The sequence below is a fragment of the Cibotium barometz genome, chromosome 54, assembly GCF_041138505.1.
Source record: "Cibotium barometz isolate CiBa-2024 chromosome 54, ASM4113850v1, whole genome shotgun sequence".
NCBI classification, from domain to species: domain Eukaryota; kingdom Viridiplantae; phylum Streptophyta; class Polypodiopsida; order Cyatheales; family Cibotiaceae; genus Cibotium; species Cibotium barometz.
In genome coordinates this window covers 11,654,157-11,798,335 of record NC_141099.1, presented here as the reverse complement: position 1 = coordinate 11,798,335, position 144,179 = coordinate 11,654,157, and the positions used below count along the sequence as shown (strand labels likewise).

At 39.4% G+C, this 144,179-nt stretch overlaps 1 protein-coding gene across 1 annotated transcript; it reads right to left on the bottom strand.

Annotated features, from left to right (window-relative positions):
• Positions 1-64,038: 64,038 nt before the first annotated feature.
• LOC147607854 (uncharacterized) lies at positions 64,039-120,017 on the bottom strand. The gene is made up of 7 exons (XM_086790118.1): positions 119,899-120,017; positions 65,943-66,147; positions 65,572-65,850; positions 65,164-65,237; positions 64,862-65,067; positions 64,162-64,303; positions 64,039-64,057 (listed from the first exon to the last, which is right to left on the bottom strand). The coding sequence occupies exons 1-7, from the start codon at positions 120,015-120,017 to the stop codon at positions 64,039-64,041; spliced, it is 1,044 nt and encodes a 347-aa protein (XP_086646244.1).
• Positions 120,018-144,179: the final 24,162 nt, after the last annotated feature.

The window sequence follows — 144,179 nt, the reverse complement described above, 5'->3', positions numbered from 1 at the left end:
ATCCTCAAGAAATATCCCAATCACTCCTTGAGCACACTCTGCCCAATAACAAGAGAAGGAAGCTCAATATTGTAAGAAAGATTTTGTAAAGATGATGTATCACTTCTTATTATGAATACAATACAATTTTTGCAAACTTATTTTCATCAAGTATATCATTGTTTTTTCTAGTTTGTACCATCAATTTTTTTGTAAATGCATCAGAAATGACCTTGGGGGCCTGGTGGAGTAGTGCTAGAACAGTGCAAATTTTGAGCCTGCACCGCTGCTATAGAGCCCAAATTCGCATTGTTTTGCCATAGCTTCCCCAGCCCTTCAAGAGAAATTCTGATGCATTGGATGACAAATAATGTATTTTTACACATGATTAAAGGTGTTTTTATCTTGTAAATTACTATTTTTCATAATCAATGTACTTAACTTCATTATGCATCAGAAATAATCCTGAGTGGCTGGGGGAGCAGTGCCAGAATAGTGCGAATTTTGAGCCTGCACTGTCGCTGTGTAGAGCCTAAATTCGCATTGTTCTGGCATAGCTTCCCCAGTCCTCCAAGAGTAATTCTGATGCATTGGATGATAAACAATGTATTTTTACACACGATTAAAGGTGTTTTTATCTTGTAAATTACTATTTTTCATAATCAATGTACTTAACATCATATAAATGCATCAGAAATAATCCTGAGTGGCTGGGGAAGCAGTGCCTGAATAGTGCAAATTTTGAACCTGCACCGTCGCTGTGCAGTGCCTAAATTCTCATTATTCTGGCATAGCTTCCCCGGTCCTCCAAGAGTAATTCTGATGCATTGGATGATAAACAATGTATTTTTACACATGATTAAAGGTGTTTTTATCTTGTAAACTATTGTTTCTCACAATTAGTGTACTCAACTTCATTATTGTAAACTATTGTACTCAACTTCATTATAAATGCATCAGAGATGATCCTGAGTGGCTAGGGGAGAAGTGCCAGAACAATGAGATTTTTTTGACAACATCGCTCATTGCAGAGGCCAAATTCGCATTGTTCTGGTAGGAGCATTTCTGATGCCTTGGGTGACAAACTGGCACATGATAGACACTCCATGTTAAACAAACATGATGACACCGAGACGTTGTAAGAGAAACTTAAAATTTAAATTATCAGAAGCTTACAACAAATAAAAGCCAGAGAGTCTTGTTACAAAGGGGGGTTTGAAACAAAAGAGTTGCAAAAATCTGGTTAACATCTAAGATCTCTAGATCGTGTCTTGCTCACCTCGAATACACCGAGCTAGTTGCATGTTCTTGGCAGAAATGGTAATCCTCTTTTTAGGTATTCTAAGGAGGTTGGTGTCTTCAAAAAGACCAACAAGGTAAGCCTCGGTGGCTTCTTACAATGCTTCAAGGGCAATCCCCTACACACGGAACTTTGTTGTTCTATATCATTGGAGAATCTCCTTCACTGTGCGAGCAAAAGGGAATCTTCTTACCAGCAACTCAGTGTTCCTCTGATAAAACTTGATTTCTTGTAGAGACCTATACCCTTGGCGCATCCTTCTCCTTTGACCTCTCTGTGTTGTGTTGGTGTGTTGGTGAGGTTGGGACTTCCTTAGCTTGAAGAGCTTGACCTTTCTGCACTTGCACACACTTGCAGGGACCTCCCCTTGGTCTCTCTCATAGTCTGAATCCTCCTCCTCATGCTGCTGTGGTACCTATGCATCAAGTTCCTCCCAGGTAGGTAGGGGACCCTATCCTGGTAGTAGGGTCTTGCCACCTGTGGTGCTACGCAATGTAGGAATGTTTTCACCAACCCAGTCAAACTGCTCATCATCAGCATCTTTATCTTGATCTCTGGGGTGACTGCATTGTGGGGTCTTCTTCACACGCTTGCTCCCACTAGAAGGGCTTGCATGTGTGTGCATTGCTGTTGCTGTGGAAGGAGGGTTGCACTCTGGTGATCCCATTGGGCGTGTCCTAGAATCCAAGGGATCACTCTCTTCCATGGTGTCGCCAGTATGTGGTCGTTGGTGGGTACCTTGCACTGTGTTTAGTGGAGGCATGGTAACACGTGCGGTGTTCATGCCATATCCATGTATGACTATGCCTATTGTGCTAATGTGGTGATGTGCTGGTGTCCTTACGTGGGTGCCTACATAGATCTTGAGCTTAAGCTCTGTAAAAAAGTGAAATGAAAATGAAGTGAGAGAAGGAACTATTAATAGTTTTTTTTAAGGGCAAAAAAAAACCTAACTAAACTTATTTTCTTAGCCTTATTACATCTAGATTTGTGCTGGTGCATGCATAACCCAACACTTGCCTTGTCTCCTCATTAGTGCATGCCAAGCACCATGCCTATGGGGAGCATTGGTCTACAACCATTCAAGCCGAGCATGACTTTTTGCAGCCTTGCGTGCCTTTTTCGCAAGCTTTGATTGTTGGGCCCGCTCCCTAAAAAACCAATACCCTTCCAAAGGTTGTGCGATAAAACCAATTGAACATCTCTTGTAGATAGTTTGTACGTGTTCCTCCAGCAGCAAAAGTTCCAAAGGTTGTGCGATAAAACCAATTCAACATCTCTTGTAGATAGTTTGTACGTGTTCCTCCAACAAAAGCTCCAAAGGTTGTGCGATACAACCAATTGAACATCTCTTGTAGATAGTTTGTACGTGTTCCTCCTGTAAAAGCTCCATCTCCATGTCTTGTATTGTTGAAATAAACCCCTCTTGCTTTATAATGTGATTTATCCATCCCTTGGGTACTCCACATGTCGAGCGATAAAACCAATTGAACATCTCTTGTAGATAGTTTGTACGTCTCCAACAAAAGCTCCAAAGGTTGTGCGATAAAACCAATTGAACATTTGTAGATAGTTTGTACGTGTTCCTCCAACAAAAGTTCCAAAGGTTGTGCGATAAAACCAATTGAACATCTCTTGTAGATAGTTTGTACGTGTGCCTCCAACAAAAGCTCCAAAGGTTGTGCGATAAAACCAATTGAACATCTCTTGTAGATAGTTTGTACGTGTTCCTCCAACAAAAGCTCCAAAGGTTGTGTGATAAAACCAATTGAACATCTCTTGTAGATAGTTTGTACGTGTTCCTCCTGTAAAAGCTCCACCTCCATGTCTTGTATTGTTGAAATAAACCCCTCTTGCTGTATAATGTGATTTATCCATCCCTTGGGTACTCCACATGTCGAGCGATCCATACTTGTTCATGAAATACATACCATGAGCATAAACTATGTGTTGTACACATGACAATAGAATTTAATTAGAAAAAGTCTAGGTTAAAACACAAGTTTATTTTTTTATTGTACAACTTACATATAGTGTGTTACTTTACTCTCTGCACCTAGCACACTTCTGGTGAATTCTATGATATGTTGTTGGAATGATGCTCGTTCTTGGGCAATTGTGCTACTTTGATTCGGTGTTTAGGAGTAGTGCAAGTGGAGGTGCTTAAGAATGAGGATGAGATTTTGGATCAAGTTGCAGGTCATGAGTTGTATTCAGTGTGTGATGGATACTCTGGATACTTTCAAATCCGGATTTGTGAAGAAGATCAAAGATTTGCAGCTCAAAGATGCTTAAAGCATGTTGATTTTGTAGGTGGATGGAAAAAACCCTACCTGTAGATGCTCTGGAGAAGGTTTCATTCGTGGTGGTGGATAGTTTGTGGTATGAATATGTGGCTTCACGGTGTCCAAAGAGCAATAATTCATTGCAAAATTTCTTTGGACATATTGATATGAGCAAGCATGTGTTCTTGTTTCTACCTCTAGTACATAGGTAAAGTCAATAGTTTACTCATATTGATGCATGTGTTCTTGTTTTTGTCATTAGTAGACAAAGCACTTACAACTTCATGTTTTTCAGGCACCATTGGACTCTTTTTATGGTCTATAATTACCACATCATGAAGGTGAGAGGATTGTCATCGAGAAAAAATATTCTCCTACATCTAGACTCACTGCATGTAGGGAATTCGGGCGAGTATGTTTCCATTGTGCAACGATAAGACAAGAGGTTTACTTTGAAGCTCATGAATCCATAATGCTTGGGTAAATGATAACTAACATTTTACATCTATATATTATTAGAGTTCTTGAGTCAATTTCTTCAAGTTGCACACATGGACCATTACAAGAGTCTCTTGCATGCCCATCCACTGGGTTTGAGTTGAAGTGTATAGAGGTATGTGAAAATTGATTTTGGCTTTCAATATTGTGTCCTTTATATAGCATGATATATGGCATTTTTTGGATTGGATCAATTGAGACATATGTCGATAAACATTGTAGGTGCCAAAACAACCAAACGCAATTGATTGCGGATTTTATGTAATGGCATTTATCAAGAAACTAATTGATGGGAGCCTTATAGATACACCTCCAAAGCATTGGGTATGCACATGCTTATTAAAAAGCTTCCATACGAAATCTCTGGCTATGTGTTATTAAAGGATTGTTTTAAACTGGTTGAATCTGTGAAAAGGCAATTTCATATTGGGTGTGTGAGTGGTGTGACTAGTTTATTTTTGCATGAACAAAAGTATCTTATAGATTTAATTGGATCAGCTCGATCAGAAATGATCTTGACTACGTTAGAGTAAAAAGTTATCCTGGTGGAATCGCCCGTGCTTTCCGGTAAAGGAAGTTTTTTCGGGTTCGGTTTTGGAACAACCGACGGATTAGTCTCTTATCCGGATATCCGTGGGTGAGGCCCCGAATGTGGGACCCCTGTCCCACGCGAGAAGTGCTACTTCCGCTGCTAGTATCCCGAATCTATTTGCTCGATGGGAATAGGGATCTCACACATACTTCTTAAGCAAACTGACATGGAATACATCATGTACCTTGAGATGGGGAGGCAAAAGAAGTTTGTAGGCTAGATCGCCCACTTTCTTTATGATAGCATATGGCCCACAGTATCTAAAGAGAGAGCTTCTTGTACTTCCCTAAGGATAAGAAACTTCTTTTTGGTCATACTTGAATGAAGACCATATCTAATTCTTCAAACTCTCTCTCAGATCTCTTTTTATCTGCATAGTGCTTTTGCTTGTCTTGGGCTGCCTTTATATCTTTACGAATTGATTGCATCTGCTGGTCCATGTCATCAAGCATTTGTCTGGACATTTCGACTCTAATCAATGGGTCAGACCAAGTCAACGGTGTAAGGAAATCTTGTCCATACAAAGCTTATCCCAATGCTCTGATGATAAGAAGCATTGTAAGCAAATTCGACCAGATGCAAATGACTTAACCACTTCTTGGGTTCCCTACTGCTGCAGCATGACCGAAGGATATCTTCAATTACTTGATTCACCCTTTCCGTCTGGCCATCTGTTTTGGGGTGGTAGGCTGTGCTGAGATCCAAGAAAGTTACTACTGCTTCAAAGAATGCAGTCCAAAATTTCAATGTGAATTTGGGATCTCGATCACTTACTATCCTCCTGGGTAAACCATGCAATCTGAAGATGTCCTTAAGGAAAACTCTGGCAACATCCATTGCAGAGTATGTTTCTTTCTCACTGGAATCAGATGGGAAACTTTGGTTAGCAGCCTGTCAACTACCACAAAAATGGAGTTGCAACCTGATTGCACTGAAGGTAATCCAATGGACAAAGTCCATACTGATGCATTCCCACTTCATCTATGGAATGTCTAGAGGCTGTAGTTTCCTTGGCATCTTGACTCTCTTGCCTTGACTCTTTGGCACATTAAGCATTTCCTTACATGATCAAGTACATCCTTTTTGAGTCCTGGCCAGAAGAAGCTATTCTTCACAGACATATAGGTTTTTATAAACCCTGGATGTCCAGCTATCAGGCTATCATGGGCTTCTCTCATAATTCTTCCCTTTATTTTCGCATCATTGGGGATACATAGCCGATTATTATAATACATGCATCCTTTATCCAGTTTGTATCCAAGAACTCGACCAATGGAGATTCCATTTTGATTTTTATAAGTAAATATATTGTCGAGTACTATGGGCTAGGAACTATCGAAAAGGCGCCTGAGGGGACAGGTGGTGAGCGTTCTGGTTGCCAATGATGCCATAGGTACACTGATGAAGGAATGATTGGAATTAGGATTCAACTGGATATTTTGGAGAGTTATGATCAGTGACACTATGGTTTCATTAAATGATTGTTTTAAAGACACTTGAATCTGTGAAAAGGGCAATTTCATATTGGGTGTGTAAGTGGTATGACTAGTTTTAAGTTTGCATGAATATCTGGCTAGGGGGCCTGGGAACTCTTTTCCCTAGTACCTGGGAAAAAACCTAACCAAATTCCTAATTAGATCCCATCACTACAGTGGTTGGGCAGTTGGCTAATCCATGGGACTAGATAGGGTTAGGCTGGACTGATGGATCCGTAAAATGAGACTCAATTTTGTTATGGTACGATAGATGAAGTAGATCCCGGATAAAAATTGTTCTATGGAAAAGAATCAACAGCTGTGCCTCTCAATGAGGAGAAAAGCATTGGTTTCTACACGGCTACATTCTCACCCTCCTCTCTTAGCTGAAGCAAGTCATGGTAATCCTCTAGCTCAACATTTAAATATGCTACAGACTTCTCTCTGATCCTCTGCCTTCTTGTCCTCTCTCATGGCCTTTCCTAGATGGCCCACCACGACTACGAGTACCCATCTCCCTTGCACCCCCTCCTTTCTCAGCGCAATTTGAGCAGCATAAGGGAATCAAGATTTGCAAACGAGAGAGATTCAAAGCCTATGATGAGAAGGACAGTAGAGCTGCCACCGACACAAGCTAACAAGGTGAGGTTTATCAAACATGGGCTCTTCCTCTTTCAATTTCCTCTCCTTTCAATCAAAGTAGTGGCAGCACTTAGTGTATATGGCCACCCCCCCACACGAGGACCCCCGACCTTCTTTTATAGGCTACCAAGCTGGCTTCTACGTAGCACTCCTTTTGGCTTGTTCGTACTTGCCTTTCTAGCCTCGCTTCTCCCTTCTTCCAACTCGAAAGATTATGGGTTGACGCCCGTTACCACCATGATGCGAAAAGGTCTTTATGTTCTTCTTTTTCGATTTTCTTTATATCCAAAATAACCTTTGTCCCTTATAGGTTAAATGCCTATACATTGACCCACGAATTGCTTACACAACCATTGGTTCCCACTTAGCATGAATCAGCATTGGGCCTTGAAGCTTATGATAATCACACCAAATGATGAATATCTACATCAAATACTTCTAAAGTTGGTGTCTCAAGGATTCCCATCGTGTTTTTGCTTCTTCGACCCACTAAAAGCCATATGCTCCACCCATCATATGCATCCATTAAAAAGATTCCAAGTCTTCCCTGCATGAGGTTGCCACTACCCACCATCAATGGGTGCATCAAATGCCATCCTCAACCCCTACATCTCTTCATCTTTTGTCTTTCAAGTGTAAATTGCATCCCAAGTTGAGTAAGAAGAGAAAGCATATGCTAATGTCATCATTTCCCAAGCTTACACAAAAGACTCAAACCATCACTAGCACACTGACGACCATGCTATACTTGGTACAATAAAAAAATGATATGCAGCAATATATAACAAATACTAATCTCTATCTCAAGCTAATAAAGCTACATTACACAAAACAATAAACAAGCACAACCCAACCTATACTAGATCACTTCTAAACTCTCATAGATGCATTCCTATCTTTCTGGAGTTATAGAGGTATCATTTGTATGGAGCATAAAAAACTTGTCACAATGTAGGTAGCTAGCTATTCACTACATGCATGAAAAATAGCTTCCCTCTCTCTCTCTCTCTCTCTCTCTCTCTCTCTCTCTCTCTCGCACATGTTCACTATATCTCTCTTCACCTCTGTGTGTGTGTGTGTGTGTGTGTGTGTGTGTGTGCTTGGGTAGGGCAAGCAAGTGGAAGAAAGGGGCCTTTGGGTTTTCTTTATCTTTCTCACTCTCTTTGTCCTTTAGTCCACAGAACTCCTTTCTCTCGTTTAGGCTTGGCTAGGTGGAGGTGAGTTGTGTGCTAGGTATTCTCAGCATGGTCTGATCCATTGGTAAAAATTGATGGGCTCCCTTGGCTTGGAGCGAGTCGGAAGGGTTGGGGTTGGGGTTGGGTGATTGCAACAATGATAGGGGTGAGCTGATTCTAAAATGCCATTGAAAAGTGTGGTAGTTGTAAATACATACCTTTGTCTAAAAAAGAATAGGGATGGAAATATATGTTTAAATTTATTGGATTAAATCATTAATTTCATAATAAACCCTCACTCATACAAGTGCAATAGATCCTCTTTTTTTATAGATCAATCATGATATATGGATCCCCTAGACCTGTGTTTAGGCATGCCAAGGTGTTAGGACTTGGGATGGATATACTTTTAACGAATGTATCGCACCATATAGTAGGGTTGCTAGAAATCCATCCCCAAAAGTATGCATACAGACACATGAGAAATCCTAGCTCTAAAAAATTCTATCTAGCAAACAAAACATCTTGCAATAGACTAAAAAAATTTAGGAAAATTTGTGGAGAGAGAGAGAGAGAGAGAGAGAGAGAGAGAGAGAGATGGCCTCAAAGTTAGAGAGAGAAAGAGGATCGAGAGACACTCTTAGTTTGTAGGCACAAGATGGAGTACAAAGAGTGAGATGTTGAAGAAAATACAAGGGCATGTGGGTCGGTGTAGACGGATCTAGATGCTCAATAGATGTGAAGCTCAAGCTTATTGCTACACTGTACTCATGGTTTCCTTGAGGTTTGTTGGGAATTAGCAGTCATCTCCTGTTTGTACCATAGTTCTCACAAAGGGCCTTTGTTGTGGGTGTGCTCACCCTGTACCTTTTCTCATTTTTTCTCATCTCCCTATATTTTCCCTATTTTACTGGTCATGGGGGGGCTATCAATTCTGGCCGCCTGGATGTGTCCTGGCCAATTGGAAGACTTTTCCTAGTCGTGGACTCCTAGTTTCTGTCGAGGTTGGTTTATAGCTGGTTGACCAGCGTAGGGGGTGGTATAATTACTACCCCTGCCCCCACTCCATTGTGTCATTGGGTATTGTACCAGATCTAGTAGCAGAGTTCATATAACTTATCACACTCTCTCTTCTGCCTTTGTTCTTCTACATAGTCTTGCATTTTCATGCTGGTGGTTCTCTTGCGTTTGCTTATCTTCATCGTGGTGTCGCTACGTTTTGCTCTCAATTTTTTGTATCGTATCTACTGCATATTTGGACATGGTATTAGAGCCCCAGCTGGCTTGATGGTTGGAGACATTGGAGAGTGTCACAAACGGGGGCATGGTTATACAGAATTTAATACTAAAACCACAAGATTTATCATCCTTTGATCACTGCCATATCCCACATACATAGCCATAACAATTGATTATACATTATGGAAGTACTGAAAAGAAATGATACTGCAATAGGGACCAAAAGATGGGTTGGTTCCCCCCCTTGAAGGATATGTATTGCCTTAATAAGGGAGTAAGAATTTACAAGTACATAAAATGGGTGGATTGGCCCAGCCATACACCCCCGTTTCTTCCAAAATGATTGAATATGAAAACAACTTAGAAACACTATACTTGCCTATAAGTAGCCCAGCTACAAGTTAGTAATATGGTGCCCACACCAGCACCCTTCACTTAGATTTTCTAGCAATCTCGATTTCTATAAATATAGCTTAACTTCAATGAGATCAATCATCTAGAGGTTGAAAATTAGCCTTTGGAAAATGCCCAGCACTTCCCAAGGGTTCTCTTGCATAGAACTTAGCAACTGGAGACAAGATGATTCTTCCACAACTTCAATCTTTAAAATTTGTCTTCTTTTTCTTCTTCTAACTTGAATAGAGCCAACAAGTGATGACACGGAAGCGGTATAGCTGTATATGCCTTTATAGAGTGTCACACTTCCACACACTGATATAAACACACCCAGAACACCAGACCCAATAGTATGAACAAAACTTTATTTCAATACAAGTCTTCGTCTTTACAAAACTTTATTTCAATACAAGTCTTCGTCTTTACAAAGTTGGACATCCATTACATCCTCAAAACCATCTTCATCTAGCACCCATTCACAATCAGCCCACTCCCCTTCATCGATATGAACTATGACTGACCAATACCGTGCATCACTCTCAGAATAAACAACTTTAAACATGGAACCATCTTCAAAGTACACCTCCTTAATATCTAGACCAAACTCCAGGACAAGATACATGTCTGAGGTGGACTATCCTCAAAACTTTTCTTCAGGTTTACAAGACTATATCTTCAGGACAACAACTATTACAAGCATGCATACAAGAGCTCAGTTCCAACTTAGATCCTTTATACAAATCTTCCCAGAACACCCATCCAGTTTGCTTTCACACACAGGAGATTATATTCATGTATACGATTCAGCTCCAAAGCAGCCCAACAGTGAGCTACAAATCAGCCCTCAATCCTCTTCAAACCCCAGTCTTCAAATTTTCAAAACGGGCCACAACCGATGCCCCTAAATCCCCCACTAATGCCAGTTTTCAAGAGAGGCCTGCGTATAGGGTCGGCCTCCTTCAAGCTTTAAAAAAACAATACCCTGTTCACCTGAAAGTTGCTTGCACACTACCACACAACTGCCACCAGCTCTCGTCTTTGCAAGGCAATGAATCTCAACAGCCCCAATTACCACCCAAGCAACACCACAATACACCAACAACAAACTAAAACTCAACAACAGAGTACTGTCACCTTTCATCAACGATCAAGAGGCCTTTGCTTTCTCTCTCAGTGGTTTGCAGCTTGATTTTCTGAAGCACCCAGGCTGCAGCTCCCTTCCGTAGCCTTTCTGTTCACTGAGCACGTGCATCTACCATGGCCTCTTCTTGTTCACGTATATTCCCCGCTTCCCTCCAGAACGATGCAGTAGCGATCCTTACAGTCATCAACTGCTCTCAGAGACTCCTGCACCTGTCACTTTCAGTCCCAATTTCCACCCCAGCTCCTGGTCACTTCTCCTATGGTTCTCCCAGCTTGCAGTAGCGAACGAGAGCTCTCCAAAAGCAATAGTCAACCTTCTCTCTCTCTCCTTGCCTACAGTCGACGTCACCTTTTATCCTCCTCTGCTTCTCTGCAGTTGGACGCCACCTATCTCTCCTTCCCTGGTTCTCTGTAGTTTACGCTCTCTATCTCTCCTTCCTTGCATAGATGACGCTACCTTTCTTTCCTTCTCTGGTTTTCTGTAGTTGATGCCACCGCCTTCTTTTTCGGCTTTGCTGCAGTTGATGCCACCCTTGCTCCTTCACTGTTTTTTCTGCAGTGGACGCCACCCTTGCTCCTCTACTGTTGACGCACTCTCCCTTGGCGACTCTCTTTTTTTGTTCTTCTCAGGGATTCCCTCCTCCCCATACAGCAAGCTCACCTCCTTATTGCCATGTGGCCCCTTCCATCCTTTGGTGCACGCGGTGAGGGCAAACCTACCGGGATCTCGTTGGGCAGCCGCCACCTTGACTATTTCTGGAAACTTGAAGCCTTTATTCTCATATTAAATTTTTATTATCTAAGGTTGTTCACTCTATGTAGCCCCTTAAACCACATCCCCATGCCACTTATGCCTTCCATCCTTTGCCCACATGCTATTAGCACCACCCTTTTTGCCTCCTCATTGGCCTTAGGTCACACGCCACCTATATCCATGCCATATATTTACAAAAGGCATGCCCAAATGCAAACGGTCAGCACTCATGCAGGCACTGACACACACACACACATACACACCCGAAGGCTCGCTAACAAAAGCAACAATATCTTCACATCATGTGGATGATGCAAGGCCTGATGGTTATGCCTCTGCTCCTCCTGTTCAGTAGATTTAATCTCAACCAAAACTTAAAATTGATCCAAACTGATTACATATTTCCTGAAACTCTTAGTACTCTGCACAGTATGTACACATCATCAGTCTCTTTTTTTGTCCACACAACGTGCTCTCCAGTCATGCTTTTTTTGTTGGCATGCAGGCTTTTGGAAGCGTGGACGTGCTCTATGTTGCACAACTCCCGATTGTGTAAGCTGTTGGAAAACATGCATTAATGCTATGTGTAACCATGCATGTTGAACCATGCATGGTTCAACAGTCGCATGCATCAGCGCATCAGATCTGCAGTCGGCGTTGGGCACGTATTCGCATGCATCAGTGCATTAGTCGCATGCAGCGGCCCACTGGTAAAGGAGAGAGAGAGAGAGAGAGAGAGAGAGAGAGGGTTACCTTTCTTTCACACAATTTCTTTTTTCTTTTTTAAATCTCTCCCGTCTCATGTTGTTGCTGGTTCTCTGTCTCACGGTTACCCGCCTTGGTGTGTTGTAGCGTGCGTCCCCTCCTTGGTGCAAAAATGTTTTAATAATCTTAAATGAGCTATTATTTTTCATGCATTAACTATGTGCGTGCGTGTGTGTGTGTGTGTGTACTCACACAAACACACAAACACAAACCCAAACATGACGTGCAGATGTGTACATACACACACATGTGTATATATAGATATATTTATATCTTTTATATATATAAATAATCATATATATATTTATGTATTTGTGTGTGTGTCTGTGTGTGTGTTTGTGGGCTGTTGTTGTTGTTGTTGTTGTTGTTGTGAGTAAAACACACATGTACACACACAAATGTTAAGCACCCAAATGTATATGTCCAAACATCCATTTACACACACAATGTATTCACATTAGTGTATTTGACACACCTTGACGTATATAGTGTTCATGCTTCTACTTACTTATATAATTGTATGTATGATTGACATATGAAAGAGGTGATTTAGCATTCTTTTTTAGCACATGAGAAGCACTCTTTGCTTTGAGGAAAGGATGAATTTGGTTGCCGCATTTGAGCGTCGTTATTTCCATGTTCCAAGTTGGTCGGGGCCATGGCCGATTTATGCTGTTAATTGGAACGATGTTTTCCAAATTACTATACGATTAGATTCAGATAAATTAGATGAAAATATTATGCTCATGATTAGTCAAGAAAACCTGGGCTTGATTGACCGCTATGAAATAGACTATAATGTCCATGGTGATAAAGAGAGATCAAGCAAAACAAGTATTTGATGAGGTCATCAAATGTGTCTCAAAGCATAAGCTTCTTCGAAAATAAACATGGTTGTGTTATTATTTAGTAACCATTGGTGGTAGATTGTATAAGTATTTTTTATTGTTTCTTATTATCTCTATGATTGTTATTATTAATATATAGCTTGATTATGTTTCATGCAGAGAAATATCATTAAATATCTTGAAGTTGACCTATGACAATAACAAATTGTTGGATACGATCTTCTTTCAGGAGATGCCACAATTGGACTTTTTTGGATATCATTATAGCCCAAAATGGAAAATTCTTGGCTTTGATGGGTGGGATGATATTAATCCTCGATACATTTATATAGTCTTAGATCCTTGCAGGCTAGATGATAATCTTAAGCTTATTTTAATCAAAGAGGCATTGGGATTATTAGATGGCTTTTACATTATGGGTAGTACATGTAAGAGCTCTGAGGAAAAGTGCTTCATTTTTAGGGAAATATTGAAATACATTCCATTGAAAAAGTTGGTAAAGATAATGTAATAAGATTTAAGATTATTGATGGATGAGTCTTCTCTCTCTCTCTCTCTCTCTCTCTCTCTCTCTCTCTCTCTCTCTCTCTCTCTCTCTCTCTCGCTCTCTCTCTCTCTCTCTCTCTCTCTTCTGTATGCTTGATTGTTTGTCTATCTTTGTCTCCTCTCTAAACCAATGCTTATTATTCGCTTTACTTTTATTTGGTGTGAAATATAGTTAGGAGAGGGTGAAAAAAATAGAGAGATCATAAATTTGTTATTTTATGTATCTTTGTATGTCTATGTGTAGGAGCAAGCACAAGGGCGATTGAATCAAAGTTGGTGCTTTCGAGTATAATTCTGTCTTCAACTTGAGGTTAGTTCTTTTGATGCTATCACTGTCTCTCTCAATTTTTGTGTTGAAAAGAGATGCATAGAGAGGGAGAGAGAGAGAGAGTGGTGGAGAGAGAATTGTGTACATTAACATACTTAAAAAAGCCTTTCATAGAGAAATATATGTATCGCTGTGTACTTCTTTTTGTTGTTTTGCGATATACATATACGATACTAGGGTTGGGTTTATGTTGGCAAAGATATATGGAGATAATTGTACATCTTTAAGATTTTAATTTTGGATTTCAGCAAATGGAGCTTCAAAATGATAATAACCTCTCCAAAGATGTAGTAGCTGTGGATGATTTTCTTGCAATGAAGAAGTAGCTTTGTCTATGCCATATGAGTTGATGAATGTTCGAGCTGCAAAGCACCTTGCTTGGTCAAGGTCTCCATCTGGACAAACAAGTTCTAAACATCTTTAAACTATTGCGGATACATGCGGCCACACTGAGAAAACTTTGGTTTCTTGTAAGGAGTACTTAGATGCCCGATGAGATTCGTGGAAGTGGCAGCCAAAGGGGAGATATGTTGAGAGATGAGTTGACTCATCATCTCCATCGCGTCCATGATAGTAGTGGTCATCGCATGGAGGCAAACCAACTAGGCAGGATTTCTTTCATGGAGAACATGCAAGCTGAAACTGGGGAATGTCTACGTGGATGTAATGGGCAATGTAAAGAACACATAGACTCTCTAAAAGATCAAGTGTGTGCATTAGGCATGGAGGTATTGAGTCTAAAGATATCTGTTAATCGACTCAATGCAATTATGAAAAAGATGTGCCGTGTTTTAGAAGCCAGGGTAGTTGTTAAGAGATTTTGTGAGAGGGATGATGTTTTTTTATCAAGGGTCAAATTGTGTTCCGACTTTTAGAAATGTTGGCTCTTCATTTTGGCGATATATATGAAATTTCTATTTTTCAAATTTAATACTTCTCTCTTCTATCTCTCAACATGTTTCAACTCTATCTTCCTCTCTCTCTCTCTCTCTCTCTCTCTCTCTCTCTCTCTATATATATATATATATATATATATATATATATGTATGTATGTATGTATGTATGTATGTATGTATGTATGTATGTATATCTTTGTCATTGTCTCTCTCTTTGTCTATCTCAAGTATTATGTTGTTTGAAGTTAAGAAAAATAGTATTCGTAATTTTGTGTTTCGAAGGAGATTAAATATGGCTAGGAGCTGTACATACTTGAGCTCGAACCAAGTTTGTCGGCTTTGAATTTTGGATGCAACAAGCATGACTTGCCGTAAACGGCCACAGACAAGGACTTGCATTCGAAAACAAAATGGTGCTAATTTTACGGATTACTTTGCCATAGCTGGAATTAAAACATTTGGAAAGGTTGAAAATGAGGAGCATGGTGAACCCCATGGCGGAATCCACATGGATTCAAGAAACATAACTATTCTCAATGCTACGGTTCTTTAGGAACCTATCAATAAACCTCACAATGCAGAGATATAGAGATTTGGCACAGGGCCCTTTCTCATTTGATTTAAATCAGCTACCTATGGATGATAATTTACATTTTATAACATTTATTGTTGGTGATGTGAAAGATATTAAATCTGAATGTCACTCTATAAGGCGTGTGTTTTCTTTGCCTCAAAATGTCAAGCACCCAGCTACTATGGTGTTATATTCTGGAGATTGTACTCTTCACACTCATTAGGAGCCCTTTCTTGCAAGTGTCATTTTTGTGGTGCAATGATTTGGAAGTGTGAGAGGTGACAAGAAAGCTTGGAGAATATGTGGGCAAACACTATTGTGGAAGTGGGAAGGTCTCTTTATTGCCATTGGAAAATCCACCTCTTGCATTGGTCGAGTTGTTACTTGGTAATGATAATGCAAGTAAGGAATAAAGAAAGAATATACGCTCTTATAATAATGCCTTGGCATTTGTTTCATTGGGTGCTCACTTGGATAGTCAGTTCACAAGGGGAGGAGGAGTATTCAATTTTCGAATCCATGGTACCACCTATCATCGTGTTGGTTTTGTCATACCTGATGGAGCCCGAGATGCGGCTCCTCGATTTGCTCAGCTATATGTGTATGATACAGAGCATGAATTAGAGAATAGACTTCATGGGATGCCCTCTTTAAATCACAACATTGTTGAAAGGTTGCAAATAATGATGTATGTACATAATTCATACGTCCGTGCACTTTGTTCAATGAGAGAAATGTTGCTGTCAAGTCCACATGCAGATTTAAGAATGGTCTCACTGAAGTAGCTCGATCAACCTCATGGCAATACTTGGTTCCTACAGGAAGTGAGGTTGCAGCTATCATGCCGGGTCAAGGAGATGATTTTCATGTGGGGCATAGAGACATTCAAATAATGTCATGCACAGGTACTATAAAAAAAATATCTAACTTGCATTGCTTATATATGACTCTATTATACGTTCTTCTATAAAAAAATATCTAACTTGCATCGCTTATATATGCCTCTATTATATGTTCTTCTATTTCCTCAAGGAGAGGATGGTTGGAATTCCACTCAATAATAGAGAATGCTCAAATGAGGATACAAAGACCGTAACTCAACGACAATATTATGCTTATAGACTATAGATTAGGGAAGATACAAATGCATGCCTTCTACGTGGTGGTCGTCTTTTGCAACAGTACATTGTTGATGCATTTAGTAGAATGGAAGAATCTAGATAAGTATGGATACACAATAACCAAAAAACATTGCGTGCAAAAGTATATCACAGTCTTGCAGATATGGTTAATTTAAGTGATGGAGATAATAGAGTCTCTGCAGGCATTGTTGGATGCAGGATGGTACTGCTATCTACATATAGTGGGGGGCCTAGATATATGCATCAATTGTACCAAGATTCAATGGCTATTGTTAGAAAGATGGATAAACCTAACCTATTTATCACCTTTACTTGCAATCCTAAGTGGGATGAAATAACCAATGCTTTATTACCGGGTCAGGTTGCCCAAGATCGACCCGACTTGACTGCATGGGTCTTTAATGAGAAAGCATAAGGACATGATGAACTTATTGGTTTAAAAATCAATATTTGGAACGGTATTGGGATTTGTTTCTATTATTGAATTTAAAAAAAGAGGCTTACCACATGCTCATATATTTATTGATTTTGGAAAGTGGATGTAAACCGATCGAGATCCCTCACTATGATATGTTGGTGTGTGCTGAACTTCCTGACAAGGTGATGTTTCCAGAGTTGCACAGCATAATTATTCATTGCAATGTCCATGGACCATGTGGTGAACTGAATATGCACTCTCCTTGCATGGTTAATGGGAGTTGCAAACATCGGTATCCACGGAATTTTTACGATAGTACTAGCGTTGATGACAATGGGTATCCAACTTACATGCGACGAGATGATGGCAGTTTCATCCAGGTAAAGGATTATAGGGTGGATAGTCGATGGGTTGTTCCATATAACCCTTTTCTCTCTTTGAGGTACAAAGCCCGTATTAACATAGAAGTATGCTCTACCATTACAGCTCTAAAATATTTGTATAAGTATGTATACAAAGGACATGATAGAGCTACTATAGAGTTGCAAGATAGAAATGGGGTTATCGATGCGGTTAGTCAATATCTGGATGCACGGTACATTTTTGCTTCAGAGGCATGTTGGCGCATATATCAATATGATTTTTACAATGAAAAGCACAATATACAAAGGTTACATGTTCATCTACCAATGCACAAATATGTGCTTTTCAATGACCAAGATGACTTGTGTGATGTGATTAGTTGTGAGAGAAACCAAAGAACATCTCTCACTGAATGGTTCAAAAGCCAATCAATTGTATGCAGATGCAAATAGCATACTATATGTTGATTTCCCTTGCAAGTGGGTGTAGAATTTGGCTCTTCGCTCATGGAATAAAAGAAAAAGAGAAAATATGATTGGACGTATGTATAATGTTAGTCCGAGTGCAAGTGAGAAATATTACTGTACGAATGCTACTCACAGTGTGCAAAGGGTGCAAATCTTTTGAGGATTTGCGAATAGTGAATGGACATTTGTATCCATGTTTTAAAGCTAAAGCTGCATGTGAAGCTAGAGGGATGCTAGAGAGTGATGAGGAGTGGTGCATGTGTCTCTATGAAGGTGCAATTCAGAATATAGGATTTCAGTTGCATCAATTATTTGTCATTATAATGGTTTTTTGTGAGCCTATATACCTTGGGCAGCTTTGGGACAAATTCTCGCTGAACTTTCGAAAGATTTTTTGCATTCATTGCTACAAAGAGGGTGTGTCGATGTTGGTGTTTGTCATTCTATAGAATAATTGATTTTGAAGGGTTGCCTACTCCGGATAGATCAAGTTTTGCCACTGTCAACAATGGTTTGCTGATGGAAGAGATGATGTTTGATTTTGTTCAACACAGACTGATTTGTCTGTTTCCATGGAAAGGAGTCTTAATAGTTGTCAATCAAGAGCATTTGATACTATCCTTAGAGCCATTTCTTTAAACCAGGGTGGTGTTTTTTTTCTTGATGGACCAAGTGGATCAGGCAAAACTTATCTTTACAATGCCTTGCTATCTCGATTGCGTGGAGAGAAACACGTTGCCTTGGTATGTGCATCATCTTGAATAGCCACATTATTACTCTTGAATGGTCATACAGCTCACTCACGTTTCAAAATTCCATTGGTACTTAATGCATCTAGCACATGTGGAATCAAAGCTAATAGCCCATTGGCCGAGGTGTTGAAGCTTGCAAGGTTAATCATTTGGGACGAGGTGTATGAGTTGCACTTAAGTCTTCCATCAATACCTCCCAAACATTTGACTTTTGAGTTCAATGGGGTTCGTCTAATGGCCCACATTGTGCATCCCCAATGGCCTCTTCCTTTACATGCATTTGTCCTCCGCTCATTGTGCCATAATGTTGTTTAGGCTCTTCATGTCCGACATCTTTGTTTCCTCTAGTCATTGGACTTTTTGGTCCTCCCCTTGAAGCGTGACTTGCTGCACTGTTTGTTCTAGATCTATCTCCAAAACTTACTCTTCTTGTTACCTTTCCCCGGTTTTAACGATGTCTGCTCTGCATGACATAACTTGGACGATGTGAGCATTGGTCTACTTCCGTTGTCCTCACCCTCTTCCGTTGAATAGTCTCCTTATCTCCATGTAGAGGCCTTGATTCCTCATACATAGGAGTATTAGCTACTGTCTCATGGACCATGCGAGCCACTTGTGGTGGTGTCGGTCGTGACCTTGCTGCCACCCTGTCTAGCAACTTGCTCAAGCTTGGTCCCTCACCTTTGTGCTTCCCCATTTGATATGCATTAGGAACTCAATGGAGTCTTTTTGGGCCCTTTAATTTGCCATGAGGTTATGGAAACGTTTAACTTTTTGACAAATAGGAACCCGCCATGTAAGCAAAAACCAATGGTTTGTAAGAGAGGTGTAAGAGTGGTCAAAGGGTGCACTTTTTCCCCCAAAAAGGGGAGGGGGCAATTTCACAATTTTCGGACCTCCATAACTTCTACATACAAGCTCCGATTTGAGCGGAGATTACAGATCCGTGATCTACGCATCAAGAGCTTTCCATAGATATGTTACATGATATGGTTTTATCCGCTAGATTTTAAATTCCATTTTCCTCCCAAAATTCAAATTCGAATAAAGTAGCCGTTTTGAAGCTTCAAATTAGAAAACATTTCTTCTTAAGAGAAAAGGTTTGACTCCCTTAAACTGCCAAATAAAAGGGCCCAAGAAGACTCCATTGAGTTCCTAATGCATATTACTTTGCACTTTGTAGTAAAGTGTTTGCCATATCTGAAATGCATGCATCATACAAGCTAACCTTTTCCTTGTATCCTTCACCAGCAAGCCAACTCCCATGTACACTTTCAGATAAGTTTGTTCGAGGGGTTTGTGCTAAATCCCGAGCTTAAGACCACCTGCACACAAGAGGTTTCATACATGAATTTGCAAAATTGACTCCAATGCAAATACATCCATACAACATATCATTTCTCCATAAAATTTCTTACCCTTGACACATGAGGTTGCCCCAGTGTGCTATTCGTACTTCCCACCAACTCATCCACATATCCATCACACTGATAGTTTTCCCTCATGAACATGTCCATTTCTCCACCACTCACGAATCTCTTTACTTTTTAAGAAAGCTGACTCCTTATTGGTTGCCAATCTCCATTCTTCACACAAGTCAATATGGTGTTGTCGACTTTCTGCCTTCACGCATTGTTTAACATGCTTCATCAAACTTTGTTTCCAATGGAATAAGCACGTTCGCTCCCTGTCCTCCATATTGTTGTGCGGACCCCCATTGAAAACGATCCTAACTGCACACACCAATTGGACCCTACTTCATCAGCCCCATAAACCCATAGAAGTGTGCGGGTGCATAACCACATTGCTCCATTGTGCTATTCAGCATTTCCCAAAATAGTACTTGGATTTTTGTATCCTCCTCCTTCATTTTGCATGTGGCAATTGTCAACAGCTTTTGAACACTATAAGATTTTGGAGATAATTTTTTTCAATCAGCTATCATTCAAGGTAAATGAAAGAAAGGAAAAAATTGAAGTACGTAGTCTCACCTTGGGTCGTAAACATGACAAGCCATTGTAAACCAACCAAAAACTCGATGAGTGTGATCAAACAAAACCCAAGACTTTGACAAGTCACCTCCACTATCACACTGCATGCGATTCACCAACACCTGATGTTGGTCCTCGCAAAGACATAACATTTGTCATCAGGGCCACCTTGTCCTGGGAAACGGCTACCTTGTATAAATGAATAGTGAGATCTTCTCTGTATAAGAAGGATGCTATCAAAGCCCTCTCCTACTGGCATCAATTTTCTTTTCTCCTGGGATACAATGCGTCTAAACCTAAAAAACATAATTTCACAATAAAGAGAGGACCGAATGTAGAAAAATACATCCAAATATAATTAAGTTACAGAATGAATACTCACCTCTGGTTTTCCACAAGAGAACTCAACTCCTCCAAAAAATTGCAGAGCTCATGATCCCCAATACTTGTAGGTAGCTCATCATTTTGATTCATCATGGAGGAAAACATCATATCCTTTACAATATCCATCTGTATTTTTTGAGGACCTACACTTCTCTGGGCTTTCAACACTTGAGAAACAAACATTTTCACGCGCTCCAACATTGACCTTGAAGTTCCTGGCTGAACTGGATGTTCATGCAGTCCAATGTGGAGCATCATTCTTGTAATAGTTGTGTCACGAGGCATTATGTAATACACAATACATCTACACACTTGCACACAGTGTGCAGTTTTGCGACAAAAGTGACAAACTATTTTAGTTTTCTCATGCTCTGTCAGAAGTTCAACTGTAATCTTTTTTGCCAGATGTCCATGAAAGAAGGTGTTGGTATACCTTTTATTGTTCAAGTAAAAAGGACAGCTGAGCCTATGGCACTCCAAAGTACCAACACAATAGCTAATACGCATGGTACAACGTACAGACATGTTTGATGTTACTGGATGTGTCCATAGGTGACCATCATATTTTTGCTCCATTCCATCCATATTTCCTATTTTGCCATATGTTGGTGGAAACTCTAGGATGGAATCACCATCATAATGTCTTGGCACCTCCTGGACTTGGATGACTCGAGTAACTTTTTCCAACAATGAACGTAGAAGAGAAGGTTACTCCTTCTTACGAAGAACTAAAAGTATACTCTCTGAAGAAGCAATACGTTCATCTTCAGAGATCTTGTGCTTTGAACCTTTTGGATTGCTTATGCCTTCACCTGGTTGCAAAACAGTTGCTGAGCCATTCAAGTCACTCTCAGAGGAGGAGCTTGAGATATGAACATGGGTGTTTTGTGTCCCTAATTCTTTATCCACTGAAGTCTCCAAATGTTGGACATCTTGGGCAATTAGCACTAGAATCAAGACTATCAACAGCACAAAGAGGACTACATTGTAGCATATATGTTTTACTTCGAGTAATATCTACCAGGTAGTTTTTATTGCCCTCCATATCATAATGAGAGATGATTTCCTGTTGGCTTCCATCGGTCCTAGTAGCTTTCACTCCAAAAAGGGCGTGTGAAGAAGGCAGAAACCCTTGTAGATATCCATGACTGACAATCGTGGTTTGGTGGAGAAGTATTAAAGTTTGAGATTTTTTGCTACAGCCATCAAGCTCCCACTCAAAGGTGACAGTGTGCTCCATAAGGAAGGCAATACAAAGATGCACAAAGGACAGGAGAGACGAAAATGTGAAATGAAAATATAAAAATGAAGGAACAGGTGGAGCAATCACAATTGAGAATGAAGGCGGTTGAAATGATAAAACAAGGTGGAGCAATCACGATTGAGAATGTAGGCGGTTGAAATGATAAAACAAGGTGGAGCAATCACGATTGAGAATGGTCACGATAAATTTTTTTAAATAAAAAATATACAAATATATAAAAAAATACACAAATATATACATTTATTGGTTCTAAGTATTATTTTTATAAAAGGCTTGTCTCTTTGTAAATACACACACACACGTCTATATTTATATATTATATTGTATATATTTTAGGCTAAGAATCTTCTAGGATATATGTATTTTAGTGTGTGTGTGTGTGTATGTATTTACAAAGAGACTATCCTTTTATCTATTTTAGGATATATAGATATATTAGACTATATATCTATTAGGCTACACACACACACACACACCACACACATTTATTAACATCAATATATATATATATATATTAGGCTACACACACATTTATTAACATCAATATATATATATATGTACATATATACATAGCCTAAACTATATTCTCTCTCTCTTTTGAGCCTAAATGTTTAAAAAAGTTTTAAAAGAGCATGAGTTTTCTCTTTTTTGTAGATCACATATTCTCTCTCTCTCTCTCTCTCTCTCTCTCTCTCACACACACACACACACACACACACACAACCACACATTTTTTGATGGTTCAATATGTATGGCATATTTTTTAAAAACGTTTCTATTATTTAAGTTATTGAAATTGATTTTCAATGGTTCAATATGTGTTGCATACTTTTTTAAGACCTTTCTATTATTTATGTTATTGAAATTATGTGTGTTTGTGTGTATGTGTGTGTGTGTGCAATAAAATACATATAGCTTAATACATTTTTAGACATATATACGTGTGTGTATATATGTATCTATCTTTAGGCTATGTATATTTTAGGCCACACACACATATATGGTACATATTTAAGGGTTAATGAAGGAAAAGAGGTATTTAGGGTGTGGATACTCTCAACTCAGCAACAAGCAGGCAAATGCATGCACGAAAAGAGGTATGTTCTTTTTCATTTCTTTTCTCTCTGCTCTTCTTTTTTGTTAGAGCTGGCGGCGGCTACGTTGGAGGTGTCCCACGGGTGGCGGCGGCTATGTTGGCCCGGGTGTCGACAGACACAAAGCTTGTGGAGAAGAAGCATGCATTGCGCTACGTGGAGGAGGTGGGTGGAGGAGGTGGACGAGGTGGACGAGCTAGAGGCAGAGCCAGTGGAGAAGATGGCCGTGCTAGAGAGGAGGTGGAGGAGGTGGACGAGCTAGAGGCAGAGCCAGTGGAGGAGGTGGAGGAGGTGGACGAGCTAGAGGCAGAGCCAGTGGAGAAGATGGCCCTGCTAGAGAGGACGCCTCCATTGCCGTAGCTCCAGCCTCTCCAGGCATCGTTTTGGCCATTTGAAAGGCGGTGGCGGCGCTGGAGGCTTCGGTGGTGGAGAAGATGGCAGGCGCTCAGATGATTTCTCTTTTTGACACTTTGACAGGCGGAGGCGGTGGTGGAGGCGGTGGAGGCGGAGCCGGTGGAGCCGGTGGAGAAGAAGATGGTCAATGTGGAGAAGAAGCATGCCTTGCGCCCTAGCTCCAGCCTCTCAAGTCCCCCGGCAGAGCCGGGGACAGAGCCGGGGGACTGGAGAGGCTGGAGCTACGACAATGAAGGCGTGGTTTTGGCCATTTGAAAGGCGGTGGCGGCGCTGGAGGCTTCAGCGGTGGAGAAGATGGCGGGCGCTCAGATCCCCGTCCACCACTCGGAAGGTGAGGTTGAGGGACACACCATCAGAGACATTCCACCTCACATTGGCTTCGTGTATGTTTTCGTCTATCCAGTAAGGCCCTTGCGTCTTGGGGGTGCAATTCTTCATAAGCTCTCTAGTCAATGGAGCAGCTGGGGATGGCAAAAGCAGGCTCATCACCACCATCACCACGGCCACCCACCACCCCAATCGGAAAGACGACATGCTGCACCCCTGATCCCTGGCATACACAATTTTATATCCACAGCGCAGCAGGAGGTGGAGGAGGTGGCTTCTGCGGTGGAGAAGATGGCCTTGCAATCAGTGGTTTGCACTAAAGTTGGAGGCAGAGCCGGTGGAGAAGAAGATGGCCAATGTGGAGAAGAAGCTTTCAACCTTATTTGGGCATAGTCTTGCACTGCAAACAAAATATTGAAAGGGGTATATTGCACAATGCTTGTTTGGGACATCATAGCATAGTGGAGGCTACACTCCAACCCACACACTTTGTCAATCCGTGAATGCAATCCGGTTAGCGCATAGAGGCTATCCCGAATGGGAGAAGATTAGTTAACCACACACTAATGACTTCTAGTCCTACTCAATCCTTCTTCAACACTCAAGCAATTAATCTAACATAATCAAAGCATCAAGATTAGGCTACACTTAAGCACAAAAATGCAACTTATGCAAAGAACCTAACATGCAAAGAGCTATCACACAAGCCTCAACTACGCATCATTTCATGCACAAGCTTCATCACATGCACTCTACAAATCAGATTTTAGCATCAAAACATCATTAAGAAATCTAGATTAGCAAGTGTGTAGACCATAACCTCATATCATTGAAAATGTAGAGAATAGAGAGTACAAGATTGAAGCATGAATGGAGATGGAGAGCCTTGGGAGAGCACATGAGAAGGAGCTATGGAGCAAGCTCTCTCTATGAGCCTCTCAACCAAATGACCAAAGAGTCCTCTAGCTCTCAAATGGGCCACCTTTTATACAAAAACTCTAGAACTCCCAAAAGTTCCCATGTGGGATTATTGTCAAGCCCTCTCCCACATTCATCTACAACTTGAAACTCTTTTCAAGAGCCCTAAGTGTCTTTTTTGTTGCATCCTTGTATTGATCTTCATTCGTCATGCAACACTCCCCCCTTCCTATTTTGCGCACGTCCTCGAGCGCGGTAGTAGCAAGAGCTGCAACAAAAAAAACAATGGATACAAGTAAAGTCTTTTATTGAAAAAAAGAAAAGAAAAGAAAAACCAGCAATGATAATTACACACGTGAGCATACAAGTGCAGGGCTGATTAAAGTTTTAATGAGTACTAAAATAGGTGAGTAAAGACTAGTCAAAGTGAGACTTAAGTGGTAGATAGTGCTATGCAAAGGCAAGTGTGCTTTGTACACCGCCGGTTATGATCTCAGTCTCATTGTCCTACCAGTATTTAAGTTATTCCTAAGTGGCAAACCTACTCCTAAATATGAGCAAAGGTGATTGGAACTCTCTCTTTTTTTTTTGATGTGTGTGTAGAAGGTGATAAAGATTAAGGTTCCATCCCAAAGAGACCCAAGCAATGGCCAAGAGACCTCCGCCAAGAGAATCTAAAGACCGCTAAGTATCTCAAGGGCGACAGACCCTTTTTCTTTCTTTTATGACCTAAGGAGTACCCCATGAAGATGAGGGCATCGGTCTCGAGGGCCCATAGTGTACCCCAGAGTCCTACCAACATCTATCAAGGCGATAGATTCCTTGAAGGTCTTTTTCTGAAGCTTTTAGACGTCAGTGTTTACCCCATGGAAACCAAGGCATCGGCCCCAAGGTGCTGAGACAACCCCAGGTCCTACCAAGCATTTCACATGGCTGTAGACACGTCATGTCTTAATTCACTTTGTATATATTTTTTTTGGGTATATATATATATATATATTTTTTAACTCCTAGCACCTAGCTCATACCTAAGAGGTAGCTACCACTAGGGATAACTAATATACCTTGAAAGAATAAGAACTTGGCATATTCCATTGGTATATATCCTACACTGTCTTTAAATAGAAATATCTTTTACTAAGTCTTCTAAGAATCTAGAATTCACTCACCATATTTTAACAACTAATCAAAAACTTAAACCAGCCAACATTGTGTGAACATGCAAACCATATATTCAAAAGATAAGAGCACCTAAAGAAATAAAGATTAAGATTTGAATACACCTGTTGTAGTGCCCTGTTGATGTTGTTCGTTTGCATTGATGCATTGCTGATTTTGTGCAGATTGCTCCTCCTTGATCTTTGTAGGCATAGCATGTCTCCCCCCTTCCTAATTTGTGTGCACGGTAGGTGGACTATTGGGACGTGTTTGATGCTCTTTTTTTTTTCTTTTTTTCTTTTTTTAGCGGAGATCTCTGCAAAATTTTTATTAACAAACAAGAAAAGAAAAGAAAAGAATAAAATTTGCCATTGGTGCCAATCACCGAATATAGCCGAGGGGAAAAAAACCTAGTGGGAGAAAAGTACCCTGGCTTGTCGATCTTATTGTGGAGTCGTTGAGCTTACCCTTGCGCTGGTGGTGGATCCGTGTCCTCGTCTGCTGGAAAGATGGTATCAATTTCCTCAGGATGCAGGGACAACCCCTCACAAAAACCGACCTCTGGAGAAGGTGGTAGAGGAAGGAGTGCTTCCTCACTAAAATATGGCATTGGTTCTATGGGAAGGTTAATCAGACAATTCCGATTTTGGAACTGCGCAATATAGGTACTCATATTGATCGAATATTGACATGTTGAGGCTTGGGGAAGGAGGGCTTGCAAGATCGGTGGTTGCAAGTCATTTAAGCTTGTATCCCTCCATTGTTGTGCTTGAACCTCCTCAGGTAATCTACGTTGATTTGGTCCTCTCTCTGGTATTCTCACATTAAGAAGATTATGGCGTTGGGGTGTAATTCCCACAATTTGCTTCATTAAGCCCGTGCCATATCGTCTAAAGTAAGAGCGGCATATCCAACAAATATGTGAAGCTTCTCCTAATACGAGCCGTGCACACTCTTGACAATGTGGAAATGGGTGATGCTGTTGATAGAATAACGTGACAAAGTGATGCCCACAGTAATTTTCACCTAAGGGAGCATAGAAGTTCCTAGAATGTGTTTGAAACGGAGGAGCACTATAACCCCCACGATGATCAGGTCGAGTACTATCAGGGTCAATGCATGGTGGACATGTATCTCGCCAAATATCCATCAGGAGTTATCTGGACGTAGAACAATGAAATTTAGATCACTCATATCCATCATTACAATTCCAATCAAAAACAAGATTATCTCAAAAAGAACACATCTTCTAAAGGCATAAGGAACTACATTATTCAAACATTGATCTACCAAAAAGCTTCAATTGTAGTGTTAATGCCTTATCTTTAGTTTTTGGTATATCCTTTTTAAGAGGTGGGAACTTTAGCAATTGTCTTGGAATTTGAGCAAGATAAGAGGATTTAGGCATTGAAATGCTAGAATCTATGCTCAAATGAGACTCATTTGGACTTGCCGTAGGTACACAAGTTGATGGTTGAATTGTGTAACAAGGAGAAATCGGGACAACCGGTGTTTCAATACATGTTTTAGGAAGATCAACACAAGTAGATTTGTAGGTGCTATCACAGCCACCTTTCCTTTCTTGAAGAGTTTGTGTTGATTTCTTTTGCACCCACTGATATGGAAAATCAAGGGTGGCTTTTGGAATCTTTCTGAAACACTCTTTTACCCCTAGCAAAGCATGGCATTTTGGAAGCCAAATTGTTGTTGCACCCTCATAATAGCCTTGTGCTTTAAGAACATGTTTTGGGACCCATCGAGTAACAATCCGAGGTTTAGGCTTGGAAATGATGTGCTTCTTAAGAGGCTTAGCAACTGGACTAGATGGTACAAGTTTGTACGCATCTTTGGGTAGCCACACTGATAATTCCTTCTTGTTTGGCCTTCTTTGAGCAGCAACTAGAGTAGTTGGAACATGCCAGCCATGGCCTTCACTTGAGTACTCATCAATTATCCACATCAATTGTTTTGGAGCTTCAAGAACAGATTTTGAAAGTGGGTTGTGTAGGGTAGAAACATTACCCTTTTGACACGATAAAGCTCATGGAGTAGTAGAGACTTCCTCTACATGCAGAGCTGTTGTTGATGCATCCCTATAGTACAGAAGATCACGTGGTTGTACCATTCATATAGGAATAATGTCATATCCATCTGAGTCACAGAATTGAATTGGCTTCGGTAAAGCACATGTCGATAATGTTGCAAGGACATGACTCCATTCTAGTGGATTAATTAAATGCTCAGGGAAGGGTTGTGGAATGTATGCCTCGTCTGATACACTTCGATTACCCTTAAGTCTCTCAGTGTTGAAATCCCTACATGAGGCTCCACACATCCACAGATCTTCTCGCCCGTCTGACAATGTAACTCTTGAGCCCTCAGATGAAGCATAATCAAACTCATCTATTGGAGACCTTGTTACATCACGATATGAGTGATTCCTTAGGTTGACCCTTGTGATGACAGAATCATGTCGGAGGTACAAATAATTGTATCCCCAATCTTGAATCATTTGAAATTGTCGCATGAATGGTCTACCCAATATCACTTCATAGTTTGGATATTTTCCAAAATCCACTACTGCAAAGGTGTGCTCATATTCAATCCCACATGTGGTGACCAATATGTTCTCAAGCAGCCCAAGGGGATGTTCTAAGCTTCCATTTGCTAGCTGCAAGCGCATCCTGGTACTCCTAATAGCTGGTTTGCCCCACTTTTCCCAAATGGACCTTGTCACAATGCCCACTCCTGCACCACTATCAAGTATTGCAGTTGAAGATACTTTTCGCACTTCTAATGGGAGGGTAGCATTTCCCTGATCGTCCTCACAAAATTTTCCTACTTTGTTGATAGGAACTGGCATAACATGCTTTGTCTCAGGGTGTATAGTACACTCATGGTGACCCTTTTGTAGCAATACCTGCTCTGACAAACATGTGGCAATATCATTCCACAACTCAGGTCGAGTTTTTATCAAATCAAGCAAAGGTAAGGAACAAGCCACTGGTGCTGACAAAATAGCTTGCACGATACTCATATCCTTCTCCTTTGTCAACCTTTTATGCATGGAGGGTATCCTCAAGGTTTGAGAACAGTTCTCATATTCTCCCAGATATGATGGTAAGGTTTTCATTGTCTGCTTACTTCTAGGAGAAACAATTGTTTGAACATGCTCCTGGATGCTTGGGCGTCCAAAGTTGTTTTCCGTGCCCCTGGTAAAATCCACCTCAGAGAATGGAGGCGAACTAATAGAGGACATGTTCTCATTAACTTTCTCATGAACTGCAGCCCACATCTCATTTGCCATGTCCTCATTAGCATCAATAACTTCATCATTGCATGGGAAGACAAGGCTAGGTGGTGGCAGATTACCCCCTTTCAATTGGGTGTCAATTGGTGCAAACCTTTCGCTATGAGCTTGTGAAATGAGCTCACTTTTCATTTCCCGACTCGATGACACTTCTGGTCTGGTTTCTAATGTTGGCTTAAGAGAGGTTGGGCCCCGAGGAATAGGTGGTGGTGGTCCCTCAAGTATTGATTGAGCTTCCCTAATGAGTTGCTGATGTACAGCTAGATTGATCTTCTCCTCACAAGGGTTTGGGTATTCTTGAAGCTTCTTGGGTAGCTCAGATAAAGCTGCAATGCGACTTCTATGAGCATCAATGATGGCCTCTAGAGTCTCATTCACTCTATCCACAAAAACAGAACCCCCAGAACTATCCTCAGTCGTACTAGCCTCATTTTGTTTAGTACTAGGCCCAGGTTGAGGTTGATGCTCCTCATGCACTTCTTGGGATGTAAAAGTTTTATCCCTCATGTTTTGTTTAGAGGCTTCTTGAGAACTAGTGGATGCACTTTTAGTTTGCTTGTTTCGGTTCTTCTTCCTCCGAGTAGTTTTTTTTCTATTGGACTGTAGGGTCTTGTCCACTAGATTTGTCTTTGCATCCCTAGTTCGAGGTGTCTCATCAGTTTGTATTTCGGCATTTCGTGTCTGTGATCTAGTCATGACTCTAAGTGGCACGACATCCTCATTCTCAGATGAAGGTGGTGATGGAACTGCCCCTACAAGGTTGAGTGAGACCTTTGGTTGAGAGGTGCCTTCCTCATGTGGTTTCAGCAGACAATCTTTTGGGAAGTGTTCTACACAACACCCTAGACAATATCTTTCAATTGGTGGAAACTGTTGCACTGTTGTATTGGATCGAGATGCTTGCCTTGAGCGATGTGGACAATCACGAGCCCAATGGGGTTCTCCGCACTCATAACAGGGGCCCATTGGTTTGGCCTCTACTTTCCTTGGCTGCCATTGACCTGAGGGGCCTGGAGTCCTAGGTTGGTAGCCGCCTAGCAGCATTAAAGAGTTTTGTTCCCCTGGTTGAGTGTCCAGTGCTGGGCTTGGGTATGCTGGACTTTCAAAGAGATTTTCTTTGGATAAATATGATGCGTATTCCTCTTCCACATAGCCTGGGTTTACCAAGTCTCTACACATATTTGAATTGTCGTAGTTAACAACCCTCACAGGAGCAGTCCCTGGAGCAAGAGGTTGAGCACCAAGAACAGGTCGTGCTTGCTCTTGTGCCATCGGTGGCTTACATTCAAAATTAGTATACTGCTGATACATTTGTGGAGCCACTCCACCCCTTGGCTGCTCACGTTCCTGTCTCATTCTCGCAATGCGAGTACATTCCTGTGTGGTATGGGTAAAGTTCCAAGCACAGGCTTGGCACCATTTTTTTGTGGGTTGGTTTGTGACTAGAGGAGAAAAGGTGTTACAATCCTATGTTTTATGGCTACCGCCACATGCTCCACAAAGATGAGGACCTATAGGAAGTACACTCCTCATTCTCTGCTTTGCTGTTGTTGTGGCTACAAGGGTGGACGATAGGTCTGTCCCAATCTCCTTAGTACTAGGTTAGCTATCTGGTCTAGATTTACTAGCGCGCTAGACCCTGAACTTTGGTCATCACCCCACTGATCTCTAGGTTTCACCTCTGGGCCAGAACCATCTTGGAATTTGAAGTTATCGGTGAAATCCATAGCATCATGGCAACACTCATTGAAATTTGTATGCTTCTTCGCATAGAGATGTGTATGCAGTGTCGAATTTTTGAGTCCTTTTAAGAAGAGAGAAATTAATCGACTTTGGGCGGGCTTCTTATCTTCTGGGCAACGATTAATGTACTGCTTCATTCTATTTACACAGTCTCTAACACTCTCATTCTCGCCTTACTTGAAAGAGTAGATGTGTGCTACCGTGTCATGTTGAATTCCCATCAAGGAAAAAGCAGCAATGAATCTCTCTTCCAAAACTCGTAAAGAAGATTTGTCTGAAGCCTCTAGTGCTTGAAACCAAGCCAGGGCTTTTCCCTCAAGAGTGAGTCCAAATCCTTCAATTTGAGTATGCTTATCAGCCACTTGCTCAGCTCGAACTACTTGCCTAAATGCTGCTACATGGTCGTATGGATCTCCCGACCCTTCATACTTATTTACCAGTTTCTGAAGAGTTGATGGCCTTACTTGTCTTGAATACTCATCATAGGGCCTACGGCCTCTCACTCTCAGTGGGAATTGTTCCTCTCTTTGGAAAGATGGTCCACATGTTTCCAAAATTGGTGTGGGTACCCTATTACCAACCTCACCAAACCCCTCCAAAGATCTTGTCACCCGCATTTCAGGAGGTGCATTAATGGGAGGCCGAGTTGGCTCCCCTCTCCTCCAATTGTCATAGTGAGAAAGATGTTGGTGTGGTGTGACCTGTGGTCGCACATTTGGTGTAGGATGATATCTTGGTGCTAGAGTTGGGCTACTAGCAATGGTCCACTTAGATGTTGAAGGTCCCTCTCTAGTGAACTCTCGTAGGGGAGGAGCAATAGTTTCTCCAAGAAAGGCTGTCTCTCCTGGTTTGGCTGTATTTGTTGAGAACACTTCCATGAATAATGGTTGTCCTTTCCACGTGAGTTCCCAAATCTCTTTCCAATCTAAGGTTCGGTATTCATTGGCCCATTTATCAATTATTCTGTTCATGTGTCCTGCAAGCTTCTCAACTACCACCACATGAGCTAGAGGAAGATCTAGCTGTGGCAATCTAGTTGTGGCATAATATCCCTCTAAAGACCTCTTGAAGTGGGTCATCCTGTAAGACCTTTGTCACTGGAATTTGTCGTACAAACTCCCATTGGTTCTCAGCCCCCTGATCCATTTTGCTCTTGCCTTTCCTATCCCTTTCCAAATTTAGATCTACAAGAAGTAAATCATCTATGGATGGCTTTGAGGACTGGGCATTGGAGGGTCCAGGCATGTCCGGCTCAATGAGCCAGTCATCTCTAGACTCCCTTGCTCTGGAAAGTTTTGATAAGTCTAAGAACTCGGTTTTAGAGAGCTCCCCTAATTTGTCTACATTTTCTGGATGGTAGGTGACTTCGTAGCGAACACCATCTCCACCCATGTACATGTTACCCTGGTCATTGACTAGAGGTGCTCTATCAAGTTCTGAGAAAATGTCTGCGATCTTAACAAGATACCGTTGTTGTGGGTCCCTAAAGATCTCAGCTCCTTGAGCATTTGTGTAGACATATTGGAGTCTCACATTAAGTGTTAACCCCATGGTGTCGGCTTCAAATGGATTAAAGGATCTTGTGGGTGTTCTATTTGAGGCTACGGGATGACTATTTGTCGGCCCTAGATTGTCCATGGACAATGAACTAGTTGTTCTGGAGGAAAGGGTATCGGATTGGGATTCAGAAAGGGTTTCAGCAATATCTGCCAAATTTCCTACCGATTGGGTCCCACTTTCCTGCATAGGTACTCTAGAAGGTGCCCTAGGCCCTATGGCAGAATCTATAAGACGTCCCGACTGCAAGTGCATAAGGTCAAATTTTTTTGGTTTTTTATGTGTTTTTGTTTTGTTTTGTTTTGTTTTGTTTTTGTTTTTTTTAATAAATATATATATATATGTATATATATATATATATTTTAACCTACCTAATCACTAAATGCAACTAAAATTAGTATGTGTGGCGTAACTATCTATCCTATTTTTTTATTATTTTTTTTAAATGATTTTTTTAAATGATTTTATGTTTTTACTTTTTTTTTAATTTACACAAAAATTATGAATCACACTAAAAAAATACTAATTATGCACAAAGTTACAAAAACTAAAAAAATGCAAGTTACACTAATTATGCAAAAAATTAAAAAATGAAGAATTACAAAATATGCAAAAAAGTAGACTCCTAAAAAACACTTAATTTATAGATTTTTTTTATTTTTTTATTTTCTTTTGTTTTCTTTTGTTTTTTTCTCCTTTTGTTTTTTTTTTGGGTTTGTTTGTTTGTTTTTTTTAACTAATAAATTTCGTGCCAATTACAAAAAATATAAATCTACTAATTATGCACGCAATTACAAAATTCTAAAAAAAATACAAATAAAAAATGCAAGCTACTTTAATTATGCAAGACTTTACATAAATTTAAAAAATGAACAATGGATTCAAAATACAAAAATAAAAATTATTTTTTCTTTCTTTCTCTTTTTTTTTTAAAAAAAATAAATTTATTGTTTTATGGTTTTTTTTTTCTTTCTTCTTCTTTTTTCTTTTTTTTCTATCTCTTTTTTTTTAAATAAATTTAATTGTTTTTCTTTTTTCTTTTTCTTTTTTCTTTTTCTTTTTTCTTTCTTTTTTTTCTATCTCTTTTTCTCCTTTTTTTTAAAAAAAATATTTTTTTTGTTGTTTGTTTGTTTTTTTATTTATTATTATTTTTTATTTAAAAATATAAAAAAAAACATGAAAAATTAAATTAAAAAAATAAAAAATAAAAAAAATTAAAAATGCACTTACCTTATCCGCCACCGCTCCACCGCTCGCCCGGATTTTTCGCCGGCGCGCACAGTCGCCCGTTTTCAATGCTGCCAGCTCGACTCCACCTCTACGTGCGCTCCCTCTTCTGCGCCTCCACTCCAACAGCACTCCTCTGCGTTTTTTTCACTTCGACGCCTTCCCTCGGCCGCCGGCTAACTGCCGACAGCGACGCTCCTTCCACTCCAGCGCTTCTTCCACTTCTTCTACGGCCGCTTCCTTCTTCTCGCTTTCAGCCTTCCACCTCTTCGCTCTCAGGCACCCCAGCTTTCAGTCGGCCGCCCACACGCCTTTGCTTCTCAAACCAGCCACGCCGTCCACTGTGCCTTCTACAGCTACTGCCCGCAGGTCTCTCGTCGACTTCTGCTTCTCCTGCAGCGCTCAGCCCCCTTCGATGCAGCGCTCCGTGCAGACAACGCTTGCTGCGCTTCAATCGTATATATATATATTTATATATATATAAATGTTTATATATATATCTGGTGTTTGGCCGCCTTTCACACTGTCGATGCAGCGCTCCGTGCAGACAACGCTTGCTGCGCTTCAATCGTATATATATATATATATATATATATATATATATATATATATCTATCTGGTGTTTGGCCGCCTTCACACTGCCATCTACACGCCGTCTTACAGATGCATGTAATAGATATAAATATATATATATATATATCTATTTTTTTCTTTGCTACGCTTGATGGAAACGCCTCCCCACACAATAACAAAACAACAAAACAAAAAAAAGGCCGCCTCCAACACTTCCTACCTATCTCTCATCAACCTCGTCAAAGATGCAAAAACAGAAAGTACTTAAATCTGATTAATGGCGGGATTTCTCTACCGCAATGGGGTTTTTTTTTTTGCTTCTAATCAAAAAACCAAAAACACACAAGGCGCCCTTGAGATCACACACTCAATGCCCTTGCAAACCTACTCTAATCTACCCTAATCCACGATTTTGCAATCAATGGAGCACTTAGTAAGAAGTAATGGTTAACACCCTTCACTAACTTAGGTGTGCGTTCCCCGACAGCGGCGCCATTGTTTGGGACATCATAGCATAGCGGAGGCTACACTCCAACCCACACACTTTGTCAATCCGTGAATGCAACCCGGTTAGCGCATAGAGGCTATCCCGAATGGGAGAAGATTAGTTAACCACACACTAATGACTTCTAGTCCTACTCAATCCTTCTTCAACACTCAAGCAATCAATCTAACATAATCAAAGCATCAAGATTAGGCTACACTTAAGCACAAAAATGCAACTTATGCAAAGAACCTAACATGCAAAGAGCTATCACACAAGCCTCAACTACGCATCATTTCATGCACAAGCTTCATCACATGCACTCTACAAATCAGATTTTAGCATCAAAACATCATTAAGAAATCTAGATTAGCAAGTGTGTAGACCATAACCTCATATCATTGAAAATGTAGAGAATAGAGAGTACAAGATTGAAGCATGAATGGAGATGGAGAGCCTTGGGAGAGCACATGAGAAGGAGCTATGGAGCAAGCTCTCTCTATGAGCCTCTCAACCAAATGACCAAAGAGTCCTCTAGCTCTCAAATGGGCCACCTTTTATACAAAAACTCTAGAACTCCCAAAAGTTCCCATGTGGGATTATTGTCAAGCCCTCTCCCACATTCATCTACAACTTGAAACTCTTTTCAAGAGCCCTAAGTGTCTTTTTTGTTGCATCCTTGTATTGATCTTCATTCGTCATTCTTCATTCGTCATGCAACAATGCTCAGTTCTGTTATGATTTTAAGTTTGTTGCTTTGGCACATGTACAGAGATAGGTATTGTTTTTTATTCAACATTAGTGTCTGATATATCCAATAGTCATAGCCATGCATTATAAGTGTCGTGCCTTTTTCAACTTGCATTGAGCACCCTCTTAAATCTAAGCTCCATTGGGGCTGGTTTGGGCATGGTGGATCCAGCACAGTGGGGCCCATTAGTACGATGGGTGAATATTTCTTTCCTAGAGGTTTCTTTGAATGGGGCCTATAGTTACGGCCCGATCTTGGTTTTGGTATCCGGCCTTGTGAGCTTACTGATCTACTCTTTGAAGTTGTGTGCTAGCCTCTAGAGCTTTCACCATCCTGAATGTTTTCTTAAACATGTAGTAAGGTCAGTGTGTGTGAGGTTGATGTTTTCCTATAGACATGAAGTAGGGTTTATGTGTGAGGTTGATCATCTCTATCTGTCATTCAACTCAAACTTTTTGCTACTCATATGCAGGGCAAAAGAAAGGGAGATGGCTCCAAGAAAAGCAAGAAAACAACAGGCAAAGTCTAAGAAAGGTATATGATGTGAATAGCCAAGATTCTACTGAGATTGTGTTTTAATGTTTTAGATATGCTTACTTGGGCTTGGTGTGTGTGTCTTATAGACAACAGGGGATACTCACTTAGATCTGGGCGTGTTTGTTTGACTCTTAGTGAGGAAGCTCAATCACGGACACCTGTGTCCTCACATGTATCTCCTGTTAGAGAGGAAACAGAAGCGCATAATTCTCTTGGTCATGAGGAAGAAGCGCTTGTGTTGGAGAACGAAATGAGCTCACCTCCTCCAACTCACACAGAGATTCCTGAATCTAGTACTGGTCAAGGGGAGACCCATAGAAGGCTTCTTGGAAAATCTATTGAATTGGGATTGTTTGGTGATGTATTCACTAAGTTTTTTGTGCAACGCAATTCCTCTACCCCATTGGTCCCTTTATGCAGGCTGATTCCAAATGAAGCCATCCGTACAGTTTCTAGCCAGCTTGAGGTGTTTTGTGATTCTTTTGACTGCCATGGTTATGTCAAAGCCTCTCCTCCTTTAGTTTCACTTACATGTCCTGGAAGCTCTATGTATTTCGCGGTCACACAAATAGACTTGCAAGAATGGGGACCAAACTGGGTGGTACAACATGACAAATTTGAGGATGAAATCAGAGGAATTGAGTGGGAGGATCTCAGTGTGGTAAGAAGTTTCTTGTTTGGGATGGCCATCATCGTGTGAAGGCATGGATGTCTCGAGTGCACGAAGGTATGTTCTTTGAATGCCATAGAGTGATTTTATGCAACATTAAAAGTAATATATTATAATATCTTTATTTTTTTTTCTCTAGCTTGGTCTCATAGCCCCTCACGCCATGTCCAGGTCAAATGTCAATGTTTGGTTGTGGACAAGAAGCAAGAAGGAGAATTGCTATTGGCTTTGCGATCTCAAAATGAGTAAGTGATCTTTCTCTACTTAATTACGGACATTGTGAAGTCATTGTTAAGTTCTTGGCTCATTGTGACTCTTTACAACACAGATTGGTGCGCACTAGTGTTACACCCACATTGTCACATGAGATCTTCATGTTTCCAACGATTTGGAATGGCGGACAAATCATCCATATTGGACTACCTTGGTGAAGACATAAGGAGGTGGCCTTTAATGGAGTTTAGTTTGGAGCGACGAAGTGGAGAGCAATGGTACAATGCTCTAGCTACAATCTTGGCACAGCTTGTGTGGAAGGTAGTGTTTGCATTTCCCATCTTTTATTAATAAACGGATTATCAATGTTTTTTAATCCTGTGATGAGTGATAATGAGTCCTTTTTGTTATACGTAGACATCGTTTGAAAATGCAGTGAAGCAAGCTATATCATGCATTGATAGACATGCCATGGGGTTGCAAGAATATGAGACAAAATGTGAGAAAGCCAGACGTGGTGTAGAGCAAACATTTCGAGATAGAGCGTACAAGATGCTCATAATTGCAATCCTAAGAGTATTTTGACGTCACAGGCTACAATGAGCGGAGCAAAATGGCTCTTGCCCGGCTGAAAATAGTGGAAACAACCAGGGTAGCATGGAGGAACCATTGTTACACCAACCGTCTGGATAGAAATACTTAGTCCTTGAATGACCTAAAAACCTATCTAAGAAAGAGATTTTGTCCCCCCTGGATTTTTGGAAACCAAAATGAACGAATTTTTAGAGCTAAAGCAGGAGAGCAAAACCATCGTGGAATATCACCAGGCCTTTGCTCTTTTACTCAAATATTCACCACCTCTAGATGAAGAGCAACTCATGGTGAGGTTCATTCAAGGAATGAACGAACCCTTGGACACACTGGTCAAAAATGCTAAGTCAGTGTCCATGGCTGAAGCAGTAAGAATGGCAAAAGATTTTGCCAAAGCTTTTGTAGTAAAGGTCCCGCCAAAGCCTGCACCCTCTAACTTTAAAAGATTCCAAGCCTAGGGAAGTACTTCAAACTTTCCACCCCCGAAGAAGCAACAAGGCTCGTATCAAAATCAAGATGCAGGAAAATTCCGAAGAGAAGGAAGACCCTTTCCCCAGAATACTTTCTCTGGAGCCCCACCTCTTTCAAGAAATCAAAGGGACGAACTCAGAACGGAAAACCGATGTTTTGGATGCCAGGGTTTTGGTCACCAGTTAAAAGACTGCCCGACTCTTGCCATGTCAATGGGACAGGGAAGTCAAGGACCCCCAGTTCAGAGACCAACCCCTTCATACCAGTCTAATCAAGGTCCATCTCCCCCAAGCCAGGGAAACCCCATAAGAGCTCTAGCTCAGCCAAGAAAGATCTCCTATGTTCTTTAGGTGAGACAATTTTCATTCTGTTCATTTTCATAGCTACTTTTTCAAAATACTTAGATGCACGTTTATGATTGTATTTCATTGTAGGTGGCTAGTGGAGACCTTCTCAAGTGAAGGAGATGGTGTCTTGGACGTTTTTGCAGGATGTGGAGGCTTGGGATGTGCATGCCAAGAGTTAAAAAGGCACTATATGGGGATAGAGAATGACATAGAGGTAGCCAAAGCATGTCTGGGAGATTTCTCATTAGGTCAGGATGACACGTAGAAGAATGCTATAATTTGTGGATCAAAAGACTTTGTAATCAAGATTGTCATGGTTTGGAAGTTTAAAGATCGATATATACATTTTTGACCTTTAAAAGATTGTGTTATATATTTAAGTCAGTAATGTATGTAATGTATGTATACATGTTAGTGCTGCGTAGGTAGCTCTTGTATGTATGTATGTATATGTATATGTACGAGGTGCATGATTTTAGATAGGTATATGAATATATGTAATTATATAAATAAGTATGATGTGGATCAAAAGACTTTGTAATCGAGATTTTTATGGTTTGGAACTTTAAAGATCGATATATACATTTTTTATCTTTAAAGGATTGTTTTTTATATTAAGTAAGAAAGTATATATGTATATATGTTAGTATGTAGGTAGCTCTTGCATGTATGTATGCATATGTATATTTTGTATGTGTATATGTATGAGAGGTGCATGAATTTAGATAGGTATATGAATATATGTAATTATATCAATAAGTATGATGTGGATCTAAAGACTTTGTAATCGAGATTTTCATGGTTTGGAACTTTAAAGATCGATATATACATTTTTTTTCTTTAAAGGACTATTTTTTATATTTAAGTAAGTAAGAAAGTATGTATGTATGTATGTATGTATGTATATATGTTAGTGTGTAGGTAGCTTTTGCATGTATGTATGTATATGTATATTTTGTATGTGTATATGTATGAGGTGCATGAATTTAGATAGGTATATGAATATATGTAATTATATCAATAAGTATGATGTGGATCAAAAGACTTTGTAATTAATATTTTTATGGACTAGATCTTTAAAAGACTGAAATTTATCTTGTTGATCTTTCAAAGCTTGTTATTTATATGTAAGTAAGTTCTTGGTCCTTTACAAAGCTCATAGTAAGTTCATGGTCCTTTGCAAAGCTCGGACTAATTGTTCATTGCTCCAAAAAGCTTGGCAAAAAAAGCTCGCAAAAGAAATTCCCCCCTATGACAGTTGTGTTCTATTACTCTTCCCAAATGTGAATGCATTGAGTTCCCTCTTGGAGGTGTGGTAGCCCATAACACATGTGAATGCCAAGGATTAATATTTTGTTTATTGTATGCCTTATGATGCTTAAGGTTGTGTTTTTTTAAAGATCTCTTTAAGCTCTTGCAACACCATTGCTCCAATCATTTGAATTCTACATGCAATGATGTTATGCCCATGATATTTGGAGGCTTTTGCATGGTCAATATATCTACCAGTGAGGTGATTTGGGATGCATGAGTATGGTATAGCTAGGGCTATAATTTTTGAACATTTTTTACCTTTTTCATGTTCTTTTTCTTGGCATTAAGCAAGCATCACACCTTATGTGGCCATTGATCCATTGAAGCTTCTATCTTGCTCATTAATGATGGCTATGGAGTGATGGAAAAGGGATGAAGTGTTATCCATGAGAGACAAAGCTTGGCTTAAAGCAAGCACATGCATGTGCCTACATGACTCAATGATTGCATTGATCTTGGGAGCCCTTACTTGAAGCTAATCCTTGCAAATCATATGCCTTGTGATTCACATGGTGTTGGATGTTGTTTTGATGTGATTTGGTGTATCGGAGCTACTTTGGATGATTGAAGGAAAGCATGAGTACATGCTCATTACTGTAATGGATAATATGAAAATAGCATGAGTCATACTAAACACATGGTAAGTGCTCCTACCTTCTCTTCTTGAATTTACATCCACATACACCTGACTTGTACTCTCACTTTAATTCCTAGCATCTAGTATGCCTGTGAGGGTATCTTAGGCAAGAGAGACCCAAGGGGAGCATGGCATGAACTCTCATTGTCATGAATGCTTTTGGAAAAGCAAAAAGGAGGGGGATTAGGTACATTGGATGTGAAGAATTGGCCCCAACTTGTGCCTAGATTCGGACTAGGTATGAGGGTGGGAAGGCTTTTCGGGAGATCGGCAAGCATAAAGTGCTGCTTCAACACACAACTCGACTACATTGCAAGCATGCCGAGGCTATGGAAGCCAAATATTACTTGATTGAGCATGCCATGGACACTTGGTAATGATCAAATCATAAGAATTGCATGGGAAAGTGTATGATTTTGGTGGTGATTACTTGGGACATTATGTCATGATTGGACATTGGGCAAATGCTACTGGATTATGATTGAGATTTGGTCTGCATTGCAAGGAGATTATGGCCAAATTTTTGTGATTTTCCTATGTCACTATGCAGTGAATACAAAGTGTAATTCAGTCCCAACTGACAAGATCTCTCAAGGTATTTGGGAAGCCTTAAAAGGGCATCTTAAGGCAAATCTAACAAGCTGTCAAGTGGTTGATTTGGACACCATTTCAAGGTGCAAAGGGACTAGTTTGGTCAGATTGAAAAATCCTAATTCAATAAAAAATAGTGCGGACTGAATTCAAGGTGTTTACATAGCTTAAGAGAAATACCTAAGAGCTTCCAAATGAGCCAACAAGTTCTCAATTTCGGTATCGTTTGGGTAGTCAACCTCACATAGTTGACTTTCAGATAAAGTTAAAACAAAGAGGTATAGGGGTGCTCAAAGTGGTGATTCAGGGTGATAGGAGTGTTTCTCTCATCGAGACAAATGCAACAAGCCTTTGATCATTCAATTTGGACATCGGTAGCACCAAAAAACCCTAATTTGGTACCATGGGTGTCCGCCGTGAACAAGAGGGAATGCCTTTACTTGACATGAGTGATCACATAGTGAATGAGGGCATGTCAGGGCACTAAGTGGAAGTGCATAGTTTCTTTGGAGCACATTACTTTGGATATGCTAAAGGTTACTATCACTGAAGCTATGAAGGATGTACAAAGAGATATTCACTTCAGTGAGCTTTTGAGCCAAAATAGTGAGCATATGCGGCAAAGCAATGTTTTCATGGAGCAAATGTTCAATGCTATGAATGAGAGCTTCAAGAAGCTTCGTTATGGGATAAATGAAGTGCAAAGGTGTGTGAAAAAGATTGACACTTCTCTTAATAAGATAAGAGGCTGATCCATTCCCAAATCCATTATCATATGGAAATGTTTTCATGGAGCAAATGTTCAATGCTATGAATGAGAGCTTCAAGAAGCTTCGTTATGGGATAAATGAAGTGCAAAGGTGTGTGAAAAAGATTGACACTTCTCTTAATAAGATAAGAGGCTGATCACAACCACAAATATCATTCCCAAATCCATTATCATATGGGCTTAGTAGTTGACATGGAAATGTTGTATTTGAGGTGGGAACTTCCAATAAAAACACTCAAAATATGAAAATAGCACTTCAAATGAGCCTAAAAGATGCTTCTCATGTTGGATTATCATTGTCAAATCCCTATGGAAAGGAAGAAAAGGATAGGCAAGATTTGATGGAGTCAAAATAGTCCGAACAACATTGCATGTTAATGCAAAAAAAAGGGAAATAGCCATAATTTCCAATGATCATGAAAAATAAAGGTACGCACGGTTGTATGATGAGGTCATACACTCCAAGTTGCCAAATACCTTGACAAAGGATGAATTTGTGGATCGTATGGTTTCTACCCCTATTGGAAGCTTATGGTTAAAGCATGGTGAACCACTTTTAGAAGCTTTGCTCTCTTTTGATGGTGAAGGAGTCACTTATATACAGCTAAAGGAATGGATTTGCAATTGGGATGCCTACTTTTGTGCATTTCCATGCAATGAGGTGGAAAAAGTGAAGCAAGTGACATGAAAATTTGGAGGCAAAGCTAGACAATGGTGGCTACAAGTAATGCGTGGGATTGGGAGAATCTAGCCTATGAAAAGGTGCAAAACTTTGTGGCTACTTGAGAGCAATGGAGTTTTAGGGAAAAATGCATGGCACTATTACATGTGGATTCACTGTCTAAGTATGCCGAGGAACATTGGTACCTTTCCTTCTTTGTACATAACATTGAGGAGAAGGAGAGCATAGGTGGATTTGTGAAAAAATTAGGCAAGGAGTTCGGGCAAGTGGTCCAATGCATCATGGATATTGACAATGACATTTCTTTCAATAAGATCATGTTGTTGGTGGAATTCTTCTACACGTCTACCTCATCAATACATGGGCTTTATACTAGGAGTTCACTTCAGTCCACATCTCTTATTGGAATCCATGGGGACACTTCAAGTGATGAAGGCGATGCTAAGGATTCATGTCAAGTGGCTTCAATGCATGTATGGATGGCTGAAAATGAACCAGTGTGGACAGCCATGAGGATGCAAGTGTTGATGGGGACAATGAAGAGAAAATGCATAGATCTCTTCTTGAGGAGAATTGTATGGATAAAGATGAATGCAATGAGACTCTTCTTGATGAAGGGGACAACTCTTATGAAGAACTTCATGGTGTTACATTGCATGAGGAAAATGTGATTGCCAACCATGAAGATGTGGCACATGATGTGGATTCACAAAATGATGGTGTGAATGAAAGTAATAATGTGATTGATTGTGATCCATATGATGGCATCTATGAGGAAAATGCTTTGGGTAATGAGGATGATGATGCTTTGGTTTATGGAAGTGATTCACGGGTGGACTTTGATGGTGGATCATTGGTTGGTGATGACACTTCCAACCATGCTGCTTTATACCCATTTGATCCCGATAACAATTCTTGATGTGGATTCATTTCCATATGACCCAGGTGGATACTATGCATTTCCAATTGAAGCGGATGGGTTTCCATATGACCCGGGTGGATACTATACATTGCCATTTGAAGCGGATGGGTTTCCTTTCGAACTAGAAATTTTTGGAAGTCAGCCTTATTGTTGATGGGACTTGGTGTGGGTCACCTATGACTTGGGAGGGGATTACATTACGCTTGAGTCTTCATGAAATGGGTACAGCTATATGGTGTCTTTGGATAGCTATATGCATGGAATGGGATGATGGCATGAAGGGTGTCATTACTGTAAATTTACTGTATTGGACAGCCATGGCCATTGGTATACTTCACCACTCATCAATCAAAGATCAACAAGACTCCATGGCTTATGGATATCATAGAGATTAGTCCATATGTACATCAAATAAGTGGACAGCTCTATGTGGAGTTCTCTTGTGTGAGACACTTTTGGAATTGCAACAAATGTACTTCCGCATTCATGAGGGAAATCAAGAAGATTCCCAACAACCATACATTTCTCCATACATGGTTTTGAGGATGAAACCTTTGGGTGGGGATGGTTTGTAATGAAGGGGGCTTGGTTTTGAACATAAGGGAAGCCCATGTGCAGTGATATGGCCAGGCAAGTATGGGACCCAACATTAATAAGTGTGAAAAGGTGGGCAAGTATACAAGTGAACAAATTGTAATTAGGGAAATCTAATCATTTTGACTAATCAAACCATACTTCTTGGAGCTCCAAGCTTCCATGGCTATGGTGGTACTCCCTTGAGTGCATGTGGTACTCCATTACGAGTGCATTCTCTTTCTCTTTCTCTTTCTCCCTGTCATTACATCCCCTCTCCATTGATGATGCAAACCCCTATCATAGGCAAGAAATGAAGCAAAAAGTCAGGGAAATCAAAGGACTCTAAGTTTCTTCCTGAATCAAAGATTGTTCCATCCGGTCCTGGTTTCCCCTTTTCTGACACAAGAGGTTCAAGCTTTTTCAATGTTTTAAAAGAGAGGGTCAAGAAAAATAATATGGTGGATCCTTTACCTATATTTTTGCCCATAAGTGTGATTGAGCATCCACCAATGGATCCCCAAACATGAAGAAGATCCTTAGAGGTTTGCGTTGTTGTTGAACATCATGTTCATAATCTAAAGTCTAAAATGAAAAATAAGTCGAATGCCATTGTGTTACCCTTGCTTATTTTAGTGGGTAGACAACAGTGTCCTAATAAGGAATCTTGGGTTAAGGCCAATGTTGAGTCTTACAGATATTGGGTTCTTGGGGGCACTTATTCTTTGCTTGCTAAGCAAGAGCTTACTACCAAATATGAGCATGTTGACACTTACTCCTGCTTAGCAAGCACTTATTCTTTGCTTGCTAAGCAGGAGCTTACTACCAAATATGAGCATGTTGACACTTACAAAATGGCAATGTACGCTGGTTTAACAAATGAGGAGGCAAAGGTACTTGCCCTTGACCATAATATTGACTCTAACTTTTGAATGGAAATGACTTTCATTCAAAAGTTCAACAAGTCGCCTATAGCTTCCAAAGGCAAAGGTGCCTCAAGTGATGAAGCACCAAAGCCCATTCCCGAAGAAATGAAGATAACAATGTGGAGATATTTGCAAGGAATTCATGAGAAATCATTGATCGTTTTGCAGTTCTCTCACGCGTGAAGGGTGGAATCATCTCTCTAGAGAAAATGGGAGAAGAATTTGAAATGTTTTTTTGTTAAATTGACTCTTTTTTTTTGAAGTTTTACTTGTTTCATCACCTCTAATTTCTTTGGTTGTCTATTAGGCAAAAAACCATGCTTCACATGCACAGAATAGTGATTGAAAAGTTGAATTGCTCTAATTGGGATGAGGTAGTGCTCTACCATCTAGACTCAAGCAAACCCCAAGTGTTGGAGAAGTACATGTGGTTATTTGGTAACACAATCAGTAGTTCATCTTGCTTTCAACTTTGTTTAACAAACCTTTTTTTAACCTCTCACATCTTGCTTGTTGGTTTTTTCAAAACAAAGATCCACAGGTTTCCAAAAAGCAAATCCCTCTTGACTTTGAGCAATTTCTTTACCATTGTCATCTAGAGAGGAGGAGGAGACAACAACCCCAAAGCATTGAAATCACTCTTGGTCACACACTTTTCATTCCTAATGATGTACAGGAGTCTCAAAATCATTGGTGTTTTCATGAAGGCAGAGTTGAAGACATGGACACTTTTGTCACAACACGTACTTACACACTTTGGCCATTGCAAATGCTCCTTATGGTTTTTGTGCTCCAAACTCAATCAATAACGATGTGAAGTACAAAGTATCTACCTACAAATAAGTCATATAGGACTTTAGCAAGGTCACTACTTGTGTGACTCTTGGGCACTAGTATTTTTTCATGCCCGTAAATTATTGCAGTGCAAAAAGCCTTCACCGACTCAAATATGACATGTCAAATCATGAAATGGTAAGTAAAACCTTTAAGTATTTCGATACTAGCATTAAGGCATTATTATGTGTTGCTCTTTTCTTAGATGTTAACTTTTGTTTGTAGCACAACGCCAAACATCCATGGTTATAAACTTGATCGTCTACCGAGGCTAGTCAAGACCTCGGCCGACCTTGCTACGTGAGACATCCTCCATTGACTCTCCATCGTAGTAGCTGGTTGCAACTTTATCACTTAGGTCTCCACGACCTCATTCACAAGACGGTCAAAATGTTTCCCCAACATTCTTGACATAAAACAGTCATTTAAAAACACGTCATAAATACAGTTTCTATAATAAACTCTGGTCTTTCCACATTGTTTCACATCAATCTACATTTCTTAATCCACGTCCAATCATATGTATTCCCATAGTCCTTCATCCATTCTCATCCAATCACATCATATTCCATCTCATCACATCTATCCACATTTATCCTTATCACATCTCATCCATTCGCATCTACCCATGTCCACATCTCATCACATCCATTTCACATCACATCTCATCCATTCATATCTACCCCGATCCACATCACATCACATCCATTTCACATCACATCTCAATTAACATCACATCACATCTCATCCATTCACATCTATCCCGATTCACATCACATCACATCACATCCATTTCACATCGCATCTCGATTCACATCACATCCATTTCACATCACATCTATCTCGATTCACATCACATCACATCACATCCATTTCACATCCATCACATCACATCCATTCACATTCATCACATTCATTTATATCACATCCATTCTCATCCATCACATCACATCCATTTATATCCATTATATTTATTCTCATCACCATCCCATCACATACATTCTATCCACATTACATCACATCCATATCTATCCACATCATATCTCATTCATACACATCCCATCTCATTCATCCACATCCATCCAATCATTCACATGCACAACTATTCACATCCATCCATTCATTCACATTCACATCTATCACTTCATATCTCATCACATTCACATCCACATCCACATCCCTTTTTTACATCACATCACACCCACATCCCTTTACATCACATCACGTCATTCACAGCCCCTTTACATCACATCACATCTCATTCCACATCCGCATCCACATCGATTTACATTACATCACATCTTATCGCATCCACATCAACTTCCATTTACATCACATCACATCTTATCACATCCACATCCACATCCATTTACATCACATCACATCCACATCTATTATCATTATTTTAATGTAATACTAGCATGGTATAGTTCACAGATGAAAATACAAAATAATGAGGATCTATTTATAGGTGAGGGAGGCCACTAAATGAGTCCAACTAAGTTCTAGAATTTTCCAGCTTCAGTTTGGCTGAGTTTGGACAAGATTTGGATCAGTTTGGCTCCCTTTTTTATTTGGTTTGATCTAGGAGAGAGGAGAGATAAAAATATCATAAATTTTATCAATTTGAAACTCATCCACATGTGTAAAATAGGAGCCTCTTAAAGTCTCCCCCCTCCTTACCAAGGTGTCAAAAATGTATCATTATACCAAAAAAACTCATTTTTTTAGTAATATCTCATAGTTTTTAACTAATAAACCTTATACTTAGTCAACTCTTCATCTTATGTGAGCATTTACTCATTTTTGGGTATTTTCTTTTATTCTTTGGATTTATCTCATCCCCACACTTGGATTAATCCAATTGGTCCATAGGAACACTACAAGACAATGCTTCCATACACGTGTTCGATACATGCGATAAGTTACGGGCGCGTGTATGGTAATGTATGTATATGAGTAATATTGGGCATGTGTATATGGGTATCTAAATTCGTGTGTATACTAATGAGTTCATAAACGCATTTAAGAGAGCGTGTATATACACGTAAACACTATGTTTTAGACACAGATATACATGATTTATTACACGCGATAGCAGAGAGCATGTATATGTGCATGTGCCAGATGAGCTAAGAACTAAGCTGGATCCAAAAGCAGAAAAATGTGTGTTTATTGGATATTCCCTTGAGCAAAAGGGATACAGGTGTTATAACCCTGCTACACGTGAGTTGAGGGTAAGTTGGGATGTTGTTTTTGATGAGATGAGCAGCTGGTATGCTGCTGAAAAAGAAGCTGTTGGGGCTGATGTGAGTGGAAGTGTGGTTGCACAGAATGCAAGTCAGCAATCACAGTCTTTGAGTGAACCAGGAGAGTCCTCATCTAGTGGGTCTGTTGATAGACCATGGAGTGGCAGGCTGCGTCATAATACCAGTCCTGCAAATGTGATTACTACATCACGTAAAGGAAAAGAGAAAGTGGTTGAGGCCCTTGGTATGCCTGACATTTAGTTCAAAGACCGATCCCCATCAAGAGCTGAGTCTCAAGAAAAGAAGGATGGGAGTGGGGACAAACCCCCACTCTTTCGAAGAAGGTTGTCCCTCAAGCAACTTGAGGAATATGCCAAAGAAGCGAAGTGTTTCCAATGTGGAAAGAAGGGACACTTGGTTGCAAATTGTTCCAGCCTACTAGAGCAAGAAGCTAACGAGACCAGAAGATCATCAGATTGACATCCTGCCAAGAAGTTTGTCAAAAGAAGATTGCATTGGAGCAGTGTTGTACCATGAGGGCCATGTTGTGGCCTATGAAAGTCTTAGATGAGGATTTCTAGTATTGTATTGGAACAGATTTTAGAATGGAAATTTTGTGACTTTCTTTTGTCTCATCAAGAAAGATTCTTTTATGAAGTAAACTTGTTTATGTGTAGCAAAGGACTTGAAGACCAAAAGTGTCTACAACTCAAGCTTGGGAGAAACTCTCAGCGATGCCATGATCAGTGGCATGCATGTCATCAAGCATTTGTCTGGACATTTCGACTTTGATCAATGGATCAGGCCAAGTCAATGGTGTAAGGCAATCTTATCCATACAAAGCTTTGAAAGGACTCATCCTAATGCTCTCATGATAAGAAGCATTGTAAGCAAATTCGATTAAATGCAGATGACTTAACCACTTCTTGGGTTCCCTGCTACAGCATGACCGAAGGGGATATCTTCAATTACTTGGTTCACCCTTTCCGTCTGGCCCTCTGTTTTGGGGTGATAGGCTATGCTGAGATCCAAGAAAGTTCCTACTGCTTCAAAGAACGCAGTCTAAAATTTCAATGTGAATTTGGGATCTCAGTCACTTACTATCCTCCTAGGTAAACCATGCTATCTGAAGATCTCCTTAAGGAAAACTCTGGCAACATCCACTGCAAAGAGTATGTTTCTTTCACTGGAATTAGATGAAAAACTTTGGTCAGCCTGTCAACTACCACAAAAATGGAGTTGTAACCTGATTGCACTATTGAACGTAATCTAGTGACAAAGTCCATACTGATGCATTCCCACTTCATCTGTGGAATGTCTAGAGGTTGCAGTTTCCCTGGCATCTTGACTCTCTTTGCCTTGACTCTTTAGCACATCAAGCATTTTTGCACATGATCAAGTACATCCTTTTTGAGTCCTGGCCACCAGAAGAAGCTTTTCTTCACAAACATATAGGTTTTTATAAACCTTGGATGTCCAGCTACTATCAAGCTATCATGGGCTTCACTCAGAGTTCTTCCCTTCCCTCATCATTGGGGATACATAGCCGATTATTATAATACATGCATCCTTCATCCAATTTGTACCCAAGAACTTGACTCATTTCTTGAGGAGTCTTGCTTTCCTGCATCAGAGGGGTAGCAATAGGGCAAAGAATTTGTCCTGCATGATTTTCTCCTTTGCTTCATTGAGCAATGGATTTGACACGGGGGATTTTTTTTTGCGAGCTTTTTTTGCCGAGCTTTTTGGAGCAATGAACAAGGAGTCCGAGTGTGAGATCCCTGTCCCCACCATGCGACGGATTCGGGGTACTAGCAGTGGAAGTAGCACTTCATGCGCGGGGCAGGGACCCACACTCGGGGCCTCGTCCACGGATATCCGGACAAGAGACTAATCCGTCAGTTTTTCCAAAACCGAACCCGGAAAAACTTCCCTTACCCGGAAAGCACGGGCGATTCCACCAAGATAACTTTTTACTCTAACGTAGTCAAGATCATTACTGATCACGCTGATCCGACTGCACCTATAAAGATACTCGGTCGGATCAAGGAAGAACTTGCACTTGGATCATCGGGATCAACGCTTTTTTCCCCATCAAGAGGCACAGCCGTTGATTCCTATCCATAGAACAATTACTATCCGGGATTTACTTTATCTATCGTAATAACAGAATTTGAGTCTCGATTTACGGATCCATCAGTCCAGCCTAACCCCATCCGATCCCATGGGTTAGCCAACCGCCCAACCACTGTAGTGATGGGATCCAATTTGGAATTTGGTTAGGTTTTGTCCCGGGTACCAAGGAAAAGAGTTCCAAGGCCCCCTAGCTGGAAGTTCATGCAAATATAAAACTAGCCACACCACTTACACACCCAATATGAAATTGCCTTTTTCTTAGCTTCAGCTAAGAAAAAACAATCCTTTAATGAAACCATAGTACCACTGATCACAATCTTCCAATTTATCCGGTTGATTCATAATTTCCCATCATTCCTTCATCAGAGTATCTATGGCATTATTGGCAACTAGAACGCTCACCACCTGTCCACTCAGGGGCCTTTTCAATAGTTCCTAGCCCATAATACTCGGCAATATAATCACTTATAAAAATCAAGATGGACTCTCGTTGAAGATCAGCAAGATCAACCAACAGATCCATAAAAAGAGCCATGGACTCATCCATTGAAGACCAGCAAGGTCAATCAACCAGATCCATGCCCGGTTTCAGAAAACAACTCTTACTCCTTGTTCCAATATCTTCCTCGACGCACGCGTGGGTATCCTAGGTGACCCAGAGCCCGAGCACCGTATGGTCAGCACCCTCTAGGATCCTTCGCAGGTGACCTAGCGCTTCACTCATAGGCCGCTTCCTTGGTCCCTCATCCACCGTACCGGAAGCTCACCATTTTAATCGAACCGAGGCTGGTCAAGACCTCGGCCGACTTTGCTACGCGAGACGTCCTCCATTGACTCTCCGTCAGCAGTTGCAACTTTATCAGTTAGGTCTCCAGGACCTTAATCACAAGACGGTCAAAATGCTTCCCCAGCATTCTTGACATAAAACAGCCATTTACAAACAGCATTTACAACAGTTTACAAATACAGTTTCTATATTAACTCTCATTTTTCCACATTATCCCTCATTAATCCACATTACTTATTCCACATTCCATTTATATATGTACTCATCCAATCACATCATTTTCCATCTCTTCACTTCAGATTCCTTCACATCACATATCATATATTCACATCCATACATCCACATCCACATCCACATTCACATCCATACATCCACATCTACATGCTTACCCTCCATTTTCACATCCTCATTTATACATCTACATCCCGTATCCACATTCATACATACACATCCATATCCACATCCATACATCCACACCCACATGCATACATCCACTATCACGTCCTCTTCATACATCCACATCCACATACATACATACATCTACATCCACATTCCCATTCACATTCCACATTCCCATTCCCATCCACATACATACATACATCCTCATCCACATTTCCATTCACATCTATACATCCACATTCACATTCCACATTCACATCTATACATCCATATCCACATCCACATTCACATCTATACCTCCACATCCACATTCCCGTTCACATCTATACATCCACATCTACATCCACATACATACATACATACATCCACATCCACATTCCACATTCACATCTACATCCACATTCACATACATCCACATCCACATTCCCATTCACATCTATACATCCACATCTACATCCACATTCACATCTATGCATATACATCCTCATGCATACATCCACATTCACATTCACATCTATACATCCACATTCACATCTATGCATATACATCCTCATGCATACATCTACATCCACATTCACATCTATGCATATACATCCTCATGCATACATCCACATTCACATTCACATCTATACATCCACATCTACATCCACATTCACATCTATGCATATACATCCTCATGCATACATCTACATCCACATTCACATCTATGCATATACATCTTCATGCATACATCCATTTTCACATTCATACATCCACGTCCACATTCCCATTCACATCTATACATCCACATCTACATCCCCATTCACATCTATGCATATACATCCTCATGCATACATCCATTTTCACATTCCCATTCATATAACCCCATATGCCTTCACATCTAATCTTTTTCATCACATCCATTCTCGCCCTATCACAACCCAAATACATCTTATCCTATCACATACACTTCTTACCTCATCCCATACACATCTTAATTCATCTTATCACCTCCTAACTTATTTCATAAGCATCTTATCACCTCTTATCACATCTTATACACCTCTTATCACATCCTATCACATCTCATTTCTATTTATAGAATATAAGAGAATTCTTATATTTGATATAAGATTTCTTTACACATTTATTTATGCATAAATTCCATTTAAGGATACTAACACTTTCGAAATAAAAATCAATCTTTTATGCATCTTCCTATGCATAAATTCATTTTAAATGAGAATGACACTTTGAATTAAAATTCAATCTTTTATGCATCTTCCTATGCATAAATTCATTTTAGATGAGAATGACACTTTTGAATTAAAATCAATCTTTTATGCATCTTCTTATGCATAAATTCAATTTAGATGAGAAAGACACTTTTGAATTAAAATCAATCTTTTATGCATCTTCTTATGCATAAATTCAATTTAGTAGGAATTACACTTTTAGAATAAAAGAATTTCTCTTATGCATCTAATTTATGCATAAAATCTATTTATGATGAAAATCACACTTTTAGTATAAAAATTTCTTTTATGCATAACCCTATGCATCAAAACCAATTATGACAAAAGTAACATTTTTACAATATAATAATCATCTTTTATGCATACCTCTATGCAATAATTTCAATTGTGATAAAAGCAACACTTTTACTATAAAAAAAATATCCTTTATGCATACTTCTTTACATGAAAATTAAAAATGATAAAAGTAACACTTTTGATATAAAAAAATTATCCTTTATGCATACTTCTATGCATGAAAATGGAAAATGATAAAAGTAACACTTTTAATAAAAAAATTATCCTTTATGTATACTTCTATGCATGAAAATTAAAAATGATAAAAGTAACACTTTTAATATAAAAAAAATTATCCTTTATGCATACTTCTATGCATGAAAATTAAAAATGATAAAAGTAACACTTTTGATATAAAAATTTTCTTTTATGTATACTTCTATGCATGAAAATTAAAAATGATAAAAGTAACACTTTTAATATTAAAAAAATATCCTTTATGCATACTTCTATGCATGAAAATGAAAATTGATAAAAGTAACACTTTTATGTTAAAATAATAAATTTTTATGCATACCTCCATGCATGAAAATCAATTATGCATAATATCAATTTCTCTATGATTACAATGAATATCTTTCAATTAATCTAGGATGATAATTCCTAGAATATGGTAGGAAGTCCTCTTTTCATGCTTTGAATAAAATTATATTATGCATAATTTTTATAAAAATTTTACCATAGCTCGGCTGCTATGACTGATAAATCTCAATTTTTCTAAGAGATAAAGCTTATTATTAAGGAAATAATTAGAATGGTCTCTAATTGGATCATCAATCCCTAATGGATTGAATCATCAATATACATAAACTAAAAGCATAGAAAAAAAACCATTAATTTGGCCTCAAACATAGCTTAATCTTGGATTAAGGAAAAGCTTTATGAAAAGCTTCATTTGGATTGAGAATGGGTCATGAGTATGACCATTTCTTGAGTGAGAGAGAGAAATTACATAAAAACCATTAGAATTTAAACATAAATGAAAATTAACTTCAATAGCGTTTATTAAATTATGTAACTCTTCACTACTATTCACCAATTAACTTCAATAGCATTTAAAAAACCATACCAATTAAGCTTCTCAAGCTTGAGAGGGGTTGAGAAGAGAGAAACCTTGAGAAATTATAGAAAAGATCAATATTCACTAATTACCTTACAAATTGCTTGATTCTTTGTTCACGGTAGAGGCTCCCAACCAATCAATTGGTTAAGTATGTTGATGGAGCCACTAATGGGGATTGAAGAAAGAGGGAAGCTCCAAAAACTAGTGAATTATTATTGAATTCATAGTTCTTGGCTTAGGTGGAGTAGAGTAACGATGCATAATCACTATATATTTTTCAACAAGGGGGAGGCTTCTATTTATAGGAAAAATTGAGCTCCTAACCAAACAAACTGATTCTAGAATTTTCTAAATCAGTTTGGTCAATATTTGACCATAAGCTAACTTTTTGGAACTAGACTTGAATGAGGAGAGAGGAGAGATGAAATATCTCAATTTTTATGAGTTTAAAACTCATTCAAGCATGTGAAATATGCACCTCCTTTAAAGAACTCTCCTTCCTTACATATGTGTCATAATGGAATCATTTTAATATTGCTCATAGTTTTTTTACTAATAAACCTTGTACATTTTCAACTCTTCATCTTATGTGAAATATGCACCTCCTTTAAAGAACTCCCCTTCCTTACATATGTGTTATAATGGAATCATTTTAATATTGCTCATAGTTTTTTACTAATAAACCTTGTACATTTTCAACTCTTCATCTTATGTGAAATATGCACCTCCTTTAAAGAACTCCCCTTCCTTACATATGTGTCATAATGGAATCATTTTAATATTGCTCATAGTTTTTTACTAATAAACCTTGTACATTTTCAACTCTTCATCTTATGTGAAATATGCACCTTCTTTAAAGAACTCCCCTTCCTTACATATGTGTCATAATGGAATCATTTTAATATTGCTCATAGTTTTTTACTAATAAACCTTGTACATTTTCAACTCTTCATCTTATGTGAGCATTTACTCATTTTTGGGTATCTTCTTTTACAAATTGGATTTATCTCCTCCCTACACACGGATTGATGCTATTGGCCCATAGGAACCTTAATTGGACCATAATCCAAAATTTTTGAAAATCTAGACCCTTAGGCTAAGGTCCTTTATACACATTTCCAATTAATTCCAATTGCACATTGGAAAATTCTTTTTGAATTTCTGTTTCAGGGAAATTCATCTTAATTATAAGAGATATTTTTCTATCCAAAAATATTCAAAATCTAAATATTCTCTCTCTAGAATATTTTCTCTCTCTGGTTAAAATAGTTAGAAACAAGGTCTTTATATTTCTGAAGAGGGATTGATTACAGGAGAAGATACTAGACATCAAAAAGGGGGTGGGGGAGGAATCTTACATTCTACCCCACTTAAAAAACGCGAGATGTCCTCATCTCGCAAACTGGGGTAATTTCGCAAGATGCACGAATATGAGACTGAGAGAAATTTTTTAATTAAGATTAATCACCAATTAAAAAAATCTCAAAGAGAGTAAGGGTCAAGACAAGAACAAGATTTAAACTTTATTCATTCTTGGAACATATACAGTAAAGATAGAAGAACTCTTTACACTTCCATAAGCCCGTCCATCATATGATCACAAAAGCAGCACTCACAAGCTGCGCACGTATAAGGTAACTCATCTATGGGAATGATTCTGTTGGTTATTGCCGCGCCTATCTCAGTGGTATGAGGTGTTCTAACAAAAGGACCTCTGAGAGGCAAACCAAAAACGGGGTAAAGGCATATCTTCTGATGAGGAAGAAAACATGCCCGTAAGAAGACCCGCTCAGAAAATCCAAGATGTCTTGATCTCATGACGCAGTAGTATCGGGGACCCAAACCCAAGGCTTCGATAACCATGGCCAAGCGGACATTGTTACGAAAGTGCTGCTGACCCCAGGGTGTTACCCTAGTTATGTCTTGATAGGTCCGCCATTTGGTCTGAGCTACAGACGTTCCCAAGTGAGGAAAAAGTGAGCGCTCATACTGTTCTATAAAATCCTTCTTCACAGACTCACTTGCGTCTTGAAGGTGAGGAATCATTATGGATAAAACTAATTCTTGTTGCCAAGCCATGAAGGAGATTAAGAAAGAAAGGAGATCGATGAGAGTATGATTACTGTGAACGACAAGTAAAAGTTACGACTTATATAAAGGAAGGAGCTAGCGTAACTTAGAAGCCAACGGTAACTTGCTACTGAAGTTTTACCATCTTTCCATGATTTGGGTTTGGCACATTTTTCTATAGAAGGCATTCAGAACTTTGAGATGAGGAGATAAAAGAAGTTCGTAAGCTAAATCACCTACTTTCTTTGGTCCACAATATCTGGGAGATAACTTCTTATACTTCCCAAGAGATAAAGAACTTCTTTTGGGCCGTACTCGAATGAAGACCAAAACCTTGATATCCAAAACATCGATTCTCACTTCTGAACTCATTGTTCTGAATCCTTAAAACAGGTGGGACTCTTGAGAAGTATTCAGGGAAAAGGTTCTTCCTTTTTTAAACAGAATCTTTCTTTTATTTTGGAGAGAGAATAATTATAAGATCAGAAAGGGAGATTCTTACTCCTGTATACCTCGAAGGCTCGGGGAGAATCGTGAGATCCCTGTCCCCACCATGCGACGGATTCGGGGTACTAGCAGCGGAAGTAGCACTTCATGCGCGGGGCAGGGACCCACACTCGGGGCCTCGTCCACGGATATCCGGACAAGAGACTAATCCGTCGGTTTTTCCAAAACTGAACCCGGAAAAACTTCCCTTACCCGGAAAGCACGGGCGATTCCACCAAGATAACTTTTTACTCTAACGTAGTCAAGATCATTACTGATCACGCTGATCCGACTGCACCTATAAAGATACTCGGTCGGATCAAGGAAGAACTTGCACTTGGATCATCGGGATCAACGCTTTTTTCCCCATCAAGAGGCACAGCCGTTGATTCCTATCCATAGAACAATTACTATCCGGGATTTACTTTATCTATCGTAATAACAGAATTTGAGTCTCGATTTACGGATCCATCAGTCCAGCCTAACCCCATCCGATCCCATGGGTTAGCCAACCGCCCAACCACTGTAGTGATGGGATCCAATTTGGAATTTGGTTAGGTTTTGTCCCGGGTACCAAGGAAAAGAGTTCCAAGGTCCCCTAGCCGGAAGTTCATGCAAATATAAAACTAGCCACACCACTTACACACCCAATATGAAATTGCCTTTTTCTTAGCTTCAGCTAACTTTAAAACAATCCTTTAATGAAACCATAGTACCACTGATCACAATCTTCCAATTTATCCGGTTGATTCATAATTTCCCATCATTCCTTCATCAGAGTATCTATGGCATTATTGGCAACTAGAACGCTCACCACCTGTCCACTCAGGGGCCTTTTCAATAGTTCCTAGCCCATAATACTCGGCAATATAATCACTTATAAAAATCAAGATGGACTCTCGTTGAAGATCAGCAAGATCAACCAACAGATCCATAAAAAGAGCCATGGACTCATCCATTGAAGACCAGCAAGGTCAATCAACCAGATCCATGCCCGGTTTCAGAAAACAACTCTTACTCCTTGTTCCAATATCTTCCTCGACGCACGCGTGGGTATCCTAGGCGACCCAGAGCCCGAGCACCGTATGGTCAGCACCCTCTAGGATCCTTCGCAGGTGACCTAGCGCTTCACTCATAGGCCGCTTCCTTGGTCCCTCATCCACCGTACCGGAAGCTCACCATTTTAATCGAACCGAGGCTGGTCAAGACCTCGGCCGACTTTGCTACGCGAGACGTCCTCCATTGACTCTCCGTCAGCAGTTGCAACTTTATCAGTTAGGTCTCCACGACCTTAATCACAAGACGGTCAAAATGCTTCCCCAGCATTCTTGACATAAAACAGCCATTTACAAACAGCATTTACAACAGTTTACAAATACAGTTTCTATATTAACTCTTATTTTTCCACATTATCCCTCATTAATCCACATTACTTATTCCACATTCCATTTATATATGTACTCATCCAATCACATCATTTTCCATCTCTTCACTTCAGATTCCTTCACATCACATATCATATATTCACATCCATACATCCACATCCACATCCACATTCACATCCATACATCCACATCTACATGCTTACCCTCCATTTTCACATCCTCATTTATACATCTACATCCCGTATCCACATTCATACATACACATCCATATCCACATCCATACATCCACACCCACATGCATACATCCACTATCACGTCCTCTTCATACATCCACATCCACATACATACATACATCTACATCCACATTCCCATTCACATTCCACATTCCCATTCCCATCCACATACATACATACATCCTCATCCACATTTCCATTCACATCTATACATCCACATTCACATTCCACATTCACATCTATACATCCATATCCACATCCACATTCACATCTATACCTCCACATCCACATTCCCGTTCACATCTATACATCCACATCTACATCCACATACATACATACATACATCCACATCCACATTCCACATTCACATCTACATCCACATTCACATACATCCACATCCACATTCCCATTCACATCTATACATCCACATCTACATCCACATTCACATCTATGCATATACATCCTCATGCATACATCCACATTCACATTCACATCTATACATCCACATTCACATCTATGCATATACATCCTCATGCATACATCTACATCCACATTCACATCTATGCATATACATCCTCATGCATACATCCACATTCACATTCACATCTATACATCCACATCTACATCCACATTCACATCTATGCATATACATCCTCATGCATACATCTACATCCACATTCACATCTATGCATATACATCTTCATGCATACATCCATTTTCACATTCATACATCCACGTCCACATTCCCATTCACATCTATACATCCACATCTACATCCCCATTCACATCTATGCATATACATCCTCATGCATACATCCATTTTCACATTCCCATTCATATAACCCCATATGCCTTCACATCTAATCTTTTTCATCACATCCATTCTCGCCCTATCACAACCCATATACATCTTATCCTATCACATACACTTCTTACCTCATCCCATACACATCTTAATTCATCTTATCACCTCCTAACTTATTTCATAAGCATCTTATCACCTCTTATCACATCTTATACACCTCTTATCACATCCTATCACATCTCATTTCTATTTATAGAATATAAGAGAATTCTTATATTTGATATAAGATTTCTTTACACATTTATTTATGCATAAATTCCATTTAAGGATACTAACACTTTCGAAATAAAAATCAATCTTTTATGCATCTTCCTATGCATAAATTCATTTTAAATGAGAATGACACTTTGAATTAAAATTCAATCTTTTATGCATCTTCCTATGCATAAATTCATTTTAGATGAGAATGACACTTTTGAATTAAAATCAATCTTTTATGCATCTTCTTATGCATAAATTCAATTTAGATGAGAAAGACACTTTTGAATTAAAATCAATCTTTTATGCATCTTCTTATGCATAAATTCAATTTAGTAGGAATTACACTTTTAGAATAAAAGAATTTCTCTTATGCATCTAATTTATGCATAAAATCTATTTATGATGAAAATCACACTTTTAGTATAAAAATTTCTTTTATGCATAACCCTATGCATCAAAACCAATTATGACAAAAGTAACATTTTTACAATATAATAATCATCTTTTATGCATACCTCTATGCAATAATTTCAATTGTGATAAAAGCAACACTTTTACTATAAAACAAATATCCTTTATGCATACTTCTTTACATGAAAATTAAAAATGATAAAAGTAACACTTTTGATATAAAAAAATTATCCTTTATGCATACTTCTATGCATGAAAATGGAAAATGATAAAAGTAACACTTTTAATAAAAAAATTATCCTTTATGTATACTTCTATGCATGAAAATTAAAAATGATAAAAGTAACACTTTTAATATAAAAAAAATTATCCTTTATGCATACTTCTATGCATGAAAATTAAAAATGATAAAAGTAACACTTTTGATATAAAAATTTTCTTTTATGTATACTTCTATGCATGAAAATTAAAAATGATAAAAGTAACACTTTTAATATTAAAAAAATATCCTTTATGCATACTTCTATGCATGAAAATGAAAATTGATAAAAGTAACACTTTTATGTTAAAATAATAAATTTTTATGCATACCTCCATGCATGAAAATCAATTATGCATAATATCAATTTCTCTATGATTACAATGAATATCTTTCAATTAATCTAGGATGATAATTCCTAGAATATGGTAGGAAGTCCTCTTTTCATGCTTTGAATAAAATTATATTATGCATAATTTTTATAAAAATTTTACCATAGCTCGGCTGCTATGACTGATAAATCTCAATTTTTCTAAGAGATAAAGCTTATTATTAAGGAAATAATTAGAATGGTCTCTAATTGGATCATCAATCCCTAATGGATTGAATCATCAATATACATAAACTAAAAGCATAGAAAAAAAAACCATTAATTTGGCCTCAAATATAGCTTAATCTTGGATTAAGGAAAAGCTTTATGAAAAGCTTCATTTGGATTGAGAATGGGTCATGAGTATGACCATTTCTTGAGTGAGAGAGAGAAATTACATAAAAACCATTAGAATTTAAACATAAATGAAAATTAACTTCAATAGCGTTTATTAAATTATGTAACTCTTCACTACTATTCACCAATTAACTTCAATAGCATTTAAAAAACCATACCAATTAAGCTTCTCAAGCTTGAGAGGGGTTGAGAAGAGAGAAACCTTGAGAAATTATAGAAAAGATCAATATTCACTAATTACCTTACAAATTGCTTGATTCTTTGTTCACGGTAGAGGCCCCCAACCAATCAATTGGTTAAGTATGTTGATGGAGCCACTAATGGGGATTGAAGAAAGAGGGAAGCTCCAAAAACTAGTGAATTATTATTGAATTCATAGTTCTTGGCTTAGGTGGAGTAGAGTAACGATGCATAATCACTATATATTTTTCAACAAGGGGGAGGCTTCTATTTATAGGAAAAATTGAGCTCCTAACCAAACAAACTGATTCTAGAATTTTCTAAATCAGTTTGGTCAATATTTGACCATAAGCTAACTTTTTGGAACTAGACTTGAATGAGGAGAGAGGAGAGATGAAATATCTCAATTTTTATGAGTTTAAAACTCATTCAAGCATGTGAAATATGCACCTCCTTTAAAGAACTCTCCTTCCTTACATATGTGTCATAATGGAATCATTTTAATATTGCTCATAGTTTTTTTACTAATAAACCTTGTACATTTTCAACTCTTCATCTTATGTGAAATATGCACCTCCTTTAAAGAACTCCCCTTCCTTACATATGTGTCATAATGGAATCATTTTAATATTGCTCATAGTTTTTTACTAATAAACCTTGTACATTTTCAACTCTTCATCTTATGTGAAATATGCACCTCCTTTAAAGAACTCCCCTTCCTTACATATGTGTCATAATGGAATCATTTTAATATTGCTCATAGTTTTTTACTAATAAACCTTGTACATTTTCAACTCTTCATCTTATGTGAAATATGCACCTTCTTTAAAGAACTCCCCTTCCTTACATATGTGTCATAATGGAATCATTTTAATATTGCTCATAGTTTTTTACTAATAAACCTTGTACATTTTCAACTCTTCATCTTATGTGAGCATTTACTCATTTTTGGGTATCTTCTTTTACAAATTGGATTTATCTCCTCCCTACACACGGATTGATGCTATTGGCCCATAGGAACCTTAATTGGACCATAATCCAAAATTTTTGAAAATCTAGACCCTTAGGCTAAGGTCCTTTATACACATTTCCAATTAATTCCAATTGCACATTGGAAAATTCTTTTTGAATTTCTGTTTCAGGGGAATTCATCTTAATTATAAGAGATATTTTTCTATCCAAAAATATTCAAAATCTAAATATTCTCTCTCTAGAATATTTTCTCTCTCTGGTTAAAATAGTTAGAAACAAGGTCTTTATATTTCTGAAGAGGGATTGATTACAGGAGAAGATACTAGACATCAAAAAGGGGGTGGGGGAGGAATCTTACACCGAGCTTTGCAAAGGACCATGAACTTACTATGAGCTTTGTAAAGGACCAAGAACTTACTTACATATAAATAACAAGCTTTGAAAGATCAACAATATAAATTTCAATCTTTTGATCCACATCATACTTATTGATATAGTTACATATATTCATATATGTAACTAAATTCATGCACCTCATACATATACACATACAAAATATACATATACATACATACATGCAAGAGCTACCTACATACATACTAATATACATACATACATACATACATACATACTTTCTTACTTAAAGGAAAAAAAACAATCCTTTAAAGATAAAAAATATATATATCGATCTGTAAAGTTCCAAACCATGAAAATCTCGATTACAAAGTCTTTGATCCACATCATACTTATTGATATAATTATATATATACATATATCTACCTAAATTCATACACCTCATACATATACATATATACAAGGGCCACCTACGCAGCACTAACATATATACATACATTCCATACATACATACTTTCTTACTTACTTAAATATAAAACATAATCTTTTAAAGATAAAAAATGTATATATCGATCTTTAAACTTCCAAACCATGACAATCTCGAATACAAAGTCTTTTGATCCACAGATTATAGCATTCTTCTACATGTCATCCCGACCTAATGAGAAATCTCCCAGACATGCTTTGGCTACCTCCATGTCATTCTCTATCCCCATATAGTGCCTTTTTAACTCTTGGCATGCACGTCCCAAGCCTCCACATCCCGCAAAAACGTCCAAGACACTATCTCCTTCACTTGAGAAGGTCTCCACTAGCCACCTACAATGAAATACAATCATAAACGTGCATCTAAGTATTTTGAAAAAGTAGCTATGAAAATGACCAGAATGAAAATTGTCTCACCTAAAGAACATAGGAGATCTTTCTGCACCACCTCGAATGTAGCGCTCCAAGACCATTGTGCGTTGGAATGGATGCTTCTTATTCTTCTCAAAAATGAAATTTCGTTGAGCGTTGAATAACTTCTTTGAAACATTTTGCCCAGCCTCACGATCAATAATAGGGACATGGCAATTTACTCGATAGAACATACTAAGCGCCAATGTATCCACCTACCATAACGAGAAAACATTATGTTTGGATATCCATACCACATAACATGTATACACAAAGGGAAATATTTTAGAGATTATGACTTACCCGTTCTCCTTTGTCATACAAATAACTTGATTCCACATGAACAGACATTGTTCGATGCATGACCAATCCAACTTTCTTTCCCATGGAATATATTTTAGGAAGTTGATCCATTAGACTCAAACACACAAACCAACCCTCATCAGCCACAAACAAACCAACAAAACTGAGTGTGGCACGTATCAATGATGAAGAAACTTGATTCCATGAGGGACACCCATCTGTATCTACATCAACAACTTGTAAACCTGTAGGAAAGTCAGCCCATACGAGGCGAGCCACTGTATCTGAGGGAGCACCTCTATGAGATAGAGCCTTGGGAATCTTCATCAAGAATTCTTCCACACTACATAAAAGATTTATGATGTTTGGTTTTGGTAAGTACAACTTGGAAAACTAATTATATGGTGAAATTATTCTTTTTACCTATCTGAGCCCTCCGAAAGAGTGTGGATGTCTACCAGCAATATGTGTGAAAAACATCTCTCACCTGCAAGTAAACAAAATGAGATGCATTTCGAAAGCACACACTTCTCAAAATAAATTTGCAATGGAAAGTACTCTTACTAGTCATGTCCATGATGTCACGTTGTCCTGACACCTCCCCCTCTTGAAGATGCTCTGGAGGGTCTCTCTCTTGATTTTCATTTGTGGGGTCTCCCGCTTGAACATCACGCATAATGTCAAGACGTCTCTTTGTTCGCCTCTCACGTTGCACTTGAGATGATGTAGATGTATGCTCTTGGTGTGATTGTGGCACTCGTGACAGTGGTGTGGATGGTTTTGGGGCCACGCGCGAGGATCCAACTACTGGAGACTGAGTCAAGATTGTTGGCTGTGGGGAAGGTATTCTAGAGTCTTCTTGAGTTGGGGGCTCTCTTTCAAGCTCAGATTGGCAATTCTTAAATTCTTCAAGAAATAGATCAAGATAATTAGTAAAAAGTTAAAAATTCCCATACCTTTTTGTATATGTATATGTATGTAGATGTATATGTATCTATGTATATGTATATGTACATGTATGTGTATGTGTATATGCATATGTATATGTATATGTATGTAGGTATGTATCTATGTATATGTATGTAGGCATGTGTCTATGTATATGTATGTGTATGTATATGTATGTAGGTATATGTATCTATTTATATGTATATGTATGTAGGTATGTATATATCAAAACTTAACAATGTTTCTTTAAAATCTAACATGCCAATTCTTAAATGTAACATGAACTTTGTATGTATGTAGGAATTTAGTGTATGTATGTAGGTATGTATTTATGTATGCATATGTATATATACATATGTATATACATATGTATTTGTATATGTATATATCTGTATGTATATGTATCTAATATGTATATGCATATGGATAGTTTACATATGTATAGGTAGGAAGGTTTACATAAACATATACATTTACATTTACATGCATATAATTTAGTAGAAAGCAAAAAAGTACCTTTTTCTAGGAGCTCCTCACTTGGAGGCACATGATTTAGAGGATAGTCCAACCACCAAGGACATCTCTTAAATTCCCAATCAGAAACCCCTCTCTCAACCCATTCCTTCGGATACATTGTTTCCGAGGAATTTGGATCTACCCATTCTTTGATTGCTTCCGTCTCTTCGTCCATTAGACCTTGGCCAATGAGTAGCTGCACCCACCTACATGTCCAAAATAAAACAAACAGTACTAAAATATTTTTTTAAAAGCGTATATGTATTTTCTACAAAAATGTAATGGCATTGGAAGATATATACCTATAGACAACCCTCTTTGCGGCATTCTCCACCTCAGGTTGCTTTTGGCCTTCCTTTACTTTTCCAATCTTTGCCTACACCTCATGGAAGGCCCATGGTATGTGTTTCAATCGCTCCTCTTGCACCCATTGCATAAATGGTGGGATGTAGATAACATCATCATATACCAATAAACCCTCCAAAATAGAGTCTGCCTCCCCTATTAGCTCTTCCCAATACAACTCTTTCTTCATATGCAGCAACGTCTTTTTGTTATCCCCAAACATCTCTGAAATTACCTTGTCCTTTGCCCTCCCGGTCATAAGCATTTGAAGCAATTCTGTCTTCCTATTTCAGCATCATACCAAACCCATAAGAGATTAGATATTAAGGTTAGTTTATGTTAAGGGAGGTTTATTGACATGTGACATACCTTTGAGTTGAAATCCGAGATATGGCGACTGTGTAGAGCTTTTCTTTGGTCAGAGCAACCAATCCCTTCTTGGACCAATCATAGTTATATACGAGTTGAAAGAATGCATCACCATTGGATGGGTTTGCAATTATGAGCATCTTGTACGCTCTATCTCGAAATGTTTGCTCTACACCACGTCTGGCTTTCTCACATTTTGTCTCATATTCTTGCAACCCCATGGCATGTCTATCAATGCATGATATAGCTTGCTTCACCGCATTTTCAAACGGTGTCTACGTATAACGAAAAGGACTCATTATCACTCACACGATTAAAAAACATTGATAATCCGTTTATTAATGATATTGGGAAATGCAAACACTACCTTCCACACAAGCTGTGCCAAGATTGTAGCTGGAGCATTGTACCATTGCTCTCCACTTCGTCGCTCCAAACTAAGCTCCATTAAAGCCCACCTCCTTACGTCTTCACCTAGGTAGTCCAATATGGATGATTTGTCCGCCATTCCAAATCGTTGAAACATGAAGATCTCATGTGACAATGTGGGTGTCACACTAGTGCGCACCAATCTGTGTTGTAAAGAGTCACAATGAGCTAAGAACTTAACTATGACTTCACAATGTCCATAATTAAGTAGAGAGAGATCACTTACTCATTTTGAGATTGCAAAGCCAATAGCAATTCTCCTTCTTGCTTCTTGTCCACAACCAAAAATTGACATTTGACCCGGACATGGCGTGAGGGGCTATGAGACCAAGCTAGAGAAAGCAAAATAAAGATATTACAATATATTACTTTTAATGTTGCATAAAATCACTCTATGACATTCAAAAGAACATACCTTCGCGCACTCGAGACATCCATGCCTTCACACGATGATTACCATCCCATACAAGAAACTTCTTACCACTGAGATCCTCCCACTCAGTTCCTCTGATTTCATCCTCAAATCTGTCATGTTGTACCACCCAGTTTGGTCCCCATTCTTGCAAGTCTATTTGTGTGACCGCGAAATACATAGAGCTTCCTGGACGTGTAAGTGAAACTAAAAAAGGAGGAGATGCTTCGACATAACCATGGCAGTCAAAAGAATCACGAAACACCTCAAGCTGGGTAGAAACTGTACGGATGGATTCATTTGGAATCAGCCTGCATAAAGGGACCAATGGGGTAGAGGAATTGCGTTGCACAAAAAACTTAGTGAATACATCACCAAGCAATCCCAATTCAATAGATTTTCCAAGAAGCCTTCTATGGGTCTCCCCTTGACCAGTACTAGATTCAGGAATCTCCGTGTGAGTTGGAGGAGGTGAGCTCATTTCGTTCTCCAACACAAGCACTTCTTCCTCATGACCAAGAGAATTATGCGCTTCTGTTTCCTCTCTAACAGGAGATACATGTGAGGACAAACGTGTCCGTGATTGAGCTTCCTCGCTAAGAGTCAAACAAACACGCCCAGATCTTAGTGAGTATCCCCTGTTGTCTGCAAGAAACACACCAAGCCCAAGTAAGCATATCTAAAACAATAAAACATAATCTCAAAAGAATCTTCGCTATTCACATCATATACCTTTCTTAGTCTTTGCCTGTTGTTTTCCTGCTTTTCTTGGAGCCATCTTCCTTTCTTTTGCCCTGAATATGAGTAGCAAAAAGTTTGAGCTGAATCACACATAAACCCTACTTCATGTATATAGGAAAACATCAACCTCACACACAAACATCTCCTACTAGTGTGTGTGTGTGTGGGGAGAGAGAGAATAGCATAGACATGAAGTGAAGCCACGGATTATATTGAAGAGCTAGAGTTGCAATGGGCTCTTCTGGTTAGAGTGCACATTTGAGGAGAAACCAATAAACCTGAGCTTCCTAGCTTAATACAAGAGCACTCACATATGCAAGAAAGTAACTCAACAAGATTCCATAGACAAAGATAAACATAAACATAGAATCATGCAAGAATTAAGAAGAGAACTAGACAATCAAGAAGGAAGGATCTCCAAAGCTTGAGCTCAATAGCAGATTGTATTATGAGAAGTGACCTTAGACACCCTCATAAGTCAGTTATATACAACTGGGCTTTGTTTATCCACCCACACGTGTCCTCTTTACATATACAAGACTTACATGGCCGACTTTCATTACAACAATGGGCCTTTGGCCATATACAACATGAAATATCTAAGCTAGGGTGGGTGGAGATTACAATTGTCTAGATTTCTCACTCGGAAGCGTTACTATACACGACGAGCAGTGTGAGTGCAAGAAGTTTTGGATGGCCTCATGTTGAAGTGGAGGATTTACTAAAAAAAATTGACATGCTGCACTGGAAAAATTCGACCATGAAACACTCCTTGAATGTCCTTTGATGATGGGGTGGAAGGTATGGAGAGATGCTTATAGTAGTCATAGATTTTCCTGAGTCAGGTCGATGGCAAAATCAATTGCTAATCTCCGAAATTCATTTTGAAGATAGATGTGCCACCCCCATGAGCTCTTTACTTCATTGAAACCTTCAAGGAAAGTAGCCATGAACATGTAGATTTTGTAAATGTAGATCTTCAAATTCCTTATGCTCACCCATGAACATGCTTATAACTTCAAGCATGCATTGTTCAATGATGGCTTCACTTGGCAATGAGACGGCAGCGATAGCAAATTTGGAAAGTTGAACGCCACCGGCTCCACCTCTTCAAACGCCACCGGCTCCACCTCCATGGCCTCTCTTCCAGCAAGTCCACTCCCCCGGCAGAGCCTGGGGATGGTCTGCGCTAGCACAGACCATCCCCAGGCTCTGCCGGGGGAGTGGAATAGCTAGAGAGGAGGCCTCTACTCCAGCAAGTCCACTCCCCCGGCAGAGCCTGGGGATGGTCTGCGCTAGCGCAGACCATCCCCAGGCTCTGCCGGGGGAGTGGAATTGCTGGAGTAGAGGCCTGCCATACCCTCATCTCTGAACATGAAGCTAAAATAGTTGTTGAGAAGGTACTATATTGTTGGGAAGGTACTATATTTGGTCAATATCTAGTCCTCTTGAGAGCCAATTATTTTTGATCCACCCATGGAGGATGTCTGCTAGTAGCCTAGGATTGTGACACAAGCCAATAAGGACCTTGGCTTGGTAAGAATCCATGATTTCCTTTACCAAGTGAAAAGGTAGGGAAACATAGATCTTACCTATTGAATCTCGACACTTCTCTTGCTTAAAAATCCTACGGCCTCCTCCTTCTTCATACCAAGTCACTACCACTTCCAAGCAGCAGCCATGCAAGAGGAGACCATCACATGAGCAAGCATCATGCTTCCTCCCCCGACAAGAAGGCGGCTTTGCTGTGAACAAGCGAGCCTGAGATATGAAGCAGATGCATGCACTCAAATGAGAGAGATGCAGGCCTCTACTCTAGCAAGTCCACTCCCCCGGCAGAGCCTGGGGATGGTCTGCGCTAGCGCAGACCATCCCCAGGCTCTGCCGGGGGAGTGGAATTGCTGGAGTAGAGGCCTGCCATACCCTCATCTTTGAACATGAAGCTAAAATAGTTGTTGAGAAGGTACTATATTGTTGGGAAGGTACTATATTTGGTCAATATCTAGTCCTCTTGAGAGCCAATTATTTTTGATCCACCCATGGAGGATGTCTGCTAGTAGCCTAGGATTGTGACACAAGCCAATAAGGACCTTGGCTTGGTAAGAATCCATGATTTCCTTTACCAAGTGAAAAGGTAGGGAAACATAGATCTTACCTATTGAATCTCGACACTTCTCTTGCTTAAAAATCCTACGGCCTCCTCCTTCTTCATACCAAGTCACTACCACTTCCAAGCAGCAGCCATGCAAGAGGAGACCATCACATGAGCAAGCATCATGCTTCCTCCCCCGACAAGAAGGCGGCTTTGCTGTGAACAAGCGAGCCTGAGATATGAAGCAGATGCATGCACTCAAATGAGAGAGATGCAGGACTCTACTCTAGCAAGTCCACTCCCCCGGCAGAGCCTGGGGATGGTCTGCGCTAGCGCAGACCATCCCCAGGCTCTGCCGGGGGAGTGGACTAGCTAGAGAGGAGGCCTCTACTCCAGTAAGTCCACTCCCCCGGCAGAGCCTGGGGATGGTCTGCGCTAGCGCAGACCATCCCCAGGCTCTGCCGGGGGAGTGGAATTGCTGGAGTAGAGGCCTGCCATACCCTCATCTCTGAACATGAAGCTAAAATAGTTGTTGAGAAGGTACTATATTGTTGGGAAGGTACTATATTTGGTCAATATCTAGTCCTCTTGAGAGCCAATTATTTTTGATCCACCCATGGAGGATGTCTGCTAGTAGCCTAGGATTGTGACACAAGCCAATAAGGACCTTGGCTTGGTAAGAATCCATGATTTCCTTTACCAAGTGAAAAGGTAGGGAAACATAGATCTTACCTATTGAATCTCGACACTTCTCTTGCTTAAAAATCCTACGGCCTCCTCCTTCTTCATACCAAGTCACTACCACTTCCAAGCAGCAGCCATGCAAGAGGAGACCATCACATGAGCAAGCATCATGCTTCCTCCCCCGACAAGAAGGCGGCTTTGCTGTGAACAAGCGAGCCTGAGATATGAAGCAGATGCATGCACTCAAATGAGAGAGATGCAGGACTCTACTCTAGCAAGTCCACTCCCCCGGCAGAGCCTGGGGATGGTCTGCGCTAGCGCAGACCATCCCCAGGCTCTGCCGGGGGAGTGGACTAGCTAGAGAGGAGGCCTCTACTCCAGTAAGTCCACTCCCCCGGCAGAGCCTGGGGATGGTCTGCGCTAGCGCAGACCATCCCCAGGCTCTGCCGGGGGAGTGGAATTGCTGGAGTAGAGGCCTGCCATACCCTCATCTCTGAACATGAAGCTAAAATAGTTGTTGAGAAGGTACTATATTGTTGGGAAGGTACTATATTTGGTCAATATCTAGTCCTCTTGAGAGCCAATTATTTTTGATCCACCCATGGAGGATGTCTGCTAGTAGCCTAGGATTGTGACACAAGCCAATAAGGACCTTGGCTTGGTAAGAATCCATGATTTCCTTTACCAAGTGAAAAGGTAGGGAAACATAGATCTTACCTATTGAATCTCGACACTTCTCTTGCTTAAAAATCCTACGGCCTCCTCCTTCTTCATACCAAGTCACTACCACTTCCAAGCAGCAGCCATGCAAGAGGAGACCATCACATGAGCAAGCATCATGCTTCCTCCCCCGACAAGAAGGCGGCTTTGCTGTGAACAAGCGAGCCTGAGATATGAAGCAGATGCATGCACTCAAATGAGAGAGATGCAGGACTCTACTCTAGCAAGTCCACTCCCCCGGCAGAGCCTGGGGATGGTCTGCGCTAGCGCAGACCATCCCCAGGCTCTGCTGTGGGAGTGGACTAGCTAGAGAGGAGGCCATGGCCGGTGGTTACGAAAGCTACACCCTAAACCTCCAACGAAGCCGCTGCCGGCGCAGAGAAAAGAAAAACAGAGAAAAATCGAGAACAAAGAAAAAAAAACTTACCTCTTCTGTCTGCTTCTGCCGGCGCATTCGTCTGCGTGGTTGCTGAGTTTTGAAAAAATCCTTCATGTACCCTAAATTTCTTCGTGTACCCTTTAAACTAAGCACCACATATGTGTGTGTGGCCTAAAACATACTTAGCCTAAAAATAGATACATATACACACACATATATGTATGTCAAAATGTATTAAGCTCTATGTGTTTTATTGTACACACGTACATTTTATAGTTTAGGCTATTTAAATATGTATATATATATATTGATGTTAATAAATGTCTAAAAATGTATTAGGCTCTATGTGTTTTATTGTACACACGTACATTTTATAGTTTAGGCTATTTAAATATGTATATATATATTGATGTTAATAAATGTGTGTGGTGTGTGTGTAGCCTACTAGATATATAATCTAATATATTTGTATATCCTAAAATAAGTAAAAGACTAGTCTCTTTGTAAATACACACACACACTAAAATACATATATCCTCGTCGGGGGATTCTTAGCCTAGAATATATACAATATATTAATATAAATGTAAACGTGTGTGTATGTGTATTTACATATATCCCCATCCGGGGTTCTTAGCCTAGAATATATACAATATAATAATATAAATATAAACATGTGTGTGTGTGTTTACAAAGAGATAAGCCTGTTATTAAAATAACACTTAGAATCAATAAATGTTTATATTTGTGTATTTTTTTATATATTTGTAGATACATATACATTTGTATATTTTTTATTAAAAAATTTTATCGTGGTCATTCTCAATCGTGATTGCTCCACCTTGTTTTATCATTTCAACCACCTACATTCTCAACCGTGATTGCTCCACCTTGTTTTATCATTTCAACCTCCTCCATTCTCAACCGTGATTGCTCCACCTGCTCCTTCGTTTTTATATTTTCATTCCACATTTTCGTCTCTCCTGTCCTTTCTGTTTCACATTTTCGTCTCTCCTGTCCTTTCTGCATCTTCATATTGCCTTCCCCATGGAGCACACTGTTACCTTTGAGTGGGAGCTTGATGGCTGTAGCAAAAAATCTCAAACTTTAATACTTCTCCACCAGACCACGCTTGTCAGTCACGGATATCTACAAGGGTTTTTGCCTTCTTCACACACCCTTTCTGGAGTGAAAGCTACTAGGACCGATGGAAGCCTACAGGAAAACATCGCTCATTATGATATGGAGGGCAATAAAAACTATCTCATAGATATTTCTCAAAGTAAAACATATATGCTACAATGTAGTCCTCTTTGTGCTGCTGATAGTCTTGATTCTAGTGCTGACGACATTGCCCAAGATGTCCGACATTTGGAGAGTTCAGTGGATAAAGAATTAGGGATACAAAACACCCATGTTCATATCTCGAGCGCCTCCTCTGAGAGTGACTTGAATGGCTCAGCAACTATTTTGCAACCAGGTGAAGGCACAAGCAATCCAAAAGGTTCAAAGCACAAGATCTCTGAAGATGAATGTATTGCTTCAGAGAGTATACTTTCGGTTCTTCGTAAGAAGGAGCAACCTTCTCTTCTGCGTTCATTGTTGGAAAAAGTTACTCGAGTCATCCAAGTCCAGGAGGTGCCAAGACATTATGATGGTGATTCCATCCTAGAGTTTCCACCAACATATGGCAAAATAGGAAATATGGATGGAATGGAGCAAAAATATGATGGTCACCTATGGACACGTCCAGTAACATCAAACATGTCTGTAAGTTGTACCGTGCGTATTAGCTATTGTGTTGGTACTTTGGAGTGCCATAGACTCAGCTGTCCTTTTTACTTGAACAATAAAAGGTATAACAACACCTTCTTTCATGGACATCTGACAAAAAAGATTGCAATTGGACTTTTGACAGAGGATGAGAAATCTAAAATAGTTTGTCACTTTTGTCGCAAAACTGCACATTGTGTGCAAGTGTGTAGATGTATTGTGTATTACGTAATGCCTCGTGACACAACTATTATAAGAATGATGCTCCACACTGGGCTGCATGAACATCCAGTTCAGCCAGGAACTTCAAGGTCAATGTTGGAGCGCGTGAAAATGTTTGTTTCTCAAGTGCTAAAAACCCAGAGAAGTGCTGGTCCTCGAAAAATACAGATGGATATTGTGAAGGATATGCTATTTTCCTCCATGATGAATCAAAATGATGAGCTACCTGCAAGTATTGGGGATCATGAGCTCTGCAATTTTTTGGAGGAGTTGAGTCCTCTTGTGGAAAACCAGAGGTGAGTATTCACTCTATACCTTAATTATATTTGGAAGTATTTTTCTACATTCGGTCCTCTCTTTATTGTGAAATTATGTTTTTTAGGTTTAGACGCATTGTATCCCAGGAGAAAAGAAAATTGATGCCAGCAGGAGAGGGCTTTGATAGCATCCTTCTTATACAGAGAAGATCTCGCTATTCATTTATACAAGGTAGCCGTTTCCCAGGACAAGGTGGCCCTGATGACAAATGTTATGTCTTTAAGATGTCTTTGCGAGGACCAGCATCAGGCGTGGACTTGGTGAATCGCATGCGGTGTGACAGTGGAGGTGACTTGTCAAAATCCTGGGTTTTGTTTGATCACACTCATCGAGTTTTTGGTTGGTCAACAATGGCTTGTCATGTTTACGACCCAAGGTGAGACTACGTACTCCAATTTTTTCATTTCTTTCATTAACCTTGAATGATAGCTGACTGAAAAAATTATCTCCAAAATCTTATAGTGTTCAAGAGCTGTTGACAATTGCCACATGCGAAATGAAGGAGGAGGATACAAAAAGCCAAGTACTATTTTGGGAAATGCTGAATAGCACAATGGAGCAATGTGGTTATGCACCCGCACACTTCTATGGGTTTATGGCTGATGAAGCAGGGTCTAATTGGTGTGCAGTTAGGACCGTTTTCAATGGGGGTCCGCACAACATTATGGAGGACAGGGAGCGAACGTGCTTATTCCATTGGAAACAAAGTTTGATGAAGCATGCTAAACAATGCGTGAAGGCAGAAAGTCGACAACACCATATTGACTTGTAGATTGGCAACCAATAAGGAGTCAGCTTTCTTAAAAAGTAAAGAGATTCGTGAGTGGTGGAGAAATGGACATGTTCATGAGGGAAAACTATCAGTGATGGATACGTGGATGAGTTGGTGGGAAGTACGAATAGCACATTGGGGCAACCTCATGTCAAGGGTGATAAATTTTATGGAGAACTGATATGTTGTATGGATGCATTTGCATTGGAGTCAATTTTATGAATTCTTGTATGAAACCTCTTGTGTGCAGGTGGTCTTAAGCTCGGTGGATTTAGCACAAACCCCTCGAACAAACTTATCTGACAGTGTACATGGGAGTTGGCTTGCTGGTGAAGGATACAAGGAAAAGGTTAGCTTGTATGATGCGTGCATTTCAGATATGGCAAACTGTAAGATTCCTCCCCAGCCTTCGAGGTATACAGGAGTAAGAATCTCCCTTTTTGATCTTATAATTATTCCCTCTCAAAAATAAAAGAAAGATTCTGTTTAAAAAAAGGAAGACCCTTTCCCTAGAATACTTCTCAGGAGTCACGCTGTTTTAAGGATTCAGAACAATGAGTTCAGAAGTGAAAATCGGTGTTTTGAATACCAAGGTTTTGGTTTTCATTCAAGTACGGCCCAAAAGAAGTTCTTTATCTCTTGGGGAGTATAAGAACTTATCCCCCAGATATTGTGAGCCTTATATCTGAATTCAATGAAAGTAGATGACTTAGCCTACAAGCTTCTTTTACCTCCTCATCTCAAAGTTCTTAATGTATTTCATAGAAATATGTGCCAAACCCAAATCATGGAAAGACGGTAAAACTTCAGTGGCAAGTTACCGTTGGCTTCTAAGTTACGCTAGCTCCTTCCTTTATATAAGTCGTAACTTTTACTTGTCATTCACAGTAATCTTACTCCCATCGATCTCCTTTCTTTCTTAATCTCCTTCATGGCTTGGCAACAAGAATTAGTTTTATCCATAATGATTCCTCACCTTCAAGACGCAAGTGAGTCTGTGAAGAAGGATTTTATAGAACAGTATGAGCGCTCACTTTTTCCTCACCTAGGAACTTCTGTAGCGCAGACCAAATGGCGGACCTATCAAGACATAACTAGGGTAACACCCTGGGGTCAGCAGCACTTTCGTAAACAATGTCTGCTTGGCCATGGTTATCGAAGCCTTGGGTTTGGGTCCTCGATACTACTGCGTCATGAGATCAAGACATCTTGGGTTTTCTGAGCGGGTCTTCTTACTGGCGTGTTTTCTTCCTCATGAGAAGATATGCCTTTACCCCGTTTTTGGTTTGCCTCTCAGAGGTCCTTTTGTTAGAACACCTCATACCACTGAGATAGGAGCAGCAATAACCAACAGAATCATTCCCATAGATGAGTTACCTTATACGTGCGCAGCTTGTGAGTGCTGCTTTTGTGATCATATGATGAACGGGCTTATGGAAGTGTAATGAGTTCTTCTATCTTTACTGTATATGTTCCAAGAATGAATAAAGTTTAAATCTTGTTCTTGTCTTGACCCTTACTCTCTTTGAGACTTTTTTAATTGGTGATTAATCTTAATTAAAAAATTTCTCTCAGTCTCATACTTGTGCATCTTGCGAAATTACTCCCAGTTTGCGAGATGAGAGCATCTCGCGTTTTTCAAGTGGGAGAGAATGTAAGATTCCTCCCCAGCCTCTCAAAATGTCCAGCATCTTCCCCTATAATCAATCCCTCTTCAGAAATATAAAAGACCTTATTTCTAACTGTTTTAATCTAGAGAGAGAAAATATTCTAGAGAGAGAATATTCAGATTTTTAATATTTTTGGATAGAAAATTATCTCATCTTATTAAAATAAGTTCCCCTGAAACAGAAATTCAAAAAGAACTTTCCAATGTGCAATTGGAATTAATTGGAAATGGGTATAAAGGACCTTAGCCTAAGGGTCTAGATTTTCAGAAATTTTTGGATTATGGTCCAATTAAGGTTCCTATGGGCCAATAGCATCAATCCATGTGTAGGGAGGAGATAAATCCAAATTGTAAAAGAAGATACCCAAAAATGAGTAAATGCTCACATAAGATGAAGAGTTGAAAATGTACAAGGTTTATTAGTAAAAAACTATGAGCAATATTAAAAATATGAGATATTTTGGGTATCCAAAAATGAGTAAATGCTCACATAAGATGAAGAGTTTAAAATGTACAAGGTTTATTAGTAAAAAACTATGAGCAATATTAAAATGATTCCATTATGACACATATGTAAGGAAGGGGAGTTCTTTAAAGGAGGTGCATATTTCACATGCTTGAATGAGTTTTAAACTCATAAGAATTGAGATATTTCATATCTCCTCTCTCCTCATTCAAGTCTAGTTCCAGAAAGTTAGCTTAACTGACCTAAAAATGGTCAAATATTGACCAAACTGATTTAGAAAATTCTAGAATCAGTTTGTTTGGTTAGGAGCTCAATTTTTCCTATAAATAGAAGCCTCCCCCTTGTTGAAAAATATATAGTGTTTATGCATCGTTACTCTACTCCACCTAAGCCAAGAACTGTGAATTCATTTAATAATTCACTAGTTTTTGGAGCTTCCCTCTTTCTTCAATCCCCATTGATGGCTCCATCAACATACTTAACCAATTGATTGGTTGGGGGCCTCTACCGTGAACAAAGAATCAAGCAATTTGTAAGGTAATTAGTGAATATTGATCTTTTCTATAATTTCTCAAGGTTTCCCTCTTCTCAACCCCTCTCAAGCTTGAGAAGCTTAATTGGTATGGTTTTTTAAATGCTATTGAAGTTAATTGGTGAATAGTAGTGAAGAGTTACATAATTTAATAAATGCTATTGAAGTTAATTTCCATTTATGTTTAAATTCTAATGGTTTTTATGTAATTTCTCTCTCTCACTCAAGAAATGGTCATACTCATGACCCATTCTCAATCCAAATCAAGCTTTTCATAAAGCTTTTCCTTAACCCAAGATTAAGCTATGCTTGAGGCCAAATTAATGGCTTTTTTCTATGCTTTTAGTTTATGTATATTACTGTGAGATCCCTATTCCCACCGTGCAACAGATTCGGGGTACTAGCAGCGGAAGTAGCACATCATGCGCGGGTAGGGGTCTCACACTCGGGGCCTCGCCCACGGATATCCGGACAAGAGACTAATCCGTCGGTTTGTCCAAAATCGAAACCGAAAAAACTTCCTTTACCCGGAAAGCATGGGCGATTCCACCAGGATAATTCTTTACTCTAACGTAGTCAAGATCATTACTGATCACGCTGATCCGACTGCACCTATAAAGATACTCGGTCAGATCAAGGAAGAAACTTGCACTTGGATCATTGGGATCAACGCTTTTTTCCCCATCAAGAGGCACAGCCGTTGATTCCTATCCATAGAACAATTACTATCCAGGATTTACTTTATCTATCGTAATAACAGAAGTTGAGTCTCGATTTACGGATCCATCAGTCCAGCCTAACCCCATCCGATCCCATGGGTTAGTCAACCGCCCAACCACTGTAGTGATGGGATCCAATTTGGAATTCGGTTAGGTTTTGTCCCGGGTACCAAGGAAAAGAGTTCCAAGGCCCCCTAGCCAGAAGTTCATGCAAACATAAAACTAGCCACACCACTTACACACCCAATATGAAATTGCCTTTTTCTTAGCATCAGCTAACTTTAAAACAATCCTTTAATGAAACCATAGTACCACTGATCACAATCTTCCAATTTATCCGGTTGATTCATAATTTCCCATCATTCCTTCATCAGAGTATCTATGGCATCATTGGCAACTAGAACGCTCACCACCTATCCACACAGGGGCCTTTTCAATAGTTCCTAGCCCATAATACTCGGCAATATAATCACTTATAAAAATCAAGATGGACTCTCGTTGAAGATCAGCAAGATCAACCAACAGATCCATATAAAGAGCCATGGACTCATCCATTGAAGACCAGCAAGGTCAATCAACCAGATCCATGCCCGGTTTCACAAAACAACTCTTACTCCTTGTTCTAATATCTTCCTCGACGCACGCGTGGGTATCCTAGGCGACCCAGAGCCCGAGCACCGTATGGTCAGCACCCTCTAGGTTCCTTCGCAGGTGACCTAGCGCTTCACTCATAGGCCGCTTCCTTGATCCCTCATCCACCGTATCGGAAGCTCACCATTTTTAATCGAACCGAGGCTGGTCAAGACCTCGGCCGACCTTGCTACGCGAGACGTCCTCCATTGACTCTCCGTCAGCAGTTGCAACTTTAACAGTTAGGTCTCCACAACCTTAATAACAAGACGGTCAAAATGCTTCCCCAGCATTCTTGACATAAAACAACCATTTACAAACAGCATTTACAACAGTTTACAAATACAGTTTCTATATTAACTCTCATTTTTCCACATTATCCCTCATTAATCCACATTACTTATTCCCCATTCCATTTATATATGTACTCATCCAATCACATCATTTTCCATCTCTTCACTTCAGATTCTTCACATCACATATCATATATTCACATCCATATCCACATCCATACATCCACATCCACATCCACATTCACATCCATACATCCACATCTACATGCTTACCTCCATTTTCACATCCTCATTTATACATCCACATCCCGTATCCACATTCATATATACACATCCATATCCACATCCATACATCCACACCCACATGCATACATCCACTATCACGTCCTCATTCATACATCCACATCCACATACATACATACATCCACATCCACATTCCCATTCACATCTATACATCCACATCCACATTCCACATTCACATCTATACATCCACATCTACATCCACATTTACATACATCCACATCCACATTCTCATTCACATCTATACATCCACATCTACATCCACATACATACATACATCCACATCCACATTCCACATTCACATCTATACATCCACATCTACATCCTTATTCACATACATCCACATCCACATTCCCATTCACATCTATACATCCACATCTGCATCCACATACATACATCCACATTCCCATCCACATCCACATCCACATCCACATCCACATCTACATCCACATACATCCACATCCACATTCCCATTCACATCTATACATCCACATCCACATCCACATTCCCATTCACATCTATGCATATACATCCTCATGCATACATCCACATTCACATTCACATCTATACATCCACATCTACATCCACATTCACATCTATACATCCACATTCACATCTATGCATATACATCCTCATGCATACATTCACATTCACATTCACATCTATACATCCACATCTACATCCACATATATACATCCACATCCCCATCCACATCCACATCCACATACATACATCCATTTCCACCTTCCCATTCATATAACCCCATATGCCTTCACATCTAATCTTTTACATCACATCCATTCTCGCCCTATCACAACCCATATACATCTTATCCTATCACATACACTTCTTACCTCATCCCATACACATCTTAATTCATCTTATCACCTCCTAACTTATTTCATAAGCATCTTATCACCTCTTATCACATCTTATACACCTCTTATCACATCCTATCACATCTCATTTCTATTTATAGAATATAAGAGAATTCTTATATTTGATATAAGATTTCTTTACACATTTATTTATGCATAAATTCCATTTAAGGAGATTAATACTTTCGAAGTAAAAATCAATCTTTTATGCATCTTCCTATGCATAAATTTATTTTAAATGAAAATGATACTTTTGAATTAAAATTCAATCTTTCATGCATCTTCCTATGCATGAATTCAATTTAGATGAGAATGACACTTTTGAATCAATCTTTTATGCATCTTCCTATGCATAAATTCAATTTGGTAGGAATTACACTTTTAGAAAAAAAGAATTTCTCTTATGCATCTAAGTTATGCATAAAATCCCTTTATGATGAAAATCACACTTTTAGTATAAAAAGAATATCTTTTATGCATACTTCTATGCATGAAATCCAAATATGATAAAAGTAACACTTTTATAATAAAATAATAAACTCTTATGCCTACTTCTATGCATCAAAATAAAAATGATAAAAGTAACACTTTTGATATAAAAATTTATCCTTTATGCATACTTCTATGCATGAAAATAAAAATGATAAAAATAACACTTTTGATATAAAAACTTATCCTTTATGCATGATATTAAAATTCAATTTCTCCATGGTTATAATGAAATTCTTTCAATTAATCTAGGATGATAATTCCTAGAATATGGTAGGAAGTCCTCTTTTTATGCTTTGAATGAAATTATTTTATGCATAATTTTTATAAAAATTTTGCCATAGCTCCGCTGCTATGACTGATAAATCTCAATTTTTCTAAGGGATAAAGCTTATCATTAAGGAAATAATTAAAATGATCTCTAATTGGATCATTATCCCTGTTCCCCACCGATCAACGGATTCGGGGTACTAGCAGCGGAAGTAGCACATCATGCGTGGGTAGGGGTCTCACACTCGGGGCCTCGCCCACGGATATCCGGACAAGAGACTAATCCGTCGGTTTGTCCAAAACCGAAACTGGAAATGTGAGATCCCTGTTCCCACTGAGCAACGGATTCAAGATACTGGCAGCGGAAGTAACACATCATGCGCGGGTAGGGGTCTCACACTCGGGGCCTCGCCCACGAATATCCGGACAAGAGACTAATCCATCGGTTTGTCCAAAACCGAAACCGGAAAAACTTCCTTTACCCGAAAAGCATGGGCGATTCCACCAGGATAACTCTTTACTCTAACGTAGTCAAGATCATTACGGATCAACTGATCTGACTGCACCTCTAACGGTACTTGGTCAAATCAAGGAAGAAACTTGCACTTGGATCATTGGGATCAACGCTTTTTTCCCCATCAAGAGGCACAGCCGTTGATTCCTATCCATAGAACAATTTCTATCCGGGATTTACTTCATCTATCGTAATAATAGAAATTAAATCTCGATTTACGGATCCATCAGTCCAGCCTAACCCCATCCGATCCCATGGGTTAGCCAACCGCCCAACCACTGTAGTGATGGGATCCAATTTTGGAATTTGGTTAGGTTTTGTCCCGGGTACCAAGGAAAAGAGTTCCAAGGCCCCCTAGCCGGAAGTTCATGCAAACATAGAACTAGCCACACCACTTACACACCCAATATGAAATTGCCTTTTTCTTAGCATCAACTAACTTTAAAACAATCCTTTAATGAAACCATAGTACCACTGATCATAATCTTCCAATTTATCCGGTTGATTCATAATTTCCCATCATTCCTTCATCAGAGTATCCATGGCATCATTGGCAACTAGAACGCTCACCACCTGTCCACACAGGGGCCTTTTCAATAGTTCCTAGCCCATAATACTCGGCAATATAATCACTTATAAAAATCAAGATGGACTCTCGTTGAAGATCAGCAAGATCAACCAACAGATCCATATAAAGAGCCATGGACTCATCCATTGAAGACCAGCAAGGTCAATTAACCAGATCCATGCCCGGTTTCACAAAACAACTCTTACTCCTTGTTCCAATATCTTCCTCGACGCACGCGTGGGTATCCTGGGCGACCCAGAGCCCGAGCACCGTATGGTCAGCACCCTCTAGGATCCTTCGCAGGTGACCTAGCGCTTCACTCATAGGCCGCTTCCTTGGTCCCTCATCCACCGTACCGGAAGCTCACCATTTAAATCGAACCGAGGCTGGTCAAGACCTCGGTCGACCTTGCTACGCGAGACGTCCTCCATTGACTCTCCGTCAGCAGTTGCAACTTTAACAGTTAGGTCTTCATGACCTTAATCCACAAGATGGTCAAAATGCTTCCCCAGCATTCTTGACATAAAACAGTCATTTACAAACAGTCACAAAATACAGTTTCTAAATCAAACTCTCGTCTTTCCACATTATCCCTCCTTAGTCCACATTACTTATTCCACATTCCATTCAATGTGTACTCATTCTCATCCATTTCCTCATATCGACGACACATTAATTCACATTCACATTCATACATCCACATTTACATGGATACATCCATTTTCACATCCTCATTTATACATCCACATCCCATATCCACATTCATACATACACATTCATATCCACATCCATACATCCACATTCACATCCACATTCACATCCACATTCACATTCACATCCACATTCACATCCTCATTTATACATCCACATCCACATCCATATTCACATCCATACATCCACATCTACATGCATACCTCCATTTTCACATCCACATCCCTTATCTACATTCATACATACACATCCATATCCACATCCATACATCCACATCCACATCCACATTCATATTCACATCCATATATCCACATCTACATGCATACATCCATTATCACGTCCTCATTCATACATCCACATCCACATACATACATACATCCACATCCACATACATACATACATCCACATCCACATTCCCATTCACATCTATACATCCACATCTACATCCACATACATACATACATCCACATCCACATTCCCATTCACATCTATACCTCCACATCTACATCCACATTCATATACATCCACATCCACATTCCCATTCACATCTATACATCCACATCTACATCCACATTCACATCTATGCATATACATCTTCATGCATACATCCATTTTCACATTCATACATCCACTTTCACATTCATACATCCATACTCCCATCTCCACATCCACACATCCACATACATACATCCATTTCCACATTCCCATTCATGTAACCCCATATGTCTTCACATCTAATCTTTTACATCACATCCATTCTCGCCCTATCACAACCCATATACATCCTATTCTATCACATACACTTCTTACCTCATCCCATACACATCTTATCACATCCTATCACTTTCCATACGCATCTTATCAATTCTTATCACATCTCATATACCTCTTATCACATCTTATCACATTTCATATCTTTTTTTTTTTTTAAAAGAGAATTCTTATATTTGATATAAGATTTCTCTACACATTTATTTATACATAAATTCCATTTAAGGAGACTAACACTTTCGAGATTAAAATTAATCTTTTATGCATCTTCTTATACATAAATTCAGTTTGGTAGGAAATTACACTTTTAGAATAAAAGAATTTCTCTTATGCATCTAAGTTAAGCATAAAATCCATTTATGAGGAAAATCACACTTTTAGTATAAAAAGAATATCTTTTATGCATACCTATATGCATGAAATCCAATATGATAAAAGTAACACTCTTACAATAAAATAATCAACTTTTATGCATACCTCTATGCATGAAATTCAATTATGATAAAAGTCACACTTTTATAATAAAATAATCAACTCTTATGCATACTTCTATGCATGAAAATTAAAAATGATAAAAGTAACACTTTTGATATAAAAAAAATTTCTTTTATGCATACTTCTATGCATGAAAATTAAAAATGATAAAAGTAACACTTTTGATATAAAAAAAATTTCTTTTATGCATACTTCTATGCATGAAAATTAAAAATGATAAAAATAACACTTTTGATATAAAAATTTTTCCATTATGCATACTTCTATGCATGAAATAAAAATGGTAAAAATAACACTTTTGATATAAAAATTTATCCATTATGCATACTTCTATGCATGAAATAAAAATGGTAAAAATAACACTTTTGATATAAAAACTTATCCTTTATGCGTGATATTAAAATTCAATTTCTCCATGATTGTAATGAAATTCTTTCAATTAATCTAGGATGATAATTCCTAGAATATGGTAGGAAGTCCTCTTTTTATGCTTTGAATGAGATTATTTTATGCATAATTTTTATAAAAATTTTGCCATAGCTCCGCTGCTATGACTGATAAATCTCAATTTTTCTAAGGGATAATGCTTATCATTAAGGAAATAATTAAAATAATCTCTAATTGGATTATTAATCCATAATGGATTGAATCATTAATATACATAAACTAAAAGCATAGAAAAAAGCCATTAATTTGGCCTCAAGTATAGCTTAATCTTGGGTTAAGGAAAAGCTTTATGAAAAGCTTGATTTGGATTGAGAATGGGTCATGAGTATGACCATTTATTGAGTGAGAGAGAGAATTTACATAAAAATCATTATAATTTAAACATAAATAAAAATTAACTTCAATAGCATTATGTAACTCTTCACTACTATTCAAACTTCAATAGCATTTAAAAAAAACCATACCAATTAAACTTCTCAAGCTTGAGAGGGGTTGAGAAGAGAGAAACATTGAGAAATTATAGAAAGATCAATATTCACAATTTACCTTACAAATTGCTTGATTCTTTGTTCACGGTAGAGGCCCCCAACCAATCAATTGGTTAAGTATGTTGATGGAGCCACTAATGGGGATTGAAGAAAGAGGGAAGCTCCAAAAACTAGTGAATTATTAAATGAATTCACAGTTCTTGGCTTAGGTGGAGTAGAGTAACGATGCATAAACACTATATATTTTTCAACAAGGGGGAGGCTTCTATTTATAGGAAAAATTGAGCTCCTAACCAAACAAACTGATTCTAGAATTTTCTAAATCAGTTTGGTCAATATTTGACCATTTTTAGGTCAGTTAAGCTAACTTTTTGGAACTAGACTTAAATGAGGAGAGAGGAGAGATGAAATATCTCAATTTTTATGAGTTTAAAACTCATTCAAGCATGTGAAATATGCACCTCCTTTAAAGAACTCTCTTTCCTTACATATGTGTCATAATGGAATCATTTTAATATTGCTCATAGTTTTTTACTAATAAACCTTGTACATTTTCAACTCTTCATCTTATGTGAAATATGCACATCCTTTAAAGAACTCCCCTTCCTTACATATGTGTCATAATGGAATCATTTTAATATTGCTCATAGTTTTTTACTAATAAACCTTGTACATTTTCAACTCTTCATCTTATGTGAGCATTTAAGGGACTCCCCTTCCTTACATATGTGTCATAATAAAATCATTATTCCCAAAATATCTCATATTTTTAATATTGCTCATAGTTTTTTACTAATAAACCTTGTACATTTTCAACTCTTCACCTTATGTGAGCATTTACTCATTTTTGGGTATCTTCTTTTTTACAAATTGGATTTATCTACTCCCTACACATGGATTGATGCTATTGGCCCATAGGAACCTTAATTGGACCATAGTCTAAAGATTTCTGAAAATCTAGACCCTTAGACTAAGGTTCTTTATACCTATTTCCAATTAATTCCAATTGCACATTGGAAAATTCTTTTTGAATTTCTGTTTCAGGGGAACTCATCTGAATTATAAGAGATATTTTTCTATCCAAAAATATTCAAAATCTGAATATTCTCTCTCTAGAATATTTTCTCTCTCTAGGCTAAAATAGTTAGAAACAAGGTCTTTATATTTCTGAAGAGGGGTTGATTACAGGGGAAGATACTAGACATCAAAAAGGGGTTGGGGGAGGAATCTTACATTCTACCCCACTTAAAAAAACGCGAGATGTCCTCATCTTGCAACTTGTGATAATTTCGCAAGATTCACGAATATGAGACTTAGAGAAAAATTTTAATCAAGATTAACCACCAAGAAACGTCTTAAAGAGGGCAAGATTCAAAATAAGAACAAGATTTAAACTTTATTCATTCTCGGAACTTATACAGTAAGATAGAAGAACTCTTTACACTTCCATAAGCCCGTCCATCATATGATCACAAAAGCAGTCCTCACAAGCTGCACAAGTATAAGGTAACTCATCTATGGGAATGATTCTGTGGGTTATTGCTGCGCCTATCTCAGTGGTATGAGGTGTTCTAACAAAAGGACCTCTGAGAGGCAAGCCAAAAACGGGGTAAAGGCATATCTTCTCATGAGGAAGAAAACACGCCAGTAAGAAGACCCGCTCAGAAAACCCAGGATGCCTTGATCTCATGATGCAGTAGTATCGGGGACCCAAACCCAAAGCTTCAATAACCATGGCCAAGCGGACATTGTTACGAAAGTGCTGCTGACCCCAGGGTGTTACCCTAGTTATGTCTTGATAGGTCCGCCATTTTGTCTGCGCTACAGAAGTTCCCAAGTGAGGAAAAAGTGAGCGCTCATACTGCTCTATAAAATCTTTCTTCACAGACTCCCTTGCGTCTTGAAGGTGAGAAATCATCATGGATAAAACTAATTCTTGTTGCCAAGCCATGAAGGAGATTAAGAAAGAAAGAAGATCGATGGAAGTAAGATTACTGTGAACGACAAGTAAAAGTTGCGACTTATATAAAGGAAGGAGCTAGCGTAACTTAGAAGCCAACGGTAACTTGCCACTGAAGTTTTATCGTCTTTCCATGATTTGGGTTTGGCACATTTTTCTATAGAAGGCATTCAAAACTTTGAGATGAGGAGATAAAAGAAGTTCGTAAGCTAAATCACCTACTTTCTTTGGTCCACAATATCTGGGAGATAACTTCTTATACTTCCCAAGAGATAAAGAACTTCTTTTGGGCCGTACTCGAGACCAAAAACTTGATATCCAAAACATCGATTCTCACTTCTGAACTCGTTGTTCTGAATCCTTAAAACAAGTGGGACTCTTGAGAAGTATTCAGGAAAAAGGTTCTTCCTTTTTTAAACAGAATCTTTCTTTTATTTTAGAGAGAGAATAATTATAAGATCAGAAAGGGAGATTCTTACTCCTGTATACCTCTAAGGCTGGGGGAGGAATCTTACATTCTACCCCACTTAAAAGGTGCAAGATGTCCTCATCTCGTAAGTAGAGGACAACTTTTTTGCTTAAGATCCAATTTATTCTGGGGTTCCTTATATTCCGGTCAACCCAACAGAATATGGGGATAAATATCCCTTATATAGAATTCATCATTAAATAACAATTCATTCAAATCATATCATTCATATCTTTAACACGATAATGGTCCATTAGACCGAAAATTTCCTTCTGAACATTCCTCCACGGAATTTAAGTTAAGCAAGTTCTCAATTTGTCATCCCTTAACTTGATCTACCGTCTCAAGTATTAACAGTAGCAATTTGACAACATAATCCACTAATCTCATAGTGATTTGCTGAATCATTTTCATCATTTATCATTACAGGGACTCGTCCCAATCATCCACATTGTGGTTTCGCTCAGCTTATTACATTTCAACCCATTTTCAAGGATCATCATTTTTCAATCAGAATCCAAATCAATTCATCAGTTCCCAAACAGAATTAAAAATCATATCAACCACATTCAAAATCATCATCTGGATAGCATTAACGCTTATAATTTCAAGTCTTAGATTTACTCGTATATACTGTCGGTAAAGAGCTGCAGTTATACCCTCGGTATATACGGATAGTCATGATACTCGAAACTATAAGGTAAATACCATCATGTCTAGGTCTCAAGCAAGTCAGGGTTCCATACAATTGCGGTACTTCCAATTGAAGACCCAATTACTAATTTACGAATTTCAATTTGAATTAACAATTTGTATGAATTATATCAAACAATTACAACCTTTTTGTGCGTCTTGATAAACTTTTGACATAATTTGCTCCTCAGTTGATCTTATTGGAGATCTATGACTTAAGTCTGATAAATAGATTTTTCTTTATCCGATCGTCCGTAAAAAAAAACATTTGTATATTTATATACAAGTTGCAATAATTACATAGAGTGGCTCGGCTCCAAAATTCAAAATCTCTTCGAGAGACGCATAAGACGACGGTACTGGGCCATAGTCATGCCCTGTTACATAAGTTCTCTAACTGCGAAGGGAGCTATTATTTTCTCCTTAGGGATAAATCGACTAAGGAGTCTATAAACTCGGCAAGCACGTCTGAAATTTTGAGGCGTTGAAAGATATAGAATGACACCACGCGTCATTTTCAGCTTTATCAAAATCATGGCCAATGAGAGGTTCTGCCTCAGCATTGCACGCCGGTTATAAGAGGCGTGGATATATAGCCCTGCAACCCACTTATGCTGTTGTCTCTCCATTGGGTTAGGAAAATATAATTCCTCAAAATGGCGTGCGAGTCTTGCTCGGCTTGTTCGTGTTGAAGCGGAAGAGATGAGATGCTCGAAGGCAAATGCAATCATATCTTGAGACTGGGTGAGGTCGGGAATACCAGATAAATGGGGAACTTCCATCTATAAAAACAATTTCTTTGATTAAAATTTCTTCATTAAAGAAGCTTACGGAATGAAAATACATTATGAAAATGCTGTTTCTAAATTCTTATTACCAATTTCAGATAAGAATTTAATTATCTTTATTAGCTTTCAAAACCGCTCTGATACCAACTGTGAGATCCCTGTTCCCACTGAGCAACGGATTCAAGATACTGGCAGCGGAAGTAACACATCATGCGCGGGTAGGGGTCTCACACTCGGGGCCTCGCCCACGAATATCCGGACAAGAGACTAATCCATCGGTTTGTCCAAAACCGAAACCGGAAAAACTTCCTTTACCCGAAAAGCATGGGCGATTCCACCAGGATAACTCTTTACTCTAACGTAGTCAAGATCATTACGGATCAACTGATCTGACTGCACCTCTAACGGTACTTGGTCAAATCAAGGAAGAAACTTGCACTTGGATCATTGGGATCAACGCTTTTTTCCCCATCAAGAGGCACAGCCGTTGATTCCTATCCATAGAACAATTTCTATCCGGGATTTACTTCATCTATCGTAATAATAGAAATTAAATCTCGATTTACGGATCCATCAGTCCAGCCTAACCCCATCCGATCCCATGGGTTAGCCAACCGCCCAACCACTGTAGTGATGGGATCCAATTTTGGAATTTGGTTAGGTTTTGTCCCGGGTACCAAGGAAAAGAGTTCCAAGGCCCCCTAGCCGGAAGTTCATGCAAACATAGAACTAGCCACACCACTTACACACCCAATATGAAATTGCCTTTTTCTTAGCATCAACTAACTTTAAAACAATCCTTTAATGAAACCATAGTACCACTGATCATAATCTTCCAATTTATCCGGTTGATTCATAATTTCCCATCATTCCTTCATCAGAGTATCCATGGCATCATTGGCAACTAGAACGCTCACCACCTGTCCACACAGGGGCCTTTTCAATAGTTCCTAGCCCATAATACTCGGCAATATAATCACTTATAAAAATCAAGATGGACTCTCGTTGAAGATCAGCAAGATCAACCAACAGATCCATATAAAGAGCCATGGACTCATCCATTGAAGACCAGCAAGGTCAATTAACCAGATCCATGCCCGGTTTCACAAAACAACTCTTACTCCTTGTTCCAATATCTTCCTCGACGCACGCGTGGGTATCCTGGGCGACCCAGAGCCCGAGCACCGTATGGTCAGCACCCTCTAGGATCCTTCGCAGGTGACCTAGCGCTTCACTCATAGGCCGCTTCCTTGGTCCCTCATCCACCGTACCGGAAGCTCACCATTTAAATCGAACCGAGGCTGGTCAAGACCTCGGTCGACCTTGCTACGCGAGACGTCCTCCATTGACTCTCCGTCAGCAGTTGCAACTTTAACAGTTAGGTCTTCATGACCTTAATCCACAAGATGGTCAAAATGCTTCCCCAGCATTCTTGACATAAAACAGTCATTTACAAACAGTCACAAAATACAGTTTCTAAATCAAACTCTCGTCTTTCCACATTATCCCTCCTTAGTCCACATTACTTATTCCACATTCCATTCAATGTGTACTCATTCTCATCCATTTCCTCATATCGACGACACATTAATTCACATTCACATTCATACATCCACATTTACATGGATACATCCATTTTCACATCCTCATTTATACATCCACATCCCATATCCACATTCATACATACACATTCATATCCACATCCATACATCCACATTCACATCCACATTCACATCCACATTCACATTCACATCCACATTCACATCCTCATTTATACATCCACATCCACATCCATATTCACATCCATACATCCACATCTACATGCATACCTCCATTTTCACATCCACATCCCTTATCTACATTCATACATACACATCCATATCCACATCCATACATCCACATCCACATCCACATTCATATTCACATCCATATATCCACATCTACATGCATACATCCATTATCACGTCCTCATTCATACATCCACATCCACATACATACATACATCCACATCCACATACATACATACATCCACATCCACATTCCCATTCACATCTATACATCCACATCTACATCCACATACATACATACATCCACATCCACATTCCCATTCACATCTATACCTCCACATCTACATCCACATTCATATACATCCACATCCACATTCCCATTCACATCTATACATCCACATCTACATCCACATTCACATCTATGCATATACATCTTCATGCATACATCCATTTTCACATTCATACATCCACTTTCACATTCATACATCCATACTCCCATCTCCACATCCACACATCCACATACATACATCCATTTCCACATTCCCATTCATGTAACCCCATATGTCTTCACATCTAATCTTTTACATCACATCCATTCTCGCCCTATCACAACCCATATACATCCTATTCTATCACATACACTTCTTACCTCATCCCATACACATCTTATCACATCCTATCACTTTCCATACGCATCTTATCAATTCTTATCACATCTCATATACCTCTTATCACATCTTATCACATTTCATATCTTTTTTTTTTTTAAAAGAGAATTCTTATATTTGATATAAGATTTCTCTACACATTTATTTATACATAAATTCCATTTAAGGAGACTAACACTTTCGAGATTAAAATTAATCTTTTATGCATCTTCTTATACATAAATTCAGTTTGGTAGGAAATTACACTTTTAGAATAAAAGAATTTCTCTTATGCATCTAAGTTAAGCATAAAATCCATTTATGAGGAAAATCACACTTTTAGTATAAAAAGAATATCTTTTATGCATACCTATATGCATGAAATCCAATATGATAAAAGTAACACTCTTACAATAAAATAATCAACTTTTATGCATACCTCTATGCATGAAATTCAATTATGATAAAAGTCACACTTTTATAATAAAATAATCAACTCTTATGCATACTTCTATGCATGAAAATTAAAAATGATAAAAGTAACACTTTTGATATAAAAAAAATTTCTTTTATGCATACTTCTATGCATGAAAATTAAAAATGATAAAAGTAACACTTTTGATATAAAAAAAATTTCTTTTATGCATACTTCTATGCATGAAAATTAAAAATGATAAAAATAACACTTTTGATATAAAAATTTTTCCATTATGCATACTTCTATGCATGAAATAAAAATGGTAAAAATAACACTTTTGATATAAAAATTTATCCATTATGCATACTTCTATGCATGAAATAAAAATGGTAAAAATAACACTTTTGATATAAAAACTTATCCTTTATGCGTGATATTAAAATTCAATTTCTCCATGATTGTAATGAAATTCTTTCAATTAATCTAGGATGATAATTCCTAGAATATGGTAGGAAGTCCTCTTTTTATGCTTTGAATGAGATTATTTTATGCATAATTTTTATAAAAATTTTGCCATAGCTCCGCTGCTATGACTGATAAATCTCAATTTTTCTAAGGGATAATGCTTATCATTAAGGAAATAATTAAAATAATCTCTAATTGGATTATTAATCCATAATGGATTGAATCATTAATATACATAAACTAAAAGCATAGAAAAAAGCCATTAATTTGGCCTCAAGTATAGCTTAATCTTGGGTTAAGGAAAAGCTTTATGAAAAGCTTGATTTGGATTGAGAATGGGTCATGAGTATGACCATTTATTGAGTGAGAGAGAGAATTTACATAAAAATCATTATAATTTAAACATAAATAAAAATTAACTTCAATAGCATTATGTAACTCTTCACTACTATTCAAACTTCAATAGCATTTAAAAAAAACCATACCAATTAAACTTCTCAAGCTTGAGAGGGGTTGAGAAGAGAGAAACATTGAGAAATTATAGAAAGATCAATATTCACAATTTACCTTACAAATTGCTTGATTCTTTGTTCACGGTAGAGGCCCCCAACCAATCAATTGGTTAAGTATGTTGATGGAGCCACTAATGGGGATTGAAGAAAGAGGGAAGCTCCAAAAACTAGTGAATTATTAAATGAATTCACAGTTCTTGGCTTAGGTGGAGTAGAGTAACGATGCATAAACACTATATATTTTTCAACAAGGGGGAGGCTTCTATTTATAGGAAAAATTGAGCTCCTAACCAAACAAACTGATTCTAGAATTTTCTAAATCAGTTTGGTCAATATTTGACCATTTTTAGGTCAGTTAAGCTAACTTTTTGGAACTAGACTTAAATGAGGAGAGAGGAGAGATGAAATATCTCAATTTTTATGAGTTTAAAACTCATTCAAGCATGTGAAATATGCACCTCCTTTAAAGAACTCTCTTTCCTTACATATGTGTCATAATGGAATCATTTTAATATTGCTCATAGTTTTTTACTAATAAACCTTGTACATTTTCAACTCTTCATCTTATGTGAAATATGCACATCCTTTAAAGAACTCCCCTTCCTTACATATGTGTCATAATGGAATCATTTTAATATTGCTCATAGTTTTTTACTAATAAACCTTGTACATTTTCAACTCTTCATCTTATGTGAGCATTTAAGGGACTCCCCTTCCTTACATATGTGTCATAATAAAATCATTATTCCCAAAATATCTCATATTTTTAATATTGCTCATAGTTTTTTACTAATAAACCTTGTACATTTTCAACTCTTCACCTTATGTGAGCATTTACTCATTTTTGGGTATCTTCTTTTTTACAAATTGGATTTATCTACTCCCTACACATGGATTGATGCTATTGGCCCATAGGAACCTTAATTGGACCATAGTCTAAAGATTTCTGAAAATCTAGACCCTTAGACTAAGGTTCTTTATACCTATTTCCAATTAATTCCAATTGCACATTGGAAAATTCTTTTTGAATTTCTGTTTCAGGGGAACTCATCTGAATTATAAGAGATATTTTTCTATCCAAAAATATTCAAAATCTGAATATTCTCTCTCTAGAATATTTTCTCTCTCTAGGCTAAAATAGTTAGAAACAAGGTCTTTATATTTCTGAAGAGGGGTTGATTACAGGGGAAGATACTAGACATCAAAAAGGGGTTGGGGGAGGAATCTTACAGGAAAAACTTCCTTTACTCGGAAAGCATGGGCGATTCCACCAGGATAACTCTTTACTCTAACGTAGTCAAGATCATTACGGATCAACTGATCTGACTGCACCTTTAACGGTACTTGGTCAATTCAAGGTAGAAACTTGCACTTGGATCATTGGGATCAACGCTTTTTTCCCCACCAAGAGGCACAGCCGTTGATTCCTATCCATAGAACAATTTCTATCCGGGATTTACTTTATCTATCGTAAAAACAAAGTTGAGTCTCGATTTATGGATCCATCAGTCCAGCCTAACCCCATCCGATCCCATGGGTTAGCCAACCGCCCAACCACAGTAGTGATGGGATCCAATTTGGAATTTGGTTAGGTTTTGTCCCGGGTACCAAGGAAAAGAGTTCCAAGGCCCCCTAGCCGGAATTTCATGCAAACATAAAACTAGCCACACCACTTACACACCCAATATGAAAATTGCCTTTTTCTTAGCATCAGCTAACTTTAAAACAATCCTTTAATGAAACCATAGTACCACTGATCACAATCTCCCAATTTATCCAGTTGATTCATAATTTCCCATCATTCCTTCATCAGAGTATCTATGGCATCATTGGCAACTAGAACGCTCACCACCTGTCCACACAGAGGCCGTTTCCATAGTTCCTAGCCCATAATACTCGGCAATATAATCACTTATCAAGATGGACTCTCGTTGAAGATCAGCAAGATCAACCAACAGATCCATATAAAAGAGCCATGGACTCATCCGTTGAGGACCAGCAAGGTCAGTCAACCAGATCCATGCCCGGTTTCACAAAACAACTCTTACTCCTTGTTCCAATATCTTCCTCGACGCACGCGTGGGTATCCTGGGTGACCCAGAGCCCGAGCACCGTATGGTCAGCACCCTCTAGGATCCTTCGCAAGTGACCTAGCGCTTCACTCATAGGCCGCTTCCTTGGTCCCTCATCCACCGTACCAGAAGCTCACCATTTTAATCGAACCGAGGCTGGTCAAGACCTCGGCCGACCTTGCTACGCGAGACGTCCTCCATTGACTCTCCGTCAGCAGTTGCAACTTTATCAGTTAGGTCTCCACGACCTTAATCACAAGACGGTCAAAATGCTTTCCCAGCATTCTTGACATAAAACAGCCATTTACAAACAGCATTTACAAACAGTTTACAAATACAATTTCTATATTAACTCTAATTTTTCCACATTATCCCTCATATAATCCACATTACTTATTCCTCATTCCATTTATATGTGTACTCATCCAATCACATCATTTTCTATCTCTTCACTTCAGATTCCTTCACATCACATATCATATATTCACATCCATACATCAACATCCACATGCACATTCACATCCACATTCACATCCACATCCATATTCACATATCATACATCCACATCCACATCCACATTCACATCCATACATCCACATCTACATGCTTACCTCCATTTTCACATCCTCATTTATACATCCACATTCATACATACACATCCATATCCACATCCATACATCCACATCCACATGCATACATCCACTATCACGTCCTCATTCATACATCCACATCCACATGCATACATCCACTATCACGTCCTCATTCATACATCCATATCCACATACATACATACATCCACATCCACATTCCCATTCACATCTATACATCCACATCTACATCCACATACATACATACATCCACATCCACATTCCACATTCACATCTATACAACCACATTCACATCCACATACACATACATCCACATCTACATTCCACATTCACTTCTATACAACCACGTCTACATCCACATTCACATCTATGCATATACATCTTCATGCATACATCCATTTTCACATGCATACATCCACACTACCATCTCCACATCCACACATCCGCATACATACATCCATTTTCGCATTCCCATTCATATAACCCCATATGCCTTCATATCTAATCTTTTATATCACATCCATTCTCACCCTATCACAACCCATATACATCTTATCTCATCTCATACACTTCTTATCTCATCCCATATACATCTTATCACATCTTAACTCATCTTATATGCATCTTATCATATCTTATCACTTCCCATATCTTTTATGCATACTTCTATGCATGAAATTCAATTATGCTAAAAGTAACACTTTTATAATAAAATAATCATCTCTTATGCATACCTCTATGCATGAAATTCAATTATGCTAAAAGTAACACTTTTATAATAAAATATTCATCTCTTATGCATACCTCTATGCATGAATTTTAATTATTGTAAAAGTAACACTTTTATAATAAAATATTCATCTATTATGCATACCTCTATGCATGAATTTTAATTATTGTAAAAGTAACACTTTTATAATAAAATATTCATCTCTTATGCATATCTCTATGCATGAAATTCAATTATGCTAAAAGTAACACTTTTGATATAAAAATTTATCCATTATGCATACTTCTATGCATGAAAATAAAAATGATAAAAGTAACACTTTTGATATAAAAATATATCCATTATGCATACTTCTATGCATGTAAATAAAAATGATAAAAGTAACACTTTTGATATAAAAATTTATCCATTATGCATACTTCTATGCATGTAAATAAAAATGATAAAAGTAACACTTTTGATATAAAAATTTATCCATTATGCATAATTCTATGCAAGTAAATAAAAATGATAAAAGTAACACTTTTGATATAAAAACTTATTCTTTATGCATAATATAAAAATTCAATTTCTCCATGATTATAATGAAATTCTTTCAATTAGTCTAGGATGATAATTCCTAGAATATGGTAGGAAGTCCTCTTTTTATGCTTTGAATGAAATTATTTTATGCATAATTTTTATAAAAATTTTGCCATAGCTCCGCTGCTATGACTGATAAATCTCAAATTTTCTAAGGGATAAAGCTTATCATTAAGGAAATAATTAAAATGATCTCTAATTGTATCATTAATCCATAATGGATTGAATCATCAATATGCATAAACTAAAAGCATAGAAAAAAAAACCATTAATTTGGCCTCAAGCATAGCTTAATCTTGGATTAAGGAAAAGCTTTATGAAAAGCTTCTTTTGGATTGAGAATGGGTCATGAGTATGACCATTTCTTGAGTGAGAGAGAGAATTTACATAAGAATCATTAGAATTTAAACATAAATGAAAATTAACTTCAATAGCATTTATTAAATTATGTAACTCTTCACTACTATTCAAACTTCAATAGCATTTAAAAAAAAAACCATACCAATTAAACTTCTCAAGCTTGAGAGGGGTTGAGAAGAGAGAAACATTGAGAAATTATAGAAAGATGAATATTCACTAATTACCTTACAACTTGCTTGATTCTTTGTTCACGGTAGAGGCCCCCAACCAATCAATTGGTTAAGTATGTTGATGGAGCCACTAATGGGGATTGAAGAAAGAGGGAAGCTCCAAAAACTAGTGAATTATTAAATGAATTCACAGTTCTTGGCTTAGGTGGAGTAGAGTAACGATGCATAAACACTATATATTTTTCAACAAGGGTGAGGCTTCTATTTATAGGAAAAATTGAGCTCCTAACCAAACAAACTGATTCTAGAATTTTCTAAATCAATTTGGTCAATATTTGACCATTTTTAGGTCAGTTAAGCTAACTTTTTGGAACTAGACTTGAATGAGGAGAGAGGAGAGATGAAATATCTCAATTTTTATGAGTTTAAAACTCATTCAAGCATGTGAAATATGCACCTCCTTTAAAGAACTCCCCTTCCTTACATATGTCATATTTTTAATATTGCTCATAGTTTTTTACTAATAAACCTTGTACATTTTCAACTCTTCATCTTATGTGAAATATGCACCTCCTTTAAAGAACTCCCCTTCCTTACATATGTCATACTTTTAATATTGCTCATAATTTTTTACTAATAAACCTTGTACATTTTTAACTCTTCATCTTATGTGAAATATGCACCTCCTTTAAAGAACTCCTCTTCCTTACATATGTCATACTTTTAATATTGCTCATAATTTTTTACTAATAAACCTTGTACATTTTCAACTCTTCATCTTATGTGAAATATGCACCTCCTTTAAAGAACTCCTCTTCCTTACATATGTCATACTTTTAATATTGCTCATAATTTTTTACTAATAAACCTTGTACATTTTCAACTCTTCATCTTATGTGAAATATGCACCTCCTTTAAAGAACTCCCCTTCCTTACATATGTCATACTTTTAATATTGCTCATAATTTTTTTCTAATAAACCTTGTACATTTTCAACTCTTCATCTTATGTGAGTATTTACTCATTTTTGGGTATCTTCTTTTTCAAATTGGATTTATCTCCTCCCTACACATGGATTGATGCTATTGGTCCATAGGAACCTTAATTGGACCATAATCCAAAAATTTCTGAAAATCTAGACCCTTAGACTAAGGTCCTTTATACACATTTCCAATTAATTCCAATTGCACATTGGAAAGTTCTTTTTGAATTTCTGTTTCAGGGAAACTTATTTTAATAAGATGAGATAATTTTCTATCCAAAAATATTAAAAATCTGAATATTCTCTCTCTAGAATATTTTCTCTCTCTAGGTTAAAACAGTTAGAAACAAGTCTTTTATATTTCTGAAGAGGGATTGATTATAGAAGAAGATACTAGACATCAAAAAGGGGTTTGGGGGAGGAATCTTACATTCTACCCCACTTAAAAAACGCGAGATGTCCTCATCTCGCAACTTGTGATAATTTCGCAAGATTCACGAATATGAGACTTAGAGAAAAATTTTAATCAAGATTAACCACCAAGATAAGTCTTAAAGAGAGCAAGATTCAAAATACGAACAAGATTTAAACTTTATTCATTCTCGGAACTTATACAGTAAAGATAGAGGAACTCTTTACACTTCCATAAGCCCGTCCATCATATGGTCACAAAAGCAGTCCTCACAAGCTGCACAAGTATAAGGTAACTCATCTATGGGAATGATTCTGTGGGTTATTGCTGCGCCTATCTCAGTGGTATGAGGTGTTCTAACAAAAGGACCTCTGAGAGGCAAGCCAAAAACGGGGTAAAGGCATATCTTCTCATGGGGAAGAAAACACGCCAGTAAGAAGACCCGCTCAGAAAACCCAGGATGTCTTGATCTCATGACGCAGTAGTATCGGGGACCCAAACCCAAAGCTTCAATAACCATGGCCAAGCGGACATTGTTACGGAAGTGCTGCTGACCCCAGGGTGTTACCCTAGTTATGTCTTGATAGGTCCGCCATTTGGTCTGCGCTACAGAAGTTCCCAAGTGAGGGAAAAGTGAACGCTCATACTGTTCTATAAAATCCTTCTTCACAGACTCACTTGCGTCTTGAAGGTGAGGAATCATTATGGATAAAACTAATTCTTGTTGCCAAGCCATGAAGGAGATTAAAAAGAAAGGAGATCGATGGAAGTAAGATTACTGTGAACGACAAGTAAAAGTTACGACTTATATAAAGGAAGGAGCTAGCGTAACTTAGAAGCCAACGGTAACTTGCCACTGAAGTTTTACCGTCTTTCTATGATTTGGGTTTGGCACATTTTTCTATAGAAGGCATTCAAAACTTTGAGATGAGGAGATAAAAGAAGTTCGTAAGCTAAATCACCTACTTTCTTTGGAGTCAGATAAGGCTCCCAATATCTGGGGGATAACTTCTTAAACTCCCCAATAGATAAAGAACTTCTTTTGTGCCGTACTCGAATGAAGACCAAAACCTTGGTATCCAAAACACCGATTTTCACTTCTGAACTCATTGTTCTGAATCCTTAAAACAGCGTGACTCCTGAGAAGTATTCTAGGGAAAGGGTCTTCCTTTTTTTTTTAAAACAGAATCTTTCTTTTATTTTTGAGAGGGAATAATTTTAAGATCAAAAAGGGAGATTCTTACTCCTGTATGCCTCGAAGGCTGGGGAGGAATCTTACATTCTACCCCACTTAAAAAGTGCGAGATGTCCTCATCTCGCCAAGTAGAGGACAACTCTTTTTCTTAAGATCCAATTTATTCTAGGGTTCCTTATATTCTGGTCAACCCAACAGAATACGGGGATAAATATCCCTTATATAGAACTCATCATTAAATAACAATTCATTCAGATCATATCATTCATATCTTTAACACGATAATGGCCCATTAGTCTGAAAATTTTTCTTCTGAACATTCCTCCACAGGAATTTTAGTTAAGCAAGTTCTCAATTTGTCATCCCTTAACTTAATCTACCGTCTCAAGTGTTAACAGTAGCAATCTGACAGCACAATCCACTAATCTCATAGTGATTTGCTGAAATCATTATCATCATTCCAGTTATGAATATCATCACTGGGACTCGTCCCATTCATCCTCATTGTGGTTTCGCTCAGCTTATTACATTTCAACTAAATTTCGAAAATCGTCATTTTTCAATCAGAATCCAATTCAATTCATCAATTCTCAAACAGAATTAAAAATCATACCAACCACATTCGAAATCATCATCTGGATAGCATTAACGCTTATAATTTCAAGTCTTAGATTTACTCGTATATACTGTCAGTAAAGAGCTGCAGTTATACTCTCGGTATATACGGATAGTCACGGCCCTTGGAATTATAAGGTAAATACCATCATGTCTAGGCCTCAAGCAAGTCAAGGATTCTATATAATTGCGGTACTTCCATCTGAAGACCCAATTACCAATTTATGAATTTCAGTTTGAATATCAAATTGTATGAATTATATCACACAATTACAACCTTTTTTTGTGCTTCTTGATAAATTTTTGACATATTTGGTTTCTCAGTTGATCTTTATTAGCCAAATGCTCTGATACCAACTGTATAGATGTGAATGTGAATGTGGATGTGGATGTATGTGAATGTGAATGTGGATGTGGATGTATGTATGTATGTGGATGTAGATGTGGATGTATGGATGTGTATGTATGAATGTGGATATGGGATGTGGATGTATAAATGAGGATGTGAAAATGGAGGTAAACATGTAGATGTGGATGTATGTGAATGTGAATGTAGATGTGGATGTATAGATGTGAATGTGGAATGTGGATGTATAGATGTGGATGTATGGGAATGTGGATGTGGATGTATGTGAATGTGAATGTGGATGTGGATGTATGTATGTATGTGGATGTAGATGTGGATGTATGGATGTGTATGTATGGATGTGTATGTATGAATGTGGATATGGGATGTGGATGTATAAATGAGGATGTGAAAATGGAGGTAAGCAGGTAGATGTGGATGTATGGATGTGAATGTGGATGTGGATGTGGATGTGGATGTATGGATGTGGATATGGATGTGTATGTATGAATGTGGATATGGGATGTGGATGTATAAATGAAGATGTGAAAATGGAGATAAGCATGTAGATGTGGATGTATGGATGTGAATGTGGATATGGATGTGGATGTATGGATGTGGATATGGATGTGAATATATGATATGTGATGTGAAGGAATTTGAAGTGAAGAGATGGAAAATGAGGTGATTGGATGAGTACACATATAAATGGAATGTGGAATAAGTAATGTGGATTAATGAGGAACAATGTGGAAAAATGAGAGTTAATATAGAAACTGTATTTGTAAACTGTTTGTAAATGCTGTTTGTAAATGGCTGTTTTATGTCAAGAATGCTGGGGAAGCATTTTGACCGTCTTGTGATTAAGGTCGTGGAGACCTAACTGATAAAGTTGCAACTGCTGACGGAGAGTCAATGGAGGACGTCTCGCGTAGCAAGGTCGACCGAGGTCTTGACCAGCCTCGGTTCGATTAAAATGGTGAGCTTCCAGTACGGTGGATGAGGGACCAAGGAAGCGGCCTATGAGTGAAGCGCTAGGTCACCTGCGAAGGATCCTAGAGGGTGCTGACCATACGGTGCTCGGGCTCTGGGTCGCCTAGGATACCCACGCGTGCGTCGAGGAAGATATTGGAACAAGGAGTAAGAGTTGTTTTGTGAAACCGGGCATGGATCTGGTTGACTGACCTTGCTGGTCCTCAACGGATGAGTCCATGGCTCTTTTATATGGATCTGTTGGTTGATCTTGCTGATCTTCAACGAGAGTCCATCTTGATAAATGATTATATTGCCAAGTATTATGGGCTAGGAACTATGGAAACGGCCTCTGAGTGGACAGGTGGTGAGCGTTCTAGTTGCCAATGATGCCATAGATACTCTGATGATGAAGGAATGATGGGAAATTTGAGAATCAACCGGATAATTTGGAAGACTGTGATCAGTGGTACTATGGTTTCATTAAAGGATTGTTTTAAAGTTAACTGATGCTAAGAATAAGGCAATTTCATATTGGGTGTGTAAGTGGTGTGCATAGAAGTATGCATAAAGGAAAATTTTTATATCAAAAGTGTTACTTTTATCATTTTTAATTTTCATGCATAGAAGTATGCATAAAGGAAAAATTTTTATATCAAAAGTGTTACTTTTATCATATTGGATTTCATGCATATAGGTATGCATAAAAGATATTCTTTTTATACTAAAAGTATGATTTTCCTCATAAATGGATTTTATGCTTAACTTAGATGCATAAGAGAAATTCTTTTATTCTAAAAGTATAATTCCCTACCAAATTGAAATCATGCATAAGAAGATGCATAAAAGATTGATTTTAATTTCGAAGGTGTTAGTCTCCTTAAATGGAATTTATGTATAAATAAATGTGTAGAGAAATCTTATATCAAATAAAAGAATTCTCTTTTTTTTTTAAAAAAAGATATGAAATAAGATGTGATAAGAGGTGTATGAGATGTGATAAGAATTGATAAGATGCGTATGGAAAGTGATAGGATGTGATAAGAGGTGTGATAAGAGGTGATAAGATGCTTATGAAATAAGTTAGGATGTGATAAGATGAATTAAGATGTGTATGGGGGGATGAGGTAAGAAGTGTATGTGATAGGATAAGATGTATATGGGTTGTGATAGGGCGAGAATGGATGTGATGTAAAAGATTAGATGTGAAGGTATATGGGGTTATATAAATGGGAATGTGAAAATGGATGTATGTATGTGGATGTGTGGATATGGAGATGGGAGTGTGGATGTATGAACATGAAAACGGATATATGCATGAAGATGTATATGCATAGATGTAAATGTGGATGTAGATGTGGATGTATAGATGTGAATGGATGTGGATGTATAGATGTGAATGGAAATGTGGATGTGGATGTATGTGAATGTGGATGTAGATGTGAATGTGGAATGTGGATGTGGATGTATGTATGTATGTGGATGTAGATGTGGATGTATAGATGTGAATGAGAATGGGGATGTGGATGTATGTGAATGTGAATGTAGATGTGGATGTATGTGAATGTGAATGTAGATGTGAATGTGGAATGTGGATGTATAGATGTGGATGTATGTATGTATGTGGATGTAGATGTGGATGTATAGATGTGAATGGGAATGGGGATGTGGATGTATGTGAATGTGAATGTAGATGTGGATGTATGTGAATGTGAATGTAGATGTGAATGTGGAATGTGGATGTATAGATGTGGATGTATGGGAATGTGGATGCGGATGTATGTGAATGTGAATGTAGACGTGGATGTATAGATGTGAATGTGGAATGTGGATGTGGATGTATGTATGTATGTGGATGTGGATGTGGATGTATGGATGTGTATGTATGAATGTGGATATGGGATGTGGATGTATAAATGAGGATGTGAAAATGGAGGTAAGCATGTAGATGTGGATGCATGGATGTGAATGTGGATGTGGATGTGGATGTGGATATGGATGTGTATGTATGAATGTGGATATGGGATGTGGATGTATAAATGAGGATGTGAAAATGGAGATAAGCATGTAGATGTGGATGTATGGATGTGAATGTGGATGTGGATGTGGATGTATGGATGTGGATATGGATGTGAATATATGATATGTGATGTGAAGGAATCTGAAGTGAAGAGATGGAAAAAGGAGGTGATTGGATGAGTACACATATACATGGAATGTGGAATAAGTAATGTGGATTAATGAGGGACAATGTGGAAAAATGAGAGTTAATATAGAAACTGTATTTGTAAACTGTTTGTAAATGCTGTTTGTAAATGGCTGTTTTATGTCAAGAATGCTGGGGAAGCATTTTGACCGTCTTGTGATTAAGGTCGTGGAGACCTAACTGATAAAGTTGCAACTGCTGACGGAGAGTCAATGGAGGACGTCTCGCGTAGCAAGGTCGACCGAGGTCTTGACCAGCCTCGGTTCGATTAAAATGGTGAGCTTCCGGTACGGTGGATGAGGGACCAAGGAAGCGGCCTATGAGTGAAGCGCTAGGTCACCTGCGAAGGATCCGAGAGGGTGCTGACCATACGGTGCTCGGGCTCTGGGTCGCCTAGGATACCCACGCGTGCGTCGAGGAAGATATTGGAACAAGGAGTAAGAGTTGTTTTGTGAAACCGGGCATGGATCTGGTTGACTGACCTTGCTGGTCCTCAACGGATGAGTCCATGGCTCTTTTATATGGATCAGTTGGTTGATCTTGCTGATCTTCAACGAGAGTCCATCTTGATAAGTGATTATATTGCCGAGTATTATGGGCTAGGAACTATAGAAACGGCCCCTGAGTGGTCAGTTGGTGAGCGTTCTAGTTGCCAATGATGCCATAGATACTCTGATGAAGGAATGATGGAAAATTTGAGAATCAATCGGATAATTTGGAAGACTGTGATCAGTGGTACTATGGTTTCATTAAAGGATTGTTTTAAAGTTAGCTGATGCTAAGAAAAAGGCAATTTCATATTGGGTGTGTAAGTGGTGTGGCTAGTTTTATGTTTGCATGAACTTCCGGCTAGGGGGCCTTGGAACTCTTTTCCTTGGTACCCGGGACAAAACCTAACCAAATTCCAAATTGGATCCCATCACTACAGTGGTTGGGCGGTTGGCTAACCCATGGGATCGGATGGGGTTAGGCTGGACTGATGGATCCGTAAATCGAGACTCAACTTCTGTTATTACGATAGATAAAGTAAATCCTGGATAGTAATTGTTCTATGGATAGGAATCAACGGCTGTGCCTCTTGATGGGGAAAAAAGCGTTGATCCCAATGATCCAAGTGCAAGTTTCTTCCTTGAATTGACCAAGTACCGTTAAAGGTGCAGTCAGATCAGTTGATCCGTGATGATCTTGACTACGATAGAGTAAAGAGTTATCCTGGTGGAATCGCCCATGCTTTCTGGGTAAAGTAAGTTTTTTCCGGTTTCGGTTTTGAACAAACCGACGGATTAGTCTCTTGTCCGGATATCCGTGGGCGAGGCCCCGAACTTGGGACCCCTGTCCCACGCGAGAAGTGCTACTTCCGCTGCCAGTATCCTGAATCCGTTGCTCGGTGGGAACAGGGGGATCTCACAGTTGGTATCAATATAGATGTGAATGGGAATGTGGATGTGGATGTATGTATGTATGTGGATGTGGATGTATGAATGAGGACGTGATAGTGGATGTATGCATGTGGGTGTGGATGTATGGATGTGGATATGGATGTGTATATATGAATGTGGATACGGGATGTGGATGTATAAATGAGGATGTGAAAATGGAGGTAAGCATGTAGATGTGGATGTATGGATGTGAATGTGGATGTGGATGTGGATGTATGGATGTGAATATATGATATGTGGTGAAGAATCTGAAGTGAAGAGATGAAAAATGATGTGATTGGATGAGTACATATATAAATGGAATGGGGAATAAGTAATGTGGATTAATGAGGGATAATGTGGAAAAATGAGAGTTAATATAGAAACTGTATTTGTAAACTGTTGTAAATGCTGTTTGTAAATGGTTGTTTTATGTCAAGAATGCTGGGGAAGCATTTTGACCGTCTTGTTATTAAGGTTGTGGAGACCTAACTGTTAAAGTTGCAACTACTGACGGAGAGTCAATGGAGGACGTCTCGCGTAGCAAGGTCGGCCGAGGTCTTGACCAGCCTCGGTTCGATTAAAAATGGTGAGCTTCCGGTACGGTGGATGAGGGATCAAGGAAGCGGCCTATGAGTGAAGCGCTAGGTCACCTGCGAAGGAACCTAGAGGGTGCTGACCATACGGTGCTCGGGCTCTGGGTCGCCTAGGATACCCACGCGTGCGTCGAGGAAGATATTAGAACAAGGAGTAAGAGTTGTTTTGTGAAATCGGGCATGGATCTGGTTGATTGACCTTGCTGGTCTTCAATGGATGAGTCCATGGCTCTTTATATGGATCTGTTGGTTGATCTTGCTGATCTTCAACGAAAGTCCATCTTGATTTTTATAAGTGATTATATTGCCGAGTATTATGGGCTAGGAACTATTGAAAAGGCCCCTGTGTGGACAGGTGGTGAGCGTTCTAGTTGCCAATGATGCCATAGATACTCTGATGAAGGAATGATGGGAAATTATGAATCAACCGGATAAATTGGAAGATTGTGATCAGTGGTACTATGGTTTCATTAAAGGATTGTTTTAAAGTTAGCTGATGCTAAGAAAAAGGCAATTTCATATTGGGTGTGTAAGTGGTGTGGCTAGTTTTATGTTTGCATGAACTTCTGGCTAGGGGGCCTTGGAACTCTTTTCCTTGGTACCCGGGACAAAACCTAACCGAATTCCAAATTGGATCCCATCACTACAGTGGTTGGGCGGTTGGCTAACCCATGGGATCGGATGGGGTTAGGCTGGACTGATGGATCCGTAAATCGAGACTCAACTTCTGTTATTACGATAGATAAAGTAAATCCTGGATAGTAATTGTTCTATGGATAGGAATCAACGGCTGTGCCTCTTGATGGGGAAAAAAGCGTTGATCCCAATGATCCAAGTGCAAGTTTCTTCCTTGATCCGACCGAGTATCTTTATAGGTGCAGTCGGATCAGCGTGATCAGTAATGATCTTGACTACGTTAGAGTAAAGAATTATCCTGGTGGAATCGCCCATGCTTTCCGGGTAAAGGAAGTTTTTTCGGTTTCGATTTTGGATAAACCGACGGATTAGTCTCTTGTCCGGATATCCGTGGGCGAGGCCCCGAGTGTGAGACCCCTACCCGCGCATGATGTGCTACTTCCGCTGCTAGTACCCCGAATCTGTTGCACGGTGGGAATAGGGATCTCACAGTTGGTATCAGAGCCTTTGGCTAATAAAGATCAATTGAGAAACCAAATATGTCAAAAATTTATCAAGAAGCACAAAAAGGTTATAATTGTGTGATATAATTCATACAATTTGATATTCAAACTGCAATTCATAATTTGGTAATTGGGTCTTTAGATGGAAATACCGTAATTATATAGAATCCCTGACTTGCTTGAGGCCTAGATATGATGGTATTTACCTTATAATTCCAAGGGCCGTGACTACCCGTATATACCGAGAGTATACTGCAGCTCTTTACTGACAGTATATACGAGTAAAGCTAAGACTTGAAATTATAAGCGTTAATGCTATCCAGATGATGATTTCGAATGTGGTTGATATGATTTTTAATTCTATTTGAGAATTGGTGAATTGATTTGGATTCTGATTGAAAAATGATGATTTCTGAAATTTAGTTGAAATATAATAACCTGAACGAAACCACAATGAGGATGAATGGGACGAGTCCCTGTGATGATATTCATAACTGGAATGATGATAATGAATTCAGCAAATCACTATGAGATTAGTGGATTGTGCTGCCAGATTGCTACTGTTAACACTTGACCGGTAGATCAAGTTAAGGGATGACAAATTGAGAACTTGCTTGATTGAAATTCCCGTGGAGGAATGTTCAGAAGGAAATTTTTTTTCGATCTGATGGACCATTATCGTGTTAAAGATATGAATGATATGATCTGAAATGAATTGTTATTTAATGATGAGTTCTATATAAGGGATATTTATCCCCGTATTCTGTTGGGTTGACCAGAATATAAGGAACCCTAGAATAAATTGGATCTTAAGAAAAAGAGTTGTCCTCTACTTGGCGAGATGAGGACATCTCGCACTTTTTTAAGTGGGGTAGAATGTAAGATTCCTCCCCAGCCTTCGAGGTATACAGGAGTAAGAATCTCCCTTTTTGATCTTATAATTATTCCCTCTCAAAAATAAAAGAAAGATTCTGTTTAAAAAAAGGAAGACCCTTTCCCTAGAATACTTCTCAGGAGTCACGCTGTTTTAAGGATTCAGAACAATGAGTTCAGAAGTGAAAATCGGTGTTTTGAATACCAAGGTTCTGGTTTTCATTCAAGTACGGCCCAAAAGAAGTTCTTTATCTCTTGGGGAGTATAAGAACTTATCCCCCAGATATTGTGAGCCTTATATCTGAATTCAATGAAAGTAGATGACTTAGCCTACAAGCTTCTTTTACCTCCTCATCTCAAAGTTCTTAATGTATTTCATAGAAATATGTGCCAAACCCAAATCATGGAAAGACGGTAAAACTTCAGTGGCAAGTTACCGTTGGCTTCTAAGTTACGCTAGCTCCTTCCTTTATATAAGTCGTAACTTTTACTTGTCATTCACAGTAATCTTACTCCCATCGATCTCCTTTCTTTCTTAATCTCCTTCATGGCTTGGCAACAAGAATTAGTTTTATCCATAATGATTCCTCACCTTCAAGACGCAAGTGAGTCTGTGAAGAAGGATTTTATAGAACAGTATGAGCGCTCACTTTTTCCTCACCTAGGAACTTCTGTAGCGCAGACCAAATGGCGGACCTATCAAGACATAACTAGGGTAACACCCTGGGGTCAGCAGCACTTTCGTAAACAATGTCTGCTTGGCCATGGTTATCGAAGCCTTGGGTTTGGGTCCTCGATACTACTGCGTCATGAGATCAAGACATCTTGGGTTTTCTGAGCGGGTCTTCTTACTGGCGTGTTTTCTTCCTCATGAGAAGATATGCCTTTACCCCGTTTTTGGTTTGCCTCTCAGAGGTCCTTTTGTTAGAACACCTCATACCACTGAGATAGGAGCAGCAATAACCAACAGAATCATTCCCATAGATGAGTTACCTTATACGTGCGCAGCTTGTGAGTGCTGCTTTTGTGATCATATGATGAACGGGCTTATGGAAGTGTAATGAGTTCTTCTATCTTTACTGTATATGTTCCAAGAATGAATAAAGTTTAAATCTTGTTCTTGTCTTGACCCTTACTCTCTTTGAGACTTTTTTAATTGGTGATTAATCTTAATTAAAAAATTTCTCTCAGTCTCATACTTGTGCATCTTGCGAAATTACTCCCAGTTTGCGAGATGAGAGCATCTCGCGTTTTTCAAGTGGGAGAGAATGTAAGATTCCTCCCCAGCCTCTCAAAATGTCCAGCATCTTCCCCTATAATCAATCCCTCTTCAGAAATATAAAAGACCTTATTTCTAACTGTTTTAATGTAGAGAGAGAAAATATTCTAGAGAGAGAATATTCAGATTTTTAATATTTTTGGATAGAAAATTATCTCATCTTATTAAAATAAGTTTCCCTGAAACAGAAATTCAAAAAGAACTTTCCAATGTGCAATTGGAATTAATTGGAAATGGGTATAAAGGACCTTAGCCTAAGGGTCTAGATTTTCAGAAATTTTTGGATTATGGTCCAATTAAGGTTCCTATGGGCCAATAGCATCAATCCATGTGTAGGGAGGAGATAAATCCAAATTGTAAAAGAAGATACCCAAAAATGAGTAAATGCTCACATAAGATGAAGAGTTGAAAATGTACAAGGTTTATTAGTAAAAAACTATGAGCAATATTAAAAATATGAGATATTTTGGGTATCCAAAAATGAGTAAATGCTCACATAAGATGAAGAGTTTAAAATGTACAAGGTTTATTAGTAAAAAACTATGAGCAATATTAAAATGATTCCATTATGACACATATGTAAGGAAGGGGAGTTCTTTAAAGGAGGTGCATATTTCACATGCTTGAATGAGTTTTAAACTCATAAGAATTGAGATATTTCATATCTCCTCTCTCCTCATTCAAGTCTAGTTCCAGAAAGTTAGCTTAACTGACCTAAAAATGGTCAAATATTGACCAAACTGATTTAGAAAATTCTAGAATCAGTTTGTTTGGTTAGGAGCTCAATTTTTCCTATAAATAGAAGCCTCCCCCTTGTTGAAAAATATATAGTGTTTATGCATCGTTACTCTACTCCACCTAAGCCAAGAACTGTGAATTCATTTAATAATTCACTAGTTTTTGGAGCTTCCCTCTTTCTTCAATCCCCATTGATGGCTCCATCAACATACTTAACCAATTGATTGGTTGGGGGCCTCTACCGTGAACAAAGAATCAAGCAATTTGTAAGGTAATTAGTGAATATTGATCTTTTCTATAATTTCTCAAGGTTTCCCTCTTCTCAACCCCTCTCAAGCTTGAGAAGCTTAATTGGTATGGTTTTTTAAATGCTATTGAAGTTAATTGGTGAATAGTAGTGAAGAGTTACATAATTTAATAAATGCTATTGAAGTTAATTTCCATTTATGTTTAAATTCTAATGGTTTTTATGTAATTTCTCTCTCTCACTCAAGAAATGGTCATACTCATGACCCATTCTCAATCCAAATCAAGCTTTTCATAAAGCTTTTCCTTAACCCAAGATTAAGCTATGCTTGAGGCCAAATTAATGGCTTTTTTCTATGCTTTTAGTTTATGTATATTGATGATTCAATCCATTATGGATTAATGATCCAATTAGAGATCATTTTAATTATTTCCTTAATGATAAGCTTTATCCCTTAGAAAAATTGAGATTTATCAGTCATAGCAGCGGAGCTATGGTAAAATTTTTATAAAAATTATGCATAAAATAATTTCATTCAAAGCATAAAAAGAGGACTTCCTACCATATTCTAGGAATTATCATCCTAGATTAATTGAAAGAATTTCATTATAACCATGGAGAAATTGAATTTTAATATCATGCATAAAGGATAAGTTTTTATATCAAAAGTGTTATTTTTATCATTTTTATTTTCATGCATAGAAGTATGCATAAAGGATAATTTTTTATATCAAAAGTGTTACTTTTATCATTTTTATTTTGATGCATAGAAGTAGGCATAAGAGTTCATTATTTTATTATAAAAGTGTTACTTTTATCATATTTGGATTTCATGCATAGAAGTATGCATAAAAGATATTCTTTTTATACTAAAAGTGTGATTTTCATCATAAAGGGATTTTATGCATAACTTAGATGCATAAGAGAAATTCTTTTTTTCTAAAAGTGTAATTCCTACCAAATTGAATTTATGCATAGGAAGATGCATAAAAGATTGATTCAAAAGTGTCATTCTCATCTAAATTGAATTCATGCATAGGAAGATGCATGAAAGATTGAATTTTAATTCAAAAGTATCATTTTCATTTAAAATAAATTTATGCATAGGAAGATGCATAAAAGATTGATTTTTACTTCGAAAGTATTAATCTCCTTAAATGGAATTTATGCATAAATAAATGTGTAAAGAAATCTTATATCAAATATAAGAATTCTCTTATATTCTATAAATAGAAATGAGATGTGATAGGATGTGATAAGAGGTGTATAAGATGTGATAAGAGGTGATAAGATGCTTATGAAATAAGTTAGGAGGTGATAAGATAAATTAAGATGTGTATGGGATGAGGTAAGAAGTGTATGTGATAGGATAAGATGTATATGGGTTGTGATAGGGCGAGAATGGATGTGATGTAAAAGATTAGATGTGAAGGCATATGGGGTTATATGAATGGGAAGGTGGAAATGGATGTATGTATGTGGATGTGGATGTGGATGGGGATGTGGATGTAGATGTGGATGTATAGATGTGAATGTGAATGTGAATGTATGCATGAGGATGTATATGCATAGGTGTGAATGTGGATGTATAGATGTGAATGTGGATGTATAGATGTGAATGTGAATGTGGATGTATGCATGAGGATGTATATGCATAGATGTGAATGGGAATGTGGATGTGGATGTGGATGTATAGATGTGAATGGGAATGTGGATGTGGATGTATGTGGATGTAGATGTGGATGTGGATGTGGATGTGGATGTGGATGGGAATGTGGATGTGGATGTGGATGTATGTATGTGGATGCAGATGTGGATGTATAGATGTGAATGGGAATGTGGATGTGGATGTATGTGAATAAGGATGTAGATGTGGATGTATAGATGTGAATGTGGAATGTGGATGTGGATGTATGTATGTATGTGGATGTAGATGTGGATGTATAGATGTGAATGAGAATGTGGATGTGGATGTATGTAAATGTGGATGTAGATGTGGATGTATAGATGTGAATGTGGAATGTGGATGTGGATGTATAGATGTGAATGGGAATGTGGATGTGGATGTATGTATGTATGTGGATGTGGATGTATGAATGAGGACGTGATAGTGGATGTATGCATGTGGGTGTGGATGTATGGATGTGGATATGGATGTGTATATATGAATGTGGATACGGGATGTGGATGTATAAATGAGGATGTGAAAATGGAGGTAAGCATGTAGATGTGGATGTATGGATGTGAATGTGGATGTGGATGTGGATGTATGGATGTGGATATGGATGTGAATATATGATATGTGATGTGAAGAATCTGAAGTGAAGAGATGGAAAATGATGTGATTGGATGAGTACATATATAAATGGAATGGGGAATAAGTAATGTGGATTAATGAGGGATAATGTGGAAAAATGAGAGTTAATATAGAAACTGTATTTGTAAACTGTTGTAAATGCTGTTTGTAAATGGTTGTTTTATGTCAAGAATGCTGGGGAAGCATTTTGACCGTCTCGTTATTAAGGTTGTGGAGACCTAACTGTTAAAGTTGCAACTGCTGACGGAGAGTCAATGGAGGACGTCTCGCGTAGCAAGGTCGGCCGAGGTCTTGACCAGCCTCGGTTCGATTAAAAATGGTGAGCTTTCGGTACGGTGGATGAGGGATCAAGGAAGCGGCCTATGAGTGAAGCGCTAGGTCACCTGCGAAGGAACCTAGAGGGTGCTGACCATACGGTGCTCGGGCTCTGGGTCGCCTAGGATACCCACGCGTGCATCGAGGAAGATATTAGAACAAGGAGTAAGAGTTGTTTTGTGAAACCGGGCATGGATCTGGTTGATTGACCTTGCTGGTCTTCAATGGATGAGTCCATGGCTCTTTATATGGATCTGTTGGTTGATCTTGCTGATCTTCAACGAGAGTCCATCTTGATTTTTATAAGTGATTATATTGCCGAGTATTATGGGCTAGGAACTATTGAAAAGGCCCCTGTGTGGACAGGTGGTGAGCGTTCTAGTTGCCAATGATGCCATAGATACTCTGATGAAGGAATGATGGGAAATTATGAATCAACCGGATAAATTGGAAGATTGTGATCAGTGGTACTATGGTTTCATTAAAGGATTGTTTTAAAGTTAGCTGATGCTAAGAAAAAGGCAATTTCATATTGGGTGTGTAAGTGGTGTGGCTAGTTTTATGTTTGCATGAACTTCTGGCTAGGGGGCCTTGGAACTCTTTTCCTTGGTACCCGGGACAAAACCTAACCGAATTCCAAATTGGATCCCATCACTACAGTGGTTGGGCGGTTGGCTAACCCATGGGATCGGATGGGGTTAGGCTGGACTGATGGATCCGTAAATCGAGACTCAACTTCTGTTATTACGATAGATAAAGTAAATCCTGGATAGTAATTGTTCTATGGATAGGAATCAACGGCTGTGCCTCTTGATGGGGAAAAAAGCGTTGATCCCAATGATCCAAGTGCAAGTTTCTTCCTTGATCCGACCGAGTATCTTTATAGGTGCAGTCGGATCAGCGTGATCAGTAATGATCTTGACTACGTTAGAGTAAAGAATTATCCTGGTGGAATCGCCCATGCTTTCCGGGTAAAGGAAGTTTTTTCGGTTTCGATTTTGGACAAACCGACGGATTAGTCTCTTGTCCGGATATCCGTGGGCGAGGCCCCGAGTGTGAGACCCCTACCCGCGCATGATGTGCTACTTCCGCTGCTAGTACCCCGAATCTGTTGCACGGTGGGAATAGGGATCTCACACAAACGCTTTACTACAAAGTGCAAAGCAATATGCATATCAGATGGGGAAGCACAAAGGTGAGGGACCAAGCTTGAGCAAGTTGCTGGACAGGGTAGCAGCAAGGTCAAGACTGACACCACCACAAGTGGCTCGCATGGTCCATGAAACAGTAGCTAATACTCCTATGTATGAGGAATCAAGGCCTCTACATGGGGATAAGGAGACTATTCAACGGAAGAGGGTGAGGACAACGGAAGTAGACCAATGCTCACATCGTCCAGGTTATGTCATGCAGAGCAGACATCGTCAAAATCGGGGAACAGCAAGAAGAGTAAGTTTTGGAGATAGATCTAGAACAAACAGTGCAGCAAGTCCCGCTTCAAGGAGAGGACCAAAAAGTCCAATGACTGGAGGAAACAAAGATGTCGAACATGAAGAGCCTAAACAACATTATGGCACAATTAGCGGAGGACAAATGCATGTAAAGGAAGAGGCTATTGGACGCACAATGTGGGCCATTAGACGAACCCCATTGAACTCAAAAGTCAAATGTTTGGGAGGTATTGATGGAAGACTTAAGTGCAACTCATTCATACAGGGAAGCTCTATTGGAGTTGTTGCCCCTAGCTTCTACTCAGAGCGACGACATCCTGGTCCGGGAGGGCCAAAGGCTCAAATGATGTGGTTTTGTCCTTCAGATGTTTCACACACATGGCATGTAGATCCAAACATAATATACAAGCCATCATACCCAGATATGTGGAAAGTGGATGTTGGGACCAACATAACCAGCCAAGAGGTAGATAAATTAGTAAAGGCAGGGTTCAAGTTAGATGTTACTCATGAAGAACCTTTTGTGTCGGGGGTGGGAGAAACGTCCACACAAGCAGCGGGCAACAAAGAAAGTGACAAGAGGCCACATGATGCTACACAGAATACAAAGAGATCAACCAAGTGGAGGCATTGGATTTCCAAAGAAGCAGAAAAGAGGATTGGTAGTGCCGAGGCCATGACAGCGACAGTCCTTAATGAGAGTGCAATGCAGCCATCCCCCTACTCTATTTTTCATTTGGCATGTGAGAGTGGAGAGGACTATTTTATACACATCAAGGTACAACCTTGGTGTACATGTCCTGATTTCATGCAAAGAGAATCTAGAGGAAAGTCTTACGTTGCATGTAAGCATATCTATTTTGTCTTCTTGCGAGTTTTGGGATTACATAAGAATGAGGATATGGTAATGCATCAACCGACACTATCACCAGAGGAAGTGGACAATATACTATCACGTCCTCGAAGCAAGGATGTTTGTGCTTATACTTAAGCTTTAATCAAGCATGTTTGTGCCTATACTTAAGCTTTAATCAAGCCTCTCATGTTTGTGCCTACTTAAGCTTTAATCAAGCCTTCCATGTTTGTGCTTACTTAAGCTTGTATGGAAATGTGAAGTCAATCTTTTTGTAACAAAATTTGAACCAATATTATTTTTGTCTTGCTTTGGGATGGAGTATACTGTCACGTACTCTAAAGTCTTATTGTAGGTAGCTTGCGACGCTATGGTAAAGGAGTTATACCAACCAGATATCTTCTTGTAAGGAAATGTGAACTCAATCTTTTTGTAAGAAAACATGAGCCGGGTATACTTGTTTTTACTTGTGTTGAAATAAACATTGGAAGAAAGGTACATAGATAGGTATTTTTGTGCCTATATTTAAGTTTCTTGGACATAAAATGTGTGTTTATATGTAGGAAGGTAGGTATGTAGGTATGTATGTATGTATGCATGCATGTATGTATGTATATATGTAGGAAGGTAGGTAGGGAGGCAGGTAGGTAGGTAGGTAGGTAGGTAGGCAGGTAGGTAGGTAGGTAGGAAGGTAGGTGTGTTTGAGAATATACATGTATATATGTATGTATGTATGTGAATGTATTTAGGTAGGTAGGTAGGCAGGCAGGTAGGCAGGTAGGTAGGTAGGTAGGTAGGCAGGCAGGCAGGTAGGTAGGTAGGTGTGTTTGAGAATATACATGTATATATGTATGTATGTATGTGAATGTATTTATTTCTCTTTCATAAATACTTACTATATGAAAGCTCACCAAAATGTATCATTTTTCTTACAAGCTCACATAAAACTATCTTATCTCCAAAAAGCTCGCCAAATAAAGCTCGCAAAAAAATCAAACCCATTTGACACCACTATAAGCAAGGAGGCTTTTCTGCTGAGTGCATCTGCAACCACATTTTCTTTCCCCGACTGATACTTTATTTCAAAATCAAATTCCTGCAGGGTCTCCATCCATCTCCTTTGACGCATGTTGAGATCCCTTTGGGTGAAGATCCACTTCAGACTTTGATGATCTGTCACATCAAGGTGAACCTTTGTCCCCAAAAGATAATGTCTCCACAACTTCAGAGCATACACTACTGAGAGTAACTCCAAGTCATGGTGGACGGCATAATTCCTCTCATGTGTTCTGAGTTTTCTAGATTCATAGGCCACTGCATGACCTCCTTGCATTAGAGCTCCGCCTAAGGCAAATCCAGTGGCATCATTAACTACCTCAAAGGGTTTGGTAAAATCTAGCAATTTAAGGGTTGGTTACTAAGGTTGTCTTTAGCTTGTCAAAGGCACTCTGACACATTGCAATCCACTGGAAAAGTGTACTTTTCTTAAGAAGGTTAGTCAAAGGGGACGCTATCGTAAAGATCCTATACCATCCGGTTAACCCTAGGAATCCTCTGACTTCCTTTACTAACTTGGGTTTTGGCCATTCAACTTACTGCTTGGATCTTTGCGGGGTCAGGCGAAATCCCATCCTTTGACACTATGAATCCTAAGTATTTAACCTGGTCAACAGAGAGGGAACACTTGATCTTCTTTTTTGCAAAGAGTTGGTGATTCCTTAGGATTTCCAGGACTTTGCGCACATGATCTTCATTGTCTGCATTATTCTTTGAGTATACTAAGATATCGTCAAAGAAGACAAGAACAAAATCATCCAAGTATTCTTTGAGAATATCCTGCATAAGATGATTGAATGTCACTGGGGCATTAGTCAATCCAAACGGCATGATTGTGAACTCATAATGCCCATAGTGAGTATTGAATGCTGTCTTTGGGATGTCTTGCTCCTTGATTCTGATTTGGTAGTAACTGGATTTGAGATCTATCTTTGTGAACATTTGGGTCCCACTTAACCGATCCAGAAGTTAATCAATCCTAGGAATAGGATACTTATTCTTAATTGTTAATTGATTCAATCCTCTGTAGTCAATACAGAGTCTTCTTTTGAAAGAGAATGGGCGCACCCCAAGGTGAGACAGTGGGTCTGACAAATCCCTGTTCTAACAGTTGTCTTAACTGTTCCTTCAGTTCTATGGCTTCAAGGACTGGCATTTTGTATGCAGGCTGGGCTACTGGCTGAGCTCTGGGGGTTAATTTGGTCTCATGATCTACTTCACAAGACAGAGGCATCTCAATCACAGCTCTTCAAGAAATATATCTGCATACTCACTTAACCACTCTGGTTCTTTAGCCTTGCATTTTATGTCTACTGGATTCATTTTAACGACAAATAGAGCTTGCCTCTTTCTGAGCCCTTTTAATAATTTGGAAGCCTTGACTAATTGCAGCATTCGTGGGGATCCGAAATTTCCAATTCCTTGAACTCTATTCCCGTGAAGGTCAAGAAAAGAGATGGTTCCTTTGTGACAATGAATGTCAGCCTGATTCTTTTGGAGCCAATCCATTTCAAGGATTCCATCATATATTTCGAGGGGTAGGACTCTGAACTGGCACTCTGTTACGTTCCCATCTAGGCTAAACTCAAAAAGGTCAGTCTCAAGGTGAGTGAAAAGAATCTTCCCATTGGCTAATTCAACTTGCATAGGCTTCCCTGATTTTTGATTTAGGACTAATTTATGCAGACATCCTGGGGAAATAAAAGAATGAGTACTGCGTGAATCAATCAAAAGCTTGAATTTCTTACCCTGGTACTCTGCTGGAGTCTGGAGGACTGAGAATTGATGGTTATTCCCTTGATGCTCAATCGCTGCATAGATCTGTCCTTTCTCTTCCTCCACTTCCTCAGCTATGGTGACTGCTCTGGTCGTTGCAGTCTGAGGTGGAACTCTCTCTCTTTGGTTATTCCAATTCTGGGAGGGAGTTTAGAGACTTCTTTGCATGGAGGCTACAGGGGCTGAGCTGGCACTCTTCTTAGGTTACCCTAATTTTGGCGGCGCGGGGGATCCGGATTGGATTGATATGAAGGAGTCTGTCTCGGAATTCTGGGACCCTTGCTTCCTTGGCCCACAGAAGGAGATGGGCAATCCTTGAGTTGGTGCCCAAGTCCCTGACATCCGAAGCATCTGTTTTTCACTTCGAAGCTCTTCCCTTTGCATTCTGGAGAGAGCCACAGTTCCTGAGAATGTAGTTCGGGGGAAAGGTCTTCCTTCATTTCTGAAGCTTCCTGTCTCCACATTCTAGTTAGGACCTTGGTGTCTCTTTAGAGGCGAAAAGTTGGAAGAACTTCTCGGAGTCTGAAATCTCTTGAAGGATGAGGGAGCTGGCTTTGGCGGGACTTTTATGATGAAGGCTTTGGCAAAGTCCTTCGCCATTCTGACAGCCTCAGCCATGGACACTGGCTTGGCATTTTTGACCACTGTGTCCAAGGGTTCGTTCATTCCCTGAATGAACTTGGCGTTGGTGTTCATCTAGAGGTGGTAAATATTTAAGTAGAAGAGCGAAGGCCTAGTGATATTCCTCGATGGTTTTGCTCCCCTGCTTCAGCTCTAAGAATTCGTTCATTTTGGTTTCAGGGGGACAAAATCTCTTCCTTAAATAGGTTTTAAGGTCGTTCCAGGACTGAGTATTTTTGTCCAGACGGTTGGTATCACAATGGTTCCTCCATCCCACCCTGGCTATTTCCACTATCTTCAGCTTGGCAAGAGCCATTTTGCTTTGCTCATTGTAGCCGGTGACGTCAAAATATTCTTCCATGGCTTCCACCCATTTCTCCACAGCCTCGCCCAGGTTCTCCCCTTCTCCTTTAAAGGGTCCTGGCTGAGTTCTATGAAGAGCCTTGCGAACATCAGGTTCTGGCTGAGTTCTATGAAGAGCCTTGCGAATGTCAGGGTCAAGCTCATCATCTTCAGAAAGAGGGTCTGGCTGATGGCCACGGTTTCCTCGTCTCATGATTTTGCCAAAAATGATATATTATTAAATTTTTATTTTTGATATCGTCCACGAGATCCTAAGAGGTTCGAAAAAAAATTTCTTAAACAAGACAAATGATCTTATTGTTTGGAGATCTATGACATATGTCCGATAACAAATTTTTCTTTATCAGGTCGTCCATAAACAATCACCTATACATCAGGGAATTTTTCTCGAGAAAACATTTCTTTATTTATATAAAAGTTTTAATATATACATAGAGCAACTCGGCTCCAGAAATCAAAATCTCCTTGGGAGATGCATAAGACGGCGGTACTGGGGGGCCATAGCCATGCCCTGATACAAATGTTCACTTACTGCCAAAAGGGAGCTATTATCTTCTCCTTAGGAATAAAATAACTAAGGAGTCTATAGATTTGGCATGAGAGTATGAAATTCTGCGGCATTGAATGATATAGAATGACACCATGTACCACTTTCAACTTTATCAGAATCATGGCCAATGAGAGGTTTTGCCTCAGTGTTGCACACCGGTCGCAAGAGGCGTGGACATAATGCCGTGCAAACCACTTATGCTGCTGCCGTTGTCGGAAATTTCGGACACGGAATCACCTGGCCTCTATAGCTGTCCACTCCAACAGCCTTGGAAACACAAACACGAACGGGGGCACCACCAGCACGGCTGGAACACTTCTCTCAGTTCACCACACCACCCACACCATAAAGACAACACAAAACAGGGGCACCATAGACAAAGCAAACACCCAGCAATATATTCCCAAAAAACACTTCATACAAGCTTCTCCCGACACAAAAGCCTTACTCACACAACCATACAAACACTCAGACCTAGATTTACTGCCAAGGGAATTCCACCACGGCCACACCACCTCAGGAATTACAACCTTGCATCTGACGACCAAGCCTTTGCAACCACAAACACATCAACACTCTGACCTGTCACTGCCGAGGATACACCACATCCTCAATCACCGCGAACCTCTCGCCTGCGTGCTGTGCCAACCACACCAGAAAGAACCCGGCCACTTCTCTCTTCAGAGGGCGCCCCACCAGCTAGCCCTCAACTCTCTCTGCAGCCCATCGTTTTTGTGTGTGTCGCCAGCAGCTACCCAAACATCTCTCTCTCTCTCTCTCTCTCTCTCTCTCTCTCTCTGCTGATCCTCTGCCAGCCTCACAACCAACCCAAGCATCACCTGCCCCCTTGAACCCCTTCTCCTTGACGTGCTATCAGCCCCACCAGCCTCTGCACGATCCTTTTGTGGCGAACTTGCCCTCTTACGTGTGTTAGCCGTAGCCAAAACCCTTCATCAGCACCCCTCTATTCGCCAGTCTCTACTCCTGCACTCGTAGACGACCATCACCTCCAAGGCCTCCGCCACAACCTCAGAAGCCGCCAGCTCAACACCAGCTCTTCGCATCCCCCATATGGCCATGCGTGCCTTCTTCACTGCTCCTTGGTGCCATCCTTCGCATCCCAAAAGGTGGCCATCTCCCAAACGACCCGACCCACTTCTTCGGTCCAGCAGAGCAGCTTCTCTCTGTCGGCACCCGCTCACGCTGTCCACTGTCGGCCTCAGCTGCTGTAGCCGTCGCCTGTACCCACGCTTCCCTCTGCTGCTATCACCAGCTCTCTGCCGGCTTCAGCTCCTCTGACGGGCCCCTTGCGTCTCCACACCAGCTTCAAAGGCGGCAGCTCCCTTTGCCTTTCTCTGCAGAATGATCAGGGCCGCTTTTCCACACCGAGAGGGCAACCTATCTAGGCGTTTTCGTCTTTGCCAACCTTCCAGAGGCTCACTTCTTTTACGCTGGCAGCTCAAGAGACCTCCATGTGGTCATTTTCATTGTAGGCCACGTGGATATTATATTATTAAAAAGCCTAAAAGATGGCCACCATCATATTCCTTTTCACACCAATTTCATCTAACTCATGCACTCATTAAATTGACTGTCCAACCATTAATTGCCCAACTGCTTTCACACCTTCGAATACAGCTCACGAGTGCCCACTTATACTTGGGACTCGCACACATTTCAAACAATCGAGCAGCTGATATCATCCCCAGCAAACCTCCAGACCACGCTCCGAATAGGCCTGCACAAGCCTACAGCCAAACCGTCCACCCTCTACATCTACCACCACAGCGCATTCCATAGCAACGCCTTCACACATGCCATGCATCCATATGTACACAAGCCCAAAACACCTTTCAGAAAAATGCCTGACATACTTTGCCAACCCCCCCATCTGCTAGAGCATTCATGCTCAGCAGCAAAAAGATAAAGTCCAATAGCTATCCACCAGGATCAAAAGGAAACAGCTGTAACTCACCATCCCATTTCCTAGCATCTGTTAAAACCAATGGCTGTATCACTACATACCAAACATCAACCATATACGTCACAAATCATCCACGTCCACTTCACCCACAACAAACCTCCCTGTCTTCAAAACCTGTGGCATTACAGCATTTAGCATCCCATGAAAAGATGCAGGGGGGAAGGGAGCTTGAGCTCTTGCAAGCACACACACACACTCACAAAACCCTAATAGAGAACTCACAAGGTGAGAGGCTGAAAATCTTCTTCTTCTCTACTCAACACTCAACACACCATATACAAGAATAAGAGTACACACAATATGAAAGGTACTCAACCAAATACATACACAGGTTCTCTATAGTGTGAACCCGACTAAATGAGCTGGCGCTATAACTATGCCAGTCTCTAGAGTGGCTGTCACACAGCCTGTCATCCCACTGGCCGCATATCACCCAAGATCTCACCAACCATGCCAGTGGTGTAAGTGCGGGGCCTATCCCCCAGGCGGGTCATCAGTGTCCACCGCCTCACTAGAGCTCGATATCTCAACACTCCCCCTCGAGCTCAACTCCATCTCATGTACACCAAGCGAAGCCCTGAATCTGCGGAGCTTCTCTGTACCCAATGCTTTGGTGAAGATGTCAGCTACCTGATCCTCTGTGCTGACATAAACAAGATCAAGGTCTCCTGCCAAGACCTTCTCTCTGACGAAGTGGTAGTGGACCTCTATGTGCTTCGTACGAGCATGGAAGACTGGGTTCCTGGCCAACTGTATACTACTAATGTTGTCACAGAAAATGACAACTTGTCTATCCACTGATAGACCCAAATCTGCAAGTAGCTTTCTCAACCAAGCTACCTCACATGCTGCCATAGCAGCTCCTCTGTACTCGGCCTCCGTACTCGATAGAGCAACCGTAGGCTGCTTCTTGCTGCTCCAAGTCACAGCAGCACTCCCCAAAGAAAACATGAATCCACTGGTAGATCTTCTGTCTGAGATACTACCAGCCCAATCAGCATCTGTGTACCCATGTACACATATCTCTGTCCCAGTCTCATAGAATAGTCCACAATGTAAAGTAGACTTCACATACCTCAGTATGCGTCTCACAGCATCCAAATGCGGTTTCCGTGGAACCTGCATAAATTGACTCACCAACCCAACAGCATAGCTCAAATCTGGTCTGGTGATCGTCATGTAGATCAAACTTCCTACTATGCTCCTGTACATAGTAGGATCCTCCAAGATCTCTCCTGAATCTGCACTCAACTTGCCATTTTGATCCAATGGCATAGAAATAGGCTTACAGCCTGTCATACCATACTTGGACAACATGTCCAAGCCATACTGTCTCTGCAGTAATCCAATGCCATGTGGTGACCTAATCACCTCAATGCCCAAGAAATATCTGAGCTCCCCCAGATCCTTCATCTCGAACTTCTGTCTAAGCAAGATCTTTACATCAAAGATCTCTGCATCATGGTCCCCCGTAATGATCAAGTCATCTACATAGATGACAACAAGCACAACCCCTCTATCACCATGTCTCACATAGAATGAGAAATCTGCATTGGCTACATGAAAGCCAATAGTGACAAGATAGTCAGAAATCTTGTCAGACCATGCTCTTGGTGCTTGCTTTAAGCCATACAAGGCTTTCTTCAACCTGCAAACATGCTCGGGGTGACCCACATCCTCATAACCAGGTGGCTGCAACATATACACCTCTTCTTGCAAATCCCCATGCAAGAATGCATTCTTTACATCCATCTGATGTAAAGACCATTTCTTTGACGCAGCCACTGCTATCACAACTCTCACCGTTGCCATCTTGGCAACTGGGCAGAAAGTTTCCTCATAATCAATCCCATATGTCTGCGCATATCCTTTGGCTACCAATCTAGCCTTGTACCTGTTTATGCTTCCATCACTGTTATGTTTAACTTTGTACACCCACTTGCATCCAATGGCTTTCTTGCCTTCTGGCAATTGCACTAAATCCCAAGTTTCATTTCCATATAGTGCATCCATCTCCTCATCCATAGCTTTCTCCCAACACACATTTCCAATAGCCTCATCAATGCATGTGGGCTCAACAACCTGCACAACCTTTGCCATATATGCATAGTGATGTGCCACATAACCATCATAGGTAAATCTCTGCACAGGATTTCTCACTCTCCCAGATCTTCGCAGCTTCTCATTCATGACTTCCATAGCCTTCTTTACACCAGGTGTTCTCATAGCTGGGATCCCAAGCTCCTCATCAAGGCTCATATCTGAGCCACTAGACTCTCCATCAACATGAGAATGCCCTGCAGAAATGTCAGGCATACCAAGGGGCTCAACCACTTTCTCTTTTCCTTTACGTGATGTAGTAATCACATTTGCAGGGCTGGTATTATGACGCAGCCTGCCACTCCATGGTCTATCAACAGACCCACTAGATGAGGACTCTCCTGGTCCACTCAAAGACTGTGATTGCTGACCTGCATTCTGTGCAACCACACTTCCACTCAAATCAGCCCCAACAGCTTCTTTTTCAGCAGCATACCAGCTGCTCATCTCATCAAATACAACATCCCTGCTTACCCTCAACTCACGTGTAGCAGGGTTATAACACCTGTATCCCTTTTGCTCAAGGGAATATCCAATAAACACACATTTTTCAGCTTTCGGATCCAGCTTAGTTCTCAGCTCATCTGGCACATGCACATATGCAATGCATCCAAAGACTTTCAGATGAGATAAATCTGGTTTTCTGCCAGTAAACCTCTCCTCAGGAGTTACATCATGTATGGCTGCAGTTGGAGTCCTGTTCATGATGTATACTGCTGTAGAAACAGCCTCAGCCCAATAGCAATGCGGCATATTCTTCTCTTCCATCAATGCTCGCGCAATCTCAGCAATGTGCCTGTTTTTCCGCTTAGCAACTCCATTTTGCTGCGGAGTATATCTGCATGTGAATTGTCTCCGAATACCATTCTTCTTCAAAAATTCAGAGAACTCATTGGAGAAGTATTCTCCCCCTCCATCTGACCTTAGGCACTTTACATATTTCCCTGTTTGCTTTTCAACCAAAACTCTGAAATTCTGAAAGTGAGTGAACACCTCACTCTTCTCCTTCATGAAATATACCCACACTTTCCTTGTGTGGTCATCAATGAAAGTGACATAGTACCTGCAGCCTCCCATAGATACGGTCTTCGTAGGACCCCATACATCTGAATGCACAACATCTAGTGCATTTCTGCTCACATATCTGTTACGTGGAAACACATGCTTTGTTTGCTTCCCAAATTGGCATGCTTCACATATTTTCTGCATACCTTCCACTTTAAATTTTGGCAGCCCTGTCACAATTCCTTTTGTCTGCATAGACTTCAATCTCTGCACATTTACATGTCCAATTCTTTTATGCCATATGTCTGTGTCTGCAACAACTCCTGAACCATTTGCAAACATCGCAGCACTCATTTCAGGCATGTCTACATTCAACGTAAACATTCTGCCCACTCTGTTGCCTTTTGCAACCAACCTGCACTTGTCTTTGAAATCTTCAACATAACACCCATCAGGGTTAAACCGAACCTGCAAACCCTGCTCAATCATCTGGCCAACTGAAACCAGATTCTTTGTTATGTTTGGTACATGAAGTACATCTGCAAGGTACTTCACTTTGCCATCCTGCATAGACAATGGCACATCTCCAATGTGGGCAATTGGATGAGCAGTGTCATCCCCTGTTTCCACAAAACCTGGCCTTTCCGGGTTTTTCATCTCCTTGAACCACTCCCCATGACTCGTCATGTGGTTCGAAGCGCCTGAATCCACATACCATACATTATCCTTTTGTGCTGCATCAACATTTTCAGACATGGCATTCACGACATGCTGCATAACAAACAATCTTTCATTATCCTCATTATTTCTGCTTGAGGATGCATAGTTGTTTTGCTGCACTTTCCCATTTTGTATGTCAGCTTGCTTCTTATAACATTCGGACTGCACATGTCCAGTCTTACCACAATAATAGCATTCACGTGCATCATTGTACTGCCTTTGCCAATTTCCACGGCCTCTTTGACTCCCCCTGCCTCTGAATCTGCCTCTTCCACCTGCGTGTTGTTGTTGTTGTTGATTCTGGGACTGTTGTTGTTGTTGCTGCTGCTGCTGGCCATAATTCTGATTACCTGTTCGGCCACCTCCTTGACCGCGTCCACGGCCTCCTCTACCTCGTCCTCTTCCCGAACTCGTGTAGAAGGCCTGTTGCTCTGAACTGTTTTTGCTCTGTGAAGACTGTTGGTCTTCACCCAAGTTCTTCTTTTCGATAATCAGCATAGACACCAAATCTGTAAAGTTGGGAATGTTTTCCCGAGTCTGAATAGACGTCTTAAACGCCTTGTATTGTGGCCCGAGACCACGTAGACAGACTTCCACCTTGTCATCATCATCTACTGACACACCAATAGATGCAAGGGATTCCACAATACCCTTTATCTTCAACGCATAGTCATTCACAGACATGCTCTTTTTCTCCACAGTATGAAGTTCATTCTTCAACTGTATCTTACGTGCCTTGGTGTTTGTTTCATAAAGCTTTACCAAGGTGTCCCACGCCTCCTTGGGGGACTTGGCATCCTGAATGTGCCCAATCATGGTGTCCTGTATACTAATGGAAAGCCAATACATAACCTTCCTGGCTCCTTGGTTCCAGTCTTTAAACTCTTTCACATCTGCAGCAGTCGGATTTATATCCGGTATCTCCGGTGCCTCTTCATGCTCACCTTCTATGTAGTCCCAGTAACCTTTTCCCATCAGGAAATTTGTCAACCTGAACCTCCAAGCATGGAAGTTATTCTTATCCAGCTTCTCAGCCACAATCTGTGTTATGCCATCATTAGACATCTTGCCAAACACACAATTTCACCAGAAACTGCACTCTGGTTTTTCTGCACAAATGCTGTATTTTCTGCACAGCGGTACTGCAGTACTCTCAAATGTCACAACCAGTGACTTCAATGCACATACATACACCCAATGGCAACTGTAGACCTCTTTGCAGCACCCACAGTGTCTGCACAGTCAATCTGTCTTCCTGCAATTCTTAAAACAGAGTCCTGCAGAGAATCGATGACTTACCCGCAGTGCTCGAAATCGCCTGCTTTCTGAAAAACGGAGGTCCAGACGCGCCCGAAACGCGTTTTCGGCCCGGAAATTTCAGTCCGTAGGACTCTGTAGTTGCCCTATTGCTTCACTCCCGCGAAGAAAGCTCCTCAATCGGAGATCGTTTGCCGGTGCCTCCCGTAGAGCTCCCGACAAGGGTGTAGTCACCAACACAATAGGGAAGAGTAGTTGAAGCTCTTACCCTCGTACCGCTTCCTGTGGTTCTCTTGCTTGCAGCTCAGCCCTTAGCACGAACCAGGCTCTGATACCATGAAAAGATGCAGGGGGGAAGGGAGCTTGAGCTCTTGCAAGCACACACACACACTCACAAAACCCTAATAGAGAACTCAAAAGGTGAGTGGCTGAAAATCTTCTTCTTCTCTACTCAACACTCAACACACCATATACAAGAATAAGAGTACACACAATATGAAAGGTACTCAACCAAATACATACACAGGTTCTCTATAGTGTGAACCCGACTAAATGAGCTGGCGCTATAACTATGCCAGTCTCTAGAGTGGCTGTCACACAGCCTGTCATCCCACTGGCCGCATATCACCCAAGATCTCACCAACCATGCCAGTGGTGTAAGTGCGGGGCCTATCCCCCAGGCGGGTCATCAGTGTCCACCGCCTCACTAGAGCTCGATATCTCAACATCCCATTCATCAACACCAATGAAGGCCAGGTTTCAACATTTTGACCTTTATGCAGACAAAAATCCAGATCCTTTCCCAGCAGCAGTGTCCACAAGCACTTCCAGCTCTTGTAAAATAGGCATCTCTTCACAACCACACAGCTCAACTGGTTCAGAGTCCTTGTCATCCATGGACTTTTCTTTTAGCATTTCAGCAACACGCAAAGAAGCCTTTGTTACACTCTCGACCATATTTGCATCCATGTCTATCTCTGGCTCCTGTTCATCAAGGCTAGCAACTTCCCACATATCATCCTCAGACACACTACTCACATCACAATGGTCTTCATCAGCCAAATCAACATGCATACCTTCTTGAGTGTTGCCAACCCCCCTGGTATCATCGTCCAAAGACTCCCCAGCACATAATGCATCAAATGGAAAAACATCCACATCATTCATTTTGCAGGTAGTACCAGACCACCATCAAGCTGTCCAAGAAAATCCATAATAATAGGATCTTCCTCCATGCTCTCCACATCCGCATTGAAAATCATCTTCACTTCACCACAAGTCTCTACCCCATCCTCCTCCCTTGTAGAATCTGGCAAAAAATCATCCTCAAAGCATTCTGTATCCAGCTCCTCTTCCTTCTCATCATCAGCCAATCCCAAGGCATCATCCTCTTTGCTTCCCTGTGCATGCATATCATCCAAATCCAAATGCAAATGATCTCCAATAGAGCCTTCCAAATCACTGTCATGTACAGCCATGACGTCCCCATCCAAAGAAGAATCCACTGGCAACTTCTCATCTGCAAAAGTCTCAAACCTTGACCCAGATTCCTCATCATGCTTTTCATCATGCACATCCTTAGCTTCAATCGCATCATGCACATCCTTAGCTTTTCATCATGCACATCCTTAGCTTCAATCACATCATCAATAGGCACCTTAGCTACATCCACATCATGCATCCAATACAGATCTTCACTTTGCTCCTTCACCTGCTTCTCATCCACCTTCACCTGCTTTAAAGACTTTGGAAAAAAATCATAAGGCACATAGAACATCCCCCTTTGCACCTGTATAGGCCTTTGAGGTTCCTGTCTAATCAAACTTTGCATAGAACTCTTATCCACCTCAACCAAATTTACCTGCATATCCCTTGCAGACACAACACCTTCATACGGATAAATACCCATCTCCATCTGCTTCAAAATCTTGCTTTCCTTTTTCCTAGCAACCCTAACTGCCTCATCAAATGACTTGGGATTCTTCAACTCAACCCTGAACCTCAAATGGCCCTAGCAAACCATCAATAAACAAGCTCTTCTTCAGAAACATAGGAGGAACTTCCTGCTTCAATGTCATACACCACTTACTCCACAAACATGTAAATACCTGCACAAAATCATCCAGTGATTGCCCATGGACCTGCTTCAAGATGCTCAACTCTTGCCAACAAAGCACACTAGAATCCTCTGCTTGCTGCTGCTGAAAATGCTCCAAAAGGCCTTCTTTCAACCTGTCTAAGGTAAAAACACCATGTAGCTCATATGCCGCATCCTGTGCTTCAAAATCCTTAAGCCAGCTTTGAGCATCTCCCTTCAAAAAAATCTTTATCAGCTTCAAAATCTGCTCTTCATCTGTCACATGATTGCTAATGCATGACAACTCCATTTGCTCCAAAAAGTCACACACATCCTCACCCTTCCTGCCATAAAATTTTGGATAAGACCACATCATGAAAACCTGTAACAATCCCTGAGCTCTCCTCAGTGGGACATACACCCTTCTAGGCAAAGAACAACACCTGAGCTCGCCTCAGTGGGGGCACCAGAAAGCTGTCAGAAATTCCGGACACGGAATCACTTGGCCTCTATAGCTGTCCACTCGAACAACCTTGGAAACACAAACACGAACGGGGGCACCACCAGCCACCACCGGCTGGAACACTTCTCTAAGTTCACCACACCACCCACACCATAAAGACAACACAAAACAGGGGCACCATAGACAAAGCAAACACCCAGCAATATATTCCCAGAAAACACTTCATACAAGCTTCTCCCGACACAGAAGCCTTACTCACACAACCATACAAACACTCAAACCTGGATTTACTGCCAAGGGAATTCCACCATGGCCACACCACCTCAGGAATTATGACCTTGCGTCTGACGACCAAGCCTTTGCAACCACAAACACATCAACACTCGACCTGTCACTACCGAGGATACACCACATCCTCAATCACCGCGAACCTCTCGCCTGCGTGCTGTGCCAACCACACCAGAAAGAACCCGGCCACTTCTCTCTTCAGAGGGCGCCCCACTAGCTAACCCTCAACTCTCTCTGTAGCCCATCACTTCTGTGTGTGTCACCAGAGCAGCAGCACCCTAAACCCTCAACTCTCTCTGTAGCCCATCACTTCTGTGTGTGTCGCCAGCAGCAGCTACCCAAACATCTCTCTCTCTCTCTCTCTCTCTCTCTCTCTCTCTCTGCTGATCCTCTGCCAGCCTCACAACCAACCCAAGCATCACTTGCCCCTTCAACCCCTTCTCCTTGACGTGCTATCAGTCCCACCAGACTCTGCACGATCCTTTTGTGGCGAACTTGCCCTCTTACGCATGTTAGCCACGGCCAAAACCCTTCATCAGCACCCCTCTATTTGCCAGTCTCTGCTCCTGCACTCGTAGATGACCATCACCTCCAAGGCCTCCGCCACCACCTCAGAAGCCGCCAGCTCAACACCATCTCTTCGCATCCCCCATACGGCCACGCGTGCCTTCTTCACTGCTCCCCGGTGCCATCCTTCGCATTGTAAGATTCCTCCCCAGCCTTTGAGGTATACAGGAGTAAGAATCTCCCTTTCTAATCTTATAATTATTCCCTCTCTAAAATAAAAGAAAGTTTTTGTTTAAAAAAAGGAAGACCCTTTCCCTAGAATACTCTCAGGAGTCCCACATGTTTTAAGGATTTAGAACAATGAGTTTAGAAGTGAGAATCTGTGTTTTGGATACCAAGGTTTTGGTTTTCATTCGAGTACGGCCCAAAAGAAGTTCTTTATCTCTTGGGAGTATAAGAAGTTATCCCCCAGATATTGTGATCCTTATATCTGAATTCAATGAAAGTAGGTGACTTAGCCTACAAGTTTCTTTTATCCCCTCATCTCAAAAATTCTTAATGCCTTCTATAGAAAAATGTGTCAAACACAAATCATGGAAAGACGGTAAAACTTCAGTGGCAAGTTACCGTGTGGCTTCTAGGTTACGCTAGCTCCTTCCTTTATATAAGTCGTAACTTTTACTTGTCGCTCACAGTAATCTTACTCCCATCAATCTCCTTTCTTTCTTAATCTCCTTCATGGCTTGGCAACAAGAGCTAGTTTTATCCATGATGATTTCTCACCTTCAAGACGCAAGAGAGTCTGTGAAGAAAGACTTTATAGAACAGTATGAGCGCTCACTTTTTCCTCACCTAGGAACTTCTGTAGCGCAGACCAAATGGCGGACCTATCAAAACATAACTAGGGTAACACCCTGGGGTCAGCATCACTTTCGTAACAATGTCCGCTTGGCCATGGTTATTGAAGCTTTGGGTTTGGGTCCCCGTTACTACTGCGTCATGAGATCAAGACATCTTGGGTTTTCTGAGCGGGTCTTCTTATTGGCATGTTTTCTTCCTCATGAGAAGATATGCCTTTACCCCGTTTTTGGCTTGCCTCTCAGAGGTCCTTTTGTTAGATCACCTCATACCACTGAGATAGGTGCGGCAATAACCAGCAGAATCATTCCCATAGATGAGTTACCCTATACTTGTGCAGCTTGTGAGGACTGCTTTTGTGACCATATGATGGATGGGCTTATGGAAGTGTAAAGAGTTCTTCTATCTTTACTGTATAAGTTCCGTGAATGAGTAAAGTTTAAATCTTGTTCTTATTTTGAATCTTGCTCTCTTTAAGACTTTTCTTGGTGGTTAATCTTGATTAAAATTTTCCTCTAAGTCTCATATTCGTGCATCTTACGAAATTATCCCAAGTTGCGAGATGAGGACATCTCGCGTTTTTTAAGTGGGGTAGAATGTAAGATTCCTCCCCCAACCCCCTTTTTGATGTCTAGTATCTTCCCCCGTAATCAATCCCTCTTCAGAAATATAAAGACCTTGTTTCTAACTGTTTTAACCTAGAGAGAGAAAATATTCTAGAGAGAGAATATTCAGATTATGAATATTTTTGGATAGAAAAATAACTCATCTTATTAAAATAAGTTCCCCTGAAACAGAAATTCAAAAAGAAATTTCCAATGTGCAATTGGAATTAATTGGGAATAGGTATAAAGAACCTTAGTCTAAGGGCCTAGATTTTCAGAAATCTTTAGACTATGGTCCAATTAAGGTTTCTATGGGCCAATAGCATCAATCCATGTGTAGGGAGGAGATAAATCCAAATTGTAAAAGAAGATACCCAAAAATGAGTAAATGCTCACATAAGATGAAGAGTTGAAAATGTACAAGGTTTATTAGTAAATAAACACATATGTAAGGAAGGGGAGTTCTTTAAAGGAGGTGCATATTTCACATAAGATGAAGAGTTGAAAATGTACAAGTTTATTAGTAAATAAACACATATGTAAGGAAGGGGAGTTCTTTAAAGGAGGTGCATATTTCACATAAGATGAAGAGTTGAAAATGTACAAGGCTTATTAGTAAAAAAACTATGACACATATGTAAGGAAGAGGAGTTCTTTAAAGGAGGTGCATATTTCACATAAGATGAAGAGTTGAAAATGTACAAGGTTTATTAGTAAAAAACTATGAGCAATACAATTTTGACACATATGTAAGGAAGGGGAATTCTTTAAAGGAGGTGCATATTTCACATGCTTGAATGAGTTTTAAACTCATAAAAATTGAGATATTTCATCTCTCCTCTCTCCTCATTCAAGTCTAGTTCCAGAAAGTTAGCTTAACTGACCTAAAAATGGTCAAAAAGTGACCAAACTGACTTGGAAAATTCTAGAATCAGTTTGTTTGGTTAGGAGCTCAAATTTTCCTATAAATAGAAGCCTCCCCTTGTTGAAAAAAAACATAGTCTCTTATGCTTTGTTACTCTACTCCACCTAAGCCAAATTAGATAGTCTCTTATGCTTTGTTACTCTACTCCACCTAAGCCAAATTAGATAGTCTCTTATGCTTTGTTACTCTACTCCACCTAAGCCAAAATATATAGTCTCTTATGCTTTGTTACTCTACTCCACCTAAGCCAAATTAGATAGAGTCTTATGCTTTGTTACTCTACTCTACCTAAGCCAAGAACTGTGAATTCTTTAATAATTCACTAGTTTTTTGATACCTCTCTCTTTCTTCAATCTCCATTGGTGGCTCCATCAACATACTAAACCAATTGATTGGTTGGGGGCCTCTACCGTGAATAAAGAATCAAGCAAATCATAAGATAAGTATATTGAATTTCGATCTTTTCTATGATTTCTCAATGATTCTCTCTTCTCAACCCCTCTCAAGCTTGAGAAGTTTAATTGGTATGGTTTTTTTTAAATGCTAATGAAGTTAATTGGTGAATAGTAGTGAAGAGGTACATAATTTAATAAATGCTATAGAAGTTAATTTCCACTTATATTTAAATTCTAATGGTTTTTATAATTTCTCTCTCTCACTCAAGAAATGGTCATACTCATGACCCATTCTCAATCCAAATGAAGCTTTTCATAAAGCTTTTCCTTAATCCAAGATTAAGCTATTCTTGAGGCCAAATTAATGGCTTTTTACTATGCTTTTAGTTTATGCACATTGATGATTCAATCCATTATGGATTGATGACCCAATTAGAGACCATTCTAATTGTTTTCTTAATGATTCAATCCATTATGGATTGATGACCCAATTAGAGACCATTCTAATTGTTTTCTTAATGATCCAATTAGAGACCATTATGGATTGATGATCCAATTAGAGACCATTCTAATTGTTTTCTTAATGATCCAATTAGAGACCATTATGGATTGATGATCCAATTAGAGACCATTCTAATTGTTTTCTTAATGATCCAATTAGAGACCATTATGAATTGATGATCCAATTAGAGACCATTCTAATTGTTTTCTTAATGATCCAATTAGAGACCATATGGATTGATGATCCAATTAGAGACCATTCTAATTGTTTTCTTAATGATCCAATTAGAGACCATTATGGATTGATGATCCAATTAGAGACCATTCTAATTATTTCTTTAATAATGAGCTTTATCCCTTAGAAAAAAAATTGAGATTTATCAGTCATAGTAGCGGAGCTATGGCAAATTTTTATAGAAATTACGCATAAAATAAATTCATTCAAAGCATAAAAAGAGGACTTTCTATCATATTCTAGGAACTATCATCCTAGATTAATTAAAAGAATTTTATCATGCATGGGGATGTGGATGTTTGCATGTAGATGTAGATGTATAGATGTAGATGTGGATATAGAGGTGGATGGATGCATGTAGATGTAGATGTATAGATGTAGATGCGAATGGAGATGTGGATGTATGAATGTAGATGTAGATGTATAGATGTGGATGTGGATGTATACATGTAGATGTAGATGTATAGATACGGATGTGGATATGGAGGTGGATGTATACATGTAGATGTAGATGTATAGATGTAGATGTGAATGTGGAGGTAGATGGATGCATGTAGATGTAGATGTAGATGTATAGATGTAGATGGGAATGGAGATATGGATGTATGCATGTAGATGTAGATGTATAGATGTAGATGTGGATGTGGAGGTGGATGGATGCATGTAGATGTAGATGTATAGATGTAGATGTGGATGGAGATGTGGATGTATACATGTAGACGTAGATGTATGGAGGTGAATGTGAATGTGGATGTGGATGTATGCATAGAGATGTAGATGTATGCATGTAGATGTGGATGTATGCATGTAGATGTGAATGTACGCATATAGATGTGGATGTATGGATGTGAATATACGATATGCGATGTGAGGGAATCTGAAGTGATGAGATAGAAATGATGTGATGGGATGAGTATACATATAAATGGAATATGGAATAAGTAATGTAGATTGATAAAGGATAATGTGGAAAAATGAAAGTTAAAATAGAAATTGTGTTGTAAACTGTTTGTAAATGCTGTTTGTAAATGCTGTTTGTAAATGATTGTTTTATGTCAAGAATGCTGGGGGGAGCATTTTGACCGTCTTGTGATTAAGGTCGTGATGAGAAAGTTGCAACTGCTGACGGGGAGTCAATGAAGGACGTCTCGCGTAGCAAGGTCGGCCGAGGTCTTGACCAGCCTCGGTGCGATTAAAATGGTGAGCTTCCGGTACGGTGGATGAGGGGCCAAGGAAGCGGCCTATGCGTGAAGCGCTAGGTTACCTGCGAAGGATCCTAGAGGGTGCTGACCATACGGTGCTCGGGCTCTGGGTCGCCTAGGATACCCACGCGTGCGTCGAGGAAGATATTGGAACAGAGTTGGAGTTGTTTTTTGAATCGGGCATGGATCTGGTTGATTGACCTTGCTGGTCTTCAATGGATGAGTCCATGGCCCCTTATATGGATCTGTTGGTTGATCTTGCTGATCTTCAACGAGAGTCCATCTTGATAAGTGATTATATTGCCAAGTATTAAAGGCTAGGAACTATCGAAACGGCCCCTGAGCGTTCTAGTTGCCAATGATGCCATATATACTCTGATGAAGGAATGATGGAAAATTATTAAAGGCTAGGAACTATCGAAACGGCCCCTGAGCGTTCTAGTTGCCAATGATGCCATATATACTCTGATGAAGGAATGATGGAAAATTAAGAAGCAATGGGATAAATTGGAAGATGGTGATCAATGATACTATGGTTTTATTAAAGGATTGTTTTAAACTGGTTGAATCTGGTTGGAAAAAAGGCAATTTCATATTGGGTGTGTGAGTGGTGTGACTAGTTTTATTTTGCATGAACATCCGGCTAGGGGGCCTTGGAACTCTTTTCCTTGGTACCCGGGACAAAACCTAACCAAATTTTTTAATTGGATCCCATCACTACAGTGGTTGGGCGGTTGGCTAACCCATGGGATTGGATGGGGTTAGGCTGGACTGATGGATCCGTAAACCGAGACTCAAACTTTTGTTTTTACGATAGAAAAAAATAAAATAAAATAAATCCCGGACAGTAACTGTTCTATGGATAGGAATCAACGGCTGTGCCTCTTGAATGGGGAAAAAAGCGTTGATCCCAATGATCCAAGTGCAAGTTTCTTCCTTGAACTGACTAAGTATCTTATAGATGTAATCGGACCATCTCGATCAGAAATGATCTTGACTACGTTAGAGAAACAGTTATCCTGGTGGAATCGCCCGTGCTTTCCGGTAAAGGAAGTTTTTCCGGGTTCGGTTTTGGAACAACCGACGGATTAGTCTCTTATCCGGATATCCGTGGGCGAGGTCCCGAGTGTGGGACCCCTGTCCCACGCGAGAAGCGCTACTTCCGCTGCCAGTACCCCGAATCCGTTGCTCGGTGGGAACAGGGATCTTACAGTTGGTATCAGAGCCTTTGGTTAATAAAGATCAACTGAGAAGACAAATATGTCAAAAATTTATCAAGAAACACAAAAAGGTTATAATTGTGTGATATAATTCATACAATTTGATATTCAAACTAAAATTCATAATTTGGTAATTGGTTCTCCAGATAGAAGTACCGCGATTATATAGAATCCCTGACTTGCTTGAGGCGTAGACATGATATTATTTACCTTATAATTCCAAGGGCCGTGACTACGCGTATATACCGAGAGTATACTGCAGCTCTTTACTGACAGTATATACGAGTAAATCTAAGACTTGAAATTATAAGCGTTAATGCTATCTAGATGATGATTTCGAATGTGATTGATATGATTTTTAATTCTGTTTGAGAATGAATGAATTGATTTGGATTCTGATTGAAAATGCTGATTGAAAAATGTTGATTTTTAAAAAATTAGTTGAAATATAATGAAACCACAATGAGGGGGAATGGGACGAGTCCCTGTGATGATATTCATAACTAGAATGATGATAACGAATTCAGCAAATCAATATGAGATTAGTGGGTTGTGCTGTCAGATTGCTATTGTTAATACTTGACCGGTAGATCAAGTTAAGGGATGTCAAATTGAGAACTTGCTTGACTGAAATTTTCGTAGAGGAATGTTCGGAAGGAAACTTTTCGGTCTAATGGACCATTATCATGTTAAAGATATGAATGATATAATCTGAATGAATTGTTATTTAATGATGAGTTCTATATAAGGGATATTTATCCCAGTGTTCTGTTGGGTTGACCAGAATATGAGCAACCCCAGAATAAAAATTGGATCTTAAGAATAAGAGCTGTCCTCTACCTTGCGAGATGAGGACATCTCGCACTTTTTAAGTGGGGTAGGATGTAAGATTCCTCCCCAGCCTTTGAGGTATACAGGAGTAAGAATCTCCCTTTCTAATCTTATAATTATTCCCTCTCTAAAATAAAAGAAAGTTTTTGTTTAAAAAAAGGAAGACCCTTTCCCTAGAATACTCTCAGGAGTCCCACATGTTTTAAGGATTTAGAACAATGAGTTTAGAAGTGAGAATCGGTGTTTTGGATACCAAGGTTTTGGTTTTCATTCGAGTACGGCCCAAAAGAAGTTCTTTATCTCTTGGGAGTATAAGAAGTTATCCCCCAGATATTGTGATCCTTATATCTGAATTCAATGAAAGTAGGTGACTTAGCCTACAAGTTTCTTTTATCCCCTCATCTCAAAAATTCTTAATGCCTTCTATAGAAAAATGTGTCAAACACAAATCATGGAAAGACGGTAAAACTTCAGTGGCAAGTTACCGTGTGGCTTCTAGGTTACGCTAGCTCCTTCCTTTATATAAGTCGTAACTTTTACTTGTCGCTCACAGTAATCTTACTCCCATCAATCTCCTTTCTTTCTTAATCTCCTTCATGGCTTGGCAACAAGAGCTAGTTTTATCCATGATGATTTCTCACCTTCAAGACGCAAGAGAGTCTGTGAAGAAAGACTTTATAGAACAGTATGAGCGCTCACTTTTTCCTCACCTAGGAACTTCTGTAGCGCAGACCAAATGGCGGACCTATCAAAACATAACTAGGGTAACACCCTGGGGTCAGCATCACTTTCGTAACAATGTCCGCTTGGCCATGGTTATTGAAGCTTTGGGTTTGGGTCCCCGTTACTACTGCGTCATGAGATCAAGACATCTTGGGTTTTCTGAGCGGGTCTTCTTATTGGCATGTTTTCTTCCTCATGAGAAGATATGCCTTTACCCCGTTTTTGGCTTGCCTCTCAGAGGTCCTTTTGTTAGATCACCTCATACCACTGAGATAGGTGCGGCAATAACCAGCAGAATCATTCCCATAGATGAGTTACCCTATACTTGTGCAGCTTGTGAGGACTGCTTTTGTGACCATATGATGGATGGGCTTATGGAAGTGTAAAGAGTTCTTCTATCTTTACTGTATAAGTTCCGTGAATGAGTAAAGTTTAAATCTTGTTCTTATTTTGAATCTTGCTCTCTTTAAGACTTTTCTTGGTGGTTAATCTTGATTAAAATTTTCCTCTAAGTCTCATATTCGTGCATCTTACGAAATTATCCCAAGTTGCGAGATGAGGACATCTCGCGTTTTTTAAGTGGGGTAGAATGTAAGATTCCTCCCCCAACCCCCTTTTTGATGTCTAGTATCTTCCCCCGTAATCAATCCCTCTTCAGAAATATAAAGACCTTGTTTCTAACTGTTTTAACCTAGAGAGAGAAAATATTCTAGAGAGAGAATACTCAGATTATGAATATTTTTGGATAGAAAAATAACTCATCTTATTAAAATAAGTTCCCCTGAAACAGAAATTCAAAAAGAAATTTCCAATGTGCAATTGGAATTAATTGGGAATAGGTATAAAGAACCTTAGTCTAAGGGCCTAGATTTTCAGAAATCTTTAGACTATGGTCCAATTAAGGTTTCTATGGGCCAATAGCATCAATCCATGTGTAGGGAGGAGATAAATCCAAATTGTAAAAGAAGATACCCAAAAATGAGTAAATGCTCACATAAGATGAAGAGTTGAAAATGTACAAGGTTTATTAGTAAATAAACACATATGTAAGGAAGGGGAGTTCTTTAAAGGAGGTGCATATTTCACATGCTTGAAGAGTTGAAAATGTACAAGTTTATTAGTAAATAAACACATATGTAAGGAAGGGGAGTTCTTTAAAGGAGGTGCATATTTCACATAAGATGAAGAGTTGAAAATGTACAAGGCTTATTAGTAAAAAAACTATGACACATATGTAAGGAAGAGGAGTTCTTTAAAGGAGGTGCATATTTCACATAAGATGAAGAGTTGAAAATGTACAAGGTTTATTAGTAAAAAACTATGAGCAATACAATTTTGACACATATGTAAGGAAGGGGAATTCTTTAAAGGAGGTGCATATTTCACATGCTTGAATGAGTTTTAAACTCATAAAAATTGAGATATTTCATCTCTCCTCTCTCCTCATTCAAGTCTAGTTCCAGAAAGTTAGCTTAACTGACCTAAAAATGGTCAAAAAGTGACCAAACTGACTTGGAAAATTCTAGAATCAGTTTGTTTGGTTAGGAGCTCAAATTTTCCTATAAATAGAAGCCTCCCCTTGTTGAAAAAAAACATAGTCTCTTATGCTTTGTTACTCTACTCCACCTAAGCCAAATTAGATAGTCTCTTATGCTTTGTTACTCTACTCCACCTAAGCCAAATTAGATAGTCTCTTATGCTTTGTTACTCTACTCCACCTAAGCCAAAATATATAGTCTCTTATGCTTTGTTACTCTACTCCACCTAAGCCAAATTAGATAGAGTCTTATGCTTTGTTACTCTACTCTACCTAAGCCAAGAACTGTGAATTCTTTAATAATTCACTAGTTTTTTGATACCTCTCTCTTTCTTCAATCTCCATTGGTGGCTCCATCAACATACTAAACCAATTGATTGGTTGGGGGCCTCTACCGTGAATAAAGAATCAAGCAAATCATAAGATAAGTATATTGAATTTCGATCTTTTCTATGATTTCTCAATGATTCTCTCTTCTCAACCCCTCTCAAGCTTGAGAAGTTTAATTGGTATGGTTTTTTTTAAATGCTAATGAAGTTAATTGGTGAATAGTAGTGAAGAGGTACATAATTTAATAAATGCTATAGAAGTTAATTTCCACTTATATTTAAATTCTAATGGTTTTTATAATTTCTCTCTCTCACTCAAGAAATGGTCATACTCATGACCCATTCTCAATCCAAATGAAGCTTTTCATTAAGCTTTTCCTTAATCCAAGATTAAGCTATTCTTGAGGCCAAATTAATGGCTTTTTACTATGCTTTTAGTTTATGCACATTGATGATTCAATCCATTATGGATTGATGACCCAATTAGAGACCATTCTAATTGTTTTCTTAATGATTCAATCCATTATGGATTGATGACCCAATTAGAGACCATTCTAATTGTTTTCTTAATGATCCAATTAGAGACCATTATGGATTGATGATCCAATTAGAGACCATTCTAATTGTTTTCTTAATGATCCAATTAGAGACCATTATGGATTGATGATCCAATTAGAGACCATTCTAATTGTTTTCTTAATGATCCAATTAGAGACCATTATGAATTGATGATCCAATTAGAGACCATTCTAATTGTTTTCTTAATGATCCAATTAGAGACCATATGGATTGATGATCCAATTAGAGACCATTCTAATTGTTTTCTTAATGATCCAATTAGAGACCATTATGGATTGATGATCCAATTAGAGACCATTCTAATTATTTCTTTAATAATGAGCTTTATCCCTTAGAAAAAAAATTGAGATTTATCAGTCATAGTAGCGGAGCTATGGCAAAATTTTTATAGAAATTACGCATAAAATAAATTCATTCAAAGCATAAAAAGAGGACTTTCTATCATATTCTAGGAACTATCATCCTAGATTAATTAAAAGAATTTTATCATGCATGGGGATGTGGATGTTTGCATGTAGATGTAGATGTATAGATGTAGATGTGGATATAGAGGTGGATGGATGCATGTAGATGTAGATGTATAGATGTAGATGCGAATGGAGATGTGGATGTATGAATGTAGATGTAGATGTATAGATGTGGATGTGGATGTATACATGTAGATGTAGATGTATAGATACGGATGTGGATATGGAGGTGGATGTATACATGTAGATGTAGATGTATAGATGTAGATGTGAATGTGGAGGTAGATGGATGCATGTAGATGTAGATGTAGATGTATAGATGTAGATGGGAATGGAGATATGGATGTATGCATGTAGATGTAGATGTATAGATGTAGATGTGGATGTGGAGGTGGATGGATGCATGTAGATGTAGATGTATAGATGTAGATGTGGATGGAGATGTGGATGTATACATGTAGACGTAGATGTATGGAGGTGAATGTGAATGTGGATGTGGATGTATGCATAGAGATGTAGATGTATGCATGTAGATGTGGATGTATGCATGTAGATGTGAATGTACGCATATAGATGTGGATGTATGGATGTGAATATACGATATGCGATGTGAGGGAATCTGAAGTGATGAGATAGAAATGATGTGATGGGATGAGTATACATATAAATGGAATATGGAATAAGTAATGTAGATTGATAAAGGATAATGTGGAAAAATGAAAGTTAAAATAGAAATTGTGTTGTAAACTGTTTGTAAATGCTGTTTGTAAATGCTGTTTGTAAATGATTGTTTTATGTCAAGAATGCTAGGGGGAGCATTTTGACCGTCTTGTGATTAAGGTCGTGATGAGAAAGTTGCAACTGCTGACGGGGAGTCAATGAAGGACGTCTCGCGTAGCAAGGTCGGCCGAGGTCTTGACCAGCCTCGGTGCGATTAAAATGGTGAGCTTCCGGTACGGTGGATGAGGGGCCAAGGAAGCGGCCTATGCGTGAAGCGCTAGGTTACCTGCGAAGGATCCTAGAGGGTGCTGACCATACGGTGCTCGGGCTCTGGGTCGCCTAGGATACCCACGCGTGCGTCGAGGAAGATATTGGAACAGAGTTGGAGTTGTTTTTTGAATCGGGCATGGATCTGGTTGATTGACCTTGCTGGTCTTCAATGGATGAGTCCATGGCCCCTTATATGGATCTGTTGGTTGATCTTGCTGATCTTCAACGAGAGTCCATCTTGATAAGTGATTATATTGCCAAGTATTAAAGGCTAGGAACTATCGAAACGGCCCCTGAGCGTTCTAGTTGCCAATGATGCCATATATACTCTGATGAAGGAATGATGGAAAATTATTAAAGGCTAGGAACTATCGAAACGGCCCCTGAGCGTTCTAGTTGCCAATGATGCCATATATACTCTGATGAAGGAATGATGGAAAATTAAGAAGCAATGGGATAAATTGGAAGATGGTGATCAATGATACTATGGTTTTATTAAAGGATTGTTTTAAACTGGTTGAATCTGGTTGGAAAAAAGGCAATTTCATATTGGGTGTGTGAGTGGTGTGACTAGTTTTATTTTGCATGAACATCCGGCTAGGGGGCCTTGGAACTCTTTTCCTTGGTACCCGGGACAAAACCTAACCAAATTTTTTAATTGGATCCCATCACTACAGTGGTTGGGCGGTTGGCTAACCCATGGGATTGGATGGGGTTAGGCTGGACTGATGGATCCGTAAACCGAGACTCAAACTTTTGTTTTTACGATAGAAAAAAAAAAATAAAATAAATCCCGGACAGTAACTGTTCTATGGATAGGAATCAACGGCTGTGCCTCTTGAATGGGGAAAAAAGCGTTGATCCCAATGATCCAAGTGCAAGTTTCTTCCTTGAACTGACTAAGTATCTTATAGATGTAATCGGACCATCTCGATCAGAAATGATCTTGACTACGTTAGAGAAACAGTTATCCTGGTGGAATCGCCCGTGCTTTCCGGTAAAGGAAGTTTTTCCGGGTTCGGTTTTGGAACAACCGACGGATTAGTCTCTTATCCGGATATCCGTGGGCGAGGTCCCGAGTGTGGGACCCCTGTCCCACGCGAGAAGCGCTACTTCCGCTGCCAGTACCCCGAATCCGTTGCTCGGTGGGAACAGGGATCTTACACGCATCCCAAAAGGTGGCCATCTCCCAAATGACCCGACCCACTTCTTCGGTCCAGCAGTAGCTTCTCTCTGTCGGCACCCGCTCACGCTGTCCACTGTCGGCCTCAGCTGCTGCAGCCGTCGCCTGCACCCACGCTTCCCTCTGCTACTATCACCAACTCTCTGTCGGCTTCAGCTCCTCTGACGGGCCCCTTGCGTCTCCACACCAGCTTCAAAGGCGGCAGCTCCCTTCGCCTTTCTCTGCAGAATGATCAGGGCCGCTTTTCCACACCGAGAGGGCAACCTATCTAGGCGTTTTCGTCTTTGCCAACCTTCCAGAGGCTCACTTCTTTTATGCTGGCAGCTCAAGAAACCTCCATGTGGTCATTTTCATTGCAGGCCACGTGGATATTATATTATTAAAAAGCCTAAAAGATGGCCACCATCATATTCCTTTTCACACCAATTTCATCTAACTCATGCACTCATTAAATTGGTTGTCCAACCATTAATTGCCCAACTGCTTTCACACCTTTGAATACAGCTCACGAGTGCCCACTTATACTTGGGACTCGCACACATTTCAAACAACCGAGCAGCTGATATCATCCCCACCAGCAAACCTCCAGTAGACCACGCTCCGGACAGGCCTGCACAAGCCTACAGCCAAACCGTCCACCCTCTACATCTGCCAGCGCATTCCATAGCAACGCCTTCACACATGCCATGCATCCATATGTACACAAGCCCAAAACACCTTTCAGAAAAACGCCTAACAATGTCTCTCCTCTGGGTCAGGAAAATATAAATCCTCAAAATGGCGTGCGAGCCTAACTCGGCTTGTTCGAGTTGAAGCGGAAGAGATGAGATGCTCAAAGGCGAACGCAGTCATGTCTTGTGTGACTGGGTGAGGTCGGGAATACTAGATAAGTATGGAACTTCCATTTATAAAAACAATTTCTTTGATTAAAAATTCTTTATTAGTGAGACTTACAGAATGAAAATACATTATGAAAAATGTTTTTTCTGAGTTTATGTTATCAATTTTTGATAAGAATTCGTTTATCCTTATTAGCTTCCAACAAAGCTCTGATACCAGCTGTGAGGTCCCGCTCTCCGGGGCTCCTGCTGGCCGACGGCGGAAGCGGCGTCGGCCTCCCGTGTGGGACGGGGTCCACACACTCGAGGCCTCGCCCGCAGATGTTTGAGATGACAGGCTAACTTGGGCGGCCCCTCCGAGACCGGGCCCGGAAGACTCCCCTCGCCCGGAAGGCACGGGCGATTTCGCCAATTGGGAAAAATCTTCTAACGGGGAAATTACTCTAACGAGTCAATTCTTAACTAGATAAATTGATCTGACCAAACCTCAAGTCACATGGTCATATCAAGAAGAGACTTGTACTTGGTCCATGGAATCATCGCTTTTTTCCTCATTTATGAGGCACAACCGATGATCCCCGCCCACAGAACAAGGTCTTCTCAAGATTTAAAACTAAATAACGTAACTAATCGTATCTAGTTCTTTCTCAGGAATCCTTTGATCCAGCCTATTCGGCCCATGGGTTAGCCAACCACCTGACCACTAAATTGGTGGGATTCCTTTATTAAGATTTGGTTGGGTTTTTGCCCGGATACCGAGGAAAAGAGTTCCCAGGCCCCCTAGCCGACGATTCATGCAAAAATCAAGGTAGGCATACCACGTACACACCCAATATGAAAATTGCCATTTATAACAGATTCGTCTGGCTTTAAAAACAATCCTTCAATAGAAATCATAATATTTCTGATCATCATTTACAAAATTCCAAGTCCATTGTATTACAAAAATGTATCCTCTGATTTCTTCGTTGAAGACCAGCAGCAGCTGGCCAACCAACGAGATTTAGTATCAAAATTTGGTTACCTAAAATCTTTCCTTTTTCTCCATCCAAAATCTTCCTCGACGTACGCATGGCTCTCCTAGCAACCGCGAGCCCGTGCATCGCCTGGTCAGAACTCTCTAGGATCCTCCTTAGGTGTCCTAGCTCTTCACTCAGGGACGGCTTCATCGATTCTCACCCATCATACTAGAAGCGCACCATTTTAACCGTACATACCGAGGCTAGTCAAGACCTCGGCAGGCTTTGCCACCAGCAACGTCCCTTGACAACTCCCTGCCAGCTGTTTCCAATGAACCTCCTCTCTTAGAAAAACATCAGTCAAATGCTTCCTCTAGCATTCTGCCATAAAACAATCCTTTGAATGAAAAAACAGAGGTTCCAATGCAAGTAAAATTCCAGTTTGAGATCAGTTCCAAAAAC

Bases quoted from the DNA above. Each gene is read 5' to 3' on its own strand.
- LOC147607854 (XM_086790118.1), bottom strand. From the start codon at position 120,017: ATGGCCATATGGGGGATGCGAAGAGCTGGTGTTGAGCTGGCGGCTTCT. The intron at 66,148-119,898 runs GTGCTGATGAAG...TTTACAACACAG, and splicing joins AGAGACTGGCGAATAGAGGG to ATTGGTGCGCACTAGTGTGA. The intron at 65,238-65,571 runs GTCACATGTCAA...CATGAGGTGTAG, and splicing joins GGATTTCAACTCAAAGGTAT to GCAAAGATTGGAAAAGTAAA.